This window comes from Lampetra fluviatilis, chromosome 31 (genome assembly GCF_964198595.1).
Source record: "Lampetra fluviatilis chromosome 31, kcLamFluv1.1, whole genome shotgun sequence".
Lineage (NCBI taxonomy): Eukaryota > Metazoa > Chordata > Hyperoartia > Petromyzontiformes > Petromyzontidae > Lampetra > Lampetra fluviatilis.
Genome location: NC_136305.1, coordinates 1,255,832 through 1,359,465, shown reverse-complemented (window position 1 = coordinate 1,359,465; position 103,634 = coordinate 1,255,832). Strand labels below are relative to the sequence as shown.

General features: G+C 48.9%; 1 protein-coding gene across 7 annotated transcripts; it reads left to right on the top strand.

Annotated features, from left to right (window-relative positions):
• Positions 1 to 6,951: 6,951 nt before the first annotated feature.
• On the top strand, positions 6,952 to 94,886 carry LOC144943417 (growth factor receptor-bound protein 10-like). 7 transcript variants are annotated; one of them, XM_078870808.1, is made up of 20 exons: positions 6,952 to 7,433; positions 20,399 to 20,586; positions 27,969 to 28,062; positions 30,803 to 30,919; positions 31,668 to 31,721; positions 38,286 to 38,538; positions 41,466 to 41,598; positions 47,705 to 47,752; positions 75,001 to 75,157; positions 77,640 to 77,761; positions 78,342 to 78,449; positions 79,147 to 79,284; positions 80,721 to 80,831; positions 81,662 to 81,757; positions 82,813 to 82,896; positions 84,906 to 85,022; positions 86,666 to 86,735; positions 87,307 to 87,394; positions 87,726 to 87,819; positions 90,666 to 94,886. In XM_078870808.1, the coding sequence occupies exons 2-20, from the start codon at positions 20,536 to 20,538 to the stop codon at positions 90,810 to 90,812; spliced, it is 2,082 nt and encodes a 693-aa protein (XP_078726934.1). In that variant the 5' UTR covers positions 6,952 to 7,433; positions 20,399 to 20,535; the 3' UTR covers positions 90,813 to 94,886. The 7 variants fall into 7 exon arrangements, with proteins under 7 accessions (XP_078726934.1, XP_078726938.1, XP_078726936.1 ...); XM_078870812.1 differs by lacking the exon at positions 20,399 to 20,586; XM_078870810.1 differs by lacking the exon at positions 30,803 to 30,919.
• Positions 94,887 to 103,634: the final 8,748 nt, after the last annotated feature.

The following is a 103,634-nucleotide window of genomic DNA, read 5'->3' as shown; positions in this document are numbered from 1 at the left end:
AGATGGGTGGTGGTGGGAATCCGGTTTCAGGTAGGAATCTGTGTGGGTGGCTTTCCTGTAGACAGAATGTCCCAAGGATCCGTCAAGCCTCCTCTTAAACAGAATATCCAAGAATGGTAGTTTACCGTCTTTCTCCACTTCCATGGTGAATCTGATAGATGGGTGTCTAGAATTGATGTGGTCCAAGAAGTGGTTCAATGCTGGGAGGCCATGTGGCCAGATGACGAAAGTGTCATCCACATATCTCTTCCACAGGGAAGGACGCAGGGTGGATGTCTGGATGGCGTCTGATTCAAACTTTTCCATGAAAATGTTGGCTATAACTGGTGACAAGGGGGAGCCCATAGGGGTACCCTCATTCTGTTTGTAGAAGGTGCCATTCCAGGTAAAATAGGTGTTGGTGAGGCAATGCCTAACCAGCGCAGGTACATCAGAATTCAATCCCTGTTGGACTAAGTCCTCAATTATTGTTAGGGTGTCCGGTACTGGGACTTTGGTAAACAAAGATACTACATCAAAGCTGACGAGAATGTCATCAGGAGATAGTACCATGTCCTTAACCATAGAGACTAATTGGGTTGAGTTGAGTACTGCCGAAGAGGTCTTGCCTGTGAAGAGGAGCAGAGTATCTGATAGAAAACGGGCTAGTTTGTACGTCGGAGAGTTTATCGTCGACACGATGGGTCGTAGCGGGGTGCCTTCTTTATGGATTTTAGGAAGACCATAGAGTCTGGGAGGTCTTGCCGCCGATGGTTTTAGAGAGGGACGTTTGCTTGGTTCGATTAGGGAAGTCGAACTCATGATGATACTGTTGGTTTTTGTCGTTAGGCTTTTAGTGGGATCGTTTTTAATTTTGGAGTAACTCCCATCATTAAGAAGGTCCAGGATTTTGTTGTTGTATGAATCTTTATCCATGATGACCGTGGCATTGCCCTTGTCTGCCGAGAGGATGACTATATCATCTCTCTTTTTTAAATTCGCGAGTTCAGAGCGTTCGTTTTTGCTGATGTTACTAGTGGGTTTCTTAGCATTCTTGAGAATAGTAGCTATTTCAGCTCTTGCTACATCAGCATGGATGTGTCCTATGCCCTCAGAGGCATAGGACACATCCATGCTGATGTAGCAAGAGCTGAAATAGCTACTATTCTCAAGAATGCTAAGAAACCCACTAGTAACATCAGCAAAAACGAACGCTCTGAACTCGCGAATTTAAAAAAGAGAGATGATATAGTCATCCTCTCGGCAGACAAGGGCAATGCCACGGTCATCATGGATAAAGATTCATACAACAACAAAATCCTGGACCTTCTTAATGATGGGAGTTACTCCAAAATTAAAAACGATCCCACTAAAAGCCTAACGACAAAAACCAACAGTATCATCATGAGTTCGACTTCCCTAATCGAACCAAGCAAACGTCCCTCTCTAAAACCATCGGCGGCAAGACCTCCCAGACTCTATGGTCTTCCTAAAATCCATAAAGAAGGCACCCCGCTACGACCCATCGTGTCGACGATAAACTCTCCGACGTACAAACTAGCCCGTTTTCTATCAGATACTCTGCTCCTCTTCACAGGCAAGACCTCTTCGGCAGTACTCAACTCAACCCAATTAGTCTCTATGGTTAAGGACATGGTACTATCTCCTGATGACATTCTCGTCAGCTTTGATGTAGTATCTTTGTTTACCAAAGTCCCAGTACCGGACACCCTAACAATAATTGAGGACTTAGTCCAACAGGGATTGAATTCTGATGTACCTGCGCTGGTTAGGCATTGCCTCACCAACACCTATTTTACCTGGAATGGCACCTTCTACAAACAGAATGAGGGTACCCCTATGGGCTCCCCCTTGTCACCAGTTATAGCCAACATTTTCATGGAAAAGTTTGAATCAGACGCCATCCAGACATCCACCCTGCGTCCTTCCCTGTGGAAGAGATATGTGGATGACACTTTCGTCATCTGGCCACATGGCCTCCCAGCATTGAACCACTTCTTGGACCACATCAATTCTAGACACCCATCTATCAGATTCACCATGGAAGTGGAGAAAGACGGTAAACTACCATTCTTGGATATTCTGTTTAAGAGGAGGCTTGACGGATCCTTGGGACATTCTGTCTACAGGAAAGCCACCCACACAGATTCCTACCTGAAACCGGATTCCCACCACCACCCATCTCAAAAGAATTCTCTCATCAAAACGCTATACCACAGAGCCCATGGAATTTCTGACCAACACCACCTGACTGATGAATTAAGACATGTACATCGGGCCCTCAGGATGAACGGATACTCTGACCGTACTATCCGCCAAGCTGTCTCTCCCACCACACAGAAACAACCACATGAAACTCCGACCAAAACTATCACGTTACCATACATAGCAGGCGTGACCAAAAAGATCTCCAAAATTCTAAACAAACATAAGATCCAAGTCCGATTCAGCACAGTGCATAAAATCCGTGATCTGATTCCATCTGTGAAGGATGTCGTTCCTGACTTACAGTATCCTGGAGTCTACAAATTGAGTTGCATTTGTGGTGATTGCTACATTGGAGAAACAAAACGTCATGTTGCTGATCGTGTCCGCGAGCACAAGTCAGATCTGAAACACGGCAGAACTGATTCTTCGGCCGTTGCCGATCATTGCTACAACTCGGCGGGCTCTCATGATATTGTCTTTTCCGAGACCAAGGTTCTCTGCAAGCCTCCTGGCTACCATCAAAGGTTTGTACACGAAGCCATACAAATATACAAACACAGACATAATTTCAACCGTGATGATGGGTACAAACTCAGTAATCACTGGAAAGATGTTATTAACCACGCAAAAAAGACTTAATTACACTTTTTGGACCATCTTATCTGACAGGCACTATTTTAATTTACTTCACCGAGTGTTAACATCCCCAGTTATTTTTAACAGTACTCTCTTCATTTTTCAGCCTGCATTGGTATAAACATGGGCATTTTCGTTCCTTTGTTCTATCATGTGTATCAGACCTCCCCTCCCCCCTTTCTGCCCATTGTGTTGGCGTGCGCAGCAGCCGCGTCCAAGCCGTCGCCAAATGTTTTGTTGGCTCCCTCCCCCTCCCACCCCCCTCCCTCCCGATACGTTCCATTCATTGGCTACCACATTCTGATGAACTCCCCCCCCCTCTCCTCCCCCCCTTCAACTTGCTTATAAGGGATTACATTTTGAATCATTGCTTCACTTGATGCAGCTAATCTGGCTGTGACTGTCCCACCTGATGACGGAGACTTGTGTTGCCTCCGAAACGTCGTGAATTTTATTTTTATTTTTGTTTTGTTTTATTTTACTTTCATTACTTTTAATGTTTTACCTACGTGACTTTACCGAAAAAACCTGAGAATATAATTACCAATCATCATCGGCCATGGTCAATCCACTGCTAGATGAAGGTCTCCTCCCTCAAGCTGTCTCACGCTCCTGAGATGTGAACGTCCACGCTGAAATTCCGTTGCTCCATCTCCATGCGGTGACCGTAATCTCGGGGCGTTCCATTCGTGGGCTAAGTAAGTTTATTGATGAACTTTAAGGACATAAATACAAACAAATGCTGGTAATATTTTTTTTCATATATGATACTGTATACTGTTAAATCCGCATAATTAATTTCCAAATAATTATTACTCTGAAAAACAACACTTTTACAACTTAAAAGCTACTTGCAACTCCCAGTTTGTACATGTGTGTGCATGCTCTGAGTGTTTTATATGTGGGTACAGATTCTGTTATCAGCACCCGAATATCTCCGTGTATTTTTAATTCTCAGGTCGCCCTTGGATGTATGTACAATGTGGAACTTCTTTCGCACCGCACGTAACCACTCGTGCTCATCGGAGGTACGGGAAGCATCGTGTTACGGGAATGTCGCCTCGTCTCTTGTCATCGTCATACTCCTGAACCAACATCCACAGATACCAGCCATGCGCTCTTCCCAAGGCGCCTCTAATGGCCAGCATGGAACAGTCGCCAAATACCTGTGAGCGTAGTGGGGCCTTCCGCTAGCATTGGCGTGAGCGAGCGATTGCGAGGCTGCACCTTTGCCCCTGTATCTAATGTTTTATATTTTTAAAAAACGGTATATAGTAATAAATACATTATTAGTAAGAGGTCGACGGGGCTTCGTCTGCTGACTATCTTATTTAGCGTCGGATCCCACGGGAGACAAAGCCTCTTGGATGGTGACTTGGGAAGAGTTTCAGCACGAGACTTCGAGGAGTGGAGAGGTTCGTCCTGAACCTGCCCTGTGAGTGAAAATGTTGGTGTCCAGATGTTATTGCAGTCATAAGCGTCGTGTTTTATTTTAGTGCCACGTGTCCGTTCTACAAACATTGTGAAACACAACGAGAAATTACATCGCTCCGTCACGAGAATGTGTAAGACATTCGCGTAAGACATCTCTGTAACAACCGATTTGTACCCGAGGGTACTGAATGTACAAAACACGAGTTTATGAATTTTCCAAAACACAATAATTGTATCGCATGCGCTTGGCTCGTCCTATCTCTAGCCCTAATTGTTGCAATAATTTATTTAAATAAACAGCGAGACTCGGCGGGGCTTTTATTTCTCCGCACAGTCCAGACGAGGCATGAGTCACACGGAGAGCGGCGGCGCAGTGCGCAGTCATAGAGTCGTCTTGTCTGGAGTCTAAATGACATCACACGGAACGCCCTTGCTGTCTCTTATCAGCGGCACGAGCCCTGATAAAAGCTTGCACTATCTCGACAAAATATGATATCAGCAGAAGTGACACTGTGGCCAGAGCGCTGGGTTCACAATTAGAAGGGTTTGCCAATTGAGTTGACTCAAAGCCCATCATCCTTATGGGGTCGATAAAGTAATTACTACTTTGTTGGTGGTTGTCCTTATGGGAGACACTGGCGCCATGGGAATGTAGAATATCCACCACTGGCTCAGTGATGGCAATTGGCTGCAATGGCTGAGATTTGTCAAGCCTCTTTGGATAAAATTAAATGTCAATGCGCTCTCATACAGTGAACTAACTTACCTTCGACAGAACTCGATAGAAACATGTTAAGAGTCTGGCCAATCTGCAAGGTATTGTTTGAGGATGTGGATTTACCACTGTAGTTATTCTGACCTAAGTGCGTTGATGAAAGCCCAGTCTGAAACGTCACCTACTTAAGGTCTTTGTTTATTGACGAATGTTTTCGTGTTTTTGTCATTTGTGGTCATGCACCCACTGTCAACGCAGTGCCACAAAATACTGCAATCTATGAACACCGGGTGAGTGAGTGGCCGTTAAAATCCATGCCAATTATTGCAATTCACCTCGCCGAGTTGAGATTGCAAACGCGCAGTGCACTGCAAATCATGTAAATGCTTGCGTTGGCACGAATATCTCTGTTCTGTGCCTCACCCTTAGACATTTAACCCCATAATGTGATGTTTACTGCCTTCCACCAGTACACGTTGTCTTTTTTTACAAGATTAACCCCAAAGCAAATACTGTATAGTCATTGTAATGTGCACGGTACTGTGCCGGTAAATAAGTGTTTACTCATCTGTGTGTGCGTTTGGGAGTGTAATTGTGGGGAGCCAACACCAGTGACGATTATCTGAAACGGTTCTGGGCCTCCCCTAGGTGGACCTAGCCTCAAATGAGTACCTGGTGCGGTGTGTAAACATCGCCACAAAGGCGGCCGGGCGTGGTGCTGGCCACCCACCCCATCGTGTGCCGTGCCGGCCTTCATAGGTGCTCGCTAACAACACTTGCCCCTACATCTTCTTGGTTGTTTCGACAGACCTGTTCTTCACCTGAGGACGGCTGCTTGCGTTGTGGCCGAAACGTCGTGAGAATTATTTTATGTTTAATTTTTATTATTTTATTATTTCCCTTCTACGTGACCAAGAAGATGAATCCCTGCAGTCACGAAAGCTTTAAATCGAAACTTGCCCCTACAGTCTGTTAAGGCTACACGGAGGGTCTTGTATTGTGATTGTTAGATTTTGAATGTCGCTTAACGGGAACGCGATGCATCTTGACTTAAAGCTTCGTGAGCGTCTACGTGACTTTACCGAAAGAACCAAAGAATATGAAACACGATGGTTACGAGTTATTTGTATGAGTTATTATTGGTGGCGAGGTGGTCTCACTGGTGAATGGTGAATCGAAACACCGGCACATGCTGCACACATTCAGGGAGGCGAGGGAAGGGGGCCGCGATTGCCAATCATCATGAGATTCACAGTCACCATCATCCAATCACCACCATCATCCCAGTTACCCTCATCAACATTTAGAGACGGCGTCTCCGCCTAAATCGTTCTCAGCTGCATCATTCATCATCACAAATTGGCACGTCTATCATCATGAAGCGCATTAACCTCACCTGTGTCCCGGTACGACACGCTAACGATACTATTGCCATTTAAAAAAGTAACGTAATTTCACGTTTAATACGGCGCAGCCGGATGAGCGTGCGTACACAATAGCGAGAGCCGTGTACAAGGCGGTGCGCTCATCTTCTCAGGTTTTTTCGGTAAAGTCACGTAGAAAGTAAAACAAATAAAAACAAAAATCACGACGTTTCGGAGGCAACACAAGTCTCCGTCATCAGGTGGGACCGTCACAGTCCCACCTGATGACGGAGACTTGTGTTGCCTCCGAAACGTCGTGATTTTTGTTTTTATTTGTTTTACTTTCTACGTGACTTTACCGAAAAAACCTGAGAAGATGATTCCTTGCAGTCACGAAAGCTTCAAATCTAGAATTAAGGCGGTGCGCATTGCTGAGGACGCAAGCCGACCGAGTGAGTGGTGGGGAGCGAGCGACGCAGAGACACCAATAATAATTCTTCTTCTGTGTTTAATGTTAATTCAGTGGGGTTCTCTCAGGCCCGCCCACTCGCGTGCAGCATAAATTGTGGCGTGTCCTGCAACTGCTGGCATAGCCTCATGACAAGAAGCAGCAGCAGCAGCCAAGAGCTAGGGCTCACACCTTCACAGACACACAATCCTCGGTCACCAATCCTTCCTTCCCTCCTTCCTCCATCATATCATCTTCCTTCCGTCGACTAAATATCCATTCCCTCGTTTTTTCTCTCTCTCTTCACCGCTACTGGCTGGAAGGGAAGTTGCGTTTGAGTTTGTGGGGGGAGGCTTGTTTCAGCTCTCTCTCTGTGCGTTCCTTGGGCTCTCTCTCTTCTGTTTTAAATTTTTTTTTTAAAGCTCGGCACACGGACCGGGGAGGGGTGGAGGGAGGGAGACGGACGGCTAAGGGCCCCACCACCACCGCCACCACTCCGACACGCCAAGTTCCAACTCGCGGAGTAGCCGTCTGGCTCTGGCCACTTTTTAACTTCACATCGTCACCATCCTCTTCGTTCGCATCGCCGCCTTCGTCTGCAGCGCCGGGTGATGCAACAGCGTACAAGGTCTGTATCGGGGTTCGTGCGCTTGTTTAGGGCGTTGGCGTTTAAAGAGCGTGCGAGTGTGTGAGTGTGTGGCGCGTGTCTGAGTGAGTGTACGTGTGAATGTGTGTCGCGTGTGTGAGTGTGTGTGTGTCGCGAGCAGTGACGCAGTGGTAGGCGCACTTTGCCATGCCACTCTTGCCACCCGAGTTCGAGTCCCGGCCGCTGCTCCGTCGCAGCGGTTGCCGCGTTTAGAACTTTAACTGGGAGACCGCTAGGTTGACTCGGCAGTTAAAACGAGTTGCCCGCCCACCGGTGCGGTGTGACATAATCAGGCGCCGGGGATACGAAGGCGGTCGGGGCGGGGTGCTGCTCGCCGCCACTGGCCTCTCGTGCGCGCTGTCCGCCTTAAGAGATGCTCTTGAGCACTTGGCCGCACGGTCCGCGTGAAGCTATACGGGGGATCTTTGTATTTGCATGCGTGCTCCTACTGTATTGTACAAACACGTGTGCGCAGTGCGGGAGAGGCTTTGCAGATGCAGCCGTGCGGCTCGAGCGGGGCGTTGCGCTTAGGTCCCTGCGACCCGAGTTGGATTCCTGGCGGGGGGATGCGCGCACGATACAATCTGCGGTGGAAAGTGGGAGCCGAAAGCGGTCTAGGTCGTCTTGGGCCATAAAAAAAAATCGATGCAGTGCTACAGTTCTTGATGCTGGCTGCGTGTTAATCGGCGGATTGAGTGCTGCTGCTGGGCGTGGTGGTGTGGCCACCGCCTCTGCTCCAGACTCGTTCGTGGGTGCGCGCAACGGCGGTCGCTCCGATGGTGGTGGGGTCCACCAGGCCAGCGAAGGGGCGATGAGCTGTGTGCCCAATGCAGGAGCAGCATGGTCGTGGCGCATGTACGGAGTGGTTTTTATTTCCTCCTAAAACATTTCCCGGGTCGCCGTTAGCCTCGGCGTGTGACCTGGCAGTCACGTCCATAGAGAGAGAGATCTACTGGATGTGCTGTGACCGGGAAAGCATCTGAACGGTCACAGACCCGGCCTAAATTAATCTCTGCATGTTATACACAAAGGTGATCGGTGGGTTCCATGTGCCACTGGTTCCCCAGTGGTCTAAATTAATTGTCGCGAGTCTTGTCCACTGATTGTCCTTGTCATTACGTACTCGGAAACGGAACGTGTTCCTAATGTTGGTGTCTGGCCAGGCTGTTATAAATGCGTGTCTTCGTGTAACATGGAGTGCGGTGCGTGAGGCGGTGGGTGCCAGTGTTGTGCACAGGCAAGTTGGTGTGGTGTGGGTGCGTGACGGCGCCTCCAACATCTCCAGTAGACCCACGTCGGACCCATTCACTTATTCAATATGCCCGCTTGCGAGACTCGTGGAGTTGGTGGTAGTTGTATACATCGCTGTGCTGAATGTGGTGACCGCTTTTACAAGTGCATTGCAGTCCGCCCAATGAATGCGCACATTATTCAGAGCGCGCTGCGTGTCCATTGCAGAGGGTCGCGTGTAAGTTTGGGTTTGAGTATACAGTGTTGCGTTGCATATCTTGACACTGTACAACACGTGGCATGTCATGAACGTGCAGTGGTCACCGTGTATGCGACTGCCCAATGCATCACCCGCTAAGAGCGAGTTGTTGATCCCCTTATTGTAGCCACAGCTGCCGCGTGCCACCCTTTTGCTTGACATGACCATTGCTGTCCCTATACAGCAGTGGTTATGCCCCACATTCAGGCGCCCTGGGATAAAAATTCCTCCAGCCCATATGATTACCAAGACCACCACCTCCTGCTTGCCCTCGCACCCACTGCCCTTGGCGGTTGGGTTCTTTAGCCGTAGGGAGATTCGAGGCGGCGCTCCTCCTTCACGGCAACCTCGACGGTGTTTCAGGCGACACCGCCACCGCCTGGGACGTGAGTGCTACGCTGCTGTGGTGGGCCCCCAGGTTGTGGAGGTCGGTCTCGTGTATGCTTAACTTCGTTCGCACCGTACCGAGCCAACCGTGCTAATCGGAGGTGTGGGGGAAGGACAACAAGCTCTTGGACAATGTTATTCTTAGTTTGATTATGAGTTTATCTTAAGTGTCCCCAGTTCGTTTTGTTCCTCCGTTGGCTCGTCCTGCCACCTGTTTATTGTTAATGTCTCCTTTGTCGTTCATGGCATTTTGCCAGTGAAAGGCCCCTTGAGTGAAAGTCGTCAATGGTCCTCTACACGCAACTTGGGACTTGCTGTGTGGCCTTGCACTAAGCTAATTCTACCGACGTCTGAAAATTGTGCAACTCGTCGGACAGAATGTGCGTGCAGGCTGCAAACAATGCTACCTGCAAACAATGCTACCAATACGACGCTCACAAGGTGCTTTCTAGACCCCAAATTGTGCGATAGGGATTCCTAATGTTGGCTCACGACTACCAACCTTGCCTTGCATGTCACGGTGTTACCGTATTGCTTGCACGACTCGGCACAGCCCTTGTCTTTTGGACTAACATCTCAACAGAGTCAAATATTGTGGCCACCTTTTGACACCGCTGTAAGCATGAGGGTGGCGAGAGAGCTGTATATACCGGTGTCGCCCTTGGTTGGAATTATTGGTGCAGAAGTCTATCCATTGGCTACGGCTGCTGCTGCCTTGTGCCTCGGCAGTGTTATGTTGACGAGCCCTCCCTGGTCACTGGGGACATGCTGTTCGGCACCGCTAATGGTTTGTACGTGCACGCCACACAGCGCAATGCTTTCTGGATCGTGTGCCACTGAGAGGTCGTGCCGGTCACGTCTCTCCCCACTGGCCTTGCGTTTTGGTGGAGGGAGTCGTCGGCGCTCTGAGAAAGTGACCCGTCAAGTTGCTCGTTTAAAAAAAAAAGACGTCCCGTCTCTGCGGAGCTCCCCACTTGGTTGTAAATGAAGGTCATGAATCAATGAAGGATGCCTTGGGGGGGGGGGGGGATCTATGAGCTAATCTTGGGCGCTCAGGGAGACGGCATGTTTTGTTGCCGACAAAACTATGTTGGGGTTTTTTTTATAGTACTGAAGTGTCCTTTAAACCGCACTTTCATTGGACAAGTATGCAAACTTTCACTTGGGTGCAATGCACCATTTAAACGTGGTTTATATTCCATTCTCAAAAGGCATTTAAACCAGGTGGGTGTTCCGAGTGACATAGATCTTTCAAGGGAAGCCTGGACTCAAGCAATCCCCCAGGTATGCCATATTTCTGGCTTAAAACGCGCTTTTAACTCTTGAAGCTGCGTCTCATCTGATAGCAGTGCAGTGACCGCTCACACGTTTGGAGTGAGTGGTTTCCGGAGCGCCGTATAAGCCGGAGAATGCGGTCGGTGTTGTGATTTTGAGATGAGGCCCTTGTCTGAAATTATTTTAATGTGATCCTGAATTTGCTTGCAAGATTGCATTTCAATGCTTCCTTACCAGGTAAAGAGAAACTAATTTGGTCCTAAACATTGGGGATACATTTATCTCTTGTTTTTACTATGGCCGGTAGAGTCCTGTGCACCAGGTTGAGTGCGACTTTTATAACTGGGGGAGGGACTCGATCTGTCGAGGAAGGTCTGGGGGGGTATGCTTGCAAATTCAAAATTGGGTACAACGAAACAAGTAATATTACAATTTTGAAACCCAAAAGATAACACATTGGTACTAAATGAGATGCGTAGTGGAAAATGTTAACACGACTAATACTGAATGTGAGAGCCGAGGTGAAGTTGACCATCAAAAGCATTTGGTTGTCAAAGGAAATATGGCTGCAAACAACAGCAACATTTACTTTATCCATTCGGTGCGATAAATGATCCGCAGCCAGGCAATGAGAGGCAATGTCTCTTCCCACTTGGGATCATGAAGTGGGGAATTTAGCTAGAAACTAAACATCGGTCTGACCGATTCTCGAGGCTTATGGCATTCCGGGGAAATCTGAGACGTGGATGAGCTTGCACGCAGATGTCTCCCGTCCAGATCTGACGTGAGGTGAGGGGGGATTGCAGACACCTCCCCATGTGACTACATTTTCAGCGTTTATTTGTTTAACGCTCCCTCCCCTCCCCTCCGCCGTTTTGGCCGCTAATCGGCGTTTGGATCTCAGTCTTGCACTGCCGTGACCTCGTGTGCGGCGGCGGCGCCGAAACTCGCCCCGTTCTGGCGGCTCGCCGGGCTGTGGTTGTGACTTGCTGCTGCTGCTGCAGGTGAACGAACGTTGGTGGTCGACGCAGGGCGACTTCAATGACCCGAAACGCGCAAGTGTGGGCGGTCTGGTCGTGCACTTTATTTGGGGATTGGTCATAATGGTGCCCCATTAACGGCGGCATGCGCCATTGACCAAAAAACGTGTTTTTTTTTTCAAAACCTGGATGGGAGTTCATCGAGGCAACACTACAAATGTTTCGAGGCAAACCTGGTTGTGACTTATTAATTTCAGCATACGACTGCACAAATTAAAATGATCCCAGGATTAAATAAAAATGCGTTTTTTGGCAACCAGATGATGAAATGTGTAAACAAAACTAATAAGATTTTACGAGTTTACCCAGTAGCAGCGTTTCCTGTACGTCATTCCTCATCACCCGCCTGTCGGTGCAGCTGTCTGTTTACCAATCGAACTCCAAATACAAATTTAGTAATTATTGGAGCCCCGTGCACGATGGCTGCAACTTCCCGTGTGACCGAGAGAGCGCTGATATTAAAAAAATTAACCCGTAAAAACAAAGTTTTTCACTATAAATCCTTTATATGCGTGGTATCGGTTTTATTTTATTATTCATTTTTGTTTTTCTTGAGTAAGAGTTTCATTTTTATCACATTTGTATTTTAAATTAAATATGAAAAAAAATTTTTCCTAAAAAGTGTAAAATTTTGGGAAAAAAATTTCACGAAAATAAATTGTCACGCACAACGAGTCTGTGCAAAATGTCAGCTCGATTGGATCACGGGAAATGGGTTAAAAAACAACCGAAAGATTTGCACGGTCGCAAGCAAGCGAACTTAATATAAAGGATTTAAAAAGAGATATTAAGCGAGTCGCACAAGTAACTTGCAGACCATTCGATAAACCTTGCCATTTTAATGAGCGTTCTCTATCATGCGTGTCGAAATCGGGCGCGTGCAGTATGTAACTGCTATTTGAATATGGAGAAATTGGTAAAATTTAAATGTACTGCGGGTGGGTGTTTGTGGCGCTTGTAAGCGCTGTGTGTGTGGGGGGGGTTCCCTGTTCTTGCGCTGCCCAGAAATCTTCTCTCCAAACCGGGGATGGTGGGTTTTGTCCTTCGTATTCTTAGGTTGTTTTTTTTTTCGGTAAAGTCACGTAGGTGACTTTACTTGATACAGCAAATCTAGTTGTGACGGTTCTACCTGATGACGGAGACTTGTGTGCCTCCGAAACGTCGTGGTTTTTTTATTTTACTATTATTAATTTGAATTTTTTACCTACGTGACTTTACCGAAAAACAACCCCTAAGAATATGAATCCTTGCAGTCACGAAAGCTTCAAATCTAGAATTTGTCCTTCGTGTCTGCCTGCAGAAGTTGTGTGGACGCTACTAATACAACCTGCATCGAAACACGGGGGGGTGGGGGGGGATGAAGAATGCACACTCGGACACTCGCAGTGGCACTGACGGGGCAGAGGAGCACACGGATTGGAGCCCGTTGCTCGGGCCGGAGGCGCCGTATTGGCACCGACGAGAGGCGAAGTTGTCGGGCTTGGGCAGGACACGCGGCGTCATTCGGAGGCTCTCGCCTTGGTGGCCTTGGTGGCGCGCCGGGTTTGATTGACGGCGAAACAAATTACATTAATATACAGTGCACGTGACGCGAGTGCTGCAGCGCTGCTGTTTAGCTTCGTGGTAATAGAATAATAAAGCGGGAATAAAACACGCACTCCATTAAAGTGGCGTTAATAATTAAAAGGTAAAGGTGCAGTCCCTGCAATTGCTTGCTGCGCCACTAACAGAAGGGGGGCCTCGCATTTCTAGAGGGGAGGTCGAGCGAGAGCCCCCTTGAGGGTGTTTGGCCTACTCTGTCACGCTGGCCGGGTATCTTGGAGGCGGTGGGAGAACCACTTCTTTCCAAGCTGCTCGTTGTCCTCATTTCTACTGCTGGGTGGGAGTGGGCACGACCTGTTCAAGACGCGTGCCCCTTGCTACGCCGAGGATCTGTTGGCTTGCGAGTCCGGCTTGCCGACCGCTGGCGCCACGGCGTCAAATATTGAAAGCGGATTTTAAGATTCTGTGCGAGGTTTTGCTTTAATCGCAAAAAACTGGCATTGAACCCACAAGTGTTGGCTGCACAAGTGTCAACTTGTGTGCGCAGTGGCACATGGGTCTGTTTCCGGGAGCAGCGTCAAGTGCTTGGGTTAATAAGAAGGGGGATTAAGATTTCAGCTTATCAGCCTCCTGATCCTTTACGTGGTGTGTGTTTGCGCATTGCACCATTACTGCTGTGCGTGCACCATAATATTCTTTTAAATAGATTAGTTTACAAAAACATGGCAATAGTAACACCCGAGAAACACGTGTTTTGTCAGATGTCCTTTGCGTCATTGGCAGGCTTTTACGATGAATAGAGCATTAAAAATGCGAAAATAGCTGTCAACTTTTTACCGTCTCCCCTCCCCACCCCTCCCTTAAAGTCAAAACGCCGTCTGATGGGTCGGTGTGACCCAGATGCAAAAACGGACAGCTGTTGTGCTTTTCAATCTCATGCCAAGCAGAACGCGGATTAACTGTGGCGCGCAAAGGACCATGGGGCTTTTGCCGTCCAATTCCAAAAATGTGCCGTTGCTCCAAGTCCCAACGGTAAAGCTAAAAGTGGGTGCCTATACATTCGGGTACTCGTTTTGGAGGCCAAAGCTTTTCGTTTCTGGTTGCACGATTCCCTAATTGAATTCGTGCCCAGAAGCCCCGTGGTTTAAACAGCCCTCTCTGGGTTGGGAGCGGGGAGTAAAAATGTTGTGGCGCTTGGGCGGGGGGGCACTGCTGGGAATCGCTGGGGTCACTCATCCTTGAGGCTCTGGGCCCATAGTTGGGCCCTCCGGCACCCTAACCTGGCACCAAGGCCACTGCTTGTGCCCCGTGGTTGCTTGTCCACCACCAACCAGGCTGCCGTCTGCCTTGTTGAAGACATTTGCTTTGAAACCATCACAAGGATTTGTCGTTTTCAACCCCCCCTCCAATGCAAGACGTCCCTGCTATCATTGTGTTATGGCACGTGACTATATGCTACGTTTTGAAAATACATTTTCGTGAGTGAAGTTTCTTGTACGTGGAACATAATTGTATCGCTCATTTAAGCCTATTCCCTTCCCAGTCTGGATGTAAAGTTAGGCTCCCTGCTTGGACGATATGAATGAAAGTGCTTTTGACCTATACCTACTTTATTTTATATATGTGTTTTATATTATGGTAAAAAAAGTGTATCCTTAACGGACTAATGTTAGGTATTCTGTGTTGCTTGGTATTCAGACCAAATTTGGTTGACTCGTATTCCCAAGTAAACGGCAACTTCATTCGCATGAAGGTTGCTTGTCTCGGCGGATGCCAATCTGTTATTCAGCAAAGCTGTGGTCATGGTGTCTCAACTCCCCCATGTTCTTAAGATGCATCGAGTGTCCCGCATTCTTCTGGCTTTGATTTTTAGCAGGTGACTTTGGCAAAGTGTGTTTTAAACTGCTTTAAAAAAAAGTCCACCTGAGGTCTTGGCACCCCAGCCACTCCCTCCGTGCACAAGTGTTCGTCTGTGTGGTCCGGTTAAACCTGCCTCCCGTGACTGCACTGGACCTCATGGCTGCCTGTTAGTGCTGCCCAGCAGCGAAATACTTTTAGAATATATATCCCATTTGGCCTACACTGGCAGGGCGAAGAGCGTGGTGTAATAGTTGTTTGGATTACGGTAAATTTGGAAGACCTTAGTTTGTGTTTTTTTCTGGGTGGAGGGGGGGCAGTGCTGGAAAGTTAGGGACGTGGTATACATTATAAATAAATCACGCCATTTTATAGGCAATATCCATCATCGGTGTTCCTGGAGCCACTTTCGCTTTCTTAAGCCAATTGATCCCGTAGTGCTGCGCAGAAATGGACGTGGAATGCGGTTCGTCTGATTTGCAACTTGAGAGGAGGAGATGGTATTACAAATTGGCAATTTTAATTTGTTTTAATGTTTATTAGTAAATGTCACGCGATTTGTGGTGCTGTCAGTCACTTTTTTAAGGCACTCTATTGAATCACCTTCTTGGGGTTTATTTTTCTACACTGCTTAATTTGCCTTTGGCCGGGGTGTCGCAGCGGTGGAGAGTTGACCTGGTGGTGGTGGTGGCCCAGCGATGGTGCCCCCCCAGCCCTTCCCACCCTGAGGTTAATCAAATGAGCAACCACCGTTGTGGGGAAACGTAAACCGGTCATTGTGGGTACTTGCCACTGCCATAGAAATGTGTCTATACACCATCCCGCTTGGTGGTAAAGATGAGCACCCACCCCCACTCTTAAGTATAGGAAGCTGCTCACGTTTTGTGCCGAAAGTTTGGTCGTTAAGTTTTAGAACAAATGTGTTTTTTAGCTTTCCTCCCAAACTTAAATCGTCGTTGGACATCTCGTCAAGGGAAATAATTTTAATCCTCTGATCTTGCAACTAACATTGCATTCCCTTGGGTTGGGGAACTGTCCTGGAAGGCATCACAGAAACTGCTCCAACATCATCAATGCGCGTGTCTTGGTCGTACCGGGAACACTCGGAACCCCGTCGGCCTTGAGGGGCGCTGGAGCGTTCGGTTGGCACGTGCTTCAGTGCGAGATCCCCGGTAAACACGAGTCGTCGGCTCGAGAGAGAGGAGGAGGGGGGGGAAAGAAGTCGGCGTTGTGCCACCAATAAATTCTGGTTTAGCCGCGCGGATTGGCTCGTTGCCCAATTTTATTTGAGAGCGCCGTTGCCCCGCTTGTTGCAGGGGTCGCCGTGACCGCGCGTGTGCGGCGCGTCGTGCCCTCGTCCTCGTGGTCACTGCGGTGGCCCGAGGCGCTCTTGCGGCGGGCGCCCGAAGGTGCGTGCCTCCGCTTGTCAAGTTGACGCGTTGCACACTTCTCTTCAAGGACGCGCTGTTGCGTAGAGGGGCATGCTGGGCGTTGCGGTGTGCGCGTGTGGATGGTATTGAGCAAAACCTTTGTGGGTGTTGTCGCAATCTGTGCTCCACTTTTTTTGAGCGTGTGCAGAGATGGGTCATCTTGGATGGTGTGCGTTTTTTTTGTCATTTTGGTATTAGGAGCTTGATTTTTTTCAATGTTTTGAAACGCTGCGAGGCTTGGCTTGGAGCCTTGCTGGAAGGAACTACTGCTGTATGTGTGCCTAACCATAATAATGGTATGTCGTACCCTATATTCCTACTCGTTCATAAAGCCTGTCTGCACCAGGTAAACGTTTCGAATAAATATAATGAACCTGATAAGATTTTCTTTTTTCTACAATCAGACTCTAACAACTAGTTTATTTCTGCAAAAGATCATTGACGACTTGCTTAAATTTCTCATTTAAACACGTACCCATAGGAAACCGTTATTTAAAGATTCCATCTTCTTTATTAGACTAAAATGAATGAACTTAAAACGGAGGGGGAAGCTCCATTTACTGCTTTCAGATTATTATGATTTTAACGAAATGTGTTTGTTCAAAACTACTTAAATCCAAAACATCTCGAACAATAGTTCTCTAATGTATTTTGCTGTTTAATGCGCTATCAAATTAGGAAAACCGCAAACTTGTGTTTTGAACAGTTTCTAAATGACACGGCATCTTTATGGGGCACTTAAAATCGATTTTGGGGGGCTGAAAATGAAAAATCTCGGATTTTCAGATTTTTTTTCCTAAAAGCTACTGATGTACTGAATATCAGCTTTATACCTTGTTGGGAAGTTCCCTAGAGGTTTTTGAGACTCGCATATATATACAGATGAAGATATTTATATAGAGGATGCCAGGAACAGGTTTTAGGACGAAGTTTGTTGTTCAAAATTAATATCCTGCACTATTTTGGACTTTTTTTAGGTCTAACTTTAGTGGTGGTTTCTGCAGTCTTGCTAATTTGCCGTTTTTTAGTAGGGGTTGACGGTCACTACTCCCCAAGGACTGTCAAGTTAATATTCCTTTTCAACATTGCTTGAATTGTAGCACCTCCCTAGTAACTTGCAGGGGTCCCCTCAGCCCATGATATTGTCTACGAATTAAACAGAATCTCTTGCCCTTTTCAATGTACGAATGTAGCTTAGGAATCTATACAAATGCTTCTATAATTGTCCCTTATCCATCAAAGGGCAACAACTTGTATCATCATGGTAATCCATTTGTAGTCATTAACTTGGTAAACTCAAAGCCATAGTGCGGTCTTGCACCTCGTCAAAATCCGACGCCAACTCGAGCTCCCAGTGCCTTTAAAATGATTGCTCGTGCAGCTGTCCAAGAGCAGTAAGGGGCTGCGGTTTAGTCAACTTGCACAACAAGCAGCACCATGCTAAACAGGAAGAAGGGCCCAGCCTTCGGAAAAGTCACTTGGTCGGTCTTTGCTCTCTGGCTGTAAAAAAGAATAGCTTAAGTTTTTTTCTGCTGGACCCGTCACAAATTATCTATTGACGCGAGGGGGTTGGAGGGGAGGGCCTGGAATGGGGTACATAGGGGCAAAGGGGTTGCTGGATGAGGGAGAACTGAGAAACGAACATCTCCTGGTCCCATTCCAGTCGTGCGTGATTAACGACAAAAAAAATAAGCAACGGCGCCAAAGACCGCGGTTTCCTTTGCTCTGGGCGTCCTAACTCTTGAGTACAAACTGTGCGATGTGCGGGGGGGAGAAAAATATTTCTCCGTCCAGAAGAAAAGGTGGCCCAGTGAGATTGAATGAGTTGGGTTGGCTGGGGGAGTGGTTGGGAACCTCCAAACGAAGTTGATGGGCCTCCATCTGGCCGAGTTGGCAATGTCAGAGTTGACTTGGTGTTAAGTGTGAAACCATACACACATCTACAGATATAAATTGCTGTGGTTTAAACAAAAAATAAACTCCAACCAACCATGTTTATTTAACCAGGAAGGCCTTGGTTGACTTTTTTGACCAGTGTGGTTTCCAGAGTTGTTATGCAATATAGCTATAAAAAACAAACTAAGAGATTGTCCACATTGGTATTTGTCAATCGGTCCTACGGGACTTGACCAAAATGAGTGTTGCAAGTGGTGCAGTATCCAAGACGCACGTGGGTCGAAACGGAGAAACCCCCACCAGGTGTCCGAGGTGAAAAACACTCTGGCCCACACCTCGGCTTGCTGTGCTCTCATCCTTCTGGCTACTTCGTGATCCACCAACTATGCTTCAAAGTGCTTATTTAAGCTTGGGCCGCTGCCAGCTAAAGCTCTAATCCTGTGACCCAAGTTTTTCAAGAATTAACTTGACGGTTTTGGGATCTTTCACGTGGGCCCCCTGTGTAATGGGGGTTTTAGTTGTACCACCGTGCATTTTGTTTGGGCACGAGATTGCCCAGTTTGTTCCACGTGCTGGGAGCTCAAGGAACAAATTTAATTGTTCTGACCGTGCCACGTGTTTTTAAAAATGAGCCGAAACTCGGAACTTTTTTTTGTTTTTTATTGAACCCAAACTGCATTCACAGCACAAGGCAACGTGCAGTGCACACCAGTGCCAGCGTTTCCCGGTCATCTCCTGGGCAGGCTTTCCTCCCTCTGCACGGGGGGGGCCTGCTAGAGGTACAGCAGGTTCATTTTCTAAGTCGAGAGATGTTGACCTGGGGAGGTGAGAGGGAGGGGGTGGAATTTGGTTCTTGAAGAAACTCCTAGAACATTGGAGCACCGCCTTTGGGATGTGGCCAGGAACTTGCGGTGCAACCCCAAAAACACGCGGGAGTGAACTGCCCCCCCCCCCCGGTCTCCCCGTGGGGGGGGGGGTACACGCGGGGGTGTGGGCGGGATAACAAAGCGGCAACGCGTAATACAACATCTAAATCTGGCACGGCGGCATGGGATTGTGGGAAGTTTTGCTTGCCGTTGACCTTTTTATTTATTTGTTACTAATTGAGCCGTTAATTAAGGCCGGGTTAATTTATATTCTGTTTTGACGTCGGGGTGGGTCGATGTTGGGCACCGAGCTGTGGCCCCGGCCATGTCGGGCCTTGATTGCGACGCGTTGCTGCTTGTTCTACCTTGTCCCTCGTTCAATTGTCAATGCTCGCAGCTTCTAATTGACGAAATGAATTGTAACAAGGATCCGTTGGTTGTGGGAGCCTTGGTTTTTCGCTTGAATATTTCCTTCCCTTCGACCCAACTCTTTTCTTGTAGCGTTGAAGCGGCGAGATGAGGGGGTTGGGCACAGGGTGAGATTGAAAATGAGTTCCCTTGTTTGTCGAATCGCGCAAAGTCGCATGCGATGTACGTTGCTGCTCTGCTTTAACTGCAAGCCTTGGCTACCATCCCCTCCATCCTTCTCCTGTAAGGTGTCTGTGGTGCACGCCAATGATGATGATCTGTAGCGCACCTTCCATAGTACGGCCTTGGCATAGTGTCTTGGTGATCAACGAATAATCGTACAGCCTCTAACCATAATCCTCGTGTGTTCAACTCCTTGACATCTGTCTTTGAGACCTTGCGTAAAACCAGACACTGTCAAGAGTCCTACGTAGATGGCACTAACAAATGAATGTTATTGGTTTCACCACGGTGAGAACTAGAGACCAGGATGGTCTCATTTGCAAGACCATCCTGTGTAAGAGAAATTTGAATTTCATTCGCTTTAGTCGAGTACTGTTTGGCTCGTGGAGTTGGAAAGCATTGACAATAATTCTGGCATAAACTTCCACGTGGCTGAACGCAAAAACGAATCTGGACCCATTTTGTATTGACTACGAAAAACCGATATGATGGTAAGCTTCGGAGACAGTGTCTGCTTGTTTGTTTTTACTTTTTATTTTCCCACAGATGCTAATGTTGTTTCCTTCTGCCCTAGGGTGCTGGAGACTTCCCGAGGCTTCTTTTCAAAATAAGTGAGCACGACGACGATCCAGAGAAAGAGGGGGAGGAAGCCTCCTCTTCGTGTGCCAGCTGCTGGAAACCGTCACTGGGAGTTTGAGGCTCGAAGTTGGCATGGATTTGGCAGGGAGGCCCCACAACTGCCTGCGACGCCAGTACTTTCAGGTGCGGCCACTGACTCTGCCGGACGTTGGGTGTGCTTTTGTCGTCATTGTAATCTCCCCTTTGTAATCCCACGTTTGTGTGCCGTTATTGGCACCAATTCAGAGGGTTTTTAAATTCGAGAACATTTGCAACAAATGCACTTTCATTTAAAAAAATGTCACCTTTTCTCAAATCTTTGTTTTCCAGCTTTGCTTTATTCGTGTTGTCAAAATTAATATATCTATTCTGAACTCTGGCTAGCAGCTTTCCATTTAAGTACTTTGACAGCCTTTCTCTGGACCAATAAATTTCAAAGACCATGCATATATCCGTTTTTGTTTGCATTCTGATCACAAGTATTGTGGTTAATGTGGACATGATTCCTTGTAAAAGGTTTCAATTTGGTGTTTTAACATCTTAACACCTGTTTTGTTGCCAGTAAAAAGGGGGTAATCCTATTCTAATTTTTAGGTTGCATTTTATATTTTGAACAAGGCGAACTTAGAAATGCCGAACCCAAGATCGTGAGAGGCTCCTCCACGTCGTCGGATACAGATGAAATGGCTCGGAACTTGATTACTACTACGCTTGTTTTTGTAGCCTTGGAGAGTCTCTGCTCTTTCTTGAGGAGTCCTGTTAATTTTTCTTCGGAAGAGCAACGCTTGTCATGCATTTCCATTTAAGTACTTTTAGTTTATTAAAAAAAAAAATTGGACCATGATGCCTGCACACCATGGCCTACTTTGTTTAAAATCACACCCACTCTAAAGCAGACAGACGTCTATTTTGATTCCTGCCTTCACATCGGGTGAATTTAAATGGATGCGGAGAAGTACGGAATGCCACGGCCGGGCAGCGGGATAAAATTATGAAGCTGGCAACAAGACCTTGCACTTTTTTCTTTTTAAACTGCATAACCGAGATGTCTCCTTGTTTACTGATGGAATCGTAGAGGCAGATCGGACGCATATTTCACGTTCGTGACGAGCTGGGCCACACAGCTGGATCCATGTAGCACGTGCTGGCGTGCCTAATGTATGGGATGTTTAGGGTCATGACGCATATTTGAAACCGCCATGGTACAGTACATCCCTTATTGGCAGAGGAGGGGAAAAAAAACCGACTTGTCCGCTATTTCTCAGTCGCGTTTTTTCCTAACGAGAGGGCGGTACTTGTGTAATCCTTCTCGTTAATCGTGCGGGCGTTCCTCGCTGACTTTGGTCGGTGTCTGCGACCCCCCCCCTCCAACCTCGGCCAAGATTTGCGTTTTCTTGTTGCTGCGTTTTAAAAATTTCTTAGTTAATGCTTGAGCCCTTCCCTGGGTCGGCGTGACCTAAACCTAAGTCCCTGGGTGATGTCGACACCAGCACTGGAGAGGACTGTGCCCGAGCATTCATTGGTGCTAATCCCCCTTGCAGGTCTCTCAACAACAATTGCATTGAGGGCCCTTATTAGGCTCTTGCTAACGGCGCCCGATGCTCGAATACTCGGGAGTCTTGCGCTCGCGCGCGCGCGCGTGTGCAGGCTCGAGCATGCGGTCCGTTTATTTTTGTTTTTCGTATCCGCGGTAGCTGCCAAATGATTCGTGATTTGGAAAGTGCTCCATGTGCATCGTCTGTGGCCAAGAAGTCGCGTTACGTCTCCCCAGCTGTGTGCTTCCTCACAGCCTCGGGGTTGTGAAGGAGGTGGGGGGGGGGTGAAAAGAGCAGATGGAGGGGGTAGGAGTGGCTGGGGAAGCTGGCAACGTTTTCTGGCGCGTCGCACGGGTGGGGAGGGTAGGTGGAGGAGGGGGGGTGACTGTTTTGTAAATAGTGATGGAGGCTTGGCGGGGTGGGGGAGGGTTTCAATTTGAATGGCCCATCGTGAACGGTAGTGACCCCCAGCGCATCTCCCCAAACGCCCATTTACCGGAGCGTTAAGATTTTCCGCTGTCCAGAACCGCATGGGCCCCGTAGCCATTGCACCGTCTGGCACCACCAGGGAGCAATATCGACAGTCACGTGCTGCCCCAACCTCCTTGAGGGGGGGGGGGTGGAAATCACTTTTCTCGTTCTCTGTTCGTACCACAACCCCGTGGAGTCCTCCGCCCTTGAGTTTTGACGCTGCGAGTTCTGGCCTAAACGGTCAAACGCGGGTTAATTTTTAACACGTGGCCGTGTTTCAGACACGCGCCAATGTGTGTGTGTGTACACGCTTCCCTTGATTGGCTGACGTCGGTAAGGGACGCGGGTAGTGGAGGTGCGGCTCTCCCAGTGGTCTCCAAGTGTGGGGATGGACGTGCATCGCCTGGTGGACAGGAGGTTGTGGATTGGATCCCGACCCTGACGCCTGCTGTGTGTTTTGCGTGTGCGTGGTTCTCCCTGTGGTCGTGTGCATTTCCCCCCCCCCTATTTTATAATCTACATGCGATTAGTATTTGGCTGCGATAAATTTCCACGTGGTAAGCCACTTTGAGATACCATTTGTGATAGGTCCCTTCTGAAAAAGAGCTAATTAGCTCCGTGGACCTTACCTGGTGAGAAAAAAATGGTTTAGTTTTTAGTTCCGCGTACGGTTTCGTCATTCCAAGAATAGCTCTTTTGGCAAATCCTCCTTTTTACTTTCCTGGAAGAGTTTTAGGTTTGCCAGTTTGATCCTTTAATTCGTGCAACAAAAGGACTTGGAAACGCTGAGGTGAGCTTGCAGCGCGGGTGGCTTGTCGTCATGGCCGTGTTTTCTTTTTTTCCCCCAACGGTACAGAATTTTCCACCGTTTTCGCCAAATAGGCTTGAGTTTGAGTTTGTTTATTTTGTAACACAGATGGTCTCAATTTTTTTTTTAGCCAGTTGCCCAGATTTTACAACAAAAACAAAAGACAACTCTCAATATTGCATTAGATTGGGTACACGATCCTCCCCAAGGAAGTGCGATGCGCTGGTAACGCTCATGCGTCTCGTGGACCCTGCGCTGCTTTTGGTATGATGCCATGACTGGTAAAAAAAACTAAATTGCCCCGGAATATGCCAAGCTCTTGGAAGCTACGCAGAGCTTCTCCCTGGTGTTTTGATGGGCAACCACCGTGTCTAACAACAAGGTTGCAGGGGGGGGGGGTACATTGTGAGCAGCAGAGTTGGTTTGGCACACTCCATCGTGCTGTGTAAATGCCCCCCCCCCCCATGTGTTCACCGTCTTAACAAACCCGTGCTTACCGGCATGGTGAAGTTGGCGCAACACTGCTGCCTCCACGACCCTCCATGGTGTGGGAAGGGAAGCCCTCGTCCAGTGATGGATTGGCAAAGATCTACTGCTGCTCGATGCGGCGGTGCGGTCCTAGGCACGTGACGGTTGGTGGACCAGGAGCCATTGCGAGTGAAAACCAAGCCCAGGTGCACAGCAACGGAACGTAGAGACGATCAGTTGCAGTTTTAGTACCAGACATGGTTTATATCCCCAACAAGGGGGGGGGGGGTGTGGGCAACAACGCCAACTTGCAATCTTTTTTTAACTCTCATCACGTTGCTTTCAGGGTTGCCCCCCCCACCCCCCTGCACGATGGATGTTCTGACATGATTCCACTCTTGACACCACGATGCCAAAAAACACACGTGAACATTTAAAATACCGTTTTTTATAAATTCTTAGCATTGGTCATTTACAGCAGTGGCCATGCCTGAACTTGAAATTGTTTTTCCGGCTTTAAACGTCCAAACCCATTTTTAAGGGCTAACAGGCGTAGCAAAGTAGTCTCGATTTTAAAAATTATAACCGTTCTCCCAGAGACCCTAACGCATTGGGTCCAGCTTCTGGCCCTTTAACATGGCGCGTGTGCGGTGGTCTCGCACTCGCCGCTCAACTACTCCGTCCGCGCGCACAATGCCGCATTCACGTTGGCTGCGAGCAACCCAGGGCCTCTAGGCGTGAGGCATGGATGGCGTTTGGACGTCCTTGCGTGCGTAGGCTCCGCTATTCACCCCCTCCTCTCCCAGTGCACCGGTTTGGACAGCTTGATGCTGCATTGGCCTTGCGAGAGGAGGAGGAGGAGACGCTTCATGGTAGTTACCAGCTATGAGATTAGAGCAATTTAACTTTCAACCTCCGCACCCTTTTTAATGTCTCAATTTTTCCACAACTACTTTGAGGGGGAAGAAAAAAAACCCTGCACAGCCCTCTCCCTCTACCAACACCACCGCTCTTCCCACCTCCAAAACTGCCCTCAATTAAATCCCCATAATTGTTTGCACTGGGGAGGTTTTTAAAAAACATTTTTAAACCAGAACAAAACGGGAGCAGTCTCTCCCCCCCCACCTCACTCGTCTCACTTGGCTGTACTAAACCATACAATTTTGTCCCAAAACGAAAACCAATATCGCGCTGCAGCCCGAGGGCGTTTCTCTCTCTCCGTGAATAACCTCAAACCAGTCGCACTGGAACGTGTGCCCATTATGTGTGTGCGCAGTCTTGCCTTGCCCTATGGGCAGCGTTGACCTGCTCTCAAATTCCTCGAAAGTGAGGGAGGTTTCTGGGGTTACGGGGGGGGGGGGGGGGTGAAGTCGAGGGGAGAGAATTTGGGGGCGTCTGGGTGGGGATGGATTGGTGTCCGAGCATGGAGGGGTCTGGGGCTAGTCTGAGGGTTGCGAAGAAAAAAAGCCGAGGGAGTCCTGGGGGTTTTGAGGGTTGCGAGGTGAACGTCTGGCAAAGTTTTTGACGTCTTGTTTTCACGAGGCGGATAACGGAGCCCTTTCGGCCATCCTCCCCTCCTAACCAACTTGAGTCAACATTCGTGTTTTTGTGGCAGTAATTTCGTAGAGTGCCGTTGTGCAAGGTGCGTCCACGCATCTTCATCAACGGCTGTCTCGCGCGCACCGATTTTTAATTTGGACGCGGTCCCAAGTCCACCCGCTTTACTGCGCGCGTTTATCAAATGTGAACTTGCCGTCCAAGTTTCCCGTGCGGCTTTGGCAAGCAGAGGAAGCACGACTGAAGCTGCTGTGCCAAGTCTCTTGCCCTGCTAACTTATGTTTTTGGAGTGCACCCATTATCCATATGGCCACCTAAGCGTTGCATTCTGGACTTTCCCACCCGTATTGTTTTTTGGGCATGGCGTACGTCAACACCCTGTGACTTGTCGCCACCTAATATTGATTCTGGCAATTTGTTCATTTTAATCGACGCAACTAATTCGAATCGTCGTGTAGTCCCTGGTCAAGACCGGTGGACTTGGGCAGCACTCCTTGCTAGAGGACGCTGGCCAATAGTTGACTGACAGTGGATGGCGTTTGGCGATTTTTGTATTTGGACAGACTACTGAATATTTATCAAGCTGTGCTTAGGCATTGACGATCGATCATTAGAGTAATTGTAGTTGAAAAAGTTGCAGGGGGGGGGGGGGGAAGCAATTTGCCACAAGTAACTTCTATAATTGTTGGAAGATGTAATATGCAAGCTGGTAATGCCGCATGACGATGGGTGCGAGTCTTGCCTTGAATGTCCACGATGTACTTGCCCCTGGCTACTGTGCCTTGTCAATGCCAGGATTTCTATTGACCACCTCCTTGGTCGATGCATGGAAATTTGTCCATGCGATTCTAATTAGAATGACGAGTCTGCCTTAGAGGTCCTTTAGTTGCCAATTATTTTTTACGTGGCTGTTGCAGGACTATGACTGCGTCTGATGCCGATGCATGAGGCTGGGTTGTCCAAAGTTCCTCCGATTTTTGTGGTAAAATGCGACTGGTCAAGTCTGCCACGCCCTCTGCTGCTATTGCGTCATTGCTTTCTAACTTACGTGGTCTGTGGAAGAGTAGGCCAAACGGCTCTAGAGGAGCTCCTTCAAGGCCCCATGAGGGCCCTTTCACCTGCTGGGGGGTGAGCCGATACTTGCAGGACTGCGCCTCTGCTTGGCCTACATTGCTGCTGCTGCAGCTGTGGTCTTCTCGGCATGGCAAGCCCCCCTGCTCTCGCGAATGTTTGTATTCTCATTCGTCGAGATTTATGCTCTCGCACAGCTGGACGGAGGTGGGGGGGGGTACAGCCTAAATTCCTATCTATTTAGTCTGTTTTCATTTTCCTCCCAGAGTAAATGATTGGTTTGACCCACGTCGTCCTTGAAAGGCTCTCCTGTGTCTCCTCGGGTTATCGCCTGGGTTCTAAACCAAGGTCGGCTAGGTGCAACTTCTGGTGATGGAAGTTGAGGGAAATGCAAACTCTGCAGTAACCAAGACTTAATCAATACCACGTAAAAAACGCACACGACTCGCTTGCATAACTGGGGTGTAGGGGGGTGGGGGATGTCATTTTATCGGACGGGGATGGGAAAAAACCTCCCCTGTGAAGTCTGGAATGGGCACCGTGGTGGAGGAGGAATCGATGATGGCTCGTTGGGAGTGGCAGCGTGTGAATGCCAGCCGATGGCTTCACTGCTCGTGGTTTCCGTGAGTGCGCTGCCCCTTTTCAAGACGGGGTGGGAGGGACCTTGGGGATTTGTTTTCTCAGAATTATTGGAATGCATTCGACATGGGAGCGGGGGAGTGCAAAGAAGATGTTCCCGAATAGGAGATTTAATTTTGTTGTGTTTCTAAAATGGCTTTTTTCAAATGTTATGGGCCCTTGGTATTGTGAGCTACTTTGGACTGCGTTAGTTTTCAGAAACTGCCTTTATTTTCCTTTTCTACGAAGCCTGAGCATAATTATTCTATTTTGCTTTCAACAAGAGCCTGTTTCCACAATGAAGGTATTTGTTGTTCGCTGCAGCAAAGGATTACAATTTGGAGGCTTCCTCCAAGTGGATGGGTAATGGTTAATGAGGCTCAGACCATGGATTTCTAGTTTCCATCTTCTTCGAAATCCTTAAGATGCTCTGAAAGTAAGAGTCGCAAAATTGTGGCAGTGGAAATTAAGGTGTACAAACATGGTCAACCTATCGATTTAATACTAAACTGTTTCTTGAAAATAGAAGGGAACAAAACTACCTTTTTATCTGAAGGAAATGCTTAGGCCGAATTATAAAACTTTACCATAGTTTCATCATTTAAGACTGAGGATGGTGTGTTCCCGTAGGTCAGGGGAGAATGTCCCCCTGTTGTGAGGTAGTTAAGACTTTATGGGTAGGGAGTTGTGCAGTTTCGGCAACGCATGTTCATGATTATAAAAAGTTCCCCCTGAAGACTCGTACATGCAGCGTCTGTAGACATATTTCACCAATTGGCTTGAACTCTTCCATGATTTTTGGTAAATGATGGCATAAGTTTGAAAGGCAGTGGTGGCTATTGAGGTGCCAGGGGCGTGTAAGGGCGATAACATTCTCCAGTGCTGGTTACCTCGACCCGGCTTCAATCGCAATATATTGAGCATGGCTGTGCCGAGATTGTACATTTTAGTTTTGTTACATTGTTGACTTGTGCGTGTACGTGTGTGTGTGTGTGTAGGATAATGAGCGGCGAACTGCACCTCCAGTCCAGCCCCAGGGCATTCTGGAAGACAACTCCACTTTGCAGCAGGGCGACGTTCCGGCAAACACTGGTGGGGCCCCGGTGACGTTCTGCCCCCACGTGTGCCCTTGCGGCCTCCGGGCTTGCACGCTCCCTTTGCAGGAGCACCTCGCAGGAGCTCAACACGCACGCACGCACGCGTCGTGCGGCCACATTGCGGTTGACGGTTGGTGTGGCCCTGTTTTCTGACCTTAATCGGTCTTGCAATGAGACTCTTCTTGTTCTCAACTGGTTAAGCAAAATTAAACTTCTCCCTGAAATGCCTCCCATTGAGCCGAACTATAGCAGCAGCGTGCCCATCTGGTCTACCTGCATACGGAGGTTTTGAGAGAATCCAAGTCAGGTGGATGGGAATTGGTGCTTGTGTGTGCTGCTTCCCCCCTCTGGGTGCTTCAGTGACGGTGTTAACTCCCTCGCCTGGTTATGTAGGAGGTTGGGTTCGATCCCGACCCCTGGTATATTTGGAGTTTGCGTGTTCTCCCCGTGGTGGTGGATTTTTCTCTGGGCCACCAGATTTTTTTTTCCCCCTCTATTTTAGACTCTACATGTGTTTTAGAGTTTGATTGACTGCTATACATTTCCATGTGATAAGTCACTTGATTTGTGGCCCAGGTCTATTCTCAAAAAGAGCTATATAGCTCGGGCCATTCCTGGTAAAATTGCACATTCCCACTTGCTCTTCGTCTACTTATTGTTTCCCCATCGGTTTTTTGCTTCAATTGGGCGTTGTTACCTTGGTCAGAGAAAGGTGCCAGTAGAATTCTCCCATGCTCGTTCTGCCCAACTCGCTTTTTTTTACTTCAGACTCGTCCAGTCGCCCTGAACACGACCTCCTTGATGCCCAACATTTTAATTCATTGAATTATTATTCGCGCAACTGTAGAGGCACAGGCGTGTTCACCGGGGAAGTTGAGAGAATCCAATCTCAAATAATGTATCGACTGATGGCGACTGTTACACGTTATGGACAAAATTGTTTGCACTTCCATGCAAATAGCTGCCAATTCTCATTTACTTGTGCACACAATCTGTTCATTGCCTGCCAGCTGACGGCATGCCCTCCCACGTGATGTTAGTGTGGATTGTTGATTTGCAAAGAACCAGGGGTGGAGGTGGCTGGACGGAGAGAAGCGGGCACGCGCTGGTGGCCTGGGTTCAACTCCAGATGGATGCCTGGTGGTTCTCATCTGCTTTCTCAATTCTAGTGAATTGGTCGTACCCCAGTCACCGATGGCCGACTGGTGTTAAAAACCCATTGCATTAAATTTAGTTTTGCCTGAATGCTAACTCCTTGAATGTGTGCCTTTTTTAATCTTTCACTCTTCGGTTGAGAAGGTCCAAGGTGAATAATCTTTTTTCCTTGCCGTTCTGATATGGGACCTTGCTGTGATTTCCGAATGGATTTTCTTATCGTGCAACACGATGCACATTCTACTTGCAATACACGGAGGAAAACGACCAAGAAACAAAATAAAAACAGCAGACCTGAAGGCCATTTTTTTTAAAACGTAACATTCTTGTGCGTGTGTGCAAACCGACCTTTAGAACCGTAGTCTGCTGATTCATCTGTTTACAGGTGCTAGAATTCCCACCTGCTGCTCGTTTTCGTTTTGTCTCGTTTCTCGCAAACTAACAAGTGTGCGCAGCTCTGCTCCCCGACGCTCCGTCGGCGACTCGCACGCGTTCTTACAGTCGTGGTGCTACGCTCCTCATGGCCCGGCCGATCACTACGATGGGCGAATAAATGTTGTATTGCGATTTTGACGTTCCCATAGCAGTCGGCGCGGTGGCTGAATGGTGGCTTGCAGGAATGTCGCTTGTCCAGGAGGTGAAAGTGGGGGGCCTGGGGTCGTGGTGTGGGGGGGGGGTGTTGTGATGAAGTCGTGCAGTGGGACGTTTCGAGAGTTGAAAACTGCAATTATACTTGTGCAAGTGCCGGCGCTGCAAACATTGTTTATGCAACGGTTCTTTTTGTCTAAACATTGCTCGTTTTGCTGTGCAAACGGCTCGTGCTGTTGTAATTTTACGCTCCCTTTGCATTATAAATGCAAAGTGAAGACGTGTGAGGTTTGCGAGGGGGAGCGCCGTGGTGTTCTTAAGAGCGGTCTGCTTCACCAACTCGCTAAGCTTGCATGCCGGTTGAAACCTGGGTTCTCCAATCCGGTGTAAAAACACCACGCAGCGCAGTACTTGATGATGATGATGTGAGTTTTGTCAAGCCAATGAAAATGCATTTGAAAAGTGTGACCCAATGATTGATCGACAGAACACACAATTTGACCTGACTTGATTTTAGCGTTCGTCCAAATGTTCCACTATAGGAAGCGGCCATCGGATTTGTTCAATTTTTGCAAACGCTTTGCACAATATACAATGGTGTCAACTACTGTCAGTAAATCGTACTTGAAAAGGTAATGTCCTGAAGTAGTTTAGTGGGTGGCTGATGGGAGGAGCCATCCTCCCCGAGGGTGAAAGTAGGACTTGGGACTTGGCTGCAAGAGGCCGTTCCATTGACGGCGATGAGTGCGCATGCGAAATGTAGTTTTTTTCAGCTCAAATATTTCCCCCTAGCACCAGTGGTAGTGCGGATGGGGGGTGCCTGCAGTGATGGGTGACCAACATTTGGGGGCCCGTTTTAGATTGAACTCGAGGTGGGTGCGGGCCAGGTAAGGCCCACGTGTGTGTAGGGGAGGAGGGGCGTAGGCTCCACCCCCCCTCCCCTTCACGGGCCACATCGTGGCTTTGCCGGTGACGCCACTCATTCGTCCCAGCTCCAGGAGTGTTGCACCGGGGTGGGGCGGCCGTGAGCACGTGGTGCTCGACGATGTGCCGCGTGGTGGTTGGTGCAGCGGGGCGCGTGGGCACCTGGTTCCACCACGAGCGGCCAGGTGGGTGGGTTGGTCACGTCAGGCCCCCTCAGTGGCCACCGACTATCTCTCGCCCATGTTTTTTTTCCACTGTGCAACCGAGTTGTGCCGGGAGCCATGCCGAGCCAGCTCTCGTCAAGGTGCGGAGTGTTTGTTTTCCACTGCAGAAGTGGAACTGCCGCTGACAACCATGCGTTTAATCATTTTCATATGATGGATATGGTTATCCTTGCTTGGTTACGAGCTGCTCGGATATCTTTAAGGCAAGCTTTTTAATGTTTTTGTTCTGGAATGGTAAAAAGCGATGTGGGTAAAAATGACCTGAGCCATGAGGGCACCTTCTGACGTGGCTCGGATATGCCAGTGGAAAAAGGGGCTTCTGTGTGCGTGTCGTGGTGGTGGCACGCCGGCGACCGTATTTAAATGCACCCGGGGGGAGTCCTCTGTTTTTGTTGGCACAAGCACCACCTCCTTTTGGTTTGTCCGTCGCCTCTTGTCAGCTGTTCCCTGCTTGGTAGTTTGGCTTGTTGGAATCCCATGCTGGCTCCAAACAGGAGCACTTGGAGCCATTTGACCTCGGCCAGCATTCCAGAGGCGACAGTTTGAGCACAAAGTGGGGGTTTGTGGGTTTGTGGTCGTTTCCCACGTTTGTTCGTTGGTGGCACCCGGTGTGAACCCCCCCGCCCCCACACCTTGTGGTTTTTGGGAACAGTTGTGGTGCCGTGTTACGTCCTCGCTAATTTACGTGGTGGTGATTGTTTTTTCACAGCAAATCCTCGGCGAACTGATGTCGAATTTGAGCCGGTGAACCCAGGACCGAAAGGCAAGCGCACCTTTGCCACCAGGCTATCCATTGCATTAGTGGTGATGCCCTGTAACGCGGAAAGTCTCCAGTGAGACATAAGATGGCTGTGTCTGGGTGGGATCATGCGTTGGAATGTTTTGGTCAATTCCTTTTTGAATGTAGGAAGAAGCATGAGTAGTTGGAGAACTCGCAATTCCTATTAGGGGATAATGCTCAAAGCTGCAGACATGGATTTAAGAATCTCCTTTATGCTTTATCATCTTTCCAAATGCTCTGCTATCCAGGAACAGACCAGGCTCAAACTTGTTTTAACTTCCAGGATAAACCCTGTGGTGCAACATTCAATCGTCACGTGATTGCTAGTCTGCTAATTGTTCGAACATACAAAATTAATGTACAGTCCTGCAAGGCTCAAACAATGAAAATGTAAAAAAAGTAAATATACGGGGTGTTTGGGTTATCTGCGTTATGGTGCGCTGGTAAAGGTTGTGCCATGACTTGCACGTGGAACTAATTTGCGTTGTAATGAAATTAGCGAATTTGATTTTTTAATCCGGACCCATTCACTTGCAAATTGTCCCGAGCCTCTAATGTGTGCATAGTTTCCTCCTGAGCACCGCCACTTTTGTGCCTTTTTCCCGTTTTTATTGCATGTGGTGACATAAAAAAAATAGAAAATTTTAACAGCGAGTGCTCCGGCACATCTCCTCTCCCAGAAAATCCCAGGCACTCGCACAAACGAGGCGGCGGCATTTGCGTCCCGCGTCCCAAGCGTTGAACTCGCCGCTGCATGGGATGTTTTGGGCTGCTCCCAAACCACCAAGCGCAATCCGCTGGCGCCCGTCGGCTTATTCGCGCACTGCAAGGATGGGGCGCGAGTGCTCCCGCGAGTCGCGTGTGGGGATTAGGGCTGATTGTGCACCGCCATCCCTAATTAGTTGTGGCTTCAGCCTAGAGTTGCTGAATGAGCATGTGGCTTTAAGCAAATAGGTTAAAGGTTAAGCCCCGTGTGGTGGGGGGGGGGAGACATGAATAGGGTCGGGGGTTTTGAGTGACCGTCATGGGTCATCGTGCTCGGGTGAGCGTTTTTTTGTGCCAGAGCAGGAGGGCAGGAGGCAACGGTGGATGTGTGGACATGAGTCACCGCTTCGGGTTCAGCACAGTGACGATCTGCCCCACCGTCCGTGAGGTTTATTTGAGGTTGTTCCCAGTGGTATATCGAGAGAGTAGGCAGTGGAGCCACACTGGGGCCGGAATGGCCCTGGCACTGGGCTATGAAGACGAGTGCAAGTCTCATTCCCTGCACTCGCCGCCCCATGCCAACTATGCTTCGCCACTGATCGGCCCGTGGCTGATGAATCAACAACAGGTGCCCTTGAGTGCTCTGCCCCAACTGTTGGGTGTCCTAAAGAATACAATTTTAGAATAATTTACAGCCAGTAATCGATCCATTACTCGATGAAGACCTCCTGTTGACCCTTGCAGTTTATTTGACTGCAATTCGTGCTGGTCAGTGCGGGTTAAATTTGAGGCATTTCCATAAGTCGTTGGCATAACTTTCCACCGAGATGGCTGGGACTCGAACCCAGGTTGGTTGGTGCATAGCGAGTGTTAATTAACCACTGCCACCGCGCCCCTCCTTTGGATGGACGTAGTAGTTTGTAAGTTTGTTTGCAGTCTTGCAGCACCTGATGCGTAAAACCGCTGTGGGTTGGTAATCGTCAGGCCCGGAGCAGGTGGTGGTGCCGTGTTTCCCCTGGCGATGGGCACCGGTGACCGTGTTTTTATGGGTTGAGCCTCGCCCCACTTTTAGTTTTCCAGTTACACGAATACCCCCATTCGACGTTTACCCGTGTTTTTTTTTATATCATCACCTTGATCAATAATGCAACCTGATTTGTGTCGCCTCAACCCACGTCGCTGACGACATCGTCCCTCCCTTCTCGAATCCGTCCCCTCGGCCTCGCCCTCCCCTGGAGATCGTTTTGATATTCGTCTTCCATTCTTTTCCAGAACGCACCCCCGACGTAAGCCGTGCTTGTTACTGTCAGTGGCAGACCTGGGCGGCTGGGCCCTCTCCCTCCCCTTGGCTTGTTGGCCAATTCGTGGAGAGGTTGACTTTACCCACCCGCGAGCGACCCCTGGTGGCAACAAACTGTGGTGGTCTCGTTGGCTTTCCGCATTGCACCAATGTGCACGGTGTTGTCCACGATCAAATCCGCTTCACGCCCTATGCTTTGCGTTACAGGCACGATGTTGCAATAATTCAAACGTAGCCGGCTCTTCGATCCACTGCTGGATGAAGAAGATTCTCTCAATTGCGATCAATCTTGCGTGAAACGCTGAAATCGATTGATCTGCTAAAATAAATTGGAATTTTCCACTTCTCCTGGAAACTGCAGGATAGTTGTTAAAGAAGCGTTGCTTTATATACGGTGTTTTGACTAATTTCCTTATCCTTTAAGATTGCAATTGGTACATGCTGATGATGGGAAAGGTCCTGGATAATTGTGCAGGCCTCTACCCATTGTTTCTCCATTTTAGATTGTGCCGTGATCTCGTTGCTTACGCAGTTACGATCTTGATGCAGGCAGGTTCAATAATTTACATAGCCCTGTCAATCCACTGCTCCCCATGCTGTCGGCCATGAGGCTCGATTGGCCAAGACAGGATATTGAGTTTGAAAACTGAGTTTACACCCCCATCTGAAGCAACACGGCATAGAGAAAGGAAGCCTTTCCCTGAAATTTTAACCGGTCCCATTTTTATTGAATTTGATGTTTCTGTTTTGTCCTATTCGAAGGCAAACCTTTGTGTAATATAGCTGAATTTGAGCATTGTGAAAGTTAGATTGCGACATCAGCCTGCTTCCTTGGCAGCCAAAATTACAAACCAAGCTGTCTTCTAGATGAAGCCACTTTTATTTACTTTGTGCAAAGGCAGCCTGAAGCTGCTTTTGCAGTGACGGCTTTTTTGAAGGTGGTATTTTTAAACTTGGATGTTTTGCCGAAGGGGGCATCCTTTAATGCAAGGAGCAATTTGCGTTATTTTGGTCCGATTCTCTGTCCTGCGGGGGGTGTTGCGTCAGCCCGTGCATGGATCTACTCTGAGCTCGACGAATGTCGGGCCCGGGGCACAGGTTGTGTTCAGACTGTGACCACGAGGGATTGGTGCCCCCTATCGTCAGGTTTGTGCTGGTGACTCAACTGGGTGACTTGGGCACAGAGCTCCCTCTGCTGGTAATTCTGGATTCAAATTCGCATTTCATCCGCCTGTGATTTTTAAAAAATGTTTTTGAGGCGTAGCACGTTACTCGCTCTGGTCACCGATCTAACTACACGCAAAAACACCGTAGTTTCAATTTTTCACGTAATTTTGTTAAATTCCATGTCTGGCCATTGAAAAATGGTGTGACTTGAATGGAAAGTGCCCCTTGGTGGTAAAAGGGAACTTGAAGGGATCTCGATGGTATTTACTGGATATCTGAAAAATAGCTTGCGCTCATCGGATTCCACCAGTATAAATAAATATTCATATTTTCTACATTCCATGGGAAATTGTTGATAATACCACCTGCCATTCTTGCATTAAGTTTGCTATTGGATTGTTTTTGTAATTGTGGTGCTCCAGCTGAGCTGTTGTCGTCCTTTGGCTTTAAGCAAAGGGAAGTGTTTCTGTAAGATGACATTGGCAACAATATATTCTGAAATTGGATGCACATTCTACCATGTTATCTTTCAAGATAATCTAGTAGATTTGATGCGCACTATAAGCATCTTGTGCCGACTATGTTACAATGTGACTTTGCCCTGCACATCTGTGCACCACATTTTTTATTAACGACTGGATGTGGGAAATGTTGCGCAGTTATCCTCATAAAAGGGTCAAGTGACGACTTCTTATTGCGCTTTACGCAGTCCTGTCGCGCTTCAGCCGTGGTTATTCCTGAACTGAAATTTTATAAACGTTGGTGCTTTTGTGCTGATCTTTTATGAACGGGCTCTGATTAATGCTGACCTTAAATTCTTACCAGCTAAAAAAAAATGTCCGTGGCATTCACAATAAAGAAATAAAAATATTCCAAAACACTTAAAGTTCAATGTTGCTGACATCCTGGATTAAAATCTAGACGGGCTACTGTGATTTGAACTGGATTCTCTACCGGAGAGTGCTGTTCTCCAACCTGGTCGTCAATGACAACCCAAAAACAAGACTAAAATTTGCTTCTGCAATGAATGTTATTAAATATCACCTGAGTATTATACAATATTTTTAGAACCGTTAGAATGGTCACTTCTTCTATCGTTAACATGATGGAGATCTGAGGTAGCTCTGATATCCGCTTCTGTTGGCCGTTTGCCTGCGGAAAGGGGGTCATGCTGCTCTGAGCGAGTTCAGTTATTCCTCTTATGACATAATACCGATCGCACAATGGATACGGTTTATGGAAAAACATATAAAGATTCTCTGCTGCTTGGCTGACAACAAAGTTTGGGCCCCAAGGAGACCTGGGCTTGAATTGCCCTGTAGGGAATGGGGGGGGGGCTAGTGTTTTTCGGCAAGAAACCTACACAGCCGGCTGTGGCTTTAATTTTTTTCGTGTGCTTTTTGGCCGTCTGTGCGCACACTCGCATAAGTTTTGCCGTGCTCGAGTTTCCTGCCCCCCCCACCCCCTGCTTGTTTGGTCAGGTTGCCGGGGAACGATGGCGTGCTCTCCTAATCGTGGTTTGTGCTCCCCGCCCGAGTAGCGATAGGATGGCTATGGGCAGCGGCGGCAGCAGCAGAGTCTCGTCGTACATTTCCACAGCATCTGTCGTGTGCCCGTGGCCTGATGCATGGAGAGCGCACTTCTCGCCCGTCCATCCAAACCCATTTAGGAGAAAATGAAATTGTCAAATGTCACGCTTGTTTTGCGATTGTGCTACATACGAAATGACCATTCCTAAAGTAGCTTCTGGCAGCATGTCGCTTAACATCGTAACACCATTCCAAACGACACGTGGTGCAACCTGAACGCCCATTGGAAAGCTATGGTCTCAAGATTGCATTATTATAGTTCTGGTGAGTGTTCAAGATTTACGTTTTGGCATTAAAACAAAAAGTTTGCTCTCACGGCTTTTGGTGTCGGAGGGGAAATTCAGTAAGTTACGGGGACGCCGGGATCGCTGGGAATGTGCGGTGTTTGTTTTTGGTGGCGGTGGTGGCTTCCCGCTCGTGGCGCGGTCTCTTTCCGCTGCTATTGTCCCCCACTCGCTGGGGATGGAGATTGCGGGGAGGGGGGGGATGGTGACATGGGCTCTCGGTGTGGACTTAAAGTTCACGGTGTTCCCGCGACGCCACTCGCTTCGAGGCAGTGTTTTGTGTTTATTTATTAATCGTTTCCTTTGACAATTGCTGCCTGGTGATTTAATCACATTTGCTGGTTATCAACAGTCTGGTCCACAAGATTACCACATTGTGAAAACTCACTTGGATCAGATGGCTGGGAAAATGTACATGTGGATTTCGGTGTGTTTTAAACATTGTGGCATTTATTTCTCAGGATGTTTTTGCCAAATCTCTACCATTCTGGGTGTTTAAAACAAAAAAAGCAGCATATTCTAGAAAAACACTGCGTGTGTGTGTTTAGTGACTGGCAACTGGTGATATCTCCCATTTTAGGTAACTCGTTGAGTGGCTCATTGGGACTTGACTTTCTATTTCGTGGTCTGTGCAGTCGCTGGAACCAACGCCATTGTCGTGGCAGTTAGAAGAATTTGTTCACAGCTACGCTTGTTGGATCTGCTCTCCTGATTTGGCTCTTTAGTGTGGAGGGGAGTATGGGCGTGGGGGAATTAAAATAAAAATGGGAAAATCCAAGCGTCCAGTTTCCTGTTCTTGTTGCGCAACAACCTCTGGCATCCGCTTGGGCCACGCTCTCGAGGAAGCTGATGTTGCCGCTTTTTATTTCGGGACTGCTTTTCCGCTGCCGCTCGCTTGAGACGACGACGAGTGCCGTCGTGCTCTGCGGGGGGAGCCTCCGCACAGTTCGAGGTCCGAGCGGTGGTGGCGGTGCCGCGTTTGACCCTTTTGGGAAGCGAGGCGCCTCTCGCTGCGGACTATGACAGGTACGGCGGAGCGTTGGCGTGGTGGCGACGCGGTTCGCCCCTTGCGCTACCGGCCCTGGTGGCCCCGGGTGTTCAATTCTTTGACTGCGGGTTTTTTTTTATTTAATCGGTGACAAGTATCTGAACCATTCCTCCTGAACCCTTCCCAAGGTCGACTCGTCCATAGATTGAGAGGTACCTGGTGCAATGTGTAAGACGTCGGTGTTGGGGAGGCAATTGGCCAGGTATGGCACTGGCCACGACACCCTCGCGTGTCGCACCAGCCCCTTTCTAAAGTAGGCGCTTGCAGCACTCCGCACCTGCGAGCCAAACGGGATGGATGTATGCTCTGTACGTGTGCCCTGCTGACAGACTCCTCAAAACCCGGTTCCCCCCTTCCCCCCCCCCCCCCTTAAACAAATTGCCGCTGGGGTGTCAGCGTCCGGGAACGTCCCCCCCGTGAGTTCCGCCGTGCGCGCGTCTCTTCCGATTGCAGAAGACGACGTGGACTTGGAGGCGCTGGTGAACGAGATGAGCATCTCGTCCCCGGCGGCAACGTCGGCGGCCGACGGGGCGGCGACGTCGCAGCGGCAGCAGCAGCAGCGGGGCGAGGGGCGGGCGGCCGCCACGCAGGCGAGGCGCGGCCCCCCGGCGGGGTCGGCGCCCGGCTCCGGCACCTCGTCGCCCGTCCACGTGTCTCCCCGGCAGGGCCTCCGCCGCTCCCTACCCATGCACATCAAAGCATTCAGGTGTGCCCTCGTGCGTGTGTGTGTGCACGTATTTTAGGGTCGCCTGTAACGCATGGGTTTGTTCTGTGACCACTTGCAGGTAAGTCTTCTAAACGTCACTTGGCCTTGGAGAGCCTGGTGCAAATCTGTCTGTCGCTTGGTGGCGAGTCGTGCGTGTGGTCTGAGCATGGGTACATGCAAGGTGGAGTGTAGGCACGTGCGTGCGTGTTGGGACCGTGACCCAGTCAATGGTGGATGGTCTTCTGCTTGAACAGTTGCCCAACTTGATTATATTCCCATTCATGGCTTGCCTCGGTCTGTGCTGGCCACTCTCATGGCTTGACGTGAACTTGAGTACCTGGTGCTGTGTGAACGCGAGCACTGGGCAGATGTGGGCGTTTGGGTGGGATTCTGATCACACGCTCGGCTCGTGTCCCATGTCAGCCTTGACAGAAGTGCTTGTGAAGTCCGGGGGGGGCGGGGCGGGTTGGTATAGTGGTTAATGCGCTGAGCTGCTGTCCTGGCAACCGGAGTTAATTTTCCAGCCGTGGCTATATCGTCCGTGCTACCTCCTCCCCGCGCTGTCATGGCAGCCACCTGTTGATTTTGCCTTTAAGCAACATCAGCACGGGATGCTGGGCAGGCGTGGCTGCGAGTCGTCGCTACCACCACGCCCTCGTGCGACCGTGCACACGTTGATGTTTGCACGCTAAAAGAGCTTGCCCCGACTGTCTATCAACCTAAATGTTAGCGTTGCACACGCAGATGTGCGTGCACAAAGCAGGCAACTCTTAACTGTTCTTAGATGGGCCAAATATCACAATCAAAATTGAAATTAATAAAGGATTGTAGTGTTTCTATTAATTAAAGTTCTACTTTTGTAAAAATGTTATGAAATTTATTTTAAGTTGTCCATGGTGGCATTTTGAACCCAGGCCAAAATGGTCCCAAAATGTGTTCTTCTTAAACCTGGCCCTTGTTCTTCTTAAACCTGGCCCTTGTTCTTCTTAAACGTGGCCCTTGCCTTCATCAGAACTCTCTCTGCACTTGCTGCAACAAGTCTCCAATTAAATTGTAACTGCACTTGTGTGGTGCTGCTTGCGTGTCTTGGTGTCTCTGCAAACCGTAAAGATTTTTAGAGGGCCACGTTATCCTTGTGCCTCCCTGTAAATAAAAAAAGGTTCCACGCTTTGTATGTCGGCTATTGAGTGGCGTCCCTGCCAACGCTCGTCAAGCAATACGCGTTATCTGTCTGGGTGGCGCGCTCGTGTTTCCCAGAACTCTACATACAGATCTGGCCGGTTTTATTAATAGGCATGTATCCTACCAACGGAACCATTTTAATGCCACTCGGTGCCCAACCACACAGGAGAGATGCCTGTGCTGCATTGGTGCGGGGAGTGCCTTACGGTAGAGTTGTAAATGTTTACTGACGTTTATCTTTTGAAATAAATATATAAATGCCGTCTAAAACAAGCTGGTTAAGCTGTTACATCAAAGGAACCTTGCTTTTTTGTTGGGCAATTTGACCTCGCCACACAGGTGTGTGAGCGCGTGCTGTACCGGCCTTCATTAGGTGCTCGCTAACGGCACTTGCCCCAAAAGTCTCTTCATGCTATACGGGAGATCTTTGTGGAAACGGGACACGTGTGAACTCTGACCCATGCCTTCGCGTTTTTATCGTGCCGGTATGCAGCCTCGTTTATAACATAACCATCTCAACTTTGTGTTATATAAACGATTTCCTTGCACTCGACTGGGGGGAGGGGGGGGCACTGCGTGTTTGAACCCGTACCTCGAGTTGTGCCGCCTGTACACCCGTCGTGGTGAGCCCGCCGTGGCGTGTGCGATCTTTATGTAAACTAATCGTAGCGTTATGTTTTGCCTGTTGTAAATCCACTTGGATGAATACTTTATCGTGTGTCATTTCTACAGTTTCCCCACTGTGCATGCGTGAGTACTCGTGTCTGTCTACGGTGGCAAGTTTTGTAATTCCCTCGCAGGGGTGGGGGTGTTCTGTTATGTTGTACACCCTTGTGTACATCACCGAGTGCTTGTGTGTGTGTCTCCTGAAGTCAATCTCGCATGTACCTCCCAATAGGTTATATTGCCTTGTGGTGTTCCCCTCTGGATTGCTTTTTCTGTGCTAATAGCACCATGCATCTCCCTGGCAAACGATCTGCATAACGGGCTAAGCGGCTTTCCATGTAACAAAATACCGATTGGCCTGCGCGAGCATGCGTCTAGTTTCATAACAGCGAGTGTCACTGCAATCGCACGCAACGGTGTATTCCACTTGGCAAATCTGATTGCGATGATGGGACATTTCTGGCTTCCAAGAGGTTCCGCTGGTGTGCGTTGGCTTGCATGCTCGCGTGCAAATCCATAACAGGCAAGTGCCTGTTACCTTTTTGTGGCAACGTCATGGCCTGAAAATAAATAAAATGCCTGGAAATGACATTGGAATTTATGTTTGTTATCATTGCCCCCTGCTATCAAAATGTAGCAGGCCCTCCTGAAAAACTTACAAAGTAAGGCCCATTGAGCTTGTGTAGCTCCTTTTTTCCAGAAGCAATCTGGTCACAAAAATTATAGCTGAACGAAGAGGCTTATTTGGAAATGTATAGCAGCCAAATACTCTAAACGCGTGATGTTGATTCTAAAATGTGGAGGGGTGGAAAAGCTGGAGATGCCTGGAAAGAAATCCCCGGGAAGAACTTGTACTCAACATACAGGACAGGTCCCCTAAGACATGGTGAGAGGAGGGGGGTTCTTTCCTGGTTTGACAAACTTAGTAATAACATCAGGGGCAGTCCACTAAGGTTGGTGTTCATCGTCATGGTGTGGGTTCTTGAGCAAATTCATAAATGGCCGTCAGTCCCTGGTGCTTGGGCAGAATCCCTGAATGGTGCTCGTTTCCCTGTGCCGCGCCCCCCCCCCCCCCCCAGGCTACTGCAGCAGGAGGACCGGCAGAGCTCCTCGCTGCCGGCGATCCCCAACCCCTTCCCCGAGCTCGGCAGTCCGGGGGGTTCCCCGCTCCGTGACGGAGCCTTTCTGCCGGAGGAGCAGAGCAAAAAGAAGGTGAGTTGTGACCCTGCAAACGCACGCCTCGCTTGAACGGTGCACCGCTGCGGGTTTTGCCGCACTGCATGCCGGTGTTGTACACCACGCGGTCGGGCATTACAGTGGCCTCCGCAGATCCATCAAGCAAGGAGAAGACCTAAAAGTAATCCATGAACTCGGACTCGGATATCTCACTTGTCAGTACCACCCAGAGGTGGGGCAACATTCGTGGTAACAATTTCTTTTTGGCCAATTATGGTAATTTTGATGTGGCCGTTTATCAAATGAATCCATTGCGGTCACCGTTTTTAATACGTTTTTGCTGCTGCTACTATTAGACCCAGATGTTCGACGTCAATGCAGATTATGGGCGTAGCATTTGTGTGGAGCGGTAGCTGTCGTTGGAAGACATTGGCGATGTGGTGCCATTGATGACGTTGGCCATGATGAAATCTTGATCTGGAATGGCATCATCTAAGTGTGGTGCACTCACCCTGGTTTTAAAGAAAATGTTAGTGTGTGTGTGTAATATATATAATCCAGTAGGGAAATGTTGAAAACCTAAAGTAAAAAAAATTCACACGGAGTCTTGTGAAGTGTTGGGCCACCAAGAAGGCCACCACCATGGCATGCAACCCAAACCTAATGGACCGCATCGTAAACTACCGCAGTCTGTCCTCCAACGGAGACGAGCACAACTACACGGACTCTCTCAGCTCCTGGACACATCGCTGCTGCTGCCGCCATGCACAGTAATAGAATAGCGTTGAGCGTAGCGAGTTGGGAAAACGAAACTGCGCATGCACCGTTCCTGCCGCTGGTGGCCATTTTTAAAGTTTGAGCTCCGATTGCCAAACCCTGCTGCATCTTACCCCCCCCCCCGGTCTGGCACGTTGGCCGTTATCGTGCAATAAATTATGTCAATGCCCATTGACGATTACAATCCGTCAACATCAAGCTAAACGGCCTAGGTCTAACAAGAGATGTGGAAAGGAGAGAGATTAAATAAAACCCGAGGTGCTTTTTGAAACGATGCCAAGTCAAATGTGCGGTACAAAATGTTAACCCTTTAATCGGCGTGCGGTACCGTTACTGTTTTCATAGCCATGTTTAAACATTCTTAGTAAGATGCCCTTTGTACGCGCTCGGCCATCTTGTCAATCCACGGCTGGACGACGGCCCTTCCTCCGCACCGTGTCGTTCACGAGGGCTGCCCCTTTGCCACCCTGGTCTGTGCGCGTTGGCAAAGGTCGGCGAGGGAAGCGTATAAGTACTGTACAATGATACATTTTGCCGTGCTACCCTCTGCTTGCCCACCTTTTAGCGACGCAGCCCAATAGGACCTGTTGTGCATCGCTGTCACCTGGCGAAGCACCAAGCCAAACTCAACTTTGCTTAGTCTGTGAACTCTGACTTGTGTTCACGTGCATTCGAAATGATTTTGGGCAAAGGAGGAAGGTGTCTCCTATGTACATTTTCCACCCCCCCCCCCTGCGCTATTTGCTTATTTTTAGGTGGGCTAAATGATGTGGCTCTCACATTAATTATTTGCAGGCAATTCCGTAATTGCCTTTTGTAGCCAGTTATCATTTCTGGGAAATTGTGCACAAACAACACCGATGGGAAAATCTTGTACGAGTGTTAACCCAAAAATGTCACTTTGCGTTCGCTGAAAGGTTGGTCGCTTTCCATTCTTTGTGGCTATCGAAATAGCACTTGCCAAAAAAGTTTGGAATTGTACTAATTATTTTTGCGACCGCATTTTTCCTGCAATCGCTGGCATTTCCGATAAAACTTTTAATTTCTAGGCCTGCTGACGCATTTTGCGAGGCAGGATATTGTACCAAATGAGGCGGCCCCCCCTTTGGACTGCGTGCCCTTATTAAAGTGCGCCACATCTGCTAAAGTTTTTACAGTTTATAAAAAAACCCGCTGTGGAGGAAATAGAATCTGTGCCGTGACGTTTGCACGTGACTCATGCTCTTCCCGGTACAAGCTCTTCCAGCAAGGCTCTAAATTTTGTCTTCCGCTTATAACCTTTCATGTGGCGCTTCCATTTCAACCACTGCCAAGGTTTGAGAGGCGGTGGGAGCAGGGAGGTGTGGGTGTGTGTGTGGGTGCTGCGTGACGTAGAATCACGCCGTGGTAGCGCGGATTCCTGGCAGCACGGGGACACGGACTGGAAGCAGCCGTTGCCATCTGGGAACACGTTTGTAAAGCGATACATTGAAAACACTTCTGCTGTGAACGCATGCGGGGGGAGATGCACGCTGCGGCGCGCTAATAGGTAACGTGTGGCTGCAATTGAGTTGTGCAACTTTTTGGCGCACGCGCTTGCACTCTGAATGGAATGCTTAAAATGTTTTGATTGTGTGCCTTTTAATAGAACAGGACCAAAGGCGGCAACGTTAGAGGGTTGTGTTTTTTTTGATCCCAGGTGAGAAACAATTACTGAGGAATATTTTGGAGGTCTGCCCCATCGTGCTATTGCCAATCGACCAAACCGAATAATTTGCCACCTTTTTACGTGTGGAACCACAACAGTTTCGACAAACGCTAATGCAGTGAAATATTTTGAAACGGAGGCTGCATTGTGGTCGGTGCAAAGAAAATCCTTCGCTGTAGCATACTGATGCCACGTCTATGTTCCCAGTCTTCACTACCCCGCACGGACCTGCATGAAGTTTTATCGAAACTACCTCTGCCCGTCGGCATGGGTTGGGGGTGGGAGGTTTCGTGGTAAATGTGTAAGTTGTAAAGAAAATTGGGTTTCAAAAGAACTTGCTATTTTGTCGTGAACGTGAGTTAGTTTTGGCGTTGTGATTTTATAGGTGCCAATTGCTGTCTCGCTCGACCCGCTGCAGATTCGCAACAAATCGCATGAAGAGCGCGGAAACCTTCCATGTGAAAACTCTACTCGCCCATGAGGCGCGTGCTCACTGCTTGATTTGTAGCTGTTGTAGATATTATGACTGGGAAACACGATGAGATTGAGCAGTGGTAAATGCCCAACCGTGCCTGTCCAGTTTTTTTATTTTGACAGTGGGTTTTCGCAGCAGAAACCTGTCCTGTTTGTTAATGGCAGAGTGGGCCAATAACAGAATGGTTGCTTTTTTTGGGGTGGGAGGGGACAAAGGTGGTTTTTATTTGGCGCGCCCTTAACGTAGTCCATCGTGTGGTGCCTCTCATTCCATCTGGAGTGGGTTTTTGTACGCCGGACTAATCTACCCATGTGCGCATCCGCACACTCGCTGCTTATGCAGATGTGTGCTTGGATAACGCCGTGTTGGACGAAACCCACTTTGGATAGGTGCCCTCTGTTCCAGAGGACGTTGTCCAGGCCGTGGTTCATTTCAGAGTGCAGGGAGCGTGACGTGCGCGCACCGAGGTGTATGCCAACACTCTGAACGTTCGAGAAATACCTTCATAGTTGGGGGGGGGGGGCATGGTGCAGGGCAACAGAGACCTTATGGCATTCTTTTGCTTTTTGTCTTTTCCGGCATCACTTCAAGAGATGAAGTGTTCAGTCACAGCTGTTGTAAAGCACAAACCTGTGCTAAAGAGCCTGCGGAAGCAGACTTCGCCAAACTACTTCTGAGATCCCATCAAGAGATTTCTTTTATCCACGTTTTGACACTCGAACAAAGCTTGATCATGGGTCACTGAAATGTAGATATAGATCCAGGATCTCGGTTATGCAACTGTCTGACCCTTGTGCTATGTGGATGTGGTAATTTAAAAAATATATAATGTAATGGATTGTCTTGGAGTGGGAGTTGCCTGAGATTGCCCCCCCACCTCAGAACCTATGTAGATGCCACACATGAATAGCATGTTGGATCCTACTTGCTGTACTGTGGACTCGCGGCTCCGTCTTATCTTGGAGTGGAATATGCCCAGGGCATTGAGCCACATTTGAGACTTTCGATTTTTGGGAACTTGGATGATCTCAAGCTGCCTTTTTTATTGTTACTTTTGCATGTCCCTCTGGTTTTAGCGGCATTATGTGCCATGTTGGCGACGACGATGCCTAATTGTTGTTTTTGTGCACTTGTCTTTATTTAGCCAAATTTGTTACAGCAAAAATGAGTTTCTAGTGGCTGGTAGATTTTTGTTTGCAGTTTTTTTAATTTTGACTCCTAGATGCAACGTCCACTGACGATTACTCTTCCTTTGGACCCCCCCCCTCCCCCCCGTCTTTTGAAAAATAATCGCTTTCTCTTGACGTGTGCCGCTCAGCCCAGTTTGCTAAAGTGCATAGCATAGGCATCGGTGGCTTTTAAGGCTCCAAGAAACAGGCAACATTTTAATCAAGCTACGTTGTATCAGTGGTGAAGTGGAAAACAAATAATATGCAAGGTTATGTGATACTAAACCGCCAAGTTGGCATGAATAAGAAAAATCCCACACGCACGCTAAGTTTATATTTATGCCTTTCTTGCCCTAGGCAGGGGAGTGAGGGCTGGCTGAAGTCCATCTGAGAAAATCACGTCCTCTAATTCTTCCCTCCGAAAGAATGTCAAGATAAGCCCCAGCATTTCGGGGTTGGATATTTCACATGTGCCTTGCGATATTTGTTTTATCAACATCAAGGCCAAGGTTACATGTGGTGGTGGCAGGGAGCTGAGGGGAGGGTGTAAAACATTTTGAGTCGTGGGCTGCGGTTAAAAAAAGCGTGTTTTTATTTTCTCCACTCCAGGTTCTTTTAGTCGCACACGGAGCAGGACATGAGGGTGGAGGGGGGGGTAGAAAAAAAAACAAGAAAAGTAGCCTGGGCGTATTTTTTGCAAAACATTTTCTTTGGCAAAGGGGGGAAATTTTAATCTTCTCGCTCGGAACGGCCTGTTTTGCCATATGAAATAATGCAATGCAAACCTACACCCCGACCCTATTTTTAAGAGTACCCACAGCGTGCTTTATGACTTGCTACTGTATGAGAGTCGTCACTGGGGTAAAGCTACCGAGGACTGGCTTGTTCTTGGCAGGGCCGGCCGCCCATTGGGCCTGCAGGGCCCTCTGCCTCTTGTGTCCAGTGTTGACCTGTCCGCTGTTCTCTTGCATGGAGTTGTGCGGCGAGGGTCTATCAGCCACGTGGCGAATCTTCCGCCGCCTTAAACATGAGCCGTGTGCATGGGAACATACCCCCCCCTCCCATCGAGCACGTACTTCTAAATAATCGCTCGCTTTTGTTTTCAATAATACAATATGAAGGACGTACGAATGTTTGTTCTCTCTTGCCCATGTATAGTCTAATAATTTATATGTTTTTCTTCCGTATGCTGGTGACGTGTGACCACGTATCGCAAAAAGGTCGACTTTTTTTTAAGAGTTTCCTGCCGGCCACTAAAATGCAACAATGCCGCCTTGTTTGCTACCTCCGGTGGTAGTGGGTGGCGTTGGCTGCCGGGTCTGGAGCAGGAATGCCTGTGCGTGCGTCTGTGCGCGCCGTGTATTTGGGCGAGCACACACGGCGCTTGCACGACCCCCACACAAGTCCCGACGCGTGGCCTTTAAAGTGTCGACTTGTTTTCTTTTTAAGTCGACGTGTCCAAAAACGGTCCTTTTATTTGTTTTTTTACCAGACGAGGATGAAAATTGAGGTCGCTTAATAAACAGCTGCTGATGAAGTTTAACAATGTATTGGTGGCTTCATGCCACATGGGTACAATGGCGTGTTTCGTGGCTTGAGTAACGCTGCCTTATTTTGTATCGGAGGCTGTGCATTTTAAATCTCCATTAGCCATGGGCCTTGGTGATTTTTAACTGTGCTTTATAAAAAAATATATTTACTTTATGCATGCGTTTTTGGTTTAATTATTAGCAGATCCTAACTTTGCAAGGGTCATTAATTGCCTCTGCCAGCATGTCCACAGAGATGGTTGGCAGGCAAACGAAATCGCGTTAGAGGAAACCGAGAACTGATGAAACCTTCTAGATCTACCCCCCCCCCCCCATTCTACGTAGAAGCTATTAATCCATTAACATTGCATGACATCTATGCGTGCTTTCGCATTATATCCTGACATATCTGGGCTGCACCAACAAATACCAGAGATTGTTGACTGCTGTAAAAATGGTGTCGAGTGGTGACTGATGGAGATGTGACGTGTGCTGTGTGCAACAGGTGCTTGGAAACTCCGAGTCCCATGGAGCTTCGAACACAGAAAAAATGGTAAGGTTGATCTTTTTGTTGTGTCCAGATGCGTTTTTAATTTCCCCATTCAGCTAACATCAGACCTGTGGTAATTTTTTATTTTGTAGTTGCTTTATTGTGACTAACTGCAATCACTGATTTTTATTTCGGCTGATAATGCTGCTATTCTTGTAACCAATTGCCCAAGTTCTGACCTTTTTTTATGGTGCTCAATTAAGAAGTGGCTTGGAACACCACTGGTAGTTTAACTAAGAAATCTCAACTCTGCTATATCCCATACCAAAGTCTGATTCAACTTGCAACCCCGCACGGAAGTTGCTAAGGAGATGGGAGCATTGTGCTGAAACCATGAAGATTTTGGGGGCTTTCATCCAGGTGGTGGTTTTATCATTTAAACGGTGCTCAAGGTGAAGAACATTGATGCTCTTCTGGGTCACAACTGAACAAATGCGTGTTCCTTGCACATGGCAGACCTTCCACTTTTGAGTTGAAATAGAAATTTTAATGTCACGTGATTTTAAGCGTTTCTTTTGTCACGTGGTGGTGGTTGGGCAAGTGGCCTCTTCGTGCACGATTTTAAACCTAGTCGCATATCTTGGAAGCTGCTCTCATCTCTCTCCTAATGGGCCCTTTTTTCTAACATGCCATGAACTCTGCTGTGCTGGTTGTGAAATGAATTTTAGTTTTGTCACATTATGGTAACTGATTTTAATATTTGTCGAGGGGGAAAATATCAATTTGGCAGACAACCACTGCCTGACTAATCTTGTTTTTACGGTGCACGCAAAGCGTAGCAACTATTTTAGACTTCCTCCCCGTGCTCCATTTCCCCGGATGTTTTACGTTTCCATATTTACTAATCTTTGCCGCTAGCAAGCGCTCAAAGCCATTGCACAATTGCATTCCCCTGGTAATGGATAAATGCTGGAAACTTGGGAGCACTGGGGTTGAGGAAAGATATTCGGTTTTTAGGGGTGGGGGGGGGGAGAAGCTGCAATTCGCTCATGACTTTGGCAGCAGATGCCCCCCATCTTGTACATCTGTGCAAATGACTGGAAAGCTCAATTCTTTTAAAGTTTAAAAATAGATCCATGTGTGATCGTCATCCCCCACTGGCTTTTGAACAACGGCGCTCTGGTGTGGTGCATGAAGCGACTCGTGGTGGGAGTGTCGACTGGCTGCAGAAATTCCCCCCCGCCATCTCCCTGTGATGTTGTCTTTTTTTTCTGCACACTCTGCTACACATGATGCTTTCTTATTGCACGCCTGTTAAAATTGCCATCTTAGTTGGTCTACATGGTGTAACGTGGACAACGGGTGTCCTCCAAAACCAGGAGTAATGTACGGTGGTGTTGACAGTGACTCGCATGGCGTGCACAGTGTCGCGTGTGCATGAGTTACACAAGTCACCGCAGCACGCTGCTTTTTAATTTAACACTTTTAAAGACATTGGGCTGACATTGCCCGTGGCGCTTGTGTGGAGTGGCAGCCTTCCAGTGCAGTGAAATGCTCTGGGTGTAATTAAAACTGTTTTGCCTTCGCGGCTGTTGATGAACCAGTTTTATTCCAACGCCACACGCGAGGCTGGTAAATACTTGCCTACAAATACCGAGGGCTGGGGCAGCTACAATGAATGACGGCAAAATCCGAGCTCGACCACTGCACGCTAGAAACTTAGTCCAGCCTGCCCATCCCTCTTGAGGGGGGGGGGGGCTGCTGTCGGGCGATGTTTTGAAGTCGCGGCTATTTTGTCGTGCTCCCCTCGGCGAATGCGAGGGTGGTGAGAAATTGTAACTGTGTGGCGGAGGGTTAATCCGCTATGCCCAGGTCTGTCCCGTAGCCTCCTGCCAGCGAGCCAAGTGCACCTAGCCTGGCGCGAAGTCTGACGTTACCGTCACGTGGCGGTTCGTCGTGGTGTAGTGGCACTCGCACGCTGCGCTACAAATTTCCGCGGCTTCGATTCGCTTCCGGCGAGTGTTGGTAGCCGGTGGTATTGAAACGTGTTTTTTTTTAGTCGCTCCTCGGTTGACTTTGTCTTTTAAAATCAGTGCTTATTGGCTAGTCTGGTCTCCTCATTGGGGGAGGGGGTGGGGGACGCGACTGTGAATCTTGTTGGCTACAGAACACCCTACTGCGTGCTCTCCCTTGGATGTAATGGCTGCTTGCTAGGAGCACTTGTGCCAGCTGTGGTACATGGAGATATGACGGTGTGCGTGTCTTTGCTCTGTACTTGCAGTTTTAAGAATCCTTGGTGGGGGTGGGGCGGGGGAGTAATCCGTGATTCATGGCCTCGGCTCTCTTGGAGCTCTGAAGGACCAAATGAAGGTTGTGTCAAACGCAAACCTAATTCAAGACTCGTCAGCTTAAGAACAAAGCGCGCATAGATTTCGACAAGGTGACTTGATAATCTACACCCCCCCCCTCTCTCGCGCCATGTGATTTGCTGAGAGGGTCACAATTCAACTCTGCAATCTTTTCTTGGCGTGACTACGTGGATCCCAAGAACTTGCGGTGTGCAATGTGAACAGATCAAACGGTCATTGATCTCGCACGCGGTTGGATGCCTGGTATTGAGTGGACAAAAACATAACTCTTAATAGATTTTTCTACATCCGATTTCCGAACCTCTATTACATAGACTTTTGTGCCACAATACTTTATTTTTCTTTGGATCTACCCCCAAATCTTTGTCAGTCTTTCTTCGGACTGCAGGAAACCGATTTTGATGTACGAAGCTGCTTCACAGATCGTGTAATGGACGTGTCGCCAAGTTACAACCGCAACCCCCACGTTGTTTGGCATAATTCTGAGCGTTATTGTTCCATGCCGGAGCGTCCTGTCCTCAATTGATCGGCTCTCTCTTCCTGGAAAAGGCTCGTTGTGCCGAACGGCGCCGCGACTTGAACACTCGCACATGGGAGGAGAGCGCCAGCCGGCAGCTCTCTCGCTCGCTGCCCGGCGGCGCTGTGCGCACCCTCCCCTCGGTGACGCGGCACGATACGGAGTGCTCAGTGGAACCGTCGCAGAGGTGGTGTCCGTGGGGGGCAGTTTGTGACGATTATCTCCCAAAGCTCTGTGGTACCTTGTTTGTGACACTGGGGTCTACACACGTGTTTGTAAAGCCTGTGAAAGAGGCTTTTGGGGTGCAATGAGTTTGAATGAGGTCATTTTGAGTGGTTTAGCTGCTCACGTGCACTTGCCATGGGCCCTGCCCCTCGGTGAAGGTTGAACAGAGGCCTGTGTTTGTGCGATTGGACTAAAGTGTCTTTTTAATGTCAAATGGATGTTGCGTCATCAGACATTGAGCTGCCGGATGACGGTTTTCCAAAGCCCCCCTCCGATCGCACGATGTAACAATCCACAAAGCCACAATAGTGCGCACTGCCGTTCTCGTCGCTGCTTCACCACTTGTGGACATCCCTTAGGCGTTTACTTCCTTGGCCGCCACTGCGTTTGGCACCGGTCGCTGGACCGAGATGACGTGTCCTGCCCACGTCCGTTTACTTTTCTCATTTTAAATATTAAAGCCAATGTTGCGCCTCGTATTGGCAAGGCAGGTTTTTTTTTATGGCGTGAATATTAAACGCACGACTACAACTTGGCATTCAACAGTTTGTTTGGCTTGACGCATCCAAATATGTAAGACCATGCTGTTCACTTGAATCTTTGTCAGCAACAAAGACGTGTGTGTGTGTGGCGCTCTGGGTTATTTTTCTCTTCTCAAGACCTGAAAGGCTACTGATTGCTAAAACCGGTTTACTGGGATGGGTGGAAGTTTCCATGGTACAGTTTCTCTATTTGCTGATGCAATGTCGTTCTTGCGATTCCTACCATTTTGACCAGGGCAGCGCACAGTGGTAGCGACTTGTGCATTGCAGCGAAAAATGGCCTGGGTGTTTCGGGAGCCCTTTCTGTTTCAGAGTTTATTCCCTGCAGTGTGATGGCTGAACACTTTGTATGGTGAACTTCTTTCGCACCGTACTTGGCCAACTCTGCTAATAGGGATGGGATTGGATGGACGATCTTTGTGGATGGTCCTCAACAGGAATGATTACAGAAAACTTTAACAGTTGTTGTAGCAAGGGTAAGGAAGTGACGGATCGCTGGTGGGCGAGGGTGACGGTGACTCATTAGTCTCGCTGCATTACTCTGAATTATATCCAGTGCAGTGACGTTGCAACTGGAGTGCTTCTCCCAGTTATGATGACCGTATTCCAAAATCAAGCTGGGGTGGGTGGATCCATCATTGATGGCACCTGTGTAAGTTGCCCATTGACAAGTACAGTAAATGACCAAGTAGGTCAATGATGCATGTAAATACTTGTGAGCATCCTCTCCTTTGTTCTGCAGATACTCTTCCTTGTGCGCACTGTACCGAAATGCAGACTTGATGCAACTTTCGTGGATTGAGAAAATTGTATTGTGGGTGTTGGTGATTTGAGCAGATTGTTAATGTGAGGTGACGCGTGTTTGGGTGGGGAGGGGGTTCAACTTGTCGACTTTCCACATTCGTTCCATCCGGCCTGTGGCGTGTTTATCTCAAGTGGTTTTTGGTTCATGAAAACAAATCGCCCGCTTTCGCTTTGCGTGGGTGCCGTGTATTTTCGTAGTGATCTGTTTTAATGTCACATGTTTTTAATGGGGGCGAAAAACTACTTTTTCAGGAGACTAAAAATGGAAACCAATGTAGATCTTGGATTCAGGATGCTGGTTTTATTTTGGCATATAAATATATACCCAGCACCGATATTTTGTGAAAGGATTCAGAAAAGAACACGGTTTCTTTTTTGAAAATATCCCATTATTGAATGGTAAATATCTTTTGAATTAGAATTCTATGTAAAAAGTTTCATACTCTATTTGGTATTTCATAAGCACTTTAATTCGTACACTCAAGGTGTTGAAAAAAATAATTGCCGAGGCAGCTATTCTCTCTCGATGGTACAACAGGTTCCACATTGCTCATTCGGTCCCAAGTTGACCTCGAGTGTCCCCATGGACTCGGCCCTTCTCCATTTTTCCGGTTGATCCCACTTTGCTCCTTTTCATGTGTCCATGTACAAGGCCCCTTCTGTCAACTCTCGGTCATCCTTTGCTGCACGGGAGGGTTGTGACCTTGTCCGCTCTATTACAGTAATACCATCTATGGCCTAGATTGCAATATTGTCATTTGTACATATATGGTTTTGTATTCAACAATTTTAGTGAAATCAGTTGCCCCTTGAAATGCCGCCACTGTCCAACCCCAGGCTCCATCTGTGTTCTGCCATTTTTTTATTTGGCACCAGTTGCTTGGCTACGAAATCCAAAACGACTGCTTATCTAGTAGCTATAGACCTAGTCTCTCTGTTCCTGGGCTGTCCCACACGAGTATTACATTTCACGAATGATTTAAAGACTTCTCAAGTCATGTCCAAGTGAGCCACTGGTGTTCTCGTGACGACGCCGGTGATGCTGCTGCCTCGCGGATGGTCACCAATGCATTAACATGGCCTAATTGAAGGTGCTTGTTATGCATGTAACTTTGTTTTAATTACGAATGATCAAGCTGTCATCGGCCCAGAACACGTGGCTGGGAAATGATCCCTGCCAGGTAAATAACTCCATAATCTTGGTGCTGCATTTTCCCATAATGCAGTTCATTCAAATTTAATCCATTTTACTTTGGGCAGTTCCATGGGGTGGATGCACATTCCAAATATTTGAAAGTTCTGGGTCCTCCGTAATGATCATGAAGTGGCTGTTTTACGTAGTATTGGACGTTAACAAATCATTTCTCGATTTTGGCGAGATGCTCGTGAAATACCGCGGTGGTGCCGAATGTACTCTGACGAACTGACACTTTAATTTGTGCCGTGATGCTGCGCCCTGTTCTGTCTGCCAAACCATCTTATTCCAAAAAAAATCTATTCTATAGTTACTTTAAATCACACCGCATATGTATTAGGAGGACATGAAAATGCTCTGGTTTTCTTTTGCGGCACTGGCCATTTTTAAGTCCTTAATACTCGTTTTACTTTAAGAGGTTTGTTTCAAATTGTAAAGTAGCTCACTGGAGCATGATGCAGTGTAGGTTTGACTTCATTATCGTGAGGCGAATTGGTAATTTAAATCCACTTAGAAGGTAATCAAGGCTGACCATGTGAGGAAATCTGACCTTGTTTTGTAGAAAAGAGGCTTGGAGTATGGCTAAAACTCCAGTTTCTCTGTTGCATATCGGTTGAATTTGTGCGCATTCCAGTTGGCTGTGCTGCTGCAGTTTGTTAGTAAACACTGGAAAATGCCCCATCATGGCTCATTAGCCGTAGCGGCCCGCACATGTTTACATAACTCCCCTGCTGGGAGACAAAAAAACCGCACGCATGCACGAGTCGCCACCGAGATTCTCACGTGACGGCAACTTTTTCCATCTTAGCTCGGGACTGGGGTATAGAGGACAGGTTGGGGACACCCGCTGATTGCTTTGATCTGTTTTTTTCAGCATGTGGGGGTAGTGGGTGCCAGGTGGCGCAATGTCTAAAATTGAAAGTTCAAGTGACCCTGGCATGGGCAACGCGTCGCACGTTTGCGATTTAGTTTTGTTCCGTGCAGCGGTCCTCGCCAAAGATCGTTGAGTCGCTTTTTTGCGATGGCCATATCCCCGGCAAGCTAGCAGCTCAACAGATCTCGCCGGCCTTGGAAGCTAAAGAGGGTTGAGCCTGTTTAGTGCTTTGCGAGACCGGCATGTGAATAATCAGGCGTTTATACTGTTTGGGTTGATGGCCTTGGTATGTGCACCAGTGGGGTTGAAACCAAGGCGCCCGGGTGTGGTGTTGACCACCCACTCCCTCTCGTGTACTGTGCCGGCCTTCGTATGTGCTCGCGAATGGCGCTTGCCCCAACAGTCTGTTAAGACTATATGGGGGGGGATCTTTGTCATTTGTATTTCCTCTCCTTTTTAATTTCTTCCCATATTCCAAAATCGAATTAATGGAATTGGCCAAACCAACCCAATTTGGGCACCTTCAGTGTTTGCAGATTGCAAGGCCGTCCTGGATGAATGGAATTGTATGGTATTGTGCTTTTCGGATGCATCCCGGTGATCGTTAACGCTCGCCTGTTGCATGTTCAACTTCGTCGTCGCCCAAGCCGGCAGTGTGATCCTCTAGTGCTGCATGAACACATCCCTGCCCCTTCGCCATCCTTTTTTGGACCAGTGCCACATCAGCCTCGCTTGTGGGGGCTTGAACTAATCTCGTCGCTCCACATCTGCGGTTCATTGCAGCTGCAGTCAATTTGGTTCTGCTCCAAAGCAACGTCGATTTTCCACCACGGTCGGCGTAGCCAATGGTGGTTGTCCATTGCTTGTTTTGAGTGCCGGGGATGCGTTGATTTTGACCGTTTGGTTGTCTAGGAGGAGTGTGCTGGCTTGGAAGCGCACGGATTTGCAGAGGATTCTTTGTTTTTAATGGAGACCAAATGGTTTTCCCAGGAGGGTTTTTGGATAAGTGGAAGGGGCTTGTGAAAGCAGTTGTGTGGACACTGCATCCACATTTTCAAGAGATTTAAATGGGTCACATAAGAGCAGTGATAATGTTAAACACCGCTGCGCAGACCATGTGGTGTGTGTGTGTACCTGGAAGTGGAGTCGTGGCACATTCGTGCCACGTACATTTTGCTACGAACCCTGTGGCCTGAGTTCGATACCAGGCCATGGTTACTGGAGAGGGAGGCTGGTGCTGGCTGTCACATCGGTGACGAGCGAGCTCCTGGCTGGTCCGAGGTCTATGTTGGCTGCAAGTAAAGCAGCTGGTGCGATGTGTGAACCTCATCATAGCGACTGGAGAGGGAGGCTGGTACTGGCTATGCCACTCCCTCGTGCAACATGTTGGCCTTAATAGGTACTCGCTAACAGCACTTGGCCCAACAGTATGACCTTCACAGGCCATCTTGTCGTAATTACCTCCATGACTTGCATAGTCCAACACACTCCTAAACAGAACCCACTTTCAATACCTGCCTGGTAGTAGGCCCTCTCCAGTGACATGAACCTGGTCAGGCCTCCCTCTCGGTAAGCTCTGCCTACAAAATGAACTCTGAGCATCGCCCATCTGTCGCGCTACATTACCGGTTGGTAAAGCGCGGACATGGAGCGCGACGCAGCCGGCTATGGGGGGGGGGGGGGGGGTCTGCTTTTGGCGGTGGTCGGTGGCGTGCCACGGTGCCAAGTCGTTCCAAGAACCCTGGCGGCGATGCCCATGTTTATATGTTTACGCGAGGTCGTGCCCCCCCTCCCGCGGCGGTGGCGTGAGCGTCGCCAATGGAAGACAGGACGAGGGTCTGAGTCTGACACCGGTCGCCACGTTCGGCCCGACCGTCTGTGGCCGGTTGACCGTGGCGGCGTGCTGTGGCACGCGCTCCGTCGCGGCCCTCTGCTGTTGTTGGGCCCTCTGCTTGGCAACTGCTGGGGGGGGGGGCAGGGAGAAACACATTTTCAGGAATTCGATGGTTAACTTATTTGTTAACTTAGCATTTGTGCAATTTCTACTTACTTTGTATTTGTGGTTGTGCTATGGAAAGACTAGTTCCTGCCACGAATTCCATTTCTGCAGTTTCTACTTCTCTTATTAGACCAACATATTTGAGGGTTAAAGTTACTCTGATGGCAGGTCGGGGTGAATAATAATGTTCACGTCCTTCTACAACTTTATCCCCTTGCAAACACCGAGTGTTTGTCCTTTTTATTGTATCGTGCGTTTAGGGCTCAAAGAATTTTAAGTCGAAATAAGCCTCCCAACACGGATTCCATACAACCTGCAGGTGAATGCAAGGCCACCCATTTCGTAGAGCGATGCATTCATTGCATGTAGCAACACTGCCAGTGGTGGACATTTTTTACAGAAAAGCTGTTCCTCGTCGCCTTGACCCAAGTGGAAACGTGAAAATGATCCTGTGCGGTCTTTCGCCTACATCTTGGCGCAAACCCCAGTGACGGATTCTCGTCGCGAGCGGCGCTCTCTGCCATGCCTTCTCGCCGAGCACCCAGCCAGGAGACTTGTCCCCTCGGCATCTGTCGCCGTGCGTAGCACGACACCTCCCTGGCACGAGCATCCCCCGCTTGTAAATTCATAGTAGAAGTAACGCCTTCACTGTTTGCTGGACCCAGTCTTGCTTAACTCTGTTGCGCGATTTGCGGCTTTAGTTTAACCTTTTGCCGCTTTGCCCTTAGTTATTTTTTGTAAAGATGTTAACTAACCCTCTCTCGCTGTGCAGTGCTGCGGCGACCCATTTAAGGTGCGTCTCTGAAACTGTCCTTGGACGGCCTCCGATCGTGCGGTGGAGGGGGGGGGGCGGAGGCTGGGGGGGGGGGAGTTTGTGGGTTTGGGTGGTAGCTCGTGGAGGTGGTGGCGTTGCGTGGGGGCAAGCATGCGTAGGGGGGAGGGGGAGGGAGGATTAAAGGGACAGGCGTGGCTGATGCAGCATCTCCTGAAATACGGACCAGGAAGCGCATTCGCACAGAAAGTGGTGTGTGGTGTGGGGGAGAGTAAGTTGGTAGTTCCTCGAGTGAGCATCTCGTGGGTTGACAGTTCGAGTGTTGTGGGCTGCGGTGTGGCCAGCACCAGCGCCCTCGAGTCGCGCGGGACGGGCCCCTGGCTGCTCCCCCAGTGCACAGGGGGAGGGGAGAGAAGTCTGCTCGTGTTTTTTATTTTGCAATCGGCGCTTGCGGAAACTTAGAACCCTGGCGTGCCAGTTAAGCATTCTGCAGACTGTTTGCACCTGAGTTAACATTAATAATTAAGCGCATGCGCGCATAAATCCAGCTGTCTCAACAGCACCGTAACAAGAACATCAGGTTTTTCCCACCCGCCCATCCCTCCGACCAAAGTAGATTGCTTTTTGCTGTTACTTTAAATCGTAAGCTTGCGCGCGAGGGTTCGTCCAGGGACGCCGGGGCAGGTGGCTGGTGCGGTCGGTCGGCGCCCTCCGCTCGCCGCTCGCCGCTGCCGCCACAATCGCCGTCTCGAGCCTTGGGGGGGGGGGGGGGGGGCATCTCGCGACGACTCCATCGGCGTAGCTCCGCACCGCCTCTCGCGCGCCGGAATCGTCCGTGGGTGTTCGCCAGAGTTTCGGCGCGTCTGACCCCAGTGCGGCGGTGAAGGGGGGGGGGGGGTGGTGGAGGTGCGGGCGGGCGGGTTGCAGCGCCGTCACCTATCCCGTGTAGCCCCTTCTCGGCTGACGGACGCCGGGGCTGACCCAGGGAGTCGTCGGGTCGATCTCGAAGAGCGGTGTCCGGCCGCAGGCTCCGGTCCGCTCTGTTGGGCAGCGGCAACGCCGCAACTCCCCCCGCCGATGACTGAGGCGGGCGGCTCCGGGCTGCACCTGCGGAGGGTGACTCTGCCGGCGATCACGCCGCTGCAGCTCCGGGAGCGGGTGAGTCGCGTGCGGGTGCCGTGCACCGGTCGTGGTGGTGGTGTTTGCCGGCTGTGTGGGTGGTTTTTTTGTATCTCCTATGTTGAACTTCTTCTTTCGCACCGTGCGTAGACAACCGTGCTAATCGGACGGGGGTGGGGGGGGTAGACCAATGGGTTTACAGGCTCTGCTATGAAGCTTGTAAGTCAAGGTTCGATTCCTGGACATGACTAACATCGCCGAGTCGTATAAATTGGTTCTGGGCTGCCTTACTGAGGTTGCCTCTGCCATAAAGAGATACGTGGGGTGGCGCGGTGTGACCCAATGGCACCAGAGAGACGAAGCCAGCCCCCAGGCGTGGTGCTGACCTTAATGGGTGCTCGCGAACCGCATTTTCTCCAACCGCAGTAAAGGTTGATGGTCGTTTGTCTGCTTTGTACCCTGTTCTCGCCACGTACGTAGTGCGATTTGATAAATTTTCGTTTTTCCAGTAATCCTTCTGTCTTAGACTCGTGTGTGCGGGTGTTCTCATCACTGGTAGTGTTTATTCGCCCCCACTCGCCTTGTTGTAGCAGCGTGTATTAAATGTAGGTCTGGACTTTACCATCCACACCTATGTAAAAGTATTGTATATTGCTATATTTATGGGTGTACCCTATTAGGTGACCAGTGGTTGGGGAACTGCACTTTGAACCAGGAATTGACATTCAATTCCTATCTGTCTTTAATAAATGGTTGGTAGTCTTTAAATCTTTGCTTGACATCCCCCGGGTTGACTCCGCCTTGTCGAGTGCAAGTACTTCGTATGCTGCGCAAGTTAAGTAATGCGACTTAAACCCTGACGCTTGGAGCTGAATGGAGTTCAAAATAACTCCCAAGCACCTTGTGGAAAACCCCAGCGCAGATGATTCCTTGGATTGATCTTCCACGAAGCTCATGGTCCGCCCTAAATCGCGCACCCACTGCACAAACCATGGCAGATGCGTGGACGCCTGATGCACAAATGGAAATGGAAACTCTCCGGTAATGTGCGACCTAGTCGTCCAGAACAAGGACCGTACAACGACGCAATGCCCCGATCCACACACGTGGAGACATCGCGGCGATACACTCCGCAGCTCCTGTTGCGGTTATCTGGCTTTGCCACCTTTTGATGTCCGATTGTAGTTGGTCCACATCAGCCGTACGAAAGAGGAAAGCAGAAGTTATTGGAGTCCTCTTAGGTGACTGTGCTTGGTGCTGCTTGGTGCTGGTTACAATAGCCCCTTTGTGTTCCTTGCCACATTTAATAGGTGCTCTCTTGTGACCTTTAGCCCCGGCTGTGTCTCAGGCCGTAAGGTCGATCGGTCTCCTTGCCCGCCATGTGGACTGTGGCCCAGCTTCACGTGAGGATGCAGCCCAGAGTCTGAGAGACCCCAGGATGTTTGGCATGCACGGTTTTAGACCTTATCCAAGACGACGTTTGGACATGTTTTAACATAAAGGAATCCTGAAGCTGCTCCTTTTTGAGCAAATGTACATTATTGCTTGTGGTGCTTACAGACCTAACTTTTGGAATGGAGTAGTTCAGAGCTGCATCCTAAGATGAATGTTGATTGTATTGTAATCGTGCCACTATCTGTTATAACTATGGGCCAAATCTCCCTGTGGTGTATGTGTACTTTTGAGTTGGCCAGAAGTGGTAGGTGAGGATGGGTCGACTGGCATCTTGCGAACTACGCTCTTCCCCGTGACCCCACATACATAAATTCCTGGCTTGAATAGGGGGGGTTAGGTTAGGTTTGCTTGTGTACATAGCCTTCCTCCACAGCAACCACATGGGGCTGTAGTGATGCTGTCGCTGTAATAGAAAATATGCGCTTAATCTGGAACGTGCCGTGTAAAGTCAATAAGTCAACTGCCCGCTGTTGGTTTTGGCCAAGTCGACCTGTGCGCGCACACATTTTGTGTGTGCACGTCCACTTATAATAAAAAAAAAATTGGGTTTTTCGCCGGTTTACTTTTTTCTTGAACGCCGGGCGTGCGACGTGCGTGCTGCACTCTCGCGTGCAGGTGCAGCGGCGTCGTCCCAGCGGAGTTGGGGCCGCCCCACTTTTATAAATGAAGCGGCTTGTGTGTTGGGGGCAGGCGGGGGGGTTTAACTTTTAGTTGTCGTCGTTAAGGAACATGGCACCACCCAAAGCCACCTGCGGAAACATGGGGAAAATACCCAACGAGCTTTTTCTCTTTGCTCATTCTTGTGGCGTTGGTGCACGATGCCTCTACCACCACCGCCGCGTTGTGCACCGGGGGAGCGGCGTCGGTTCACTCCTCTCCCGCGTTTTGACTTTGGCTCCCGCTCGAATGAGTTTTTTTCCCTTGGGGCTGTGCGCACGGCGGGGTGGAGGGGGGCACTCGCGCGCATCCCAGAGGCGGTCGGTCCGGCGTGGCAAAGCTGTTGAGGGTGCAGGTGGTGCGACTGCATGCTCGGGGCCCAGGTGCTGGGCAACGGAGGGGAGAAATTGGACAGGAGTGGAGACCCATTTTTAAATCCTTTATATTAAGTTTGCTTGCTTGCGTGCTTGCTTAGGACCGTGCAAATCTTTCGCTCGTTTTTTAACCCACTTCCCGTGATCCAATCGAGCTGACATTTTCCACACGGACTCGTTGTGACAGACAATTCATGTTCGTGAAAAAAAATTCCCAAAATTTGACACTTTTTAGGCAAAAAAAAAATATTTTACATATATTCAAATATAACTCATTCATCGCTTTGGCTGAACGTCACAGTATAAGAGCCCAGAGCGTAACCCCTCCACAGGCCGTGGCGGAGTAGCGCAGTTGGTAGCGCCCTCGCTTCCCATGCCAAAGGTCGTGGGATCGATCCCCGCGTCCTCCACAGGCGAATATATTTTTAAATTCTTTATATTAAGTTCGCTGCCACGCATATAAAGGATTTGTAGTGAAAAACTTTGTTTTTACGGGTTTACTTGTTATTCTTCACAACACGGCCAATGTCAACCATGCAGCGTCGCAATCTTGCTTTGGGCGCTATCGGGTAACTGATGCCGCGTCGCCTTGTGTGCATTGCCGAAGTAGATGGTGGTGACTGCCATCGCTTTTGCATATCTGGTACCAAACCTGCTGCATTGAAGACATTTTCTCGCATTGTCCCGAAACGGGCGTGCTTCTGTCGGCCAAGAATGAGTTGGCTGCTTTGTAGACGACCACGAGCTGCAGTGCCTGTTTGTTGGCCACTCTCCACGCTCGACTCCATTTTTAAACCGCTGAGATCTGACTGGATTGCATGCAAATCCGTGTTTCTCCCCCCCCCCCCCGCAAGAAGTTTAATGGAATTAACGACTACAAGTCGGGCTGACATTTACCCCGAGGGCCACCCTGTGCTTTGCACGCTACTTGTCACCCGACCTATGCCGTGTTGTTGTTTTTAAGCCGCGCGTGTTGCCAAGAGTGCACCGTAACATCACGTTGGCGTTGCGCTCTGACACCCCCCCCCCCCCTTCTGGCTACGTGGTGGGGAGGGGGGGCCCCCTCTGGGCCAAGGCCACCCCACGTGTCGTGCTGTCCAGCCGGTTTGCCAGGTGGCACGTGTGCCCACGTGGAGGAGTTTTGTGAACGAGAGGATTGGTCTTGAGTGGTCTCGGTTTGGCTCCTGTGGGGTAAACTGGCGGTGGTGCTGGAAGGTGGTGCTGCCCTGTAATGCAGCTTGTGGACATGAGGCGGGGGGCAATCTTTGGTGCTTTTGTGTTCGGCACTGCAGAGCCCTCTCGATTCGCCGACCTTGTTAAGATTCTGGTCGCGGTTAAATTCCTCCTGGGCCAGAGGAGTCGTGAACTGACGGCACCACTGTGTCAGTCTGTCGGCTGATGTCTGTGAGTTGCTTTCTGATGTCGTGGCAGTCATGATGATGGTGGTGGTTTGACCGTGCTTTACCACACTGGTCGTTGTGGATGTGTGAAGGGCAAGGGTTTGTTCCGAAAGCCACTTGCAAATGTTAGTTGCGCCCGAGTTAAATGGTCGTCTCCACGTTCATCGCACAGTTTTGCTGACTATGCCACCGCTCTGCCCTAAGCCAATTGGGTGACGCGTGTATATAAATAAAACCACTTTATTAAATGCATGATTTGATGCATGTCGTGAAATGTAAACGGCAGGTTTTTTTACCTGCTTCGTTCCATGACTAATTTGAATCCCTAGATTTAGGTGTAATTCCAGAGGTCTCGTGGTGGTCCATGCTACACCTGCTCCTGGCTGGAATTGGAAGCTGGGGGTATCTTTAGTAGTGGTCTTGGCACCTTTTGATGTTTTATTGGTGCATTTTTGTTTTACCTGCAGTCATGTTTGCCTGCTATGTCAAGTACACTACTCGCAAAGAACGCTCATTGGTTTTAGGATGTAGATCTGAAAAACTCTTCTTCTTAAAATATCCTGTGCCATCTTTTGACAGCCTCTCCCCTAAGTGTTCTAAATGTCCGTGCTCGTGCACACTGCGTGTCACCCTGAGTGCGGGGGGGGGGGTCCACACGAGTGCAGTGGGTTCACAAATCCCCCTGCCATGGAAGGCAACGTGGCAGGGGAGTGATTTATGATTCTGCAAAAAAGGGGGGGGGGAGGTTTTGGTGGGGGGGTGTGAAGGGGGTGGTGGTGTGGGGGGGCGGAGGGGGTGGTGGTGTGGGGGGGCGGAGGGGGTGGTGGTGTGGGGGGGGAAGGGGGTGGTGGTGTGGGTGGGGGGGTGGTGGTGTGGGGTGGGGGGGGAAGGGAGGGGTCCACATGTCTGGCGACCCAAGGGAGAACTTGAGTGGCGCTGGTGGGATGCAGGAGATACCCTCCAGAATTCCCGAGGGATGTCTTCTGGAGATGCTCGTGAATGGCAAATATTGCAGATAATGATAGTGACCTACAAATGCGTTTATATTTTTTAATGAATTGCCTTTAAATATCACATTAAATGCATTACATTTACTGCATCACATTCTCTCGATGCATTTGTGTACATTTCCAATTATGATTAGCAGACAGCCAAAATCACAGCGAGCAATTTCTTGAATAACGAGCTAATGCTGTCCTCTGTTACAAGAGGGTGAAGGCTGTATGGCTACCGGATACTGCAACTGTGGGATCTGGCAGAAGGGGGAGTGGATGGCTTTGGCAAAGTGGTGGCATCCATGGCTTTGGCCCTGCAATGCCAACAGCCTTGTGTTAGATCGATCCCTGATTAAGGTCTGTAATTAAAAGGCAAATGTTGGGGCACTCCCCACTCGGTTAACGCCACTCAAAATGAGTGTCCACTGGGCGTGAACGTCGTGATTTAATTAGGCAGACAAATGAGTTTATTGGGCACTTGGCCACATCACCTCGTGTGTCGTTCTCGCACTAATATGTTAATTCAAATGTCGTCTTCCAAAAGTTTATTTTTTCAAGTTGCCTCTGATTCGACGCTTCAGGGTGCTCCCCTGCATTGGGATGTTTTGACCCAGTCCCAAGGAGAAATGCTTGCCATGACCATGTTGGAGGAAACTTTTTAGGGTACCGAGAGGAAACCCATTCGAAGAAGACGTGGGGGAGGGGGGACGATAAACATCCCACGTAGCCAGCAGATGGGTTGTTGAATGTGCGCCTGCTCCACTGGCATCTCCTGCTCACGTGGTAGCTTGGCAATTGTTTCTCCCCACGTGATCCACAGACTTGCCTCCGCACGTGATCCACAGACTTGCCCCTCCCCACGCTGTAGGATTGCAGGTTTTTGTGCGAGAGCGTCTGCCACGGGAGAGGAGATGCGTGCGTCTGCCGCTCACTCGCGTTGTCTGTGCGGTGCGTGCAGCCGCGTGTGTGTGTGTCTGTGTGTGTGCTCGGAGCTGATCGCCGTTCCACCTCCGGCGTGCGTGTTTTATTTTGAGACGGTCGCACGCGACGGCCACCGCGATGTTGTGTTTCGACCCGCAAACTGAAATTCCGGCTGCTGATAAGACTGCGAACTTTCATGGACTTGCCGTCGCGTTTTCAAAAAGCCACCGGCGCTCGCGATTCTATCGTTCTGCGGTGTAACGCCCCTCTCTTGCCAATTGACTCGCCTTTTGGTTTTTAAAGGTTGTTTCTGTGTTTATGTTTATACGTGTGTGTGTGCACCCTCATGCCAATCGTGTTCTCTGCTGGGCAGCTGCGAGCGACCAGATGTGGTGTCCTGCTCGCACCGTGACACCGCGTGTCTAAAGATGGCTTTCGTAGGTTGTGCAACCGCATTTGTTAGGCAAGGAAACTTGGTGCCAGGAGTACATGGGGCACTTAAACTTTTTAAACTTTAAACGAGGCGTGTGGTTTGGGTTTTTAAAATAAGAAATATTGACTCATTTTTTTTAAATAATAAAAACACGTGAAACGGAAAATAGTGTTTTAAATAATCCATTGCTCTACAGTTCGGGCATTGCTTGACTACAAAACAAATGGGTTGAAGGGTATCGTGTGCAGTTAGACAGGAGTTGATGGGATGGGCCTTGGTGACTTGCACGGCTTGCGGTGTTTCCTGGCTCGGAGGCAAAATCTCAGGCAGGCCATCGTTTTTCAAGGTGCCCCAAGTCGTCATCAACTCTAACTTTGTACAACCAGTCGCTTTAACCTAATTAAACTGACCCACACTGTGGCATTGTCTGGCATATTGTTAAAGCGGTGTAAAAATACTTCGTATAATTTAGACTTTTCATATAAAATACGTTAACTTTCAAACCACGCCAACATGAGACAGCAATAATCCTCATTTTTACTTCAGTTCCTGGCACTTTGACGTAATTGTTTCGTTCCAAATGGCGACCACATCGGGCACTTTAATTAGCAGAAGGGGGACAACTGCTGCCAGAAGAATGTGTGGCGTGCACCCAACATGTTACCAACTTCATGGCCATCTGCAAAAGATCTCTTGGCTAAACCAGAGGAGAGTCCAGGTTGTTGAGTTGCCACCCATTTGGGAATTGGCGTAGGGTTTTTTGAATGTCAGTAATTTATTTTTTTGTACAGTGATGTACCGGGATTGCTGTGAACTTTACAATCTTAGTGCACAGTGATGGATCCCCTCGGCACTGTCTGGGTTTGATCTTGAGTGGAAAAAGGTGGCTGCCCCCGATTCCCAACATGATTGCTGTGGAGATGACGTCACCCACCCTCATGCATGGTCTACCCAAGGCCCTGCTATGGTCATGGCCACACCCAATTGGTCACCACCCAGTGTACGGGTGGTGCGCGAGCTAATCGACACACGTCCCTCAGACACATGTAACCAGTAGGCCAGGGCTATCTGTTGCTGAAGCCCCAAATTATGGAGTCGGTGTATGGTTGCCTTTGTCCTTGTTGCACCTCGAGTTTTTCGGTTGGCCTTGTATTGTTGGTAGCCCTCCAAGGATGTTCGCCCCCAGTGGGGAGGGCATCTGGGATTCCTGTCGTGGTGATGTTGCTGCTGTGCACTGCTTTTGTTGTGTGGCATACATGTATCCATCGTGAAGAGGCAACTGGGCGTTGGAAGATGGTCTTCAAAAGAGCCCTCCAAATTGAAACCAATAGAAGGAAGTTGCAGTGCTGCGCGTTTACACAAGTTCCGTACTCTTCCTCCCCCGTTCGTGGTCGTCGTGAAACGCCCACTTTTTACGACTTCCTTGCGCAAATCCTCATTTTGCTCGCGCTTATTTCCACCCAACAGTGGCGCGAATGTGTGAACTTTTGCAAGACTGCCGTACATCGGACGGCCCTGATTATTCTGGTTTTATAAGGCTGCCATGTGCGTCACCGCTGCGCGTGCCCGCGTCATTTCGTAACCCAAACTCCGGGGCTGATATCTTCACCGGGGCAGCTCTTGAGTGAAACTCGACCCTCGGATAAATTGTTTGACTCTGTCGTCCGACGGGGTGTGGGTTCGGTTACTCGGTCTCGGGTTGTAAGCTGCCCCCAAAGGGTAGCGTGTTCTAAAAATACCACGGGTAGGCATTCTGGCTTGTGTTTGGGTGCTTGTGAGCTGAGAGAGGGGGGGGGGGCATGTGTTTTTAGTGGGCTGTGTGTACAGTGTCGGGATGCCTGCCGTGGTGTCGTGCTTGGACAACTGGAAGAGGATCTCAGTCCAGTCGCTCTCCTCCCGGTACGACCGTCACGACGGAAAAATCCCCATCCCTCCTGCATCTCCTGATTCCCACCACGTGTCGTGGTGCGGGAAGCGTGTGGGTACCTGCAAACCTCTCCTCTTTCCAAGGAGACATCTGACCAGTGTGAAAGAGTAGGCCAAATTACCTCCCTGGGCACCTTTTTTTAGGAGACCCGTCTGCCAGCAATGTGGTGGAAATAATTGCAGGGCTGCACTTTTTTTTACTATAACCTTTTCCAGTTGACTGCCTGTGTACATCATCTGTGGGGGGAGGAGGGGAGTGGTCATCCCATTGACGAGCGCCCTCCAGCAGGCAGGCAAGGGACGATGCGTTCGTGTTGTGCCATTGCGTGCTCCGGGTGGCTTAAGTGGGGGGGTTTGTTTTTTCACTGCTCTGCTCGGAGCCACTGGCATGTGCAAGTATAAACCCCAATATATTTTCGCATTGTAATTTTCCGCGCAGTGTTCGCGCACTCTCAAATAGAAAATAAAAACTCCTGAGGCATGAGGATTTGGATTCCGTTGGAAGGCAGCAGCTGGGTAGCGAACCGGTCGACAACCGTCGAAGCTTTGAAGTTTATCTCGATATTTTCAGTCGACCGACTGTCCATTACTTAAAACATAAATCTCTGCGTGGAGGTGAGAGGAAGAAGAAGAAAGCCCCATGTCAGGCGGTGGGAACCGTTAATAGCTACGATAATTTTGTATGGTGGTAAGAGGGCAGATCGGTGACAAATGGATAATTATTATTGGTACATGATCTAGCCCCTAGTAAGGGAGGGAAACTATTGATCCGTGTAATCCCAATTTAAGTCCTTGTAGTAGTTTTTTTTCCTTCCCAAACTTGAACCATGTCGGCACACAATGGTGTACTTTTTTTTCAAACAGCCTCACAGGCCCTTTAAAGTCTGCTTGTGAAGAAGCAGAATCTTTTTACGGTGAAGTACACCTGCAATTAAATAGCCAGGGCAGTCTGCCGGAATTGAACCATGAGCTTCTGCAGCAAGCGGCGACGGCGCCACCTCCGCTGCTGGGCCGTGTCACTGCCCCGAACGTTCATGTCGAGGTTGTGAAAACCCTTTCCCGTTCCGAGACGTCTGCAAGTTGCAGGGTTTGGGCCCATGTTCGCTGTTCAATATTGGAACACGCAAGCTGTTGGTGTCAATTTTATTCAGTCATTGGGCCGTTGACTTTCAAGACGTTTGCACTCAACGCAGATAACGGTAGTAACACAACCACATTGATAGCTGGCACCACAGTGCCAAACGCCTTCCCGCATGGCCGTGTGGGGGCCTTGGTATTGTATTCTGACCTGGAGATGTACCGATAAAGTTATTTTAGTTCTTTCAATTCCCTACGTATGCGTCATCAGAACAAATTGAAAGAAACTGACATACATGTACGTCCTCGGACTCGAAGGGTTAATCTGTGGTTGTGGTGGTTGCGTCGACTGCGAGAATGGCAATATGTGGATATTTGTGACTGGTCGACCAGGGCAGTGTCGGATGATGCTTGCTCTCTCCACGGGGGGGGGGCAAGGGGTGTGGCCGTGTCAAGCGGTGCACCACGAGATTCTCCCGTGTGGTCTGTGACCTGCGCTTGCTCTGGACGTGCGTGTGGTGCCCCACCCCTGCCGGGCGATTCGGGGTTTCCCCGCGTTGGTGATGGAGTCGCTTCGTCTCGGTCGTTTTTTTTGTGGGAAATCCCAAGGGCTACGATTGCCTCTCTCTTTACGTGATTTTTTTTTTTACCATTTTGCCACTACATTTGTGGCATATAAAGACTTTTCCACACCACCCTTCATATGCCCTGACACCTGTCCAACTGACTTTTTAGTTCTCCTTAGATTTAATGCATGAGATGAGTGTCTAGGGCCCCTTCCATTTGTCAAACTGTTCTCGCCAACTACCATCGTTTTGCAGTTTTATTGAAATGCCATCTCCTTTCAAATCGGTGCGTGCACAGTGGTGACACGCATCCTGTCTGCAGCAAAGTAGTGGGTGGGAAAGTGCCCCAGTAGTGTGGATAACACACGACCTTCAACTGATCTCATTGGCATAGCATGACACTGCCAATGGAATCTGAAATTAAATTGTAAAAATGTTTAGTTATAGAAGAAAAGTCGCCTACACTTGGTTCTGGCCACTTTTCACCCCCCTCTCTGTACTCTCCCTGGAACAGATGCTCGCTAACAGTACTTAACGCCGCAGTGTGTAAGGTTAAATGAGGGCGGATCTGTTGGCTAAAGCACACACAACTGCAAAAGCAAACATTCCCTGCACGTTTTTGTGCCATGAATACACTGCGCGGGATTAAAGCGTGCTACCAAAATGGGGGCAGCCGTGTCGAATTCTCCCCCCCCCCCCCCCCCCCGTGGCAGAGTTCTTTTGCTGCTTGAGTCTCTCCTCGAGTGCCGTTTTGTGACATTGTTTGCACGACCGACGGTGCGGCAGTGGTTGACGCCGCCGCTGCCTGTGCGCGTGTCTTCATTTGAAAGGCTTTGTAATGCGCGGAACGCTCCGCTGAATTTTAATGCCACTGAAGGGGCCTTTACTGCCACTCTTAAAATCGATACTGGTTAAGTAGGGGCCAGTAGTTTGCCATGTTGCAACGCGCACCCCATGCGGAGGACGTTTTTAACTCTTCCCCCCCCCCCCACTGTTCCGCTGTACCGCTGGATCGTTTTGTCCGCTTTGTCGCTGTGACGGAAGAGGCCCCTAGCGGCCCTCCTCGTGCTATGTTAATAATAATGATAATTTACATTTCATTTGTGATTGTTGTTTTTGAAGGAATGTAATGCTTTGGTGTGGGTCTCCTTTGTTTGTGCCGCGACTCGCCTCGTTTCTTAAAAATTTGCGCGACAAAATTTAGCGTCGGCTTAGAAAGACCATCCCAGCGGTGTATTGATTTAAGACCTATGAAGATGGCACTTTAGGATGCAGTAACTGGTATGCCTGGTAGGGAGGGGATGGGAAGGTTATTCACTACTTTAGTCACCATTTACAGCCTCCAGTTTTCACAATTTAAGGTACGGCCAGAATTGCACCGAACCGGCGAACCCAACTTGGTTGACGGTGGAGGCCGGACGGCTCGCTGGCCTCTCCCATTGGCTCTTGGTGCCGAGGCGATGTCACGCGCAGGATGCCCAATTGGCTGCACTTTTGTGTGCGCGAGTTGACGGTGGCTGGTGGTGACGCTCCCCCTTTTCTGGGTCCCATGTGAGAGGTGTCACTCATTCCCTGTGTTGGCTGAACGGTGAAGACTTGCAAGTTAAACATGTAAAGGAATAATGAATTAAATATCAACTTTATATTGGCTTGGTGATGCTGTTTTTGAGTTGGTCACATGGTTACGTAAGAAGATGCATTACGTAAACCCATGAACAACTACTGTATGCAGTATGAAAAAAAATTCCCCTGAAATTGACAAAAACCCCAAACGTACAAACCCATGTCACTTAAATTATTGCTGAAGTTACCTTTGGTTTTGTTAAACAAAATCTACAGATCCCTAATACGTTTCAATTGGGTTGGATCTCATAAATATAAATGTGGCGTTAACCCCCGCCACCACCAAACACCGGCAATTGGTAAGGGTTATCACGTTAACAGAACATGCCAATTTGTTACTAGTACAGCACTGGTGTGGTGAAGAGCACATTTACAAAATATACGGATGTTGTAAATGGTTAAACATTGTTGAAAATTTAGCTTTAACAACCTACGTTATATTGTTCTATGCGCATGCAGCCTAATTAAGTTGGCTGTGGCTGGTCATGGGTGTGCACTGTCCACCTGTGGTGGTCTCGTACGATTTGAAGCCATCGCTCTGTCCGCAGTGTCGTGAAAACCTCGTCGCTCTTTGAGTGCCGGTGGGAGTTTACGTCCCACCCGGGCTATGTGGCACTGTTCAAATGTGCCGGCTTCAACGTTTCGTTAACGTCGGAGCTGCAGAAGTTGTAAATTTACAACGTTGCCATTTTTGTGTGCAGGCTTGGTTGACTTTTTAAATTTGTTTACTGAAATCCAGAGGTTGTGGAAAAATGGCCATTCATACCTGTAAAATGAAAATTCCTGAGTATCGCTAAACTAAAAGGGATGAAACCACGACGGCTGTGACCTTGTTCTACTGCTGCCTGTTGGTTGCCCACGTTTGAAAAATAATCTTTATTTGAACTGCTATGGCCACACGGTTCGTTTTGAGCTGTGGTGTCGACATTAAAGCCAGAGAACTTGTGCACACTTAGTGCGCATCCTTTTACGTGGTGTTAAAATTCGGTTACAAATTGTATGGGGTGTCCCATTTCTTCACTACTTGTTGGTAACTTACGTTTAAAACTCTAATTTATAACGGAATAATTTGTTTATTGTGCCTTGGAAAATCTTAAGATGACTCGTTTGATGCCGATGCGCTCTTTCCTTGGGCGTAACGCGTTCAAATTCCCTTAGAATCTGAATTTCCCCCTGTAGCACAAATTGAGGTGTGTAAAAATCCCCGCCTAAAGCAGCACACCTTGACTCGGCGGGGATTTTTTTTTGTTCACCTGAACCGCCCCCCCCCCCCCGCTGATGACCTCAGCGGTGGCGCACCGCAACCCACGCAGTCTGTCTGCAGGTCACGGATGCCACCTCTCTCCCTCCCTCCCTACGCGGCCCTACCGCCAACCTCACTTAAAAGTGCTCGGAAAGTTTATTAGAAACCAATTTATTTTTTAATGGGAGTTAGTGTGGGGGGGGGGCGGCGGATGTCGTGGATGGGCACGTGAAAGCGGTCAACTTCTGCTGTACTGCTGCAGAAGCAAAGCTGGTACAATTCTTTAAGCATTATTTTGTAATGAAAGACCATTGTCTTGGCTTATGTGGCTTTGGTTTTAATGTGGTTGCGCTATCCTAAGAATGAGACTCGAGTCTATTTCTTCTTCCCCTTCTGCTTCTCGCTCCGTCTTCTGTAACCTACGGCAGTGCAGGCGACCACACTGCCCCCGCCCTGTGAGGACAGACGCCGCTTGCAACAAACGCCCACGCGTCGCAGCAGTGGCGGCGATGATGATGATGAGGATTTTTGTGCTTGACTCATCTTTCTGGCGCACCCAATGCGCACTTCCGCGCTTGCCGGGAGGGTGGGCGAGTGGGCAGTGCGATCTGGGCACAGTCTCGCATTGAGGAGCGACGGCTGTGGTGGGGGCGAGGGGGGGGTCTTTTGGGACAACTTAGAAAAAACACTCGGTGGACGTAACATTTGCGGTTGCTGCCTCTCTCTCTATATATACCTCCCGGCGAAACGTTTCCCACTCGAATGAGAGCGGTGCGCTTTGCTCTGAGTGCGAAGAGAAACTTTGCTCAGTGGTGGCTTTTCATTACCTCCTGTAACATTGCAGCCTGGCGAAATTATACGACCTGGTTTAGAAAATCCATGTAATCTCGGTGGGAGATAACGACACGCGATTTTTTTGGACGGTGGGCGGGTTCCTGTAGAGCGCGGGCGGTTGGTACCCGATTACTACAATTTACGTTTTGAGTTTGGCCCGAGTTTCTACAAAGTTGCTGCGAAGTGCAGCGCTTGAGTTCGTGGAAGTCGTCGACCTAAAGGGGGCGCACTGCTGCACCGCTGCGTCTCTGAGCGCGGCTCCCAGTTTTGTCCGTTCAACCATGCGGCTACAAATGCAGGCGAGTGACTTTTTTTTATCTTGTACATTAATATTTTACCTAATGTATATTCTTTCCTCCTGTATATGCCCTGTGACTTGCATGTTTGCTGTGACGTGGTCGTACACATTTTATCGCCGTGATAGGGATGCTCTAAATGGGATGGTGCACTATATAACCCTGGCAACCCAGAGTTAATTTCCTGGCCACGACCTCGTGGTGATGGTCGAGCAAACCTCGCGGCTGACGCAGTATGAATAGCTCCGTAGCTCGGCAATGCATTAACATTTGTTCCTTTTTAAATGTTGGACATTATTTTTACGTTAATGCAGAGCGATATTCTATATTTATTTTGAATTTTAGAAATATGATCTATGATCACCGGACGTCTTTGCGATCTGTACGATGCCGAAGTTTGAAACCTGCGCGTCTGATTTTATAATGGTTGGCCTACGTACAACGCAAAATAAGTTAAAAACTCTCCCCCCTACTTGGTAGGCTGTTACTGGTGGGGCATTTACGAACACACCGGTACAGCGATCGCACGCGGAACGTTGGCATCCGCTGCGAGCTTGGCTACCCGTGTCGAACATTACTCGCACAGCTGTGAACCCAGGGATTAAACGTGAGAGGGTGTTTTTGTTAAAGGATGCCGGATTTCACCATGACGGCCCGGTGAGATGCCATGTGTGGCGTTCCGCGCGAGAGGTCGTTCCTAGTTCATTTTGTCTCGACCAAACATGAGGGAGGAGGAGAAGGATGGCTGACGTGAGAGGACGGGAACAGGCGGCACAAGTGTGGTGTCTATTCTCCCAACAGATCCAGCTGTGGCTGAACCAAATTCTTGTCAAGTATTGTTTAAAAATAGATTCTCCTGCGTGACTGCCTGCGAGGGAAATTTCTTTCCCACTGACGTACGTGTGCGCGTGCACTCTCTCCCTGGTGTGGTCGGCTCATGTGCAACTCATTGTCGTTTTTATGGGCCGTCTCTCAAGCCGATGTGCCCTGCACCACGGTCCGTTTGCCTTAAATGCCACGTTTTAAACCTCGTGCCTCGAAGGCATCTGCATGTGCAGGAGTTCTTGCTGTGGGGTCCCGCCGGTTTGACGCTCCATACCGATCCTGCTGTGTACGAAATTCTTCTGCACAGTACGCAATCAACCGTGCTAATTGGAAGTGCGGGGGAAGGATAACAAACCAAGTGCAACAGTTCCTAGAGAAATTAGTTTATTCAATCGTCTATATTTAAGTGCATCACCCCAGTGGCTACCAAATGTCAGGAAGGAGAGGAGCATTCCAACCTGCCGCAGAAGCGCATCCGGAGTCCGATTCGGTGACGTGTGACGTCTTTGTTCGATGGCTCGCGAAAATCCGCTGCTGCGAGAATGACTGGAATTCACTTGGTTTTATGCTCCTTGACCAGATCGGCGAGGGTGTCGTGGTTCATTTGTGGCGAGCCCTTTTTGAGTGTAGCGACCCATTGGCAGGGTGGCAGTCTTTCCTGCAGGATCCCGGTTGTCTTTAATACACACGTGCATGCCTTGTGAATTTTATTCTTTCAATTGAGTTATTTTTCCAGATTGTGTCTTGGCCGGTCGCTCTAGTTGGAAGAACCACCAATTGGAACCGTTTGGGATTTCAAATCTTTGTTGTAAGGGGGATTGGGGAAGTTGACTGGTCATCCTTCCGGGGTCTATTAAATGAGATCATCTTTGTGAAGTCAGGAAGTGGTTGTCCTATGGGTATCGTGGACATCTGAAAAGAGCTACAGCCTATTGCATTCCTCCAGCATAAATATGTTTATTCTGAACTCTGCCCTCGCCATACCAATGTGGAATTTTTACCGCTGGCTTGGCACTGAGCTCGAGTTTGAACACCTCGATGCTCAATTTGAGCAGCAATCTCCTGAAGTGTCTCCAGTCCTCTTTCTGGTGACTGGGTCCGTGGATTCGTGATTAATTTTTTAAAAATCATGTTCCGTTAATGCGCACATTGATAGGCTGCCCCTAACTTGCAATGGAAAATTCCGTGGTCATATGTCAGTAGCCACAAAGTTGACTGCCGTTTTTAGAATTTCCTAAACTGAGATAAATAATTGTGGTATGAAAGGAATTTGCCCATGTAACGATTCGAGGAATTTTAGTTTTTTGGAACTCCCATGTGGACTTTCTTGCTTGGCTACAACTCTGCCCACTGCTTGGCAGCTGGCCTGTGGTTTTCTGAGCCCTTTTCGAGGGTGAAGCGACAGATCTGACTGCCTCCAATGCTGCCTTGGGTCTTTATGGTAACGGCTTGCCTTTGTCTCGCTACACTCTGCGTGTAAAGAATTCGTCCTGTGAACCTGGCATGCCCACGTATGGGCATGGATGCTGTGTTGGCTCATGAATTTTTTTTTCAACATGTCACTCATCTACCAACGCTATTTATTAATGACTTGTTTTATTTGTCAAAGATTACTGGTGCGTGCGCTGTAAGACCTTACATTTGAGTAACACTCCATTTTAAAAAAAGCTACATTCTGTGCAACATTAACCAAATGTTGTTGGTACATTTTAATTGCGTGCCGTCTAAATTTCATGTGGTTGTGCAACTTGAGAGTTTTTTTATTCATTCTGCTGGAGGTTGTTGAGAAGTAATCCTTTGTTTTGAATAACGTTTAATTGTTTTGAAAAATGGCTTTGCACCGAGTTCTGTTCTGGTATTATGATATACAGCAGTCGCTGTCATCCAGTTGGGAGGTAAAGCAATGCTCTTGGTTACTGCAGTGGCAAGATGCCGACTACCTCGCCTGGTATACAGAAGGTCGTGGGTTTTTAGTCTGTCCCTGACGCCCTGTATTTAGATTTTGAATGTTCTCTCCGTGTGGTCACGTGGATTTTTTTTCTCCTGGGTCTGGTTTTTCCTTCATTTTTTTTTATCCACGTGCTTTTACGGTATTTTTCTGCTCTAAATATACACATGATTTAAGCCACTTTCTTGAGCTATAATTTGTGATGGCCAGATTGCTTCTGGAAAAAATCTGTGTGGCTCGGCGGAACATACCTCATTTATTTTTTAAATAATGTTTGTGGCCAATATCTGACTGCGGCCGCCGCCCCCCTCTACTCGTGCAGGTGATCAAGGTGTTCAGCGAGGACGGCACGAGCAGGGCGCTGGAGGTGCCCACGGACGCGACGGCGCGCGATGTTGCCCAGATGCTCGTTCAACGACGCCACTTTGTGGACGACAACAACTGGTCGCTCATCGAGAGCCTGGTCTCCGTCTCCATAGGTTTGTGGCTTCGACCCCCCCCCCCCCCCCCTTGTTGGCTCGCCCCGTCGTTCATTTGCTCGTCCACCCTCCCCGCCGCGCTGCTCATCGCTCGCCCACGAGTGCTGCGGTGTTGTTGCCCTACCAAAGGCGGCGTTCGTCACGGTTGTTTCGTGCTGTTTTCTTTGCCTCCAGTCCCCCCTTTTCAATACATAATCGCGACTTGTCGTTTTTAACCCCCGTCACGAGCACTGTGGCTTTTGTGCTGAAGTGTTGTGTGCACACGTACATGAACGCTCTTTGTACCCAAGTGAGAGCACCTCCATCGACACGAAGCCTCTTACAAAAGAGCTGAGGTGCACACAAAGTGGGAGATACAAATCTCGCTCTCTCGTGCAGACAAAGCAAACAGAGCTATCACGTCCTCCCGACCCAACCGATCTTTCCTTTGTCACGTTGGCCACTTGGTGCCTCCTCTTGGTGACATCTCTCCAGCCTTGTTTGTTTTGAGGCCGCAGTTCGATTCCCCCCCCCCCCCCCCGTGTGCCATCGGTGGGTCGCACACTGGAACGACATTCTGCTGGCGTTCCAACTATTTTTGAACTGCGTTCTCACGCGATTTTTATACCGCAAGGATTTCTGTGGGGGGGGGGGGGGGGCACATCTGAGCTGGCAGCGACTTACAAGTGTTATCTTCGCAGTTCTTCCAACCAGCGAGGCGAGGGTGGCTCTTTTCCCTATGCCAAGTGTGGCATTGTGGCCTTCTAACATCGCCTTCCGAATTTCTCGTGATAAAAAAAGTGTTCTTCGCTGTGTCAAGTTTACATATTTGGTGCCCTCCACCTCTCCCCGTGGCGTGTCCGTAGCGACACCTTGAAGTAGCATCATTGACGAATGAAAGGTCCAGACGCGATTTATTTAAAAACATTCTCCCCCCCCTTCCCCCCATGTGCATTCCATCGTTCTCTAATCCACTCCGCGTGATCTGCTTGTGGTCCCGTTTCCCGCATCCACAGTCTGCTTCCGGCATGTGCCGGGCAGGCACAAGTCGGTGTTGAATTGTGCTAAAGTCGAAACATTTGCCTGTGGTTGATTTGATATAACAACAAAGCCAAGTGGGGTTTGGGTGCCAGATGGGCAGTGAATGCGTTGTGTGTGTTTTTAAACCAGCGCTTGGCAATCTTTCTTGTCTGGTGGTTGTTCAACTTTAGTCGTGATTAATTTTTAATTATCTCCCATTTGCTAGCCGTCTGGTTAATGCAGTGGCTTAATTTGTAATTACCAATCTGTTCTAGTTGTATGCGTGTACATGATGGATCATGGGACTGGAGTTGTGGAGATAATGCTCCTACTTGTCTTGCTCGACCACATACTTCCTGAAAATTATAATTGACCCAAAGGACCAAATACCGGGACTCTGTCTGTCTGGCAATGAGGGGGGGATGCAGAGCCAGCACTGCTGAAATCTTGGGTTACAATCCTGGCCTCGGCCACCCATGGCTTTAAACTGGGCGCTCTCCCTAGTAGCGACAGGATGGCCTCTGCAATTGGTAATAACTGTAATGAAAGAGCCATAGCTTCTTTGTTACTCTGACTTTATTTCCCTTCTGAAAAATATACATTTTGGTTTTAAGTGTGTGTGTGTCATAGATCTCTCTGCAGTGCTTCAGTGTCCTCCTCCAAATTGAAACGTTTCCGGCCAGTCCAATGAATTGCTGCATTTGTTGTAACGGCAGCAGGTAATACGAGTTCCCCTGCTCTCATGCCAAGCGATGTTCATGGCAAGAATATCTACACTCTCGCGGTTTTGAATTTCGCAATATGATCTTGTGACGTAATGTGTTTACGGGAATAATCTGCCTCCACAAGGCCACGCGGACACCCATAACCCCCCCCTCCCCCATCTGCGAGTTCCAAATGGAAATTCAATTGTCTCGTGACACTGAGGACAACATTGCAATACAGATGTAAATACATGCAAAGCACCTTGACATTCCCAGTGCTGAGCGAAGGTCTGTCCATACTGTTGATCGTTGTTATACTTCCTGCTGGTCAATGGAGGTGGTGGTGAAGGGTGCTCAACTGGTTGAACTATCGCGAGCAATGGTGGGGTATTAACTGGTTGCTGAGCTCGTAACACATTGTCCTAAGGACATTGCCACCGCTGCACCCATCTGGCAGCATTTCGCATACAAACGTGCGACTATCTGAATATTTTTTTTTTCGCCTCCAGGTACACCCACAGAACATTGACGCATTTGTGTCGAAGGCTTCGTACTCTAGAGGCGTAACGACGCAGATTAAAATCTCTTCATTCCGTTTGTGCAACTACAGTACTTGGTGTTCTGGTCATGCACTGACCACCGTTGTGGAAAACTAACTGTGCCAGGTCCTCTGCGTGACACCTGAAGTCTCCCTTGTGGAAAAGCTGTGCGCTGGATGAATCTCGTTTTTAAGGTGTGGTGGTTTTTGTTGTGGTGCTTGGTTGCCCCCATATGCGCAGAGCGGTTGCTCGAGGACCATGAGGAAGTGATGCAGGTGCAGGCGTCGTGGGGCAGCGATGCCGACAGCCGCCTCTACTTCCGCAAAAACTACGCCAAATACGAGTTCTTCAAGACCCCGCTGGTACCAGCCATGAACTTCCCCCCCCCCCCCTCCTCCTCCTGCACAGCACCACCCGAATCCCTGAGGAGTGCACAAGGGCTTTTGCAGCTGCTCCCTTCAGAGATGTCTGTTCTAAAGCTGCAGTCACGTCTTGCTGTCACCGTTTGTTGCTGATACTAGAAGTCTATGGATCAACGGCAACCTAATCGCATTGATGAAATTCAGCTTCATGCTCCTGGCACATTATTGTTGTGAGTGACATTTTGACAATTCAAATGATATACATTTTACCTTTTTTATACCAAAGGCAGCAAATTAAACTGTACAAATGTTTTTTTTTCCCCCATATACAAATCTGAGTCGCTCACAAATTGAAGTGTGAACCCAACCTTGTTACTTGAATTGACTCGTCACCCGGCCAGGGGTAGAGGAGTAGGGGGTTGACTTGTTTGCAGGCCTCACAGCTGCAGTGCTTGAAGCCCTCCCCATGGAGGCCCTGACGCGAGCACGCCGGGCCCCATCGGCAGCCTTGCGGCCCTCGTCCGTCTCAGTCCCGTCCTTCACCCAGTGTCGTCGTCGTCTCGTGTTTTAACATCCACAGCAATTTTTCCCTGACCAAATGGTGTCCAACTGCAGCGAGTCGGCCGCCGCCTCCTCCTCGTCGTCGTCTTCGTCAAACGGAAGTGTCCCTCACTCGCAGCTTGTGCAGGTGAGCCATGCAATGCCTCCTGCACGCAGCTCGTGATGATGGGCGCGATGTTTTCGGGGTAGGAAACTCTGGCGCGCTCTCCTGCTGTCCCGGGCCTGTGCGCCGCGATGCTAAATACTCTGCTGCAATACCGCAAACGCCTCGTTTTCACTCCCGATTTTCCCCCCTATGGAGTTGACCGTGCTTCGCTGCACTGGCCAGTGCATGTTGTTGATATATCTTCTTGCAGAGTGCCAGACTGGTATGAATGCCCCCCCCCCCCCCCTCGTAAGTTTCTCCTACTCAGCTCAACATGTCCCCTTGAGCCTCTTCAGCCAGGCAAGGCGGCGCTCTGAGGAATAGTTTTACGAGGCGTCCTTCGCCACAGGTGGTGAACTGTTTCACGTGGTCGCTAGCGCGCACGATTTTCAGCTTGAACTCGGAGTCAACGGTGTACCAGAGTTGTCGTTTCTGTCCGCGGTGGTGATGGACAGTAGTGTGTTCAAACATTCAGTGAAACAACCGATTTTATACACATTCTGCTCCCACAGTCATTTAAACCCCAACCGCTCAGCTGCAGCCTCATGCTGTGAACTTCCACTTTGAAAAATTCCCCCAAGCTGCGGCGACGTCTTTGAAAGTACTCGTATTTATCGTGCCATGGTGCTCGATTCTCATCTTGCTATTTTACACCCCCCTCCCCACCTTCCCACACCAGAATTTCTTCAACTCGAGCAGCTGCCCCGAGATCCAAGGGTACCTGAGCGTGCGCGAGTCGGGGAAGAGATCCTGGAAGAAATCTTTCTTCCTTCTCCGCCGCTCGGGCCTCTACTTCTCTCTGAAGGGAACCTCGAAGGTGACGAACGCTACTGCGCCTCATTCTGCCCCCGGGGGGGGGGGGGGGCTGCACTATGGTGGTTGCAGTTTTTTTTTTCTTTTAACAACGGCTGTTTTTTTTAAATCCTTTATATTAAGTTCGCTTGCTTGCTTGCGTGCTTGCTTACGACCGTGCAAATCTTTCGGTCGTTTTTTAATACACTTCTCGTGATCCAATCGAGCTGACATTTTCCACACAGACTCGTTGTGCATGACAATTAATTTTCGTGAAAAATGTTTCCAAAATTTTACACTGTTTAGGGACATTTTTTTTTATATTTAATTACCAATTGCTTAATGCTGGCAGACAATCATCTGACCCATAGGTGGCAGCCATCTCAAGCCAGAGGACGAGAAGACTCTAGCCGCCACGCATATAAAGGATTTGGAGTGAAAAACTATGTTTTTACGGGTGAATTTTTTGTAATTGTTGTCTTTCCTGCAAGAGGGGTGAGGTGTGGTAGGTGGGGGAGTGTCCATGGCTCGACAGGGATGATAGTCGTGTGGTGGCGTGGAAGCTTGGGACTTGATCGTCCAATAGGATGTCCAATGGGGAGATTGCACAATATTAAATTGGTTCGTTTGCAGGTGCCAAGTGGATCATTAAAGTCGCAGCGTTGACAGGTGGCAATAGCCTGTGGATGCCATAATCCCAACGGTGGATTGACCATGGCTGATAAGGATTTGCCATGATGCTTGTTTATTGGGGGTTCTTCCTGACATCATTTGGACTGTGGCTGATATTTTGTAACTTTCCACCTTTTTAAACCCATTTTTTTTTGCGATTGGCTTTTTTTGAAAAATCTTGATCACCTCCCTCCTTGGAAAGCACATCTCTGCCCCCCCCCCCCCTATCTTTTAACTTTTGAATGCTGGCCCCAACCCAGATGTCACAACTTCCAACTACTTCTGAAATCCATTTCATTAAGTAACCTGTGGGTTCACTCTGAAGGCAGCGTTTTCCCACCCCACCCATCGAGTGTAATGTTACTTTGTCGCATGAAGTTTATAACTATATATTTTGTTATTTCTCAGTGCTCGTTTAACCTTGATGTCGCATTTGGTTCTACACCTTAATGCTCCAATTTAGGCAGATTAAGTGTGGACCCCAAATTCAATGTGGTGGTTTTATTTGTCCATTCTTTCTTAACCCGGTCAAGACCAACTTTCCTCCTATTTAGCATTGTGGGCTACGTGTGGTGCAAAAGAAGTTCAACGTGCTTATTACACCTCAAGAACCCGGTTTGAATCATCGCAGATGGTTTGGCTGGATTCGAACTCCGATCTCTGCGGAAAGTGCCAAGCCCATCGCTCCGACCTCCCCGGAGCCCACGCGGCTACCCACCTGGGCTCCTCTGGGCTGTCTGTCCCGCTGCCTCGGCCTCACCTTCTCCCTCTTTGCTTCCAACCCCACAGGAGCCACGACACTTGCAGTGCTTTGCGGAGATAACGGAGAGCAACGTGTACACGGTGCTCTCTCCGCGGAAGACTCACAACGCGCCCTCGGACTTCTGCTTCTGTCTCAAGGTGAGAGAGGAGGGGGGGGGGGACCGAGCTTTGCGTGCGGAACATCAACGGACCGGGGGGGGGGGGGGGGGGTGGAGTTCTCGAAGCTGGGAATTGTACCGCACGCCAATTCCACCAACTGGGCCGATGGGGGGGGGGGGGGGCGGAATGGCCAACTGCGTTTTGTTTAAACGTGAACAAATGGGTGTTTTACGTTTCGGGCAATGGCTACTTGTAAGGAAGAGCCATTGCCTGATTTATATAATAAATGATCAGGCGTTGTTAATTGGCGAGTGCCGTGAATGGTTTTTAACCCATTTTTTTACGTTGGTGAATGTAGTGACCTCCAGTGGCAGGAGTTGTTCCATGCCACGTGAACAATTGAAAAGCTTGTTCTTACACGTGCACCTATCACGAGTGCAATCATTGCGTTATTGTTAAGCATCTGGGATTAAGAGCGATGCAGGAACTCGTGATTTGCGTGTGCATGACTTTTCACGTGCAGGTTACACGGCCTAACATTACCAGTCGAACTTAACTTTTAGGCTTTTGCTTGATATGGAATTCTCCCTGCCTCATCAATTTCATTTCTTCAGGACCTGCCATTTGGCTAATTGACACAATGTCTAGAATTTGCAATCTCATTTATTTAATTTGTTTTCTGCATTGTTACGGGTTTGTTCACTCCAACCTAACCGTTACGTGATCTCGTTTGCATGAACCTAACATGTATAAAATATTCGCACGCACCGCTCGTGGTGTTATAATTATATAAAATCTCCCAGTTAGTCGTGCGGCAGCGAATGCCGATCCACCGACTGTTGCACTTTTTTGTGCTTGCGTTTTGACAGCCCAACAAAGCGTGTGGCGTGAAAGACCTGAAGCTGCTGTGTGCAGAGGACGAGCAGAGCAAGGCCTGCTGGATGACCTCCATGAGGCTCTTCAAGGTAATTGGGGGGGCATGGGGGTGCTTTTAAATCCAAGTACTGGTAGGAAGGGGGCAATCTCGTTGGGCTGAACGTCTTGTGCAGGGGGTAGTGCGCATGAATGTTGCGATCAATTGAGCTCAGATTTTTTTTCTTCCAAATTAGAGATTGTGCTATATTGATCGCAGCTAACGTAAATGGGGTAGGGGGGGGGGGGTTGGCGCTAATGAAAGTTGCATTTGCAAATGGGGTCCGTATGGAAACCCTAATCCATTTGCAGAACTAATTTTGAATGCTTTCCAACCTCAGGTTTAAAGTATTAAGTGCATTGGTTCTGTCTGGCTGTCTGCAATGGGGAAGGGGGGGTCATGGTAATAATCCTAAAGATGATCCAATAAAAACATAATTTAGTGCACACTTGTGGTTGCTAGAAGGACTTGTCCTCGAGAATATTGGCGACTTGAATAAGATTGCCCAAATCTTGGCTTGAGAAACCAAACCCCCTTAAAGAGGCCCCCCCCCCTTGCTGGTTCAGGCTGACGTCACGCCGTGCACTCGACTCTCCGACCTCTCCACCGTGACGTCGCCTCCAGTGCCCGAGCGCTGTTCGACACTCGTTGTGAATCGGTCGTCGCGAACGTCGTTATGTCAATAATATCCGAGAACAAGCGGTTGGGAAAGCGTGCTAGAGTTTGTGCACGTGGGTACATTTTCTTGTTTATATTCATGAAGTATCCATTAATTTTGTGCACTTAAATGCGATAGCCTTTGCCAAGGTCAATTTAAAAAAAAAAAGGCAAAAGTGGTTGTCCCCTGGATGGACTCGCCCCTGTCGTAGGAACGCAAATTGCCCCCCACGGGCTCGTGAAAACACCGCTTCTGCTCGTTTGAGCAGGAAATCACTTTGACCTTTGACCCTATGCGTGTCGGTGAGTCTCGCACACAGTCGTTCTCGGCGCAGCTTGTTGCCGCCACAGTGCCGGAGGAGATGGCGTGCTCCCCCGTCGGCTTGTGGTGGAGCAAAGATCTGTACAGTGACGCGTGTGTGTGCACTTGTCTTTTTTGTTTGTTTTCAGCACGGTATCCAGTTGTACCAGAATTACAGGACCCCGCATCATCTGAGATGGAACCACCTGACTCAATTTACCGCCACGCCCATGGTAAATTCCAAAGAATGTTGCGCATAATTTTTCTCAACCCACTCCACCCACCCACTCACCCTCCCTCATCCTCGTGGTCGCTGCTGTTATCTTATGTAAGCATGCAAGTGGACAAAAATAGACCACGATCACATTTTTATCTGCTCATCTGACGGGCATGCTCGGTGTTTTCAAACAAATCGCCTTGGCCTCCTGCAAGGTGTCATCTTTTTTTGGCCACCTGCATCTTCTTCTTGGTTCTTTCGGTAAAGTCACGTAGAAGGGAAGTAATAAAATAATAAAAATAAAACATAATAAAACAATTCTCACGACGTTTCGGCCACAACGCAAGCAGCCGTCCTCAGGCCAAGAATGAGACATTATCAAGCTAATAATGTCTCTTGATAATGTCTCATTCTTGGCCTGAGGACGGCTGCTTGCGTTGTGGCCGAAACGTCGTGAGAATTGTTTTATTATGTTTTATTTTTATTATTTTATTACTTCCCTTCTACGTGACTTTACCGAAAGAACCAAGAAGATGAATCCCTGCAGTCACGAAAGCTTTAAATCGAAATTTCACCTGCATCTTGTCCGACCTCCCAAATTCTGCAGACCGTCACATCGGTTAGCCTGCTGCCACTGCCAAGTTGGTGCGACTTTTTTATATATTTATTTTTAGTGGCCCCTGAAGAGCCTTGCTCACTGGGATTTCTATTCCCATTCTCTGCCAAATCATTGTGAGCCAGAAATCAATTCTGCTCAAACCCTTTTTCCGTTTTGAGACGTCTGCAAGTTGCGGGATGGGTTTTGTTAACCGCTGAATCTCGGAACACGCAAACGGTGAGAGGCATAGCGCCGTTGCTGTTGAAGACCTTGTGCTTGCTGCCGAGAACTAGTGACACGACCGCACTATGGTAACTGTTGCCAAACTGTGCCACACGCCCTCCCGCATGGCCCTGTGGAATCTTCGGTACGTCTTCTGGTCTTCTATTCAGAAGACGTGTACCGGCCAAGGATATTGTATTTTAGTTGACGTTACACGCACACGATCTAAAAAGGGTTAAGAGCCTCGCTCACTTTTATTAATAATCCCGTGCATCACTAAGCCATGGAAAACTTGAGTAAATAAAAAGATGAACTCCTCTCTTAAATGACTGGCTAATGCACGTTCAGCCGATTTGGAGGGGGGAGAAAAAACCAAGGCTGTGAGAAATGTATTCTAGTGTTTGATTTCTCGCAAGGCTCTACCAACTTAATGAGTCTCTAAATTCCAAACATGTGCTCGCCTTTCCTTGTGCGACCCACGGGCGCGCGCACGCACGCGCTAACTTTAGAATCACGTGCGCCGCCTGGGGATTTGACACTGGACCCTGGCTACAGCGGATTGCTTTGGAATCCCAGCGATACCAGTTTAGCCGTGACCCCTGCCTGAACCTCGCCGTCGTTGTTATGCCACATTTGGCGCTATCTTTAAAGTCATCGGCCAAATATTTATCTGAAAATGCGCTTGCCCAGAAGATTGCAATCCCTTGAACGGCTAGAAATGCAGCATCGCAAGTCTCCAACACAGGTTTTTGTTCCACCCATTTTGTATTTTTAAGGTAAAGGTGTCTGTTGCGGGACCGCCTTGACAGTCGTGCGCGTTGGGGACCTCATTGGTGTGGCAGCATCGTGCAGTATCCATCCGTGGACGCGCCGCTGTGTTCGCATCCCCAAGCGCGTGCCGTGTGTGTGCGCATGCACGTAGTGGACGTCATCGCTGGCCGTGCAGTGTGGCGGATTTCACTTCTGTGCAACCTTATTTCGAAGAGTAGCAATATAACATTGCTGTCTTTTTTTTTCTCAATTCTTCCCCCCCCCCCCCACCAAACATTTGTCGAACGAGAGAGAGGAATTCTGGCACAGTTTGTTTGCGTGCTGCACTACGAGCCCAGCGACCCCCGACGCGCACTCCCAGCCACGGCTGACGTTGTCACGTGATCTCGGTCGGTAATGGGAATCTTGTGGTGGTTTGTGCGTGTGAACAACAGAGGAGCATTTCGGAAAACTCGCTCGTAGCGATGGATTTTTCTGGACGGAAAGGCCGGATCATCGAGAACCCCGCGGAGGCCCAGACGGTGGCAGCTGAAGAAGCCCTGCTGTGGAAGGTGGGGGGGGGGGGGGGTGCACAGGACTCTTTAATTCATGACTCCCTCCCCGTCAAGTTTGTCACTTTGAGTAGGGTGACGAGAGACTAATCCATTCAGAAATCTCGGAGCGCAGCATTCTGTCTGACCCCAGAATGCTCGGCAAAGAAATAGTTTACCAAATTGACTTGTCCTAAAAAACGATGTATTGAATTTCCCTGTTATCCCTTGCACAATACCAGGGGGTTGCACGACACTATACGCTGCTGTGAGATTGTCCACAGGAGAACAGAAGTGATATTTGTCATTTTATTAGCGCTGGAATTTGAGTGATGGCCAGAGACCATGAATTATTTCGACTTGACGAACATATTTTAATCATTGGCGGCAGAAACCAAGCCAGTATTTGGAAAGTGTGACCCTGTTGTGTCGAGGTTCGTTTCTCCATTTGCCAGACTGATCTGGCTGTACAGCGAGTGTGTTGCTTGACCTGTATCTGGATTTCTGTGCATTGTGCCCACAAAATGGCATTTTATCCAAATTAACATTGGTTGGCCAAATCATCGCAAAGTGCACGACCTTAAGCCGCTTATTGGTAATGCTTTATTTTGGCGAAGTGGGGTCCACACCGCCTGAGCACTTGCTTGCATGCAGCTGCTGTTGCTTACAAGAGGAACGACGACCTCTACCGTTCGTTCCATCTGCTTGGCGATTTGGTTGCGTGACTGATTACGCATCCAGAGCCGAGTGGACCTCGGCTCTAGATGCGTGTACTCCCAGTCGCCATTTCCCTACCTGCTTCCCTCACCGTTCACATGAACATGCCAACTTGCCCTTTGGGTTGCTTTGCTGAAGCACTTGGGGGTGTGTTGGCCACAGATTGAGACACGAAAAATAAACTTGCGTGAAATTCTGGGTAAAGATTAACTTTGAAGAATGGGGGACGTACATTTATTTTAGCGTGCGTGAAAGATGGTGGTCAGGAGTTCTGGCTCGTCGAAGAGCTTTTTAACTATGGCTGTGTTTTTTATCGCTGAACGCGTGCGAGCGCCTCGTGTGGACTCGTGGTCACTTTGCCGCCCCCACCCCTGCTTGGACGTTTGATAACTGGGTACAAATACAACAATCTCAATCTTTTAATTTATCCTAGAGAAATCCGATGTTCAGTAGGGGGTGGGTCGTCTGTGCTTGTCCAGTGGTTTTGCTCCAGTGACCACCTTTGGTTCAATGAGCAAATGGCTGGCGCTTTCTCTCGGAGCCACTTCACGTTGTCGTGGTGCTCCCTCTGCTGCCTGCCTGCACTCCCTTGCTGCATGAACGCCACCCGCAGCACCCTTCCTCGTGTGTCACGTCAACGGCGACTCCTGAAACCCAATGATGCTGGTCCACAACGCCCGTGGCGTTGTCGGTGTGCTTCTTGTTCAAATTATTTTGTGCACTTAAATTCCTACCAGTGTGGGGTGGTGCACCGAATCTGGTGTTCTGAATTTGATTTTCCCTGCCTTGGCTACCACTGTCGCTTAAAGGTGGTATCAGCAGAGCTGTGCCCACGCCAACCCCATTCATGAGCCGAAGGTTGGGGTCTAAATCCGTGTTTTACTGATGGATTACTGTGCTTTGATGGGCAACTGCCTTCACTTGACGCGCGCTTTTAACTTCAACAGAAACGCGGTTGCAACCGACTCAACGTCCTGGGAAGCGGCAGTCCCGGACAGACCCCCACGCTGAGCACAAGTGAGTTCCAGAGCGACGCGTTCAGCGCTCCTCTACTCGGTGCGCCTCCCACTCATCGTGTCTCGGTCGTCAAACTTGCTGCTCGGGCAATGGCCCCTGGTGTCAATCTGTCGTTTGTGTGATGTCGGGGTCTTCATAGGTGCTCTAACTACCAGCATTTGTCCCAAAAGGCTTTAAGGCTATATGGGGCATCTGCACTTTGTTTATGGTGGCAGGGTTGCATCTGCTCGTGGAGTTCCCCAGGGCAGTCTGTTTTGGTCGCTCGCTCAACCTACATGGTTTAAAGCCCTGGGTCCTAAAGTCACGTGATCCGCGTGCGGCGGTGCGAATATTTTTGTGGACGCGTGTTTTTTTAGCATGGTGCGGTGTTGTGCTTTTGATTTGTTGCGTGCCTGGTGCCCACTAGTGTCTGTTGGGCATGTGGTGGCATCATTGCGCACATGTCATGAATGGTGTGGTATATCTCTCTACATGTCTCGTGGTATCGAAGTGCGTGTGCGGTTTGTGTGCGTTGCTATGCGTTCTGATTGTGGTTTTTTTTTTTCGCTGCCGCTCCTCGTGCGTTGCCCAGTGATCCACTGGACACAGCCATGGTTCTATGGCCACATTTCCAGGGAAGAGGCTCAGAAGATAATCACGGAGCAGGGTCTTGTGGACGGGTGAGTGCAAACGGCAGCGATGCACAGCCCCCAGACGTCGAATCGATCCTCCAATCTGTTCCTTCTGCATGTGATCATATTCAAATTAGTTTTGCTTAATTGAGCTCTAATTTAAGGTACTGCTAGACGACGCACCCTGAATCTAACTTTGACCCCTGCCTACCTCTGCCATTTCCCGTCAATGCCTCCCTTCAACGGGAGGCCACCTCTCACCCTCTGTCTTTAAACTTCCTCCTGGCCCCATTGCACCTCGGCCAGCATTAACTTTGATTTGTGTTCTCAATGTGCAACATCCGTGCCTGGGTTTGTCTCCGTGCGTGCGTCTGCACAGGGTGTTCCTGGTGCGTGATTGCCACAGCCACGCCAAGGCCTTCGTGCTGTCTCTGTGCCACAACCAGAAGGTCCGGCATTTCCAGATTCTGCCGGTGAGGGAGACGCTCTACCGTGGGGTGGTTGTAGATCGCCGTTTTTGGCACCACGTCCGGTAAACCAAACCATCTTTGCTCTAGAACCAAATAAATTGCGCTGCGTTTTGCCGTGGGTGCACCAGCATCAATAAACATCGCCACTCGTCTTGACAAACGGCCTTGGGGATATTTTATCAGTTGATGTTTGGGGTAAGAGGATCTCCTTGAGAGCTGTGTTGTGGAACAAATTTGTTTTCTGTCTTTTAAGTTTTTCAATCTGTAACTGCGTTCCAAACATTGTTTTCTATCACACTGTCCAGTTTGGGTTAAGGACAGGGGGGGTGGGATGAGGGGCCCACGACTGGTTTAGCAATCTCCGCTAGTGGCTTGGAATAGAACTGTGGTTTACCAGGTTCCTATCGCAGCAGCCAAACGTCTGCACCGTCGCTGCACTGGAATGACGAGTACCGCAGTGGGAGATTATTTTAAAGATTCTCTAAATGACTCTGGTGCTCGTATACTGTGGGTGTTCTGAGGCGTCTTGTGCACGAATGGAATGAATTTGAGGCCCCACTTGGTGTGACGTGAGTTGTCTGGAAATGTCGCGACGAGGCCTGCTGCCGTATTCGCTGTGTGGGTGGTAACGTTACGTTGTGTGGGTGGTAACGTTACGTTACGTTGTGTGGGTGGTAACGTTACGTTACGTTGTGTGGGTGGTAACGTTACGTTACGTTGTGTGGGTGGTAACGTTACGTTGTGTGGGTGGTAACGTTACGTTGTGTGGGTGGTAACGTTACGTTACGTTGTGTGGGTGGTAACGTTACGTTACGTTGTGTGGGTGGTAACGTTACGTTGTGTGGGTGGTAACGTTACGTTGTGTGGGTGGTAACGTTACGTTGTGTGGGTGGTAACGTTACGTTGTGTGGGTGGTAACGTTACGTTGTGTGGGTGGTAACGTAACGTTGTGTGGGTGGTAACGTTACGTTGTGTGGGTGGTAACGTTACGTTGTGTGGGTGGTAACGTTACGTTGTGTGGGTGGTTACGTTACGTTACGTTGTGTGGGTGGTTACGTTACGTTACGTTGTGTGGGTGGTAACGTTACGTTACGTTGTGTGGGTGGTAACGTTACGTTACGTTGTGTGGGTGGTAACGTTACGTTACGTTGTGTGGGTGGTAACGTTACGTTACGTTGTGTGGGTGGTAACGTTACGTTACGTTGTGTGGGTGGTAACGTTACGTTACGTTGTGTGGGTGGTAACGTTACGTTACGTTGTGTGGGTGGTAACGTTACGTTACGTTGTGTGGGTGGTAACGTTACGTTACGTTGTGTGGGTGGTAACGTTACGTTACGTTGTGTGGGTGGTAACGTTACGTTACGTTGTGTGGGTGGTAACGTTACGTTACGTTGTGTGGGTGGTAACGTTACGTTACGTTGTGTGGGTGGTAACGTTACGTTACGTTGTGTGGGTGGTAACGTTACGTTACGTTGTGTGGGTGGTAACGTTACGTTACGTTGTGTGGGTGGTAACGTTACGTTACGTTGTGTGGGTGGTAACGTTACGTTACGTTGTGTGGGTGGTAACGTTACGTTACGTTGTGTGGGTGGTAACGTTACGTTACGTTGTGTGGGTGGTAACGTTACGTTGTGTGGGTGGTAACGGTGTGGGTTGGGTGGTCATGTGCCTTGTTGGTGACTGCTGTGTGGTGCCGCACAACGACGCTGCGTTTAATGCTGCGGATGTAACTCTCAATAGAGCTCCGCCTGCTTCGGCAGATGTTAAAGATCCCTGTGACGATGTTGGTTAAAGGCTGTGGCTAAATGTGCCGGCATCATGGTGCAAATTTTGGGTGGCATGGAGGCATCGTAGTGAGACTCGTGCCTCCGCAGCAAAAAGTTCCTCGGTTCGAGTCTGAACACGGCACCATTTTTATTGTGAGGTTTGAATGTTCTCCCCTTGTTCTGCAAAGGCGTCCCCTCCTGGGTTTCCCTGTGTTTCTACCAGTGCAATACAAATAACTAACTGGTATTGGCTATAATTCTAGATTTGAAGCTTTCGTGACTGCAATGATTCATATTCTCAGGTTTTTTCGGTAAAGTCACGTAGGTAAAACATTAAAAGTAATGAAAGTAAAATAAAACAAAACAAAAATAAAAATAAAATTCACGACGTTTCGGAGGCAACACAAGTCTCCGTCATCAGGTGGGACCGTCACAGCCAGATTAGCTGCATCAAGTGAAGCAATGATTCAAAATGTAATCCCTTATAAGCAAGTTGATGAACTCCCCCCCCCTCTCCTCCCCCCCTTCAACTTGCTTATAAGGGATTACATTTTGAATCATTGCTTCACTTGATGCAGCTAATCTGGCTGTGACGGTCCCACCTGATGACGGAGACTTGTGTTGCCTCCGAAACGTCGTGAATTTTATTTTTATTTTTGTTTTGTTTTATTTTACTTTCATTACTTTTAATGTTTTACCTACGTGACTTTACCGAAAAAACCTGAGAATATGGTATTGGCTAAACATCCCCAATGCTGAAAAAAAAATCCTCCAATGACTCTTGGAATCGCACTGACAGCAGCAACGTCGCCCTCTACTGCCAAACCTGGGTAGGACCCTGACAGTCTTGGAGGCTGGCCTGGCTAAATTGAGGATAAATTAACTAACACGTGAACACACACACACACACACTTGGGTGGAAACAAACACAAATTGTTATCAACGCCCCCCCGCCCCGCTACTGCAGACGACGTCCGTCAAACACGCGGTGCTTTCGTGTGCGGAAGCCTTGTTGGTGTAACATTGGCGTCCAATACCAGAATCTTACGAATCCTTGTGCGATGTTGTTGTTTCCTGGACCAGGTGGAGGATGACGGGCAGGGTTTCTACTCGCTGGACGAGGGCCAAACAAAGTTCTCCGACCTGTGCAGCCTGGTGGAGTTCTATCAGCTGAACCGCGGCGTTCTGCCTTTCCGCCTGCGCCACTGCTGCACCCGCGTCGCCCTGTGATGACGTCGCGACGGGCGTGCCTCGGACCTCGCCCCGGACGGGGGAAGAGAAGAAAATAAATAAACGTTCCTCGACGTTTTCTGGGACCTCAGGGTGGGGAGTGACGGACCGCAGTCAAAGTCCTCTTCTCTCGTGATCCAAATTTGGGAGAGCCGTTAATTCCAAGAGTGCGTTTTTTGAAGGATCGTCAAACACCATATTTTTTAAAGAAGCGAAATCTCGAGTGGTGGCTGCTACTTGATGGACTTGTGAACGTTTGAGACGTGTGGGGCTTTTTTTTTTTGAGCGGCGGATGGGGATTTGTGCCTGTAAGAGGGGGGGGGGGTACTGCTGGCCGTTTGGGTAAATTCGACACGGATGTGGTCCCACCACCCCCCTCTCCCTCCATCCTTCCCGTTAGGGGCGCCGCACGACGCTATTGCCTTTGCAATAGAACAAGCAAAAAGAGGATGAGGAGGAAAAAACTTTCACGTGAGAATTTAAGAGAAAAATAGAGGAAACTGACGTTTTTTTCAGCACGAAAATGCACAGAATGTAGTGTCCAAAGGATGGCTTTTACTGTGAGTTTGCATTGCCACTCGGATCCCTTGTTACTGTTGTGATGGTGCACTAAACAATCAGGTGAGTCTCTTATTTACATGTTTTTAACTTTTATTGTTAGCGGCACGTCGTGCGGGAATGACCGTGCGTCCCAGGAACTTTCCAAATGTGCCGCCCATCATGGCGACGATGCGTGGTCGCCGTGACGATGACGCAAAATTGTTCCTGTCCACGGTTTTGATGTCAAAGTGGAGCAGATCTCCAACGGGTGGTGGTGGTTTGAGAATTTGACGCACATGGGTGACGGCGGTTGTTATGAGGAGGAAGACGACGAAGATTGAAGGCTCTGAAAATGTGGACAATTACAATAATTTGCTCTGAGCAATTTGTTTTTAGAGCTCGTACCTTTTTCAATTCCAAAAAGGCTTCAATGGACATTCATACTGTTTGGCTGTTGTGTGTTAATTCAAGCGGAGTCTGTGGCGTCTACCAGTTGGTTTCATCTGTAGCAGTCGGCTCTCGTCCTCATTTGATGCTGTAAGGTTACCAGTCTTGTGTTATATTTTGTAAGACTATGTATACGCTAAGTAACTTTTTATTCTGTTTATATTTTCCTTCCGGAAAAACCTTTATCAATATTAGAGCCGCTGTTTTGGACACCACACTGTTGTACATTTTCTATTTTTTAAACTATTTTATTAACCAGCAGAGTATTTTAATGTTAAATTAGCATTTAATTTCAAAGTACAAGAGTTTATTAATTAAGTTTCGTTTTGCTTTTAAACACTTGATGTTGACGCTAGAACGTTCTGTAACTTTACATTTTTACGTAGCCAGTGTTTTTTCATCAGTTTCTTTTGGTTAAAGTTTTTAAACTTATGCTTAGCTCCATAATGCAATGTAAGCAGGTTATTGGACTTTATTTAACACTATAAGCTTTCCTTCCTATTAATACAAATTACTTGTTTTTAGACGTGAACACTCGAGTTTAATTTGGTGATTGCCCATGTGACTTGACCAAGTAGTATGAATGCCAGCCATAATTTAGAAAAAGTTAACACTTTTTTCCACACTTTTCCATTCGGCGCACACTTGTATTGTTGTCAACAGCTCCAGATTGGCCCATGCTGTTCTGTGCACCTGTGCCAGTAAAAAAAAAAACAAGTGCTCGGAAATTAGGTCTGCAAAGTCTGAAGCGAAAACCTTGCACCCCCACCCAGGTCTTCATCACTACTACTACGACCCTTGCTGTTGAGTGAAGTTCTTTGTAATTCTTGCATTTGTTTTTAGGTAACTTCTGGACAACTCCTAGTTGTGTTACTCTACACCTCCTACCAGTCCCCCCCCCCCCATCACTCGTGCCACATGTTTGCAAGAACGCAACACGTGACATCACTTGCCCACCTCTCTGCCCGTCTAGATTTTCATGCAGCGTTTTTAACCCCAGCTGCCCCCCCCCCCCCCTTCAAAGTCTTGGCGGCGTTAAACCATCTTGCCTCCCTGGTGCAAGGTGAGGTTTCTAACAAAACCCCGCCTCTGCACAGTGATGGGACACCCTCTTTTTGAGAGGGAGTGTGGTGGGGGCCATTCCATTTGTGTCGAACCCTCCGACTCCTGTAACCCAACGGCGTCCACTGGTGACGAGCGACAAGGAAACGCGGCGTTAACCGTGGCCTTTGGTTTTGGGGTTTTAAAATAATCTAAAGAGTAAAGATTTTAAACCTAAGTGACTACGTGTTTTTAAAGACTTGTTTTAAAAGCCGACCATGAACGTTTTTTATGTTTGGCAGTCTTCAGCATTTTAAAGCACCACTTTCCATAAAATCCTCCAGTACCACCTTTTAGAAATGTATAATTTAACATTGTGTAATGAACAGTTTTGGCAGGTTTAAGATGCACCTGGTGTGTCTCTCCCTTCGAGTCCGACTTGAGTATACCCATACATTCTACACTTCTCTTTTAATGGTAACATTGCCTCCCGTTCTATTCTAATTACAAAGACTTGGACAACGTTGCCGACATGAAATGATTTGACATGGAAAAGTTCCTGCATCAATTATTCTCGCAGGCCACGACGATCAACGGCGAGTAGAATAATTGTAAGCTATGGTTTTGGAAATCTGATACCTCCCCCATCCCGGTAGACATTGCCTATCTCTCTGAACGTGTTAATTGCAAGGTGAAATGGAATGTGCACGCCGTCGGTTCTGTCACCGCCTCTTGTTTGGGATGTTTGCTGGCTCATTGCTACCCTACAGCTCCGACTTTCTGTCCAAAAATTCACGAAGGCCTTAAAAATACACAAGTGCTTTGCTATGCGCGATATTTGTATTTTCATTCGCCACGTCAAGATTGGTCTTTCCATGGTTATTACCTTTAGCACCCGAGCAGTCGACTTGTTTTAAAATAATTTCTCACCGTTACTTTGTCGGCCCACCATTTTCCTTGAACCGTAGATTAGTTTTGAAAAGTGCGTTTTTGTAACCCATTTTCTTCCCCGACCCCACCCCCCGTTCATTGACGACTTAATCCCAAGACTTGTGTAATTTGCAATGTGGAGTTTGCAGGTCGTTTTACTCGTGGGATTCAAGTGTTGCCTGTTAGTGCCATTTCCCTGATGCACGGTAGTGGCACTCCTTGGCTCGGGTGGAGTGCTGCACAGTCAGTCGCCACGTGATGTTTGTCTTGCTAATTGCCGATCGTTATAAAATTGCTTCTGCCGTTATTGTTATATACACTTTAACTCTGGTATTCGTGTAACGTAATGAATACATATTGCAACTAACAATGTTATAAATACTTGAAGCCAATTTTTGGCCTGACATGTTTTTTTTTTTACTTTTGAAAATGTTCAATTGAAAGTTTGCATTTTTAGTGGAATAGGGTTCAATTTGATACTTTTCTGCTGTGTTTTTAAGCTTCGTTTTTTTGCCCATGCCTTCAGAACGGGACAGGTGGCTCCAGAAAAACAAAACTGACCTCACCCCAAATGAAACTAAATGGCACGGTCCAAAATGAGTGCTTGTACGCGTTTCACTCCACCGTGGAACCGCGCCATTTACGTTCAGGGCCTTATGCATATTCCCATATCTGTATCAACCTGTGCTTAGAGCATTGTTACCTTGAACCAGGTAGGAGGGGGGCACCATTTCAAAAGACTGTAGTAAAGCCATTTTCGTCCGCACCTCCCAGGGAATTAAGAGGCTCTACAGCAGAAGCCAGGTCCAGTGACATTCTTATGAACCCAAGCTGCTAAGAACACCTTGTATGTTTATTATAAAAAGATTGCGTGCGTGGCTGTGCAACATGTTTTTTTAAAGATCTTTGTTGGTAAGCCGATTTTGAAATGTTGATCTTGCCTCTGTTTGACTTTGTGTTATGCCCATATGTTCAATGAGATGCGGTGAAATGGTGTACATTTTTAGGCAAAGCAAGTCTTATTTTATTAAGTGTGCCCTTCACTTTATCAAAGGACTAAGCTAACTTGCAATGTAAAATTTGTAACGTTTCTTAATAAACATGATTTTAAAATATTTCACCGTGGGTTTTATGTTTTTTAAACCCATTGTGGTTTGTAGCCATCTATGCTGTTGTGCTATGGTTTTCTATCCGAATCTATAACGTCATGAATGTCGCTGGATTAGAAGTATGACAAGTTTGGTTAATTTTACCAGCCTTCGCATGTGGACTTACTGCGTTTTGAAATATAAATGTCATCTGAAATTTGGCGCAAACTGAGATCGCCTTAAGTCTTCGCAGAAAATCCTAATTCTCGGAGGCCCTCTGTTACTTAATTCCAGCAGAAGGCAGTGTGGAGCAGTGGCTTGCGGTGGCGTTTGCCAGTGGCAGTGCTTTCGGTCGATGGTTCGTCAGTCCTCCTTGGGCGAGCTTTCGTGCTCTGCTAAGAGAACAACAACAACGTTGTAGCATGTGCACAGGTGTACTTGATTGGTCCAATGGGACGTAACATTTATTTAACTTGAGCAAGAAAGAAAAATACTAAATGGTGTCGTTGTCCGCTGCATTGCCGTTCGGCTCCCTGAAGTTGTGCTTGCAAAGCAATCGGTGTTGTGTGGTTTTGTAGTTTTACGATCGTTGCAATGCTCTCCTCGCTGTTTCGGGCGTTAACCAAGGGTGAAATGTTTCCTCTGCGTGATTTTAAGCGCTCAACATTTGCATCGTCAGCGTGCAAGCGTAGTTCTTAATAACTAATATAAATGAGGATAATGGACCTGCGTAAAAGCCCCCTTTGGCCACCAAGAAGCCGCTAGATTCGGCATCCGATGAAAACAAATTCGCGTCAATGACCTTCGATGGCTGTTCGTCCTGGAAGACTCAAGTTCACAACCCTCACTTGGTGTACACAGGACTTCACGAACCCTTGCTCGCTGAATTGGAACACTGCACCGATGTACTTTTGTATTGCACGCTCTCTCCAGATTACCGCAAATGAGATTGTTTTAATCTGCGTACTCGAGCCTTCTCGGATGGGGGGGGGGCGATGTGCTTGTACAGCTGCTGCGTGGAGTGGGTCATCATAGCAGTGATACACTACGACCGGGAGTCAACTTGGGGGGCCATCCATTGAGTCCGTACGCATGGAGGGGGGAGGGGGGGTAACCCTAACGCGTTCGCTTGCGTATGGGGGGTCTACTGACAATGTTCGTACGCATAGGAAACGGGGGGGGGGGGGGTGAAGCCTCGAGAATAATTTGTCAACATTGTCCTTCAAATGAGTTCGGCGTTGGACTATCTGTTTGCTTAAACACGTGAAGATTATTAATCCTTGATCGTTTATGCGTGGATTAAAAATCGGCCGTTCTATGGGATTCGGGGGGGCGGGGAGGGATGTAAAAAGTCCGCGTGCGTGCAGGGATGTGGGGAGGTCAAGTTGACAGATTGTTTTGCGTACCTACTAAATGGATGACCCCTTGTGGGCCGAAGGGACCGTTTTGGTCGGGGCAGGGCCCACCGGACCCACCGGACCCACCCCAAGTGCCGGCCGCGTCGTGCAGTTTTTATGAATTGCCCCAGCCCGGGTTTACGCTTCCACCGACACGGTGGACGAGAGGGGCCCCAGTCCCGGGTCGGTTCACTGCTGTGTGTGTGTGTGGGGGGTGGGGGGGGTTAAAAGCAAAGTTCTGCCGTGTGAAGGTGCCAGGATCGTGTGCCTCTCCGCCCCGGTCAAACTGGAATCTCCCTCCATCGTCAGTGATCACATTTGGCTGTTCCCACCGAGTCTGGGTGGAGTGCCGTCTGCGCGGCCCGTGGGTTGCCCTCTGCGCCCTGACCACCACCAAATGCCCCCCCCCCCCCCCCCCATTTAAGCGGCGTGTGCCCCCCTGCCCCCCTGCCCGCTATCCAGCCGGCTGCGCGCTCTATCTATCGGGAGGCGCGCCAGCCTGACCTGTGGCAAGGTCCATGGCTGCTGTGTCGGTAATAAAGGTGTCGCTGCCGCGTTCCCCTCGAGGATCTCGCCCCCGCCAGCTCGGGAGATTCGACGAGTCGCCACACGGGCTCGCGGCGTCGTGTGGTGCACCACGTGCTGGTGCGGGACACGCGTCGTCGTGTGGTGCACCACGTGCTGGTGCGGGACACGCGTCGTCGTGTGGTGCACCACGTGCTGGTGCGGGACACGCGTCGTCGTGTGGTGCACCACGTGCTGGTGCGGGACACGCGTCGTCGTGTGGTGCACCACGTGCTGGTGCGGGACACGCGTGCTGCTCGGCTTGGTGTCGTCTCGTCGTGGCGCGTCGGAGCGCCGCTCGTGGCAGCGAAGGTCGCGTGAGCCAACCGCACGCAACGTATCGAGCACAAGTCAAACAATGGATCGTCACGCCGGATTTAAATGCATCTGTTCTTGAACGTAATACATTGACATTTAAAAATTGAAGCATTGTTTAGTAAACTAGGCGGACGACATTCGCGTAGCGGTGGACGGCGTGGCTGATGATTGACGGTGATTGGTGCATTGCTGCGTGAGTCGTGGATTGTGTGCCGTTCAGATCACCTCCTGTGACCCAGGTTCCATTCCTGGTCCCACAGTACGCGAAACTAGTTTGTCACACGCGTCTACAGAAATAAATAAATTATTGCTCCACAATAAGAGCCCAAAATGACATCACGGGCGATCTACTCAAATGTCACGATGACGCGTTCCTGACACGGGGTTACGTCTGAAAGAGTGCGGTCGTCTAAACCCACCCCAACCCAGCCTCCTTTGCTCGCCCGGTTAGTATAAAAACAATGGTATGCTTGACAACACTCATCTGTGTGCTTTGCTATATGCGGATAAATGTGGATCCTTGTCGCCTGTGCAAACGGTGACATTGTTTACACAAATGCTACAGAGGGCACGTTTGTACTGCGCGGCTGTTGTGAAGACGTGTAGGTCGAGCGCAAATCCTGATAATAAAAAAAAAACAGCGCCGTGTTTTTAAGAAATGCTACCACCTGCTGCTTGGGCGATGTCTCCTGCCCGCTGCCGAATGACTGAATGGTGTCGTGCAGGGCTGCCCGAACCAGTGATTAAAGCGAGAAGGAGCACGGGGGGAGTTGGGGGGGTTACTATTTCTGCTGATTACAGCCACCCACCTTCCTTATTAGGAACAAAGAGCTCCCGTCTGTTATAGGATGCAAGGAATGTCATTGCTGCAAGATGGGATAAGCAGTGCAAACGTCTGGAAGAAGAGAACGTGGCAGGTGACTGGTGTGCACCGGGTGAGACACATGGACAGGGAGGGCGAGAAGGCAAGATTCCGAGAGGAGGGGGCATTGGAATGGTCTCCACGAATCTGGCAACGGAGGGGAAGACCTAAGGGCAGGTGGTGGGAATTAAGCTGTCGGGAGAGATCTCGGAGGTCTTGTCGCCTGTGCAGCAGCTGCGGGGGCTCTGGCATGGGATTCATAAAGGGGGTGCATCAAGGGAGCTGCCCATGATGACACCTTGATGATCGTGCTACGAATTGGGGGTACCTTCCGGTTATGGATGTCTGCTTTAACTACTGGGCCACACGAAATCCCGTGGTGTAAATCTGGCCTGCGGTGGTGCTCGCAGTTACTGTTTAAAAAAATAGCTGTTCGCAAGCTTTGAAACTAAGTTAATCAAGCTAACTCGATTGTTTTGCAAAACATGTGCAGTAATTACATTAACTCTCTTGATCAGCTTGTGGGCTGTCTTGGCGTGATGAGGAGGTGGCGTCAGTGGTGCTTAGGGGACTGATGGGTGAACTTCAGCAGAGTTCCCGTGAGTACAACACGCGCCCACGCTCGTCTCTTTTAAATTCGATCTCGTGTGTGTCCTGTATAAATGCTCTCAAATCTCACTGCTATCACTCGTATCTCTTCCCACTTATCTTCCAAATTCATCGACCGTGTCATCTATTTCTGAATATATCTCCTATCCATAATAATGTAGCCATCTGTTCTCAACATTTTTGTTAATCCGGCCCTCAATGCTAAAACTTTGTGCATTCCTGGCCTCGTGTTCAATTTAAGTTGCAGATGAACTCCCCAACGCCAGAGTTGGTGGTTTGGTTCTACCACCTACATCAGCCATGGTCAATCACTGCTGGATGAAGGCGTTCCCAATCCACCACTCACAACCCTGCGATGCTAACAATCCACCCAGCGCACGGAGCTGCTTTCATTGCTCCATCTCCTCGGTGGGCGGTCCATGGCACTACCAACTAACACGTACAGATGTGTCCGCGCGGTGTCCTGCTATGGAAACGTAGCTTGACCCAAGTGTGTGGTTTGGGTTCCCTATGCGTGGTGATGTGTGTTTGTTTACAGGGAAGGCAATGGCAGATATAAGTGAAGTGTCACGCTGCCCCTGGCAAGGGATTATCGTTTGTCATGAGAACTGTGGCCACAATGCACTGACCCTCCACGCAAGTAACGTCGAAAATTAAATGCTTTGAATGCTGTGTGGTGGTGCGATAGACAGGTCTCTCTACCTCTCTGGCTTGTGCTGTGAAGAAGGGTCATTGCCCGAAACGTTAGTATTACGGTATATACTTTATCCATGTTAAGGCCACAGTGTCGTTTGATACGTGTCGGATTTTTGTTGCCGTTACTTGTGCACCACTGCCAAAAGTAGTGTCGACAAATAATTTGATGCGTGTGCAAGTTTGCTCGTAACACACGAGCATTGCAATGTGACATCGCTCGGGATGCCCCCAATAACCATCTGAAGAGGTAGCAATCCTACTCCGAGAACAAGCCTCAAGCAAACAACAACCAGTGCCAGATTCAGTATCTCGCCATGCAGAGACGGGTTGCGGGGTTGGTGGGGGGCAATCGTGGCATTTACCCATGCCCCCCCCCATCCAAAAAACTCCGAGAGCTTACGAAATAAAATGGTATCAATGTTTATCATGGTATCAATGTAATGTTGATACCGTGTCTCTAACCGGTTAAATACAAGGTTTGCATGCTTGTTGTTAAAGTCACACGTGGTGTCACTATTGTTTCATTGTTTGTAATAATTTGTCTACGTGTTCAAGTGAAATAGGCCTTTACTGTACATATATTCCGTGGCAGTGTGGATCTGGCAAGTGTGTGTTGTCTATAGCAGGAATTGGCAACCAAAATAACAGCCTTTTTTTTCGAATTCCATCAAAAAATCTCAATCCAAGAGCCGCAATGCTCTGTGTAGTGAATATGCGACGGTGGCCCTGAAACAAAGTCACGTGGCAGTCGGCGGTCTCTTCATGAGCCGCATGCAGCTGCGGAGTTGCAGGTTGCCGATCCCTGCCCATGGTGAACTCGACTCCCACGGTGAACTGGACTTTCACGGTGAGCTGGACTCCCACGGTGAACTGGACTCCCACGGTGAACTGGACTCCCACGGTGAACTGGACTCCCACGGTGAACTGGACTCCCACGGTAAACTGGACTCCCACGGTAAACTGGACTCCCACGGTAAACTGGACTCCCACGGTAAACTGGACTCCCACGGTAAACTGGACTCCCACGGTAAACTGGACTCCCACGGTAAACTGGACTCCCACGGTAAACTGGACTCCCACGGTAAACTGGACTCCCACGGTAAACTGGACTCCCACGGTAAACTGGACTCCCACGGTAAACTGGACTCCCACGGTAAACTGGACTCCCACGGTAAACTGGACTCCCACGGTAAACTGGACTCCCACGGTAAACTGGACTCCCAGTCAACCATAATATCAAGAAGATATTTTTTTCGGATTTTAAGAGCCGCACTGCAGTCCTTAAAGAGCCGCATTCGACTCTAGAGCCACAGGTTACCGACTCCCGATCTATAGCATCATTTAGATAACTATAAAACACACGAAGTTTGTCGTTTGCATTGGAGTGTATCCCAGCAGTACCGGTTGGGGGCTGTGTGTAGCGGTTAGCGCGCTGCGCTACGAACCCGGCGACCCCAGTTCAATTCCCGGTCATGGCCAACACTGGTGATAATTATTTGAGCCGGTCCTGGGCCTCCCCTAGGTCTACACAGCTTCAAATGAGTACTTGGTGTGGTGTGTAAACATCGTCACGAGGGAGACAAAGGCGACCGGGCGTGCGGCTGGCCACCCACCCCCACCTGTGCCGTGCCGGCCTTCATAGGTGCTCGTTAACAGCACTCTCTCCTACAAATTGTTAAGGCTACACAGGGGATCGCTGTAAGTGTTAGGGCAGGGGAGATGGGTATTTCCTGCTCTTGTCACCAGGGCGCGAAGACAACGAGGTGTTTTATTTATTTTAGCAGGTAAGGCCCACTGAGCTATACAGCTCTTTTAGAAGCGACCTGGCCACACACAATCGCCCAACGAAGAGGCTTATCACGTGGAAATGTATAGCAGCCGAAAACTCTAAACGCGTGTTGATTCCAAATGTGGAGGGGAAACCCAGAGGAACCGGGGGGAAATCCACGTGACCACGGGGAGAGAGACACGCAGACTTCAACCCACGACCTCCTGTAGACCAGGCGAGGTAGTTAACATCTCGCCACCGCGACGCCCTGACACAAACTCAAGGTTGTTTTTTTTTTAGTTTGCCATCTGAAGATAAATGATGATGAAAAAGGGCCATTGCTCAAAACGTTGCCGATGATGTTTTATTCCTTTTAAGGCCCCAGTGTTATTGACCAATGTGAGTTTGTTGTTATAAGAACTGGATTGGTTACTCCGTTGGCTATTGCAGATATTGGACGCCATTTGTTTTGTTATTTCCACATCGATTGGAATTTAGATCTAATCCGATCACGCAAGTCAAGTCAACGCCGCAATTACAGTCGTGTGAACGGTGTTATGATTGCATTGAGTTGCAAGCGCTCTACGTCGCCAGTGATGCATTTCAGCTGCATGTTCCCATAAGATAAATGAAGCTGCTTACGTCGGTGATGTATGAAGTGAATGAACACTTGCATACAATTCTTACCAGATCTCACAGTTTAACATATGTTGTGTGGTGTAGCGTGTGTGTGTGTGAATCTACGTGTGCGTATGTGCGCGCGCGCGCGCGTGTCTTTGTTAGTATATGTGTGCGTGTTTATATATTTTTCAAACTATGCGTGCAGACAAAGTCCCCGACGGATAATTTACGGCGCAATTACCATTCGTCACGCCTGCTGGCTGGTATTTAAGCATGCCAAGATGGCTCGTTAATATTCATGATAATACGCATCGTTAATATTCATTATGGCAGTAATTCGCTCCGCAACACGGACAAATTGATCAGTGGCGTACGGAGTGAGTCTCGCGCGAGCTCGCCTGCGGGCTAAAGGGGCACTGCATGCGTGCCGTGTGGTGGTGTGGCGGCAGCGGTGGTGGCGGTACGAGGCTTCAGTCGTTGAAGTTAAGCAGAGGGCCCCCAGAGCAGCTCGAGGGAAACTCAGAATAATGAAATAGAGATAATTGCGACAAATATCAGCTCGTATTCAGATCCTAAAAAAAACATTAAAAGCCAATTAACATAAGTGCATAATTATGTTTCGATTTAAAGCTTTCGTGACTGCAGGGATTCAGAATTATGCCTTATCTGCCTCTTTCTGTAGCTCTCTAATATCTTGACAACTGTCTTTTGTTCACACTTCTCTCTGCTGGTTACACCCGTTTCTCATCTTTTTCTCTTCTGTCATCTCACGAGAAGTTTACAAATTGAAACAAGTGGAGGTGGGGAGGGGGGTGGTTTTTGGACCCCCCTCCAATGTGTCCGCACCACCATTTGTGGATGCGGAGTCTGCGTTGGCAGAAGCGAAGCTGTGAACATCGGCACACCTGTGACCACATCGCCCGGAGGGAGTGCAGCCCCATCTCGTCAGATCTCGGGAGCTGGGCACGCTCTAGCCTGGGTAGTGCTTGCATGGTTGACTGGACATCTGTGAAGACAAATAACTTCGTATCTAATCGGATTGATCTTGCAGTCTCAATAAAGATCATGATAAAGACTGCCATATGCGATTTGGGGTTTTCGGCTATAAGCCATCATGGCCCCCCAATGAAGTGAAAACGATGATGGGGATATTGATGAAGAGGCTCGTGAGGACGATGTAGCTACTGCTGGTGATTGGCGATGATGGAGTTGAGTTTAACCCCGCCTCAATTGCATAGCAAAAGACAGAAGCCTCGTTGAACTGATCCGCAGGCACAATCTCTGTAGGCAGCATCTACCTGTGCCAATATCCGACACGATGCGACGAAGGAGTTCCCCGTAACGGAGACATCTTCACCTGACTCGCGGCTCCTCTGGGACAACAAACGTTGATGCCACTTTCTCTGCGGGGTCACGCGACCCGCTTTTGACCGGCCGGCGAGTGCCCAAGCCGGGGTTTGGCGCGGCCTCAGAGCGGAGCAAACTCGGCCAGCACGCAGAGAGGTCCAGTGGTTCCGCGGGGCGCGCTCAAAGTTGATTATGAACGTGACCTAAGCTAAGCCTCCCCCTGGCAACGCGCTTTATTTTTCACCCGCTGTTCCCGCTCGTCACTTAGGTGATATTGGCAGATGTCCACCGTTTAATGTCAAGTTCCACTCACTCCGCTTCAAATTATAACCACTCGCCACCGGCTGTACACTGCTGCCTCCGTGAAAGGCATTGCCCTTTAAGCCGGCGGAGGATAATCTGTTAACCACTGCGCACGTGCACTAATAATAATTCCTGCGTGCGTGTTGGTTGGTGGACTTTGAGACAAATCAAATGGTGGGGAAATCGGACATCAAAGTGTAGCCAATTATTATTTGGGCGATGCGATAACATTACTCTCTGCCCGACTGAATAACAGTGGATAATAATTAGAGCGGGCATTTTTTAATTTCG

Coding starts and splice junctions, on each gene's coding strand:
- LOC144943417 (XM_078870808.1), top strand. CDS start 20,536: ATGGATTTGGCAGGGAGGCCCCACAACTGCCTGCGACGCCAGTACTTT. Junction 79,285..80,720: donor CTCTGAAGGGAACCTCGAAG/GTGACGAACGCT, acceptor CCAACCCCACAG/GAGCCACGACACTTGCAGTG. Junction 86,736..87,306: donor GACCCCCACGCTGAGCACAA/GTGAGTTCCAGA, acceptor TGCGTTGCCCAG/TGATCCACTGGACACAGCCA.